Source organism: Myotis myotis, unplaced genomic scaffold, assembly GCF_014108235.1.
Source record: "Myotis myotis isolate mMyoMyo1 unplaced genomic scaffold, mMyoMyo1.p scaffold_m19_p_33, whole genome shotgun sequence".
NCBI classification, from domain to species: Eukaryota; Metazoa; Chordata; class Mammalia; order Chiroptera; family Vespertilionidae; genus Myotis; species Myotis myotis.
In genome coordinates, this window is record NW_023416339.1 from 584,224 (window position 1) to 694,822 (window position 110,599).

At 45.8% G+C, this 110,599-nt stretch overlaps 3 protein-coding genes and 1 long non-coding RNA gene across 4 annotated transcripts; 1 reads left to right on the top strand and 3 right to left on the bottom strand.

Annotated features, from left to right (window-relative positions):
* Positions 1-15,677: 15,677 nt before the first annotated feature.
* On the bottom strand, positions 15,678-95,542 carry LOC118652680 (adhesion G protein-coupled receptor E2-like). The gene is given in 20 exon segments (XM_036302734.1): positions 15,678-15,737; positions 15,739-15,867; positions 15,953-16,121; positions 16,941-17,032; positions 17,293-17,359; positions 17,571-17,806; positions 18,134-18,331; positions 25,147-25,322; positions 25,497-25,727; positions 25,917-26,024; positions 36,591-36,768; positions 37,184-37,261; positions 37,386-37,432; positions 38,007-38,156; positions 38,950-39,096; positions 39,723-39,848; positions 43,020-43,178; positions 43,620-43,745; positions 92,177-92,227; positions 95,436-95,542. Coding segments are annotated over 20 exon segments (2,568 nt in total). The 5' UTR covers positions 95,476-95,542.
* On the top strand, positions 27,163-28,759 carry LOC118652694 (D-3-phosphoglycerate dehydrogenase-like). The gene is given in 3 exon segments (XM_036302764.1): positions 27,163-27,958; positions 27,961-28,584; positions 28,587-28,759. Coding segments are annotated over 3 exon segments (1,593 nt in total).
* LOC118652709 lies at positions 60,878-64,542 on the bottom strand. The gene is made up of 2 exons (XR_004966682.1): positions 64,464-64,542; positions 60,878-61,247 (listed from the first exon to the last, which is right to left on the bottom strand). It is a non-coding gene; the product is annotated as an uncharacterized LOC118652709 (long non-coding RNA).
* On the bottom strand, positions 71,464-89,833 carry LOC118652737 (adhesion G protein-coupled receptor E2-like). The gene is made up of 14 exons (XM_036302837.1): positions 89,758-89,833; positions 88,791-88,919; positions 87,252-87,298; positions 87,063-87,161; positions 86,469-86,646; positions 81,901-82,008; positions 81,505-81,725; positions 81,144-81,323; positions 74,180-74,377; positions 73,435-73,670; positions 73,157-73,223; positions 72,804-72,895; positions 71,805-71,973; positions 71,464-71,719 (listed from the first exon to the last, which is right to left on the bottom strand). The coding sequence occupies exons 1-14, from the start codon at positions 89,831-89,833 to the stop codon at positions 71,603-71,605; spliced, it is 1,917 nt and encodes a 638-aa protein (XP_036158730.1). The 3' UTR covers positions 71,464-71,602.
* Positions 95,543-110,599: the final 15,057 nt, after the last annotated feature.

Genomic DNA, 110,599 nt, shown 5'->3' on the forward strand with positions numbered 1-110,599 from the left:
TTGAGTTGTACACTTGAAACCCGTCTGTTTCTTTAAACCAATATCACCCAAAATTCAACAAGAAAAATTTATAAATACTGCACTTCAGGAAATTACTCAGAACTGAACATAAGAGAAAGTACACGTAACAGGTTTAACACAGGAGTGGCATGATTTCATTTGTGTTTTGAAAGAATCCCTCTGACTTCTGTGTAAAGAGGCATTGGAAAGTGACAAGAGTAGGAAGTGTTAGTCAGTCAGGAGGGAATTGTAGTGGTTCAGACGTGAAGATGGCAGCCTGGCTCAAGGGGGGGATGAGGGAAACTGAGCCATCTGGGCACATGAGGGACATACTGAGAAGATAAGAACAGTAGGGCTGTATAATGGATAGGTTGTAGTGGGAAATATGATAAGTGTGGAGTAACATTCAGGTTTCAAACTTGTGCAAGGGAAGGGATGTAGTGCCATTCAGAGAGGGAAAGACACCATGGGAAAGGATAGAATTAGGGAGAAGAAGGTGAGTTATAAATTGGAAGACTGAGTTTAAGGTGTCTTGATGACATCAAGGATATCAAGTAACTAGAAATAGTTCTCAGCAGAGAGGTCAGAGCTAGAAAAAGAAATGTAGTCATCATTTGCATCTATATGGTGACTGAATCTATTGCTTAGGAAGAAAGAATTGTGCTAGGGTGAGGGACTGCGGCATGGAAGGGTTACGGAATGTGGGAGGGGGAGGGACTGCGGCCTGGAAAAGGTTACCGATTGTATTAGGGTCAGGAACCCTGGCAGAGAAAAATTGCTAGATTGTCTTAGAAAAACAATATGTTATGATATGCTCCAGCCAGGTGTGACTCTGTTTACACCCCCCCCCCCCGCCTTTGTGCTTATGAACTTTCTGTGAACTTCTAAGGAACAGCTAATGAAATGCTTTGTATTTTTTTAACACTGTTTTGCTCTGAAGGATCATACTGCACCCTTGATCTCTGCCATATGCTCCGAAGCTCCCAGAGGGGGAGATAGGCGCTGTGGTCAGCTGGCCAGCTTAATAAAGGCTCTTAAATTTAAATTCTGAGTCAGTGGTCTATCTCACTGAGCCAACCCATAACAGAATTTAATGAGAATTGCAGGTTTTCTGGACTGAATCCATTGGTTGAAGCTATACAAGAAACAGAGAAAAGCTAGAAATACTGGAGAAAAACATGGAAGAGGGGCATGTAAGTAGATTCTAGACAGGATAAGGATGGAGTATTTCATGAGACTGATAAATAGTGTAAGAAGTTTCTGGAAGGATATTAGGGGCACAGAGATCATTGCATACCTAAAAGATATTTGCTTTGGTAGAATGATGGGGGAAAGAAGCCAAAATACACGAATTGAGGGAATAAATTTAAGGCAAAGAAAGGGAGACAGAGAAAAGTCAACTCTTGGCTGGTAGCTAGAAGAAAATGGTAGGCCAAGTGGTACATGTTTGTAAGATAGAAAAAAAATCAAACATGTTGCTACAAAATTGGGAATAAAACTTTTGAGAAAGTGAGGGAAGAATGAACGGTATAAGATTGGGAGAAAGACAAGGAGAGAGGAGGGAGAGAGAATGTGTGAACAATAATGTAAGGATAATTGATAAGGCAAGAATGATGGGATTCAAAGTGAAGATGAAAGTTGTCTTTAGAGAGAAGGGAATAGTGTCAATGATACAGCAATGTGGACAAGATACATGCTAATTTATGTGTGGTTGAGAGTGTAAAGTTCACAGAGTCATTATGATGACTTGGATTTTCTCTGTGAATATATGGTAAGAATATTTGCTGAGAAAGGGAAATGGGATAGAAGATTCAACAGTGAAACCAGTGCTTGTGGAGGATGGGTGAACAGGTGAAAGATATATAGGACTTCCTGGGAGTATAGTAGGTTCCTTATTTATTTATTAAGTTATTTTTAAATATGTTTTATTGAGTTGAGAGAGAGAGGAAGAAAGAAGGATAGAGAAATAGAAACATCAGTGGACAGCCTCCTGGCTGCCCCCTACTGGGGATTGGACCCTCAACTCAGGAGTGTACCCTGACCAAGAATTGAACCCAGGACCTCTTGGTTCGTGGGTCAATGCTCAACCACAGAGCCACAGTAGGCAGGCATAGTAGGCTCCTTTCAATGGGAAAGAACACTCAAAGGGTTTAATGGAAGATGGAAGAAGAGGTGGGAAACTACTAGTATAAGTAAGAGAACTTTCTATGTTTAAAAAAAAAATTAAAAAGAACTTGGTAAATCTAAACCACTGGTGATTCTTAGTAATCATTGCCATGAATTATCCCATGCAATGATGGCTTTTCATCCCTGTTTTTACAGTTGGTGGAGGGTGCTGAACATATCAGGCAGCCTCCTTAAGTCTAAAATGCTAGCTCATACTTACTTCCATTTAATTCTTAAATATGTACATCATTTCCCCACATTTTGGTCTTTTTGTTGTGTGGTGCTGAGTGACTATGAGATAGAGGTGAATGGAAAGTAAGATATGTGGGTCTGAGTGAAATGTAAAACCCTGCTTCAGATTATTGATTCTTGCTTATTTAGTTAAACATGCATGGCACACAGCAAGTATTCAATAAGAGTGCTAATGTGGGATTCTGAAGATGGCGGCTAGCATGACAGAGGTGAGGGAGTGGATGTGAGTGAGTGAGGGTGTGAAAGGGGAATGTGTGGAAGTGTGTGGTGTGTGTGTGAGTGAGACAGTTAAATATGGCAGGAGTATCAGAGGCTGGAAGACCAGGCTCTCCTGGATAGAGAGCACCAATCACTGCTGTGGGAGCTCCCCAGGCTGTGGGGCTTGGGCACAGAACCCACATCATCTTGAAGGGGAGAGCAGCTCCTCTAGGAACTCATCAGCACCACCAGCCAGACTTGCCTTGGACATTGCCTGTGACCTTGCAGCCACACCAGCCCAAATCTTGCTTCCCCACCCACAGACATGCAGACCCTAGGACATCCACATCCAAGGGTGCACGGCTACCACAGCAGTAAGTGTGACTTCCCCCTCCCTGGATGCTGGCCCCCGGACACCTCAGCACACAGGCCTCCTGAGGCCTTCCAGTGCACAGGCTCCTGAGCCCACTGCTCCATAGGTGGCTCCTGGGTGCCTCTGTGAGCCCCTGATAGGTGCGCTCATATCCAAACAAGGACACATGTCCCCGGCAACAGAAACTTGATCTTCCCTTCCCCACCTGCCTGCACACAGACACTGCGTTCATGTGGCTTCAGTGCATGGGTCTCCCCTGAGACCACCACTCCGGAAGACAGCTCTTGGGCACCTTGGTAAGCAGTTGCTGGGCATGCATATCTAACCAAGGGCGCACATCTCCAAATGCAGAAACTGGGACTTCTTCCTCCATGGGACCGGTGGCACACCATAATCACTCTGATTCAGCATGTGGGCCCCATGAGCACACCCCTGGCAGACAGCTCCTGGGCCCTCTGTGAGCTGCCACTGGGCATGTGCCTCTCCAACCAAGGGCACACGGCTCCCTCAGCAGGATCCATGACATCCCCCCTCCTGGCTACCTACCTCTGGACACCTTGTTGAGTTACTGAGGATTTGCCTCCCTATACAAGGTCACATTGTTTGAGCCACAGACTCCAAGATTCCCACATCCCCAGCTGCTGGCTCCTGAACCCCTTTGTGAATAAGAGAGGGAAATCACTTTGGCCAGAGTCCCACTGCCTCAACCACAGACTATGAGACACCTGTACCCTACTATCATGGGCTCCAAGACCCTCATAATGATTTGCAGAGTTATGCTACTCCAGCAAGAGTCACACAACACCAGTCAAAGTCACAGTACCTGAGCGTCAGGCCCCAGGACTCCTGTCTCCCAGGCTGTGGACTCTGGGAACCCACAGTGAGCATATACCAGTAAGACCTCAGGCAACCGTTTCCATAAGAGCTGGACTCACGATCACATCCAAAACAGCTTGCACAATGAAGCCGGGGGTGAGTCACATTACCTATCCATGAAAAGACTTCATCCACAAATAAGCAACTAAGATTCAAGACCCAACTACACCAGGAGAACCCAAGTAGCTCAAGTAGGGAGCTCTGCTAGATCAACAAGCCCAGGAGACCTGAGAGAACACACCTCTGGATCACCAACTACATAGCACCACCTCCAAAAGAACCTCAGTAGCAAAGCAGTTGGATCTAAGACAGAAACAATTAAAATGCAATACATGGGAAAACAAAAAAAAATCCTCAAATGAAAGAAAAGAGGATCAAATGAATTAAATGAAATGGAGGCAAGTAACATGTCAGAGAAAGAATTCAGAGTAATGGTTGTAAGGATGTTCAAATAGCTAGATCCAAGATACACACAACTCAATGAGAATTATAAGGAGCTGAATAAAAATATCATCAACATGAAAAGGAACCAAGAAGAAGTGAAGAATGACCTACCTGCAATAAAGAACACAATGGAAGGCTTAAACAGTAGACTAGAAGAGGCTGAGGACCACATCAGTGAATTAGAAGACAAGGTAGGAAAAAACACACAAACACAGCGGCAACTAGAAAAAACACTTAAAAAGCAGGAGAGCTTAAGGGAGCTTTGGGACAACATGAAACGAAACAACATCTGCATAATAGGGGTACCAGAAGGAGAGGAAGCAGAGCAAGAAATAGAAAACCTGTTTGAAGAAATAATGACAGAAAACTTCCCTGATGTTGGGAAGAAAAACACCACACTAGTCCAAGAAGCACATAGTGTCCCAAAAGAGATGAACTCAAAAAGACCGACACCAAGACACATCATAATTAAATTGGCAAACATCAATGACAAAGTAAGAATTCTAAAGGCTGCCAGGGAGAGACAGAGTTACCTACAAGGGATCTCACATCAGAATATCAACTGATTTCTCAACAGAAACACATCAGGCCAGAAGGGAATGGAATGAAATATACAAAGTGATGCAAAACAAGGTACTAAATCCAAGAATACTATACCCAGCAAGGTTATCATTCAAAATTGAAAGTGGAATCAGGAGCTACACAGACAAAAAAGGGCTAAGAGAGTTTATTACCACCAAGCCTGCAATGTAAGAAATGCTAAAGGGACTGCTGTAAAAAGAAGAAATAGAAAGGCAAGAAGGAACACAAGCATAAAGAATAAAAATTGCAACAAACAAGTACTTATGCTATATAATAAAACCCTAATATGCAAATCAACCAAACAGTAGAACGACCAGTCACTATGACATGCATTGACCAGCAAGGGGCAGATTATCAATGCAGGAGCTGCCTCCTGGTGGTCAGTGTGCTCCCACAGGAGGATCACCACTCAACCAGAAGCTGGGCTCACGGCTGGCAAGTGCAGCAATGGTGGCACTCCTGCCTCCACTGCAGGTGGGTGGTAAGTAGTGAGGGGTCCGGGACTGTGAAAGCCCCGGACTACAAGAGGGATGTCTGACTGCCAGCTTAGGCCTAAGCCGGCAGGTGGACCCCAAGGAGTCCCGGACTACAAGAGGGCACAGGCCGGGCAGAGGGACCCCACCCGAGTGCATGAATTTTGTGCACTGGGCCACTAGTCAAAAATAACATTAAACATAAATGGATTAAATGCTCCTATCAAAAGACATAGGGTAGCTGAGTGGATAAGAAAATATGACCCAGAACAAAGGATTCACACACACTGATAAGGATAGCAATACTTATAAGTGTAGCAATACTTATATCTGACAAAATAGGCCTCAAAGTAAAGGTCATAACAAGAGATAAGGAGGATCACTTCATAATACTAAAGGGAAAAATTCAACAAGAGGATATAACTCTGGTAAACATATATGCACCCAATACAGGAGCACTCAAATACATAAAAAACAAACAAACTTCTGGAAGATATCAAGGGAGAAATGGACAGCAATATAATCATAGTAGGGGACTTTAATATCCCACTGATACCACTGAAAAAATCCTCTAAACAAAAAATTAGCAAAGAGGAAGTGGTGGAAAATGGCAGTGGAATAGGCGAATGTGTCCCAAGCCTTGTCCTGGAGCAGATGGAATGAGCAACTAAATCAAATAATATCCACCCCAAATTGTTGAAGTAGACACAGCTGATGAGACAATCCTCAACTAGGAAGGGCAGAGGATGCCTGGAGGTTGGAAAAGTGAGGGATCTGGGCTAGAAAGAATTGCAAGACCCCTGAGCCCAGAGGGTCAGAAGGAAGCCACATGGCATCGAGGCTGTGTCCTTTTGGACAAGCTTAGTGTCTGACTGTGGAAAGAAGGTCTGCAGCACTGCTGGCAGCAGGGGGTTCTAGATCTGGGTCCACAGTCACAAGAGACTGAGCCCAGAGGGACAGCTTGGATGGCTGCCCAAGCTGTGCCATGCCAGGGGGAGAGAGGTTTGTAGTGGAGCAGCTCTTTACCCTATTTTTGGTCTTTGTTTTTATTCACTAAACCTAGTTCATAGGACCTTTCAAATATAAACACTCACCCGTGACTGGGGTGTAGCTGGAGGTGCAGACTTGTGAAATCTGGGGAGAGGCTGGGGAGAGGAGAGGGTCAGGGAGTGGTGGCCACAAGTCTGGTGCTGAGTCACAACTGACATGCCAGACCTAGGCAGCCATTTTCTCCTGAAGAGATAGCCCCTCCCTGAAGTCTCCAGGCAACCAATACAGCCACACCCAGACTACACCCTGAGTGGCACAAAGGATACAAAAAAAAATCTGAATAGTCCTTGAGAGTCCTCAGACCTGGCCTAAAGAGAGGCTCAGTCCCAGCAATAGGAAACTGAGAAGTGGCAGACAGTACAGAAGAGTGGGACCTTAAACCAGCCCTCATCGGGAAATACAACTCGGTGGAAAGGAACGACAGTTCACTTTTTCATTGTTATTTTATTTCATTATGTTTTTATTCTTTTTTCTTTATTCTTTATTTTTCTTTTTTAGTTTGTTTCTTTATTTTCTACTAGAGGCCTGGTGCACAAAAATTTGTGCCCTCGGGGGGTCCCTCAGGCAGGCCTGTGCCCTCTCGCAGTCTGGGACCCCTTGGGGGATGACCACCTGATGGTTTAGGCCCACTTCCTGGGGAATTGGGCCTAAGCTGGCAGTCACTCTGGCAGCCCAGGAGCCCTTGGGGCATGTCCACTTGCCAGTGGGGAGAAGGCCTAAGCTGTAGTTGGACATCCTTAGTGCTGCTGAGGATGGGGGAGAGGCTTCCACCACCACAGTTGTACTGGCAGCCATCAGCCTGGCTTGTGGCTGAGCAGAGCTCCCCCTGTGGGAGCATACTGACCATCAGGGGGCAGCTCCTGCATTGAGCGTCTGCCCCCTGGTGGTCAGTGTGTGTCATAGTGACCAGTGTGTGTCATTCCCAGTTTTTCTGCTGTTAGGGTCAGTTTGCATATTACCCTTTTACTATATAGGATGATCCGGATCAGGGTGGGGGTCCCGCTTGGGTGCCTGGCCAGCCTGAGTGTGGGGCTGATGGGTGTTTGCAGCTGGTCACATCCCCTTCAGGTTGGGGGTCCCCACTGGGGGGCCTGGCCAGCCTGAGTGTGGGGCTGATGGGTGTTTGCAGCTGGTCACACCCCCTTCAGGCCGGGAAGCTTGATTTCCTCCATCACTGGAGCAACCAAGCCTTCGGCTCACTTCAGCTCCATGGCTGCCGGCCACCCACCATCTTGGTTGGGTTAATTTGCATATAGTCACTCTGATTGGCTGGTGGGCGTGGCTTAAGGTGTAATAAAGGTACGGTCAATTTGCATGTTTGTCTTTTATTAGTGTGGATTTCTTTTTTCATTATTCTTTCATCATTCTAATTTTTTATTTTATCCTATTTTAAATTAATTTTTTAAAATTTATTATTATTATTTTTCTTCTCTTTCTCTTTCTTCTTATCCACTCATCCTCTTTCTACTTCCTCTATACTGAACTCAGATCCTCCCCATATTCATCTAATTCCTTAACCTTACTTTCTGTATATAAGCTCAACCTCTACAGATTCTGCCCCCAACTTCTTTACTGAGTATTTGGTGTTTGTATGTTTTGGTTTATCTGTTGGTTCTCTGGTGTTTTCTCCATATATATAATTTTTTTTCCTTTTTCTTCCTTTTTCTTTTCCCTCTCTTCAATATCATTTGTGCTCTCCTGTCTCTCCCCTAATACTCTTTTCTCTGGTGGTCACTTATACTGTGGTTATTGGTGTCCTGAATACATTCGTGTTTGGTTGCCTTTGTGTCGTATCTTGTCAAGTTGAATTTTGTCTTGTTTGGCCAATGTTCTAGAGAGCAACCTGCCCCACATAACCAGACACCAGAAGAGGAGAATCCATTCATGAATGGGTCAATAACACTCCATATACAACTACAGAGGCAGGAAGAAGGCAGCAGTGAGGGAGAGGGCATGAATGAGTGAGGGAGAGAAAGAGGAGTGTGTGGATGTGTGTGTGTGTGTGTGAAAAATAGATCCCACAGGTCCTTTGAGGGTAGGCTGACCAGGCTCACCTAACCAGGCAGCCTCTGCTACCATTGCAAACAGTCCTAGAGCAGCCGAATATTCTGAAGAGGTCATGCCTTTTTGAAGAAGAGAGTTGCTGTGACTGGGAGGCCAGCCTCACCTCCACCCAGGGTGCCCTCAGACAATACCAGGACCCTACAGCTACTGCTACCAGGGACCTGTTGCCTCAGCTGTGATCCCATGGTCCCTGAGACTCCAGCCACCCTGAGTGTGGGTTCCTGTGAGTTCCAAAGAATGCTTCCCTCTGGCTTGCCCAATGCTTAAGCCCAGGCTATCACAACCATGTGAGCAGCAGTTTTGTGACCAGCCCACCCCATCCGAGAAGCAGCCACCCCGCGAGCAGCCCACACCTATCCAAGGAGCAGCAGCCATGCAAGCAGCCCTCCTCTGTATGAGGAGCAGCAGCCCTGTGAGCAACCTGCCCCAGTCTGAGTAGGAGCAGCTATGGGAAACTGATATAGGGTTAAGCCTCGGACTGACCTGCTGGCAAAGTCACAAACAATTCCCAGCTTAGAGGGCACAGTCCTCTTAGCATAATTAGGCTTGACCTTATAACACTCCCTAGATCTTATCTGGGAAGCTAAGGGGCTGAGGAAGTGCAGGAAGTATAACCATGGTGTAAACAAGTGAAACTCACAAGAAAAGTGTAACTTTGGTAACCACTACCTTGTTTACTGCTCACTATAAAAAGCTTGGTGAGGCCTGAGCACAGTGGAAGTCCTTCCTCTTGAGTTGGACTTGCCGCCTGGTCCCCCAATATTCCCAAATTACCTCCTGTCTTTTCTTTTTCATTTGTTGTGTGGCTCCTCTTCCAGACCCGAACCCTGAACCACGCAGGACGTGGAGGGAAACACGGCAAGCAGCCCCGTGAGCAGCCTGACCCCATCTGAGGAGCAACAGCTTCTTAGGCAGCTCGCCTTCACAAGCCAGAGGAACCACCACTGCTGTGAGCATAGCCCACCAGAGGAGCCACAGCCAACTGAGGCACAGCCCCCACATGACTCGACACCTACATCCTGTGGTGAGAGCAAAAATGGGGAGACAAAGAAACCACCAAAGGAAAGAAAAGGAAGAATTGCCAGAAAAGCAGCTAAGTGAAATGAGGCATGCACTATGTCAGAGAGAGAATTCAGAATAAGCGTCATACAGTTCATAAACTGGATGGATGAAAAAATCAACAACTTATGTTGATTAAGTTATGTTGATTAAGAATTAAGAAGACATAAAGAGTGATATAGCTGTAATAAAAAAAACACCATGGGAAGTTTCAACAGTAGACTAGGAGAAGCGGAGGACCAAATTAGCGAATTAGAAGACAGGGAAGCAAAACACACCCAAACTGAGCTGCAATTGGAGAAAAAAATTAAAAGACAGGAGGAGAGCCTAAGGGAGTTTTGGGACAACATGAAACAAAGCAACATACAAATAATATGGTGCCAGAATGACTGGAAGAGGAAAAGGGTTAGAAAACCTATTTAAAGAAATAATGTCAGAAAACTTCCTTGATGTGGGGAAGAAAAAAGTCACACAAGCACAGACAGTCCCAAACAAGATGAACCCGAAAAGAACCACACCAAGACACATCATAACTATGATGGCAAACATTCAGGACAAAGAGAGAATCTTAATGGCTGCAAGAGAGAGAGAGACAGAAAGTTAAGTACAAGGGAACTCGCATTAGAATTCAGCAGTTCTCAACTTGTGGGTCGCGACCCCTATGGCGGTTGAACGACCCTTTCACAGGGTCGCCTAAGACCATCCTGCATATCAGATATTTACATTATGATCCATAACAGTAGCAAAATTACAGTTATGAAGTAGCAACGAAAATAATTTTATAGTTGGGGGTCAGAACATGAGGAACTGTTTTAAGGGCCAGAAGGTTGAGAACCACGGCATTAGAGTATCAAGTGATATCCCAGCAGAAACACATCAGGCCAGAAAAGAATGGAAGGAAATTTACAAAGTGATGCAAAGCAAGGGAATGAATGCAAGAATACTCTATCCATCAAGGCTATCATTCAAAATTGAAGGAGAAATAAGAAGCTTCACAGACAAAAAAAGGCTAAGGGAGTTTATCACTACCAAGCCAGCAATGCAAGAAATGCTAAAGGGACTGGTATAAAAAGAAGAAATAAAAAGGGAAGAAGAAACACAGACATAGACACACACACAAAAAATGGCTACAAATAAGTACCTATCTATACTAATAAAAGCCTAGGTGGCATCACGCCCTCACATGCGACATCATCACAAGATGGCCACCACAAGATGGCACCACAAGATGACTCCACAAAGATGGTCACTACAAGACAGCCACATGCACAGTGGAGGTGGGGCCCGGCGGCCGCTCCACGCGGTGAGGCCTGGGGGTCCCACAGCTCTGTGTGACAAGGAGGAGGCCAGTCCCGACATCTCCGCCGCCTCACACAGCCTGGGGGTCCCACAGCTCTGTGTGGAGGAGGCGGGTCACAGCAGGGGAGGGTAGTTGGGGCAATCAGGCTGGCAGGGGAGGGCAGTTGGGGTGATCAGGCTGGCAAGGGAGGGCAGTTGGGGGCCATAGGGCTGGCAGGAGAGGGCAGTTGGGAGCGATCAGGGCAGCAGGGGAGAAGTTAGGCATCAATAAGGCCAGCAGAGGAGCAGTTAGGGGGCGATCAGGCTGGTAGGCAGAAGCGGTTAGGGACAATCAGGCAGGCAGGTGGGCAGGCGAGATGTTAGGAGCAAGCGGTCCCAGATTGGGAGAGGAATCCCAGATTGGAGAGGGATCCCAGATTGGAGAGGGTGCAGGCTGGGCTGAGGGACACTAGCCCCCCTCACCCCCCCATGCACGAATTTCATGCATGGGCCTCTAGTCAATAATAACTTTAAACGTAAATGGACTAAATGCTCCAATCAAAGGACATCGAGTGGCTGAATGGATAAAAAAACATGACCCATATATATGTTGTCTACAAGAGACCCAACTCAGAACAAGGAACTCACACCTACTGAAAGTGCATGATAGAAAAATATCTCTCAGGCAAATGGAAATGAAAAAAAAGCTGGGGTAGCAATACATATATGTGAAAAAATTGACCTCAAAGTGAAGGCCATAACAAGAGATAAGGAAGGCCACTTGATAATACTAAAGGTATTGATACAATAAGAGGATATAATCCTGGTAAACATATATAAATCCAATGCAGGAGCACCTAATACAGAAAAAACTCCTGTAAGATATCAAAGGAGAGATTGACAAAATACAATCATAGTAGGGGACTTTAATGCCCCACTGATATCACTGGATAAATCATCTAGACAAAAAAATCAGCAAAGAAACAGCAATCTTAAATGACTCACTAGTTCAGGTGGACTTAACTGACATCTTCAGAACATTTCACCCCAATGCCACAGAATATACATTCTTCTCAAGTGCACATGGGACATTTTCAAAGATAGACCAATATTGGGTCACAGGCAAAGTCTCTCCATATTCAAGAAGATTGAAATCATATCAGGCATCTTCTTAGATCACAATGGCATAAAGTTAGAAATAAACAACATTTAAAACAATAAAAAAATTTAAACAAAGCTGAATAGCATGTTATTAAACAATGATTGGGTTACCTAAGAGATCAACAAAGAAATTAAAAACATCCTGGAAATGAATGACAATGAAAACACAACAACCCCAAATCTTTGGGACACAATGAAAGCAATCCTGAGAGGGAAGTTTAGAGCTCTGCAAACCTACCTCAAAAAAACAAGAAAAATGGTAATAAATCATCTAACTCTACAACTTAAAGATTTAGAAAGAGAGCAACAAGAAAAGCCCAGAGTGAGCAGAAGGAAGAGGATAATAAAGATCAGAGCAGAAATGAATGACATAGAGACCAAAAAAACAATACAAAAGATCAATGAAACCAAGAGCTGGTCCTTTGAAGGACAAAAAAGATTGATGAACTTCTAGCCAGGCTCACCAAGAAGCAAAGAGAGAGGACCCAAATAAACAAATCAGAAATGAAAGAGGCAAAATAACAACAGACCCCACAGAAATACAAAGGATTGTTTAAAAAAATACTATGAACAGCACTATTCCAACAAACTAGACAACCTAGAGGAAATGGACATATTCCTAGAAAAATACAACCTTCCAAAATTCAATCAGGAAGAATCTAAAAATCTCAATAGGCCAATAACTATGGAGGAAATAGAAGCAGTCATTAAAAAGCTTCCAGCAAACAAAAGCCCGGGGCCAGATGGCTTCACTGGGGAGTTTAGCCAAACATTCAAAGAACTAAAACCTATCCTCCTCAGACTAGTCCAAAAAATTCAAGAGGAAGGAACACTTCCAAGCTCATTCTATGAAGCCAGCATTACCTTAATTCCAAAACCAGATAAAGACATTACAAAGAAAGAGAATTACAGGCCAATATCCCTCATAAACATAGATGCTAAAATCCTTAACAAAATTCTAGCAAATCTGATCCAACATTACATCAGAAAGATCATACACCATGACCAAGTAGGATTTATCCTGGGGATGCAAGGGATAGTACAATATCTACAAATCAAAAAACGTGATACATTACACAAATTGAAAGGCAAAAATCACATAGTCATATCAATCGATGCAGAAAAGGGATTTGACAAAATCCAACACCCTTTCTTGATAAAAACCCTCAGCAAAATGGGAATAGAGGGATCATACCTCAACATAATAAAAGCCATATATGACAAACCCACAGCCAACATCATACTCAATGGGCAAAAACTAAAGCCATTTCACCTAAGAACAGGAACAAGACAGGGATGCCCATTTTAACCACTACTGCTTGACATAGTACTGGAAGTGCTAGACATAGTGATCAGACAAGAAGAAGAAATAAAAAGCATCTAAATTAGAAAAGAAGAAGTGAAATTGTCATTATTTGCAGATGACATGATATTGTATATCAAAAACCCTAAAGATTCCATCAAAAAACTACTAGACTTAATAAATGAATTCGGCAATGTAGCAGGATACAAAATTAACACCCAGAAATCTATGGCTTTTTTATACACCAATAATGAACTCACCGAAAGAAAAATTAAAAAAGAAAACCAATCCTATTTACCATTGCAACAAAAAAATTAAGATACCTAGGAATAAATGTAACCAAGGAGGTAAAGGACTTGTACTCAGAAAATTACGGGACGCCGAAAAAAGAGATAGAGGAAGGCATAAACAAATGGAAGAATATACTGTGTTCATGGATTGGTAGAATCAACATCATTAAAAATGTCCATACTGCCCAAAGCAATCTATAGATGCAATGCAATCCCCATTAAAATACCAATGGCATATTTCAAAGCCCTACAGCAAACTCTCTAAAAATTTATCTGGATTAAAAAAAGACCCCGATTAGCCACAGCAATAGTGAGAAAAAAGAACAATGTTGGAGGGATCACAATACCAGATATCAAGCTATCTTACAAAGCCACTGTTCTCAAAACTGCCTGTTACTGGCACAAGAACAGACATATAGACCATTGGAACAGAACAGAGAACCCAGCAATCAACCCAAGCCATTATGCTCAATAATACTTGATAAAGGAGGCAAGAGCATACAATGGAGTCAAGACAGTCTCTTCAATAAATGGTGTTTGGGAAAATTCAACAGATACTTGCAAAGAAAAGAATGAAACTAGAACACCAACTTACACCATACATGAAATTAAATTCAAAATGGATAAGGACTTAAATGTAAGAAGGGGAACCATAAAAATCTTTGAAGACTCCATAGGCAGCAAAATAGCAGACATATGTCATACCAATATCTTTACTGATACAGTTCCTAGGGCAATGGAAACTAAGGAGAAAATAAACAAATGGGACCACATCAAAATAAAAAGCTTCTGCACAGCAAAAAACCCCATCAACAATACAACAAGAAAGCCCACTGCATGGGAGAACATATTTGCCAATGTTATCACTGTTAAGGGTTTAACGTCCAAAATTTACAAAGAACTCATACAACTTAATAAAAGGAAGATAAACAACCCAAACAAAAAATGGACAATGGACCTAAATAGACACTTTTTGAAAGAGAACATACAGAAGGCCAAGAGACATATGGAAACATGCTCAAGGTCACTAATCATCTCGAGAGATTCAAATCAAAACGACAATGAGGTACCATGTCAGAATGGCTATCATCAACAAATCAACAAAGGACAAGTGCTGGAGAGGATGCGGAGAAAAAGGATCCCTGGTGCACTGCTGGTGAGAATGCAGACTGGTGCAGCCACTATAGAGAACAGTATGGAGTTTCCTCAAAAAATTAAAAATGAAACTTCCATTTGACCCAGTAATCCCATTTCTAGGAATGTATCCCAAGAAAACAGAAACACCAATCAGAAAGGATATATGCACCCCCATGTTCATAGCAGCACAATTTATAATAGCTAATATTTGGAAACAGCCTAAGTGCCCATCAGCAGACAAGTGGATTAGAAAACTGTGGTACATCTACACAATGAAATTTTACGCTGCTGTAAAAAAGAAGGAATTCGTATCATTTGCAACAGCATGGATGGAAGTAGAGAGCATTATGCTAAGCAAAATAAGCCAGTCAGAGAAAGAGAAATATCACATGATTTCACTCATTTGTGAGATATAATGAACAACATAAACTGATGGGGAAAAAAAGAACCAGAGATATAGAAGCATCGAACAGACTGTCCAGCCTATGAGGGAAGCCGGCGTGAGGCAGTAAGAGATCAACCAAAGGACTTGTACTCACGCATGTGAGTAAAACCAATGGACATAGACAGTAGGGGGTGAGGGCTTGTGCTTGGGTGAGGGGTGGCAGATAGAGGTCAATGGGGGGAAAAGGAGACTCGTGTAATACTTTAAACAATAAAGAATTGAAGAAAATGAAATTTAAGGCATATGATACTTTAAAATAATATCAATCAGAGAAAGGAGAAATATGTACATATATGTATGGTTTAATGTACAAGGTTCATATTTGTAAGCCTAAAAAGATGTTATATATTTTAAATACAACTAAGGATAATTTTATTTTAAAAAAAGATTACTGATGTGTAAAAGTCAAAATGAACACAGTTCCTCTGAAATAAGAGCAACATATATATTTTCTAACTGAGACCATGGCTAATGGTTAAGGAATCAAAGAGTAAATTCAGTGGGAGCCTTCCTAGGACGTCACTTACTATATACCCAGATTGTCCAGTGTGTTGGCATGAGGTACTCTATCAGTGAAGTGCTCTGGGAGCAATGCATGACCTTACCACATTGTGTTTAGGGACATCTGACATGGCTCTGCTGGAGAGTGTGTACTTCTCAGAGTCAGCTTTGGTTTTCCTGACTCCTTTCCACCATTTCCTGTATTGCTCCCGGACCTGCAGAGGCAAAGCATGCTCTGAGTCAGCTCACTGAGTGAAGTGAGAGTGGAAAGAGTTCTGGGTGGGAGGTGGACAGTGGTACCTGCTGGTTGAGGAGACAGTACACCAGGAAGATGAAGACGCCCTGCAGGCTGTTGATGATGGTGAAGAGATAGGCCATGGTGTGAGCAGCTGGACCCACCTGCAGGATTCCCAGACACCATGTGCAGCCCAAGATGAAGAGCTGAGCTATCGCTTTAAATGTCAGCATCCTGGGTAGGAGGAGAAGAGAGGCCCATATCCACCCAGAACAATAGAATCAATGCTGTTCTCATCTCTACCCCATGAATGCTCCTGCCTTGCCCTATGGGTGATGAGTTCTTAGACTGCATTGTATCAGCTTTGACCTTTACTGTCAATGATTCTCCACAATAGAAATGCTACATGGGTCCAGGATGGCATTTGGATTAAATTGAATTATGTAAGTTTCATAATGCAAGTTTCAAAAAAAAATCTATAATGCTTCATGGTGATGCCTAATTTTATTCAGCCAACATTGCTGAGTCTGTACTGTGTATCAGGAAGTGCTGGGCCTGGGCATTAAAAGTAACAGAGGCAAGATTTCTATTTTCATAAAGGTCACAGGCTATTCCAATGACTAATACAGCGGAATAATGACATGCAAAATTTAGAAAGGATACTGGAGAGGGGTGAGAGGGAGCCTGAACCGAGAGTGAGTATGAAAGTGTAGACTGGGTTGTGGGAGGAGTTATAGATTTTTAAGGGCACACAGGTTCTTTGTACATTTGTTGTAGGACTGCTTACAAAAGTCCAAAGAATGTTTATCGACAAATGTCAATTATTCCTTTTGCTGAGGGAGTTACAAGGAGATTAGAGACAGAACATTGTGGCTGGGAAGTCAGCAGCCCACCACTGAATCCAAGCTGGCTGCCATTGGAGGTCAGCTGCATCTCTTTACTCTGGGTTCCCTCAGAAGACCCCGAGAAGGGACGTCAGGGCTGCTGAGGCACATGGATTTGCTCTTGGGACCACACATGTCTGTGGGGTTGTCACCCTCTTCTCCATTTTACCTTGTATTCTTGAGGGTGGACACATCACTGTTGAGTGAAGAGAGTTTGCTTTTCAAAATCCAGAGGGTCCTCAGAAAGAAAGCTAGATTGACCTTCAGGAAAACACACAAGGTTTAGTGAATAACATTTTAGTTTGTTATCTCTAGTCTAGCCCGTCCAACAGAAATTCCACATTTAAGAACTTTTCATATTTAGTAACAGTGTTAGAGCTTGTAGTTTTAGGAGCAGTCTTAGAAAACCAAAGCAAACCCAGACAGCCCAGGGACATTCTTGCTCATGTCATCCTTTCGCCTCGTTATAAGTCTAATGACCCTCAGCTGAGTGTTAAGGATGCTCTGATGTCATCACTCACAAAGAGGATGGCGCAGACTGGTCCAAGGAAGCCCCATATAAATCCCTTTTCTGGGTGGAGCCAGCAGCTACGAAAGAGAAAGAATTAAAAATGCATTCGTCCTTAGACATGTAGAACAATTATTCAAATTCATTCATTAATTCATTCATCAACAAACATTGAGTGTCTCTTCTGTGATAGGTGTGCTCGTTGGCTCTGAAGATACAGTCATGGAGAAAGTAAGTGTGCTCTTCAATTCCACACATCTCACAGATAAAGAAACGGGAATTTGCCCTTACCGAGCAGGTGTTCCATAAAGGTGAGGCCTGGATGCTGCAGAAATGGCCACAATCACAGCTGGGACTCCGTAGCCCACAGGAAGCATGAACTTCTTCATGAACCTGCTCACACTGGAGTAGTTGACCACCATCAGGTTGCGTGCAGTGAGGAAGAGGTGCAGGCCCTCCAGCAGCATCCAGGTGAAGGAGGCCAGGTAGAGATAGTGTAAGGCACCCGCGATGATGGCGCACAGCACCTGGGGGAGGGGTGAGAATCACCAGGTGCGATTGTCAGGGTGGAGCATGGCCCCAGGACCTCTCCTATACTTTGCCATTTGGGAGAACTCTGTTGTATATAAATGAATTGTCAAAAGAAGGTAATATATATTTAATAAAAATATATTTAAAAGAAGAAAGAAAAGAAGAAGGTATGATTTCTAGTTGGGTCAATGTGAAATTGGATACTCACCCTTCTAATCTTCCCAGAACCCAAGGTCATTTTATTAAGGTGTCCAATGCACCATGGTCCCATATATTCCTCATTCCATAATCAGGGCATGCATCCTTTGGGACAGTGTCAGTACCTCAGGCTCAGTTTTGTCGATGGCCGTGAGGAAGAGCAGGTGGGCCAGGAAGAGGCAAATAGAGAGCTGCAGGTGGACTGAGGTGCTGGTGTTCTGGATGGCTTTGCACAGCAGGAAGGTGAGGGCCGCCAGGAGGAGGCACAGCAGAGAGAGGCTCAGCCCCACATAGGTGATCACAGCCAGGGCGGGATCCTCCTCCTGGGACCCAGGAAAGAGGAGAAAGCAGTCACACTCTCCTAATCTGGGTTAATGACCCTTCTACCATTTTCAGTTTTGGGCAGGGTACAACAAAATTTGGAGTGGAGGAGCCAGGTGAATTTGTGATGTTTATGGACACTGTTAGAATTCTAGGGGGTCCTGAACTGATTAATTCAGACTCTGTAAAAATTGAGGGATAAGAGAGTCCTCATTCAGGACCAAGCCCTGGAAATCATAGGGTGATTTTCCTTCATAACTAAGCTTATAGTTTATCATGTGACAGTCACAGAGGTGCACGGCTCTGTGTTGAGCACCATCCTCCATCCCCATGAAGTGATACTGTATGACAGAGTCTGTATCTGGAGACTCGATGTCCAGGGATTAACTCCTCACCTTGGACTTACTCGCCTCATCCCTGCAACACCTGTTCTGTATAGATTTAAATCCTTGGTTAAAAAAGGAAAAGTACTGATGATGGTGGTAGGTTAAATTAATATTTCCTACCTATTATTTACCATTTATTTATTTATTTTTAAATATATTTTTATTGATTTCAGAGAGGAAGGGAGTGAGAGATAGATAGAAACATCAATGATGAGAGAAAATCATTGATGAGCTGCCTCCGGCACGCCCCCTACTGGGGATTAAGCCTGTAACCTAGGCATGTACCCTTGACAGGAATCAAACCTCGGACCCTTTAGTCCACAAGCTGATGCTCTATCCACTGAGACAAACTGGCTAGGGCTCCAGCCTATTTTTTAAAGATTAAATTTTTCCCTTTCTGATTTTTCAAATCATCTTAAATCCATAATGATAAATTTCAAAAATTAATTTTGGTGTAAGTAGGTGAGAGAAGAAAGAGAGAGAGAGAGAGAGAGAGAGAGAGAGAGAGAGAGAGAGAGAGAGAGAGAGAAGAAATATGAAAGTAATAAAGAATATGAAAGTTAAATGTTCAAAGTTGGTGTATCTGATAAAGAGCAATATGCTATTATTTACACTATTTTTATTATTGCAATAAATCCGAAAGATTGACATTATTTTCTAAGTAAATATTTGAAAATAAATAGTAAGCTCTCCAGGTGATTTTGACTTATACTAGGTTTTGAGCATCTTTGGTGTAAGGAAAGAAACTAACTTCTCTACCAGATAAAGAGCTCCCAAATCCATAAGAAATGTTTCAACAGGCCAATAGAGAAATGGACTGAAAGATGAACAACTTGTTTCCAGAAACAGAAATACAAATCGCATTTAAATGAAGATATTCCATTCCATTCATAATGAAAGACATACAAATTTCCTAATATAACAATATATGTTATATTTGACTCTCAGATGGATAAAGATCCAAAACTTTGATAATGACCTTGTGAGAGTGTGAGGAATCATACAGCTTCAGGTAATGCTAGTACGAGTGTTCACATGTGTGACCTCTATACGCTAAAATATGGAAATATCTACCAATATAGGTCAGGGATAAGTAACCCAGCTATAGGTAATATTTTATTTTATGCTTTCACCTAAACAATTTACTCTTTCTGCCTTTTTGTATATGCTTCTTGCCTTAAAACACAGTATTAAGGATGAAGACATCCTGTTATGCAATACCCATATCTTTTTTTCTTTTTCTTTTTTAAGAGATGAGCAGTGCAATTTAGAGATATATCAGCATTCCATATTTGGAATAGGGAAGTATTTTCAATGTCATTTACTATCATAAGTGTTGAGAAAAATCCTTGGTTTCCCCATTTAAAAATACTGATGAAAATCACCTCTTTCTCCATGTAATAAAAGTCAGGTTAAAACACTTAAATATACTTTAGATCTGTTTCGTAAGCATCACCTGAGGAAATACCACAAGAATGGCATTGACATATTTAACAGATTTGGAGGTAAGTCTACCAGTGAATCTTGGAGCTGTGTCTCTAGGTGTCAGTGTGCATGCATGCAAGTGTGAGTCACTCTTTGCTTTGCAGAGGCCAAATAACTGAGGTGTTGCCAAGTAGATAGCACATTCTTATTAGAGTTCTTAAGTCACCAGGGGAAATAAACTTTTCACTGTACCATTAAAAAAATTTGACATAGTATGCATACTAACTAGATACTCAAACAAGAAAACAATGCAGTGTGTCTAAATAATTACAACTTTATTTGTAGTAGGAAATGATCATGAAACAAAATTCCCACTATGAGAAGATTTGATATGTAATTTACAGCACATGCATACAATGAAATGTGATGGCAAAAAATAATGGAATGTCTTTTTGTAGATTGGAATAGAATAATCTTTTAGAGATAATAAATAAAAACAAAATGCACGGCCATGAAAAATAACACTATGTGAGTAAAAAAAGAGGGACAAAGAATAAATACAAGTGACATCAGAGTAATGGCAGCATGAGAGAGGCCCTTGTCCTCTGCCTCTGAAATTTCAAGAAGTTAACCAACTATAATTCAACATTCAAGTCCCTGCTCAACACGGATGCATGCCTAAGAGACCCGGGCTTTGAAACATCTAAAAGTGGGCAACCAGGAATAAATGGGGAGATGAGAAGAGAGGACCTGCAGATGCAGCGCCTGGCTGGCTGGGAGAGGGGAATATCTGGCGATAGTAGGTGCTTCCTTTGGCCAGGAGGAACAGAGAGCTGCAGGGGCTCTGGGAGTCCTGGGGTGCAGCCCAGCAGTGCCAGCTGTGAGGGAGTGTCTGAGTCAGCAGATCCCTGACAGAGCACGTGGTTCTGCCATGCGGCTCCCCAGTGTCCAGCTGGTGGTGGTGTTTCACACAAAGAAACAAAACCACGGAGCCCTGCCTCTACTTGGATTTCCAAAACTCACCTCCCTTTGCCTTTGGAATTGGGTCCAGGAGCATACTATCTGTGAACCAAGAGCTATCGCAGGAAAACCGCTGTTTCCCTCTGTGACATCCCCAGGAGATGTGCTTGGGGTGGAACCCCATAGAGGTCAGGAGTTACCATTATGGTAAGGGCAAAACAAAACCCATCCCCAAGCAGCATAGCTGTACTGTCTTACAGAAGCAGCAGTGGTTCAAGACTGGGAGATCACAGAGGTAAAACAATCTTGCAATTCAGCACAACCTACTGGAAAATATTAGAAAGACCTCTTCAGAGATAAATGCATAAGCAAAGGAGGACAGAAAATACCATGAACAAGGAAAGTAATGAGGATGACCAGATAGAAAATGTAAAATCTCCAGAAAGCAAGCTGGAACACATGGAAATATCTTATATAATAAAAGCCCAGTGATGGAAATGGCAAAAGACCAGAATGACCAAAGACCAGAACAACTGCAACCTGCAAACCGGCAGTCCCTTGCTGTGGTCAGCCTCGCCCCCCAGCAGGGACTGCCACCCTGATTGGTGGCATGTCGGGCCTGCAAATAGCTGGTGGCCCATCACCTGGTTGGTCCCGCCACCCAGCAGGGACTCCCACCCCAATTGGGAGTGTAACCAGCTTGCAAACTACAGGCTACCCCTTGCCCCTGCTGGCCCCACCCCCTGTGGGGACCCCCACCCTAATGGGAGGCATGGCCACCTGTGACCCCTTGCCACAGCTGGCCTCACCCCCCCCCAATGGGGACCCCCACCTTGATCGGAGATGTAGCCAGCCTGAAAACTGCCTGGGGCATCTTGACATGGCTGGCAGGCTCCAAACCCCTAATGGCAAATGGGGAACCGGGGGTGGGTGGTGGCGGGGGGGTCGCCCAGCTGCCGACAGCTGGGAAAGATGGCCCTGATCACAGGCCAGGCCTAGGGACCATACCCATGCACGAATTTAATGTGCCGGGCCTCTAGTGTGATATAAATGACAGAGATTTCAAGATTGCAGTTCTAAAAGTGCTCAAGGAGATGCGAGAAAATATAGACAGGCAATCTAATGCACTCAGAAAACAAATCAATGAACAAAATGAGCACTTTACCAAACAGACTGAAAAAAAAGAACCAATCAGAAATCCTAGAAATGAAGCATGCAATTAAGGAGATTAAGAGTGAGCTACTGAGCATAGACAACAGAGCCAACTAGATGGAGGAAAGAATTCATGATATTGAAGACAGGAATCTAGAAATGGTGCAGGGGGAGAAGAGAGAGACTTGAGAATAAAGAAAAACAAAAGAGCTCTATGAGAACTATCTGACTCCATCAGAAAAAGAAATATTAGAATTATAGGTATTCTGGAGGAGGAGGAGAGGGAGCATGGAATGGAGAGTCTATTCAAACAAATAGTGGATAAGAACTTTCTAAACCTATAGAATGAACTAGATCCTTGAATCAAAAAAGCAAACAAAATTCCTAGTTATCTCAATCCAAAGAGGCACTTGGTATTGAAGTGTCAAGAATTAATGACAAAGAAAAAATTCTCAAAGCAGCCAGTGACCTACAATGGAAAACCTATTAGAATTTCATCTGATTTCTCAACAAAAACTCTACAAGCCAGAAGAGAGTGGAACCAAATGCTCAAACATCTGAAAGAGAAAAATTACCAGCCACGACTAATATATCCAGCAAAATTATCCTTTCAATATGAAAGAGAAATAAAGATGTTCCCAGACATGCAGAAGATAAGGGTTGTTTTTTTCCACCAGAAAACCTCCATTGCAGGAAATACTCAAGAAGGTTATTCTACCTGAAACAAAGATCAAAAGGTCACAACTCTACAAGTAAGATCACCAAAAACTTACAGCATAAACAGGGATAATTTGTGACAACAAAACCATAAAGGGGAGGGGAAAAGGACTGAACTGGCAAAGGAGAATGAAGATCAGACACACTCAAAAGAAAAAAGGCTACTGTATATAAGCAAATTTATTTTTTTATAAACCTAATGGTAACCACACACAAATCTCCAAACCAGGACACATAGCCTAAAAAAAAGAGGAAACAGAGAGAAGAAGTATGGAATATCACCAAACAAAAACAATAGACAGAGACACAAAGGAAAAGCACCAATGGAGGCACAGAGCCACCAGAAAATAAAAGACAAAATGGCTATAGAAAAGCCTTATACATAAATAATTACCCTAAATATAAATGGTCTGAATTCACCTATAAAGAGGCACAGAGTGGCAGAGTGGATCAAAAAACAAAAGTCAACCAAATGCTGCAAGAGACACATCTAACCTGCAAAGACAAAGGCAGATTCAAAGAAAATGGGTAGGAAATGATTCTACAAGCAAATAACATCCAAATAAAAGCAGGTATAGCCATACTTATGTCTGACAAAATAGATTTTAAAATAACAAAGATAGCAAGATACAAAGATAGCCACTTTAAAATGATAAAGGGTACACTACATCAAGAAAACATAATACTTCTTAATATATATGCAACCAATCAAGGAGTACTGAAATATATAAAACAACTAATCATGGAATTAAAGGGAGAAACAGATCAACACAATCACAGTTGAGGACTTTAATACTCCATTGACAGCTCTAGACAAATCAACCAAACACAAAATCAATAAAGAAATATCAGCCTTAACTGAAACACTAGATCAAATGGACATATTGACATTTACAGAACCTTTCATCCCCAGACATCAGATTATACATTCTTCTACAGTGCACATGGAACATTCTCAAGGACAGACCATATGTTGGGTCACAAAACTAGCATTAAGAAATTCAAGAAGATTGAATTATACCAAGCATATTCTCCAAGAACGATGCCTTAAAATTAGAAAGCAACTGCAAAGCCGGACCTGCGTGCCTCCGTGGTTGAGCATGGACTTATGAACCAGGAAGTCAGGGTTGGATTCCCAGTCAGGACACATGCCTGGGTTGCAGGCTTGATTCCCAGTGGGGGGGCACACAGGAGACAGCCAATCCATGATTCTCTCTCTCTTATCATTAATGTTTCTATCTCTCCCTTTTCCTTCCTCTCTGAAATCAATTACATATATATATATATATATATATATATATATATATATATATATATATATATATATTAGAGGCTTGTGGCATGAAGAGATTCGTGCAATAGGCCTTCCCTTCCCTTGGCTGCTGGCACCAGTTTGCCTCTGGCAACTGGGACCCAGACCTTTGCTCTGGCCGAGCTCTGGCCAGAGCCGGCACCGAAGCTGTCAGGCTTCGCTGCTTTAACCCCAGGGCCATCAGGCTTTGCTCCGCCGCTTGGAGCCTATGTATGCAAATTAACCGCCATCTTTGTTGGGTCAATTTGCATACTCTCCTGATTGGCTGGTTAGCGTAGCAAAGATATGGTCAATTTACATGTTTGTCTATTATTAGGTAAGATATATTCATATATAGAAATCCACTGCAAAAAGGAAGTAAAGAAACCCTCAAATATGTGGAGATTAAACAACATACTGGAATTGAATCTGCAACCCTTCAGTGCATGGGCTGATGCTCTAACCACTGGGAAAACTGGTCAGGGCTGGAGAATATCTCAATGTGAGGGAGCTTCTGCTGCTAGTCTCCAGATAAGAGCATAGACACATTGTAAGAGGGCCTGAGAGAGGGCCACATAAGAAGGAATGCAGGGAGGACCTAGTAGCTGAATGTGACCCCTGCTGCCAACTAACAAGAGTGTAAAACCTCAGTCTTACAACCATAGGAAACTGAATTCTGCCAGCAACCAGAGAGCTCAGAGGAGGACAGAAATCCTCAGATGAGAGGCTTGTGTAAGACCCTGACCAGACAACCCAGGTGCACTATGTTTATTTATTGACTCACATAAATTGCAGAATAATAAATTATGTTTTTTAGGTGTAACATGCATAGGAACTTATTACATAGCAATAGACATTGAACAAAGTCCCTTCTCAAGTCTCTCACCTGCACATCATAGTGGGCCATGAGGACGGCAAAACTACTGAGGTGGCTGCATTGGCAGGTGGTGCTGGTGTCTCTGGTGCCCACCATCCAGCAGCCTTTGGAGGACCAATGACCACACCCCGTCTGGCCAGGCTCCCAGAAAACACAGAACACCTTCTGCCTTGGCTCCGGCATCACTGACTGTAGGAACAGAGCAAGGTGTGAGCTGGTGATTAGGTGCTCAGAAATTCTGACCAAATCCTGCTTGTGATGGGCTTCCCTGGGGAGATGATGCACCCATGGGAGAGCCCCTGAACTCCAAGACTATGTCCAGGACTCAGGCCTCTTCCACACCCACAGACCCATTTCACCAGCACTCACATGCTTGAAGACAAAGGTGACTGGGGAGCTGAGGTTTTGAGTGTCCTTGTTGCTCACAAAGGCAGACATGACATCTGAGAGCAGTACGGGGGAGTCTTTCTGCAGCAGCCCCTTGTCTGTCTCATTCAGAACTGACTGCTCCTCAGTTTCCAGGACCAGGTGGGCCTCAACCAGCAACTTACCCATCCCTGGAGAGGAGACAAGGCCCACCACAGAAGAGCCTACAAGACAAGGACAAGGTTGACATCTTGGGTTGTCCCAAAGGCCTCCTTCCTTCTGGGATGCATTCCCTCCTTTGAGAATCCACAGCCCATACTTCCCTTTAATACTTAATTCTCTGTTTGTCATGTCCTTTGGTGTCTTGTTCCACTGTGAAGCCTCATTGACCTTCTCTCCACATCAGTCATTACCTGAGGCACCTGAGTCCTGCACCACATCCCAGTTCACCAGCATCTTTGCCTGATTATTGCTCAGGATGACATTCTTGTCTCCTTGCTCCTTTACCTCCAGGGACAGTTCTATGAGTTGTGGAAGTTAAGGGAGTTAGATTAGTGACTGTGCCAGCAGTTATTGCCATAATACCATTTTTATGTATAGACATATTTTTATATATATTATGTTACACTATATACCAAGTGTTATCTGAAATATTGTTATAAATATACCAAATAATGCCATATCTATATATATAAAAGCCTAATATGCAAATTGTCCCCACAGGAGTTTCACTGGGAAACTGATCGCTTGCTATGATGTGTATTGACCACCAGGGGGCAGCACCGAATGAAGGCCCAGGCCGGCTGCCAGCAGCCAGGGGAGGGAGGCCCTGGCTGGCAGGAGGAAGGCCCCGATTGGCCCTGATCACTGGTCCCCTAAGGACCCTACCCATGCACGAATTTTGTGCACTGGGCCTCTAGTCTATATTATAACAATACACATATTTTTATAATTAAAATAATGATATATATATATATATCCACCAATTATCTGAATTTACAAAGGATTATAAGAGAAATTATGAGCAATTATTCAACAACAAATTATATAACCTGAATGAAATAAAAAATTCCTTCAAAGCTATGAACTATAAATGTAACTGAAGAGCTAGAGTCTGAACATACCTGGCACAAGTAAGGAGATTGAATTCGTAATAAAAACTTTCTGAAATTGCCCTAGATGGTTTGGCTCAGTGGATAGAGCATTGGCCTGCGGACTAAGGGTCCTGGGTTCTATTTCAGTCAAGGGCACATGCCCCAGTTGCTAGATCCTCAGTAGAGGACATGCAGGAGGCAGCCTATCAATGATTCTCTCTTATCATTAATGTTTCTCTCTCGCTCTCCTCTCCCTTCCTGTCTGAAATAAATATAAATATATATTTTTTTAAAAAAACAAACAACTTTGAAAAAGTGAAGACCTGCATTTGACTAATCATTTTAGAAAGAATTAACACAAATTCTTTTAAACTCCTAAAAAACAGAATGAAAAGGAACACTAAGTAATTTCATGAGGCCACAATTACTCTAAAAACAAAACCAAAAAAGACATCAAAAGAAAACAAGGCCCAGTAACACAAGCCCGGCCTTCTGAACAGAAGCTTCTCGGTGCGGAGGTGTTTGTGTCCAGGGAGAGCTGTAGATCCCGAGGCCGGCTCCAGCAATGGCCTTTGCAAATCTGCAGAAAGTGCTTATTGGTGACAGCCTGGACCCTTGCTGCTGGAAGATCCTGCAAGATGGAGGGCTGCAGGTGGTGGAGAAGCAGAACCTGAGCAAAGAGGAGCTGATAGCCGAGCTGCAGGACTGCTAAGGCCTTATCGTGTGCTTGGCCACCAAGGTGACCGCGGATGTCATCAACGCAGCAGAGAAGCTCCAGGTAGTGGGCAGGGCCGGCATCGGTGTGGACAACGTGGATCTGGAGGCCGCCACGAGGAAGGGCATCCTGGTCATGAACACTCCCAATGGGAACAGTCTCAGTGCTGTGGGGCTCACTTGTGGGATGATCATATGTCTGGCCAGGCAGATTCCCCAGGCGACGGCTTCGATGAAGGCTGGCAAATGGGACCGAAAGAAGTTCATGGGCACCGAGTTGAATGGAAAGACCCTGGGAATTCTTGGCCTGGGGAAGATCGAGAGAGAAGTGGCCGTCCGGATGCAGTCCTTTGGGATGAAAACTGTAGGGTACGAACCCATCATCTCACCAGAGGCCTCGGCCTCCTTCGGCATTCAGCAGCTGCCCCTGGAGGAGATCTGGCCCCTCTGTGACTTCATCACCATGCACACCCCTCTCCTGCCCTCCACGACAGACCTGCTGAACGACAGCACCTTCGCCCTGTGCAAGAAGGGCGTGCACGTGGTAAACTGCGCCCGCGGAGGGATCGTGGACGAGATCGCCCTGCTCCGGACCCTGCAGTCGGGGCAGTGCGCGGGCGCAGCGCTGGACGTGTTCGCGGAGGAGCCGCTGACCGAGCCTTGGTGGACCACGAGAATGTCATCAGCTGCCCCCACCTGGGCGCCAGCACCAAGGAGGCCCAGAGCCACAGCCGGGAGGAGATCGCTGTCCAGTTCGTGGACATGGTGAAGGGGAGAGCCCTCGCAGGGGTTGTGAATGCCCAGGCCCTTATCATCACCTTCTCTCCGCACACCAAACCTTGGCTCGGTCTGGCCGAAGCTCTGGGGACTCTGATGCGAGCCTGGGCAGGGTCCCCCAAAGGGACCATCCAGGTGGTAATGCAGGGCTTATCCCTGAAGAATGCTGGGAGCTGCCTGAGCCCCGCAGTCATTGTCAGCCGCCTCAAAGACGCTTCCAATCATGCGGATGTGAACTTGGTGAATGCCAAGCTGCTGGTGAAGGAGGGCGGCCTCAATGTAACCTCCTCCCATAACCCCGCTGTGCCAGGCGAGCAAGGATGCGGGGAAGGCCTCCTGAGCGTGGCCCTGGCAAGTGCCCCCTACGAGGCTGTGGGCTTTGTCCAGGGCACCACACCTGTGCTGCAGGCACTCAACGGAGCTGCCTTCAGACCAGAAGTGCCTCTCAGCAGGGGTCTGCCCCTGCTCCTGTTCCGGGCTCAGCCCTCCAACCCTGCCTGCTGCCTACCATGATTGGGCTCCTGGCAGAGGCAGGTGTGCAGCTGCTATCCTACCAGACCTCGCTGGTGTCCGACGGGGAGACCTGGCACGTCATGGGCATCTCTTCCCTGCTGCCCAGCCTGGACGCCTGGAAGCAGCATGTGACCCAGGCCTTTCAGTTCCATTTCTGACCTTGGGGCTCATCGGGACCAGCCTTGGGGGCTTTGTGATCAACATTGAGGGGTCACATTCCCGGAGCTTGACACCACTTCTGTGGTCTGAACCCTGTAATAACCACCTAATAAATCAGCCCACCCCACCCCACCCCACCCCCCAAAAGAAAGAAAACAAAACTATAGATCATTAACTCTTATGAACATCGATGCAAAAATCTTCAACAAAATCTTCTTCAATATCAGGAATAGCTTTATCAAAGAAGGCTCAAGACTTGTCCACTGAAAGCTATAAAATTGCTAAGGAAATTTAAAAACCCTGAATAAATTGAAAAGTATCCTGTGATTATGAATTGGAAGACAATATTTTAAACATGGCAATATTCTCAAAAGTGATCTACAGATTCAATGCAATACTAACAATATTCCAACAGCATTTCTTTTTTGCAAAAATGGAAAAGCTCATCCTAAAATTCATATGGTATTGCAAGAGGCCCCAATACCCAAACAATACTGAAAATGAAAAACAAAGTTGGAGGACTCACACTTCCTGATTTCAGAACTTATACAGTAATCAGAGCAGTATGGTACTGCCATATGAGTAGACATATAAACCAACAAAATAAAATTGTGAGTCTAGAAATAAACCCATTTATTTATGTCAACTAATTTTCAGCAATCCCCTTCAATGAAGGGGAAAGAATAGTTTATGCACAAGCAAAAAATGGAAGATGCAACCATACCTCACAAAATACACAAAAATCCAGTAAAAAGGCATCAAAGGCCTATATTTAAGAGCTAAAAATAAAATAGTTAGGCCCGGCCCTTGTAGCTCAGCGGTTGAGCATTACCCAGGAATCAAGAAGCCGCTGGCTCAATTCCCAGTCAGGGCACATGCCCGGGTTACAGGCTCAATCCCCTGTGGTGTGTGTGCAGGAAGCAACCAATCAATGATGCTTTTTTCTCATTGATGTTTCTATCTCTCTATCCCTCTCCTTTCCTCTCTCTCTAAAAAAAATCAATAAAAACATTAAAAATACAATAAAAATCGAACAGTTAGTAGAAAACACAGGAATAAATTTTCATGGACTTGGGTTTGGCAATCAATTCTTAGATATGACACAAAATGTACAAACAAGAAAAGAAAAAATATCCATTTTGAGTTTATTTTTGTGAATGGTGTAAGTTGGTGGTCTAGTTTCATTTTTTTGCATGTATCTGTCCAATTTGCCCAGCACCATTTATTGAAGAGACTGTCTTGACTCCATTGCATGTTCTTGCCTCCTTTGTCAAATATTAATTGAGCATAGTGGTTTAAGGTCGATTTCTGGGTTCTCTATTCTATTCCATTGATCTATATGTCTGTTCTTGTGCCAGTACCAGGCAGTTTTGAGAACAGTGGCTTTGTAATACAGCTTGATATCTGGTATTGAGATCCCACCTACTTTGTTCTTCTTCCTCAGGATTGCTGCAGCTATTCGAGGTCTTTTTTTTATTCCAGATGAATTTTTAGAAATTTTGTTCTAGGTCTGTGAAATATGCTGTTAGTATTTTAATGGGGAGTGCATTGAATCTATAGATTGTTTTGGGAGGTATGGACATTTTGATGATGTTGATTCTACCAATCCATGAACTCAGTATGTTCTTTCATCTGTTTATGTCTTCCTCTATCTCTTTTATCAGGGTCCTGTAATTTTCTGCATATAGGTCTTTTACCTCCTTAGTGAAGTTTATTCCTAGGTATCTTTATTTTTTTGGTGCGATGGTAAATTGGATTGCTTTTTTAGTCTCTTTTTCTGTAAGTTCATTACTTGTGTATAGAAATGCCATTCATTTCTTGGCATTAATTTTGTATCCTGCTACATTGCCAAATTCATTTATTAAGTCTAATAATTTTTTGATGGAGTCTTTAGGGTTTTCTATGTACAGTATCATGTCATCTGCGAATAAGGACAGTTTTACATCTTTTCCAATTTGGATGCCTTTTATTTCTTCTTCTTGTCTGATTGTAATGGCTAGTACGTCCAGTACTATGTCACACAGGAGTGATGAAAGTGGACATCCCTGTCTTGTTCCTGTTCTTAGGGGAAATGAGTTTAGTTTTTGCCCATTGAGTATGATGTTGGCTGTGGGTTTGTCATATATGGCTTTTATTATATTAAGGAATAATCCTTCTATTCCCACCTTGCTGAGAGTTTTTAATCAAGAAAGGGTGTTGGATTTTGTCAAATGCTTTTTCTGCATCAATTGATATAACTATGTGATTTTTGTCTTTCAATTTGTTTATGTGATGTATCACATTTATTGATTTGCAGATATTGTACCATCCTTGCATCCCTGGGATAAATCCTACTTGGTCATGGTGTATGATCTTTCTGATGTACTGCTAAATTTGATTTTCTAGAATTTTGTTGAGGATTTTGGCATCTATATTCATAAGGGATATTGGCCTGTAATTCTCTTTCATTGTGTTGTCTTTATCTGGTTTTAGTATTAGTGTGATGCTATCTTCATAGAATGAGCTTGGAAGTGTTCCTTCCTCTTTAATTTTTTGTAGTAGTCTGAGGAGGATAGGTTTTAGTTCTTCCTTGAATGTTTGGTAAAACTCCCCTGTGAAGCCATCTGGCCCTGGGCTTTTGTTTGCTGTAAGCTTTTTGATAACTGCTTCAATTTCTTCCATAGTTATTGCCCTATTAAGATTTTTAGAATCTTCCTGATTGAGTTTTCAAAGGTTGTATTTTTCTAGGAATATGTCCATTTCATCCAGGTTGTCTAGTTTGTAGGAATAGAGTTGTTCATAGTATTTTTTAACAATCCTTTAAATTTCTGTGGGGTCTGTTATTATTTCGCCTCTTTAATTTCTGATTTTGCTTGTTTGGGTCCTCTCTCTTTGTTTCTTGGTGAGCCTGGCTAGAGGTTCATCAATCTTGTTTATCCTTTCAAAGAACCAGCTCTTGTTTTCATTGACATTTTGTATTTTTTTTTTTTTTTGGTCTCTATGTCATTCATTTCTGCTCTGATCTTTACTATCCTCTTTCTTCTGCTCACTCTGGGCTTTTCTTGTTGCTCTCTTTCTAATTCTTTGAGTTGTAGAGTTAGATAATTTACTGCCATTTTTTTCTTTTTTTCTTTTTTAGGTAGGTCTGTAGAGCTATAAACCCCCTCCTCAGGACTGCTTTCATTGTGTCCCATAGATTTTGGATTGTTGTGTTTTTTGTTGTCATTAGTTTCCTGGATGTTTTTAGTGTCTTCTTCGATCTCTTTGGTGACCCAATCATTGTTTAATAGCATGCCATTTATTTTCCAAGTGTTTGCATTTTTTGGATTGTTTTTATTGTAGTTTATTTCTAATATTATGCCATTGTGGTCTGAAAAGATGCTTGATATGATTTCAATCTTCTTGAATTTGGGGACACTTCGCTAATGACACAATATGTGGTCTATTTTTGAAAATGTTGCATGTGCACTTGAGAAGAACGTATATTCCATGGCTTTGGGGTGAAATTTTCTGAAGATGTCAGTTAAGTCCATCTGATCTAGTGAATCATTTAGGATTGCTGTTTCTTTGCTGATTTTTTATCTAGAGGATTTATCCAGTGATGTCACTGGTGTATTAAAGTCCACTACTATGATTGTATTGTTGTCAATATTTCCCTTGATATCTTCCAGGAGTTTTTTTTAATGTTTTTGGGTGCTCCTGCATTGGGTGCATATATGTTTATCAGGGTTATATCCTCTTGTTCTATCAATCCCTTTAGTATTATGAAGTGGCCTTCCTTATCTCTTGTTATGGCCTTCATTTTGAGGTCAATTTTTTAAGATATAAGTATTGCTACCCCAGCTTTTTTTTCATTTCCATTTGCCTGAAAGATATTTTTCCATCCCTTCACTTTCAGTATGTGTGAGTCCCTTGTTCTGAGGTAGATAGCATATATATGGGTCGTGTTTTTTTTATCCATTCAGCCACTCGATGTCTTTTGATTGGAGCATTTAGTCCATTTTCATTTAAAGTTATTATTGAAAAGTACTTGTTTGTAGCCATTTTTATTTTTTGTGCCTGTGTTTTTTCTTACATTTATATTTTTTCTTCTTACACCAGTTCCTTTAGCATTTCATGCATTGCTGGTTCGGTAGTGATAAACTCCATTAGCCATTTTTTGTCTGTGAAGCTCCTTATTTCCCCTTCAATTTTGAATGATAGCCTTGCTGGATAGAGTATTCTTGCATTCATTCCTTTGCTTTGCATCACTTTGTAAATTTCCTTCCATTCTTTTCTGGCCTGATGTGTTTCTGTTGAGAAGTCATTTGATAATCTAATGGGAGATCCCTTGTATGTAACTTTCTGTCTCTCTCTTGCAGCCTTTAAGATTCTGTCTTGGTCCTGAACATTTGCCATCATAATTATGATGTGTCTTGGTGTGGGTCTTTTTGGGTTCATCTTATTTGGGACTCTCTGTGCTTGTGTGACTTTTTTCTTCCCCACATCAGGGAATTTTTCAGACAACATTTCTTCAAATAGGTTTTCTAACCCTTGTTCCTTTTCCTGTTGTTCTTGACCCCTATTATTCATATGTTGCTTTATTTCATGTGGTCTCATAGCTCCCTTAGGCTCAACTTAATATGAGAAACCATTAAAATACTAGAGGATTCTACAAGCAGCAAAATAACAGACATATGCCAAAGCAATTTCTTCACTGATACTGCTCCTAGGGCAATGGAAACTAAAGAGAAAATAAACAAATGGGACTATATCAAAATAAAAAGTTTCTGCACAGCAAAAGAAACCATCAACAAAACAACAAGAAAACCCACTGCATGGGAGAACATATTTTCCAATGTTATCACTGATAAGGGTTTAATCTTCAACATTTACAGGGAACTCATACAACTAAACAAAAGGAAGATAAACAACCCAATCAAAAAATGGGCAACACACCTAAATAGAAACTTTTCAAAAAAGACAGAAGGAAGGCCAAGAGACATATGAAAACATGCTTAAAGTCACTAATCATCTGAGAGATGCAAATCAAAACAACAATGCAGTTGTACCATCTCTCTCCTGTCAGAATGGCTATCATCAACAATCAACAAATGATAAGTGCTGGCGAGGATGTGGAAAAAGGGGAACCCTCGTGCACTGCTGGTGGGAATGCAGACTGGTCCAGCCACTGTGGAGAACAGTATGGAGTTTCCTCAAAATACTAAAAATGGAACTCCCATTTGACCCAGTGATCCCACTTCTAGGAATATATCCCAAGAAACTAGAAACACTAATCAGAAAGGATATATGTACCCCTATGTTCATAGCAGCACAATTCAGCATAGCTAAGATTTGGAAACAGCCTAAGTGCCCATCAGTAGATGAGTGGATTAAAAAACTGTGGTACATCTACACAATGGAATACTATGCTGCGGTAAAAAAGAAGGAATTCTTACCATTTGCAGCAGCATGGATGGATCTGGAGAGCATTATGCTAAGTGAAGTAAGCCAGTTAGAGAGAGACAAATATCACATGATCTCACTCATTTATGGAATATAATGAACAACATAAATTAATTAACAAAAACAGATCCAGAGACAGAAAAGCATAGATCAGACTGTCATATCCCAGAGGGAAGGTAGGGGAGAGTGGAGATAAGGGGGAAAGATCAACCAAAGGACTTGTATGCATGCATATAGGCCTAACTAATGGACACATAAAACAGGGGGGTGAGGGCATGAGTTGGGGAGGTCGGGGGGGTTATGATGGGATAAGGACACATATGTAATATCTTAATCAATAAAGAAATTTTAAAAAAAGAAAAGAAAAAATAAACAAAATGGGCTTTATCAAAATTTAATGCACCTATTTAATAACGTAAAAAGACTATGAAGAAAGGGAAAAGAATCTATAGGATGGGAAAACATATTAGCAAATCACATATCTCATAAGGGTCCTCTAGCAAATATATAAAGAACACTTATAAAGAAACAACAAAAAGCCAAACAACCCAATTAAAAAATAGGCATAGGACTTGAACAGACATTTCTCAAAAAAAGATACACAAATGTTCAATAATCACATGAAAAGATATTAAATATCACTAGTCATTAGGAAAATTCAAATCAAAACCTTAACGAGATGTCACCTGACACACTAGAAAGGCTTTAATAAAACCAAAACAAAATGGAAGTAACACATTTTGCTGAGGATGTGAAGGTTGGCACCCTTGCACATTGCTTGGGGTAGGGAGTATGTATATGTACAATGGTGCAGTCATTTTGGAAAAATAGTTTGGTGATTTCTAAATGTTGGTCATATAATTAGCATATCACTCAGCAATTCCACTCCTACATATAGACTTAAAGAACTAAAATTGTTATTCAAAAAGAAACTTGCACACCAATATCATAGTAACTCTATTCACAACAGTCAAAGGGTGGCAACAATCCAATGTCCATAAATGGAAGAATGGATAAACAAAAGTGGTGTATATATGCAATGGAATAGTATTCAACTATAAGATATATACTAACATGTGGATGACTTTGAAAACTATGCTAGGTGAAAGAAGCCAGGCTATAAGGTCATGCACTGTGTGATTCTATTTACATAAAATGTACAGAATCGGCTAATTCAAAGAGACAGAAAACAGATAAATGCTTTCTGGGGGAGGGAGAAATGAGAAGTAACTGCTTAGTGGGTACAGTGTTCACTTCTGGGATGATGAAAATACTTTAGAAATAGAGGTGATGGCCTGGCCGGTATGGCTCAGTGGTTGAACATCAACCCATAAACCAGGAGGTCACAGTTAGATTCTGGATCAGGGCACATGCCAAGCTTTCTGGCTCAATCTCCAGTAAGGTACATGCAGGAGGCAGCTACTTTAAAAAAAAAAAAAATATATATATATATATATATATATATATATATATATATATATTTATTATTGATAATATTTCAGATATCTCCCATTTCCCCTTCCTTTACCCTCCTCATCCCAGGACATACCCCCATCCTCCAATTTTCACTACCCTATTGCCCGTGTCCATGGGCTATGCATATATGTATATCTTTGGTTTATCTCATCATTGATGTTTCTATCTCTCTCTCCCTCTTCCTTTATCTGAAAGCAACAAAAACATATTAAAAAAATAAAGAAATAGAGGTGATAATTGTACAACTCTGTGAATGTATGAAGTGTCACTGAATTGTACACTTTGATTAAAATAGTGGATTTTATGTTATGTGAAATTTCCTCAATAAAACAAATTACTTAAATATCAGATAATATTAAATTGTATTCCTCCAAATTTAATAATTTGTTTTCTTTTGAAGCCATTTCTGTTTTATCTTAAATTATAAAGCATAATTACTAGAGGCCCAATGCATGAAAATTCATGCTCTGGGGAGTGAGGGGGGGCTCCCTCAGCCCTGGCATGTCCCCTCTCGCAGTCCAGGAGCCCTCGGAGGGATATCTGAATGATGGCTAAGCTGGCAGTGGGAGTGCTCACCAGCCTGGCTTCTGCTTGAGTGGTGCTCCCCCTGTGGGAGCGCACTGACCCCCAGGGGGCAGCTCCTGCATTGAGCATCTGCCCTCTGGTGGTCAGTGCAGGTCATAGCTGTTCTGCCATTTGGTCTATTTGCATATTAGCCTTTTATTATATAGGATTTTATCTCCTGATAATATTACAATGAAACTGTTTAGTATTGATAATTTTTTTCATTTTCTTTTCAACTTTTATCTTAATATGTGTATGAGAGTAACAGGGAGGTACAAGTGTGATCACTCAGCTCTAGTGCGATGAAAAGAGGAATGAGGTGAGGAGCAGGCAGAGCACAGCCTGGGGGCAGGCGGGGTTACTTGCCTGTTCCTGCAGCTGTCCTGAAGGTCAGTGGCCCATTGGGCAAGGCCTTGCTCAGCTCTCTCAGGACGTGCTCCCGGCCAGTGAGCAGGTTAGTGGCCACACAGTGCTGCTCTGAATGGGGCAGAGTAAGCAGGTCCCCAGGGTTCTCCAGGAGATTATCCACCTCCTGTATGATGTCCTGGGGGGATGGGGACACAGAACCAGTGGATATTGCACCAGAGAAGCTTCAGGAAGACCCTGCCCACTCAGCTTCTGAGAACAGATCCTAGAGCCTGTCTATCTGGGGACAAAGGTGGTACCCAATGCTATTCCCTGGGTCTTTGCTAGTGAAATCCCCACTCAGAGTTCAAACCCTGGTCATGACTACCAAGGACAATGCAAACTCAGTGGCCAGAACAAGAGGAAAGGTGTTAGTAGGTGTATGTGGTTCTAACAGTGAGTACAAATACTTGGTCTGCTCTTCCCACCCACCCTGGGATAGCGGGGCCTCACAGCAGGGCGCCATTGTGTTGGGGTCAGTCTCCTTCCAGATCAAAGCTTCCTTGAGACTCTATGGGATGCCTCCACCTGCCTCCCCTGGATCCTGTCCTTACCTGTATGGTGTCCTGGGCCGAGGCAGACATGAAGTCTCTGCGCAGGTCCTGGACTCTTTCAAAGAAGTGAGAGAGACTCTGGGGAAAGAGGAGAAGAGGCCTTAGCGGGTCTCATACATGGTTGGGGGAGCGTGTGGGAAATGGGTGGATGGTGAGCTGAGTGGAGGGACCTTGCCTTCTGGTCCTGGCTGGAGTCACTCACCTGGCTCTTGATTCCAAGGGGCGGGATCCAGGTGGGGAAGAAGATCTCTGCAGGGGACAGAACAGCTGTCCATTAGGGGTGTGTGTGTGTGTGTGTGTGTGTGTGTGTGTGTGTGTGTGTGTGTTGGAGGCAGGATCTAGGGTCAAGCTCTACTTTCACACTGAGCAGTCCTTTGTTTATTCAGGAATATGGTCCCCTCCCCTCTCCGTGCCCCACCCCCTTCCCGTGTCCAGTCCCCCTCCCCCCATGCCTTGGCTGGAGGTGATGACACCTGCTGACTGCACATCCCTGAGTGGCGGAGGCAGGGGTTATGGGAAGTGTGCAGAGGCCTGACCCACAGCAGGTCAGCCCCCACAGAGGTACAGGTTGTGAGCTATTAGGTATCCTTGTCCCAGTTAGTAATTAGCTGCTGCCTGGGGTCCCCAGGAGCCTTTCTCTTGGTACCCCAGCTCCTTCTGCAGGACCCCCAGATCTTTTCCCATTTAGTCTCAAAGAATGGAAGGCTGGCTCAGCAGGCCACCCCCAACATTCATTCTGCTGGTTTCGTGTGGGTGCCCGTGAATATGTGATCAGGTGGCTTGAGCTGTGGGTCTTTGGGAATGTGGGATCTGAACTCCGAACCTTCTTCACAGACGGTGTTGTTTGGGCCATTGGGGGACCCAGGAACCGGCTTCCAGCCAGGGCGGCAGCGGCACTCATAGCTGCCCTTGGTGTTGTGGCATCGGGTGGAATTGTGGCAGGAATGTTCTCCCGAGGTACATTCATCCACCTCTGAGGACAAAGCCAGAGCGTCAGGCCCTCTCTCTACTCCTTGCTCGCATCCTTCCTGCCCCTTCTCTCAAATCCCTTAGCAGTTCACCCTGAGGACACCCCACTATGTCCCGCTTATCAGCCACCTAGACTGACAGGATACAAACTTGTGGTGACGTTTTCCACTGTAAAAGCACCATAAGCTCAGAGCGGCCCTGCAAGGCAGACAGGGCAGGACTGTGCGTGTGCAAGTGTCATCCCAAAGCTGTGCCCCCACCCGTAGGGCAGGATGGACTGGGGGACTTCTAACCAGGGAAGCTGCCGAACTGATAGCTACCATGCGCTGAGGCTGTGGGCTGTAGCACCGATGCGCCCAGAGCTGCAATCTTGCCCTTATTAGAACAGAATCCGAGCCCTAGCCGGTTTGGTTCAGTGGATAGAACGTCATTCTGCGGACTGAAGGGTCCCAGGTTCGATTCCGGTCAAGGGCACATGTCCAGGTTGCGGGCTCGATCCCCAGTAGGGGGTGTGCAGGAGGCAGCCAATCCATGATTCTCTCTCATCATTGATGCTTCTCTCTCTCCCTCTCCCTTCCTCTCTGAAATCAATAAAAATATATTTTTTAAAAAAGAACAGAATCTGAAGCTCAGCCCTGCCTGGCCCAGGTCCCCCTCTCCTCACTGCCTGCACTGGGCACACACCGCTTCTGAAAGTGCTGCCCCTTCTCTGCCAAAGCGCCTTATGGCAGCTGCCTTTCAGATGGCTCAGCAAAGTAAAGAAGAAGTGGGTCATTTATGAGATCTGAACTCCAAACCTTCACAGACGGTGTTGTTCGGGCCATTGGGGGAACCAGGAATCGGCTTCCAGCCAGGGCGGCAGTGGCACTTATAGCTGCCCACAGTGTTGAGGCAGTGGGTGGTTTTGTGGCAGGGTTTTTGTCCCGAGGTACATTCATTCACATCTGGGGACAAAGCCAGAGTGTCAGGCCCTCCCCGCACCCACTTCTCGTTGCCTGAGGATCCCACCCTCAGTACACATGGCACCACCTCGTGACCTTCAGCTTCACCCTCAAAGCATGTTATGGTGGCCTCCCTACAAGATGGACATGGCAGGGACCAGAGTCTCCAGTTTATAGGTTGCAAATCCAGGAGGGAAACTGAGTCATGAGGGTTGAAGTTCCTGAACAAGGACTCCTGCCTACGTCTTCCTGACTGCTGGACCAGGTCTCCTTCTGGGAACCAGAAGTCACAGTTCTGGCCTAACTCACATGGGACTTGTTATCACATCCTCCAGTATAGAGGGTGCCTTCAGGGGGTCAGAAGAGGCATTTTCACCATCCCAAGGAAAGATTAGGAAAGGGAAGTGTCTGGGGGTGCTCACAGGGGCTCCACAAGGAAACCCCAGGCCCAGAAGGTCCTGCCACCGCCCTGCTCTGTGGCAGGACTTTTCGCAGAAGCGAATCCTTAGGCAGGGCCTTGGCAAGGAACCTGAGAATCTTCTCCTGCCTCCTGGGACCGTGGGACCTTCGTCAGCTCCTTCCCCAGCTCCATCCAGTCCATCCTCACAGCGTCCTCCCGGGGCCTCTACCTTTGCACAGCTTCTGGTTTTCTGGGTCAAACTCAAATCCTGGCGGGCACCTGCAGGTGTAGCTGCCATGGGTGTTGACACACTTGCGGCTTTTACAGATTCTGGGGTCCAGACATTCGTCCATGTCTGCAAGGGGAAGGAGAGGGTGATGGATGTCTGCAGCCGTGGGCAGTCTTCAAGGCTGGGAGTCAGCCACGTTTCCTGGCATAGAAGTGTCTAGAAGGCCCCACTGCCTCCTCCCAGGTGAGTGATGCCTTTTCTAATTCACATGGAGGTGTCCTGTGGGTGAGCATGCTGGCCTAGGTGCTCTGTTGTCCAGATGTGGACAGATGCGGTTCAAGTTCTCCCTCTTACTCCCTCCACCACCCACCCTATCCCAACCCATCTCTGGGCAGCTCCCAGCTAGGACAGAGACATCACTGCCACCTGTGTCCCAGCCTGAGGACTTGGGCAAAGGCCAGGGTGGGCTTTCCTGGAACCAAGTGCGGGAGAAGTGCTGCAGGCCCTCAGCAGGCTCGTTTTGGTGGCCTTGGTCCTGACTCGCCTGGGTGGTGCTGTGGGCTGAGCTCTCCTTGGAATCCTGGTGACTCTGGTGAGACAGCACTCTCCCATCCACACGACTTCTGAGACTCCAGCCCATGGACATGGACCGAGAACCAACCCTGAGCCTGACCCCTCCCGGACAAGGCTTTTAGGCCGGGGCCCAGAATGTGAAAATGATACCAGATAGGCCAGGGTCACCTGGACAGTGGGTGCCAGGCCATGAGAGCAGTGGGGCTGACATCCAGTCATGCTGTCTTGGGGTGTGAAGGTGGCCCTTCTGATCCCCCTGAAGGCATCCCTTGGACTGGCAGGGAGTGATGAGAATCCACATGTGAGCTTGACCAGCGGTGGGCAAGGGCTGGGTGTTTGGAGCGGGGAGCAGCGGCTGATGGGTGAAGAGTGGCAGGTGTTTCTCTCATCTGGCTCCTTGTTCTCCCACCAGGGACACAGACTTGTGGGCCTGGCCAAGAGGGGCTCAGCCTCTGTCTTCTGTCCCCCAGTGGTATGGGCCCCCTTGGAATCTGGGTTGATCTCCTTGGAAGATAATTGAGCCTGAGGCAATGCCCTGATAATAGCTGGTTTCAGGCTCTTCTGTCCTCAGCAGGGTGGGACTGTGGACCCTGCTCAGAGCCTCCAGGATCCCTGGTTCAGCCTCCTCCTCCTCTCTCTGTATTCTGCACTAACCCCTCTTTCTGAGTGAGTCGAAGCTTCTGCCTGACCACTGCTGGCTCCATCTGCCCCTCGAATGCCTGAAGCCCCTTCCCTGCTCCCCTGGAAAGTGAGAAAAGCCTGGTGATGTGTGCAGGCCTGGCTCCTCCTGGGTCTCTGGTGAGGGGATAGGCCAGGCCAGCTGTTCTCTGAGCACCCACCCCTGGCGTATGGTCTCCTGGGATGTCCAACCCAGAGAGGGTGTGTGAGATCTAGAGGGGAGGCAGACCTGTTGGGCACCTCATCCCAGGGCCAGACTGGAAATACAACTAAATTAGAGAGCATTCACCAGGAATTACCAACTGAGGTCCAGCTGAGGATGTGACTTATAACAAGGAAGAACAGTAAACACCTGGTGACAGGTAGGAAGGGGGAGGTTGTGAAACGAGAGGAGCTGAGAGAGGAGGGAGCACTGTGTTACAACAGCATACAATGGAGCACAGATGGTCTCTTCAATAAATGGTGTTGGGAAAACTGGACAGGTACATGCAAAAAAATGAAGCTAGACTACCAACTTATACCATACACAAGAATAAACTCAAAATGGATAAAAGACTTAAATGCAAGACGTGAAACCATAAAAGTCCTAGAACAGCGGTTCTCAACCTGTGGGTTGTCAACCTGTGGGTCTCGACCCCTTTGGGGGTCGAACGACCCTTTCACAGGGGTTGCCTGAGACCATCGGAAAACACATATATAATTACATATTTTTTTTGTGCTTAATCACTATGCTTTAATTATGTTCAATTTGTAACAATGAAAATACATCCTGCATATCAGATATTTATTTATTTATTTAATTATTTTATATATTTTATTGATTTTTTACAGAGAGGAAGGGAGAGGGATAGAGAGTCAGAAACATCGATGAGAGAGAATCACTGATCAGTTGCCTCCTGCACACTCCCCACTGGGAATGTACCCACAACCAACGTACATGCCCTTGACCGGAATCGAACCCGGGACCCCTGAGTCCGCAGGCCGATGCTCTATCCACTGAGCCAAATCGGTTAGGGCCATATCAGATATTTACATTATGCTTCATAACAGTAGCAAAATTACAGTTATGAAGTAGCAACGAAAATAATTTTATGGTTGGGGGTTACCACAACTTAAGGAACTGTATTAAAGGGTCGTGGCACTAGGAAGGTTGAGAGCCACTGTTATATATGTGTTTTCCAATGGTCTTAGGCGACCCCTGTGAAAGGGTCGTTCGACCCCCAAAGGGGTCGCAACCCACAGGTTGGCGACCCACAGGTTGAGAACCGCTGTTCTAGAAGAAACTATAGTCACCAACGTCTCACGCAAAAATGAACAAAAATAGACCTAGAGACGTAGAAGCATGGAACAGACTGTTGAACCTCAGAAGGAAGGCAGGTAAGGGTGGGTGGGAAGATATCAACCAGTGAACTTATGCATAACCCATGGACACAGACCATGAGGTGGTGAGGGACTGGGGGGTGAGGCGGGGTGGGCTGGTATAGGTCAATGGTGGAAAAAGGGGACTTAGGTAATACTTTCAACAATAAAGATAAAAAATAAAGAGAAAGAATGAGTCTAGTCTAAAAGCCCAACAGCCTCCATTGTGTTGTGCTCTATGATCACATGTACTTTCCCAGCATTGTCACTCCCTTTTACTAATGGGTAAACTGGAGCACAGAGCAGTGAAGAATGTGTCCAAGGTCATATAGCTAACAAAGGCAAAGTTACTTTTGTTTTCATTTGTAAAAAATAGGTGTTATTGTTTTTTTAAACACAAAGCCACAATGATATTATCACATCTCACACATTACCAGTGATTTCTGAATAAGTGTCCTGGCTGGTGCTGCATACACAGCTGTCAGGTAGCAAAACCAGGACTTGGGTCTTTGGCTCTCATGCCACCCTCCTCCCTGTGCTAGTGGGACAGGCACAGGCAAACTTGTCCCCACTCAGACCTGGAGGCTGCACCCATCACCAGGGCCTGGCACCCTGTATGCTGCAGGAATGGCTCTGGTGACTCCAAAACCCATGGACAGGGAGATGGAAGATGCGGGTCATTCTTACCTTGACACGTGTTCTCACTCTCATTACTGAACTTTGCTGCCCCAGAAACAAGCCTGAATCCTGGGATGCATGTGCAGTAGTAGCTCCCCACCGTGTTATGGCAGTCTGCGACTCTTCCACAGAGAGTCCCTGGCTTGTCTTGTTCACATTCATCAATGTCTGCAACAAAACGGGATAAAGGGTCACCTCCCAAAGCCATGAGTGCCCTCAGGGCAGAGAGCCTGGTCCCATACCTAGCATGGAGCCTGATGCTCAACCAGTGTCTTTTGGGAAATAATTAGACTCAGGCAACATTGCTGTGGCTGGAGCAAGCCATTCCTGAAACCCACCAAATCAGCTCTGCTCTGCTCAGCTTTCTGTCTGTCTCCTGGATTTAGATACAGGAGGAAGTGCTGAAGTGGTGGGTGGGTGGAAGCTCTGCATCCCCCGCCCCAGCTCCTCCCTCTGTACGAAGCCATGTTTATTCACTTCTCATTTTCCACCTTCATTTCTTTTTCTTTCTCTTTTCTCTGTCCTTCATGCTGGTCTGAAAACAAAGGCTGAGGCCACCAACCACCATCCCGTCTCCATGTAGCCCTCCACCACCCCAAGCCTCTGTACCTTCACAACGATCCTTGTAGCTGATGTCAGTCTCCCCAGATGAAGATTTGAATCCTGGGTTACAGCGACAGGCAGTGCCATTGACACATGAGGAGTTTGCAGGGCACGGCCGGCGACAGGCAGAGGCTGTGGGACGGAGACCATGGTCAGAAGATGAGGGCTGAGCCAGAGGCTGGGGAGGGGTGTTGGGAGGGACAACCCTGAGCTTCTTCCTGCAACAGGCCTTTCTCTGCGTGGGCTGAGAGGTGCGGGTGGGGTTGGGACTCTGGCTGTGGACTGAGTTACTCCCAGCAGACTCACCCCTGGTGTTCTGGGGTCCATCTTCCAACAGAATCAGCAGGACACACAGCGCTGGAACAGAGTGATGGAGGGTCAGGGGGGGACACAGAACATGGAAGGGAGGCCTGAGGGTGACACATCTGATGGAAGGGGCTGCTCACCCCTCCCAGGCTCGGGCTCTGTCCATTACTCAAGGAGAGAGTGGGCAGGTGGCACCTCCCTGGCCTCCAATGCCCATGGCCAGAGGGTCTGCACCCATCGCCTGATGGTGGCTTTCAGGAACTGAAGGATGGGGAGGGGCCTGAGCCTGGCAGGGGTCTTGGCTTCTGTTGACCTGTGGGCAGCAGTTCAGGAAACATACTGGAGCCAATTGGCCTTGGTTCTAATCCCAGACCTTGGTAAGGTGCCTCAGTTCCTCAGTTTCCCCTTCTGTAGAAAGGGGATGAAGAGGAGACCCATTTCCTAGAGTGTGAGAGTTAAGCAGACAAGTACTGCCTGGTGTGTCAGAGTGCTTACTGTCATCATTTCTTTATGTGAAAATGAAGGGGTTGGGCCAGGTGTCCTCTCAGAACTCCCAAATCGAAGGTGCTCCAGCCCACACCCTTCCTCAGGGACACAGGTGCAAGCCCACTGCACCCACATCTGTCCACCACAATGACCAGCTTGGGACCCAGTGGTGACATTTCACGCCCTGGCTCCCTGCACACAGGAAGATGCTGGGGGCTCATGTTATGGGTGGTGCTGCATAGATCCCCCAATCCTGCTCTTCAGGGGTACCCCATCCCAGGACATGTCCTGGGGGTTCTCCTTAAGTCAGCAGGGTGTCTAGAGATGAGGACCCATACATCAAAAAGTCAAAGAGACAGAGTTGGAGAGAAAATAAAGAGGAGGTGGAGGAGAAGAAAAGAGAGAGAGAGAGAGAGAGAGAGAGAGAGAGAGAGAGAGAGAGAGAAGACACAGAGAAATGGAGAGAGAAACAGAGAGGCAGAGTTAAGAAGACAGTGATCTAGAGAGATGGGCAGAGAAATACGGAACTCCTGGAAAGGAAGAGACACAGATGCCAGAGATTAGACAGAGAGACATGGAGAGATAGAGAGATTGAGAGCCAGATAGAGAAACAGAAGGGGAAGAGAGGGAGGGAGGGCAGTCGCCTTGGTAGCAGGTGAGGTATGCGGAGGGCTTGAGGGATCCATCCAGTCCTTATAGCTCTAGAGACGCTGGGAAGGCAGCCCAGACCCACATAATCCAGGGAGACCAAATGGGTGGGAGCGGTTGGAGGGATGTGGGCCAGGGATGCAGGCAGGAGTGAGTCACTTCCTGGGCCAAATGAAGGGATAACTCATGGCTCCAATTCCCCTATGGAAGGGCTTCCAGTAGCCCATGGAGGGGCTCCCAGGGGAATTTTGGGATGGATCCTTGTGAGCACAACTTGAGGAGCTGTGGAGGGTGCAGACTGGAGGGTTCCCTGAGCACTTAGTCCCAATGTCCAAACTTGATACCCCTCAGGCCAGCAGAGGGCAAAGCCCCCATACCCTCCCCGAGGCCCTCGCAGATGCAGTGAACAGGCTAGAACTCCTGTCGTCCTCCTCTCTGGCCACAGGGTTTGGTTAGTTCTCCCTTTGGTGGAAAACTACTTCCTCTTCCTCTTTGAGACCACAAAATGGCCTTCTCTGGCAGGGTGGGCCCTGGGCCGATTTGTAGCACCTTCCATGCTCACAGCTGCTGAAGGAGACAGAGGGTCTGTTTATGTCCACTCTGCAGATGGACAAACTGAGGCTCAGAGTCCAGAAAAGGCTTATGGAGAAACTGGTGAAAAGGGGGCTGGGGAAGATGGAAGTGAGGGGTCAAGTTCCCCAGACCCTGCAGGGAGGGGTTCTCTGTGCTGAGCTGGGCTTTCCTGCCCCACCACAGAGGCTGCCTGGCCAGACCTCCACCTGGGGCCCAGCACATCACCCAAACAGGAGCCTGGAGAGGGGTGGCTGGTCACTGCTCCCAGTCCCATCTGGTTTGCATTCCCCTAGCTGAGCCCTGGGCAGCCAGATTCCTGCCTGGGCCCCCTGTGGCAGGGGTGGGGCAGTCATTCTCTCCTTGCTCCTCCTGCCAAGGATTCCCCCCCTGCCCCCAGGCCTGCAGTCCTTCCCCCAGACCTACCAGTGAAATAATAATAATAATAATAATAATAATAGTAACAACAACAACAATAATGTTTACTTAATTCTTACTGTGAGCAAGGACTCAACCCTTAACACAAGCCTGTAAATTCTAGACCAGTCTTGCTCTGCCCCATTTCTCAGACGTGGAAAGTGAGGATCAGGGGCTCTGTGACTTGCCCTTCTGACACTTTGCCGCCTTCAGCTGTGCTCCAAAGGGACTCAGCAAATTTACTAAAAATCATCTAATTATAACCATGCAACAGGCAAATTACATGCTATGTCAATTACACCTCACCTTGATAAAAAACACACAAAAAACAGCTCACGCCTGGCACCCTGGGCCAGCACAGGGAGCCCCATCCTGGTGGCCTGAGGAGTTTTGATTGGCACCCCAGAGGTCATTTCTTAACTCTCTTTGTTACCTGGTTGCCCAGGCAACAAGCTGCCTTGATAACCATTAGAGCCACTCTGGGTGGAGTGGGAAGGGAGGCAAAGGGGAAGGCACAGCAGAGCTCAGGTTCAACCCACAGTAGCAAAGCCCTTCTAGGCACAGCTGAGGCCCAGCTGGGTCTCCGGGCTTCCCCTGCCACACAATGGGAGAAGTGTGGGGGTCACCCCATTGTGGAAGGGTCCCGCCTTAGCTCCCTAGCCCCCTCTCTGCCATCTGTTATGAGTGACTTCCTGAGGGGGTCACAGCACTCATTCGCCCCCTCTCTTCCACCTGCTTCAGTTTCCCCTCTTAGGGAGCAGCTTCCAAAGTGGATCTGGAAGGAGCGTGGAGATCCCTCTGGGGTGGGGAACAGACCCTTAGAGCACCCTGGGGGTTCCTGCCCAGGCATGAAGGTTCCCTGGGCACTGCCAGGTGCTCTCCCATGTGCCGTGGCTCCCGCCTAACCATGTGGCTTCCTCCATGTCAGGCCCCTGAGTTGCCAGCGGTGCCTCCTATTTCTCCTTGGTGGGAGTGGGCAGACAAGGAAGTGAAGGCACCAAAGGGGTGCTGCCAGGAGTTCCCTTATCCCTCTTATAGGGTCCCCAAATTCTCACCATGGAGGATGTGAAAGGCATGCAGGCGGGGAGCTCCCATGGTCTGGGCAGGGTGGTTCTGTATTCACAGGCTGGGCAGTTGTGCATCCTTTTGTGTCCTCCTGGCCCTTATACAGTGTGTGAGTGGGGGTGCCCCAGGTCCCTCCCCGGAACTGGTGGAGCAGCTGGAAGCCTACAGGAAGTGAGTAAAAACACAGACGGGGTGTGTGTGTGTGTGTGTGTGTGTGTGTGTGCAAATGCACTGCTGCCCGCCACTCCCTGACCACAGAAGTGTAACCTGCTCTCAGATCCTTTGTCAGCAGCTCCACTGTTTGAATTTCTGACAAACACGCTGAGCCCTGGGGCTCTTGGCACTCAACCCAGGGCAAATGGGGGCCGTGAGCACCAGGGTGGGGGAGTCTTGCCTGGAGGTCTATTCAGCTTCGTCAGAAACCCCTCGCTTTGGGGACTCCCCTGTGCACGGCTATGGCATGTCCTAGTCTCCAAAGCCAGCTCCTGAGCAAACATTCCCCTTCTCCTCCCCACCCATTTTTCAGAGGAGGAAACTGAGGCACAGAGAGTTCAGAGTCCAGTAGGAGCTGCAGGAGCGTGAAGGTGTCAGGGATGCCAGGCGGGCACCAAGAAAAGACATGTCAGACACCCAGGCACCACCACGCTGGAGACAGCCTTTCTGGGCGAGGTTTCCCCTGGTGAGAAACTTACATTTCAGGGGAGTGTGGGCACCACGTTAACCCACAGAGAATCACAGATAGAAGAGCTGTTTCCTTTTTGAATAAGTCCCATGACTGGCTTGTCTCTGGGGCCATCTAGCAATTTTTAAAATCTGTTATTACTTATAAAGCACTTAATCCAGGCCGGGCCTGTCTGTAGGTGCTGTGCCTATTTCAACCCGTTGACTCTGCGAACCCCTATGAGGCAGGTTTGTTTCTGCTCCCCATTTACGGGGGGAGCCTGAGGCACAGCTAACCAGTAGCTCAGCAGAGATCAGGGCAGGAGAAGGTCTCTAGGGTGCTAATGTGTCTTTAACCTGAGTGGCCCTGAGGTTTATCCAGATAGCCACCATGGTGTTATGTTCCTTGTGTTATTATTTTAAGTTTAGGGAGTCCCAGGGCAACAAAAAGGGTTTTCCAGTGATAACACTGTTAATGTAAAAACATTCAAACCTGTATAGAATGTTTGTGAGTTTATTTGAGGCAACTGTTGTGGATGAAAAGGTCCACATCCTGACCTGACTGTTAGGTTAGGTGGCTCAGGAGGCGGCGCAAGAAATAGAGTCCAGTGAATCAGAAAAGAAAGGAAAGGAAAAGGTTTATTCTGCGTCCCCGGGAGACCCACGTACCCCAAGGACAGGACACGTGGATTCACGCCAACAGGGAGGGGGGCGCTTTTTTTATACTGCGGTTGGGTGAGGGGCGGGGACATGAGCTGAGGAATTCTCTGCTGCAGGGAATGGGCGGAATATTCAGGACGAAGTTCTTATCTGTGTGGGGGTATGTGAATTCAGGGAGAAGAAGCTGGTATCTGTGTCTGGCACCTTGATCTGTGAGAAATTCCAGGGGAAGTCCATTATCTTGTCATGTCTGCATGTATCCGATCCTGGGCTCTCTCCGACCTAACACTGACAAGCTCAGGGGAGGCCTGCATGGTGGTCTTGCAAACTCAGAGACCTAAAGTAACCACAAAGGATGGTCTGAAATTAAACTTTAAAAGCAGTTATGGTGGGCAGTTACGTCCTAGGCCAGTATCTTCACTGACAAGGTCAACCATTACCTTAACTGAGCCTATCTGTCTTTTTGCATCTATGATAACATAGACTTGAAACATCTGGGTAACTTGTAACTTCCCTTTTTCTGCAGCCTCTGGAGCACAACCAAAGGTGCTGGTCACCAGGACAGATGTCACAAATTCTTTCATTATCATGTTAATTAATCCTGCATCCACCTAAGTATGTGTCCATTTTAATTTTTATCCAATCCCAGGGGTTTCCCCTGTTTTGCTTTATCTCTCCTCCTTAATCTATCACCAATGAATTTCATGTAACCCACCTACATTCCTCCTTTGATTGCAATGTATAAATACAAATGTAACCTGCCATTCTCCAGAGCATTATCTCAATTCATTGAGGTTCTGCCTCCCGGAATATGTTGACAGTTTGGCTCAAATAAACTCACAAAAATTTTTACAGGTTTCAATGTTTTTTTTTACGTTAACACTGTCAACAATTGCCGGGAAACAGAATCTCAAGGGATTGGGATGATGCTCTGGAGAACGGCAGTTCTTCACCTTGTTGTATACATTACAATCAAAGAAAGACATAAATGGTTTACATGAAATCCATTGGTGATAGATTAGGGAGGTGGGAGAAAGCAAAGCAGGGAGATCGATGGGATTGGATAAAGTAAAATGATAGACACATACTTCTTTTACTTAGGTGGGTGCAAGATAGCTAATGTTATATTGTAAATCAGAAGACGCCTTAATCAATAAGCCAAATTTATTTGGAGTCCTGTTCATTTTCACTAGCGCTATGGGGCCCAGAGGAACTCTTGCTTCTCAAATTCTGGGGCCCAATATGATGGAAGTCTTTTCAATTTATATGTTTTTCAGCTCTTTGTTTTCCAAATTTGGAATGAGACTTCTGAACCTTCTGAGAAAAAGTCCTGTTTGCTTGGGCAGGGCTGTGAGACCATATTTCAAGGCCTGGCCTGGCGCCAGCACTGACAACTCTGCCTGGGGCATATTTTACGGCCTCTTTGGAGTGGGAGTAGTCTTATTTTCCCTATTATTTAAGCAAGCAAATGTTTACAGAGTGTTATGCCCAGATTTCAAGATTCCCAAGAGCCCACCAGGGAGCCAGCGAGTCCGAATCAAAAGCAAAGAGTCCTTTATTTTGAACTAGTTCGGCTCCCCGACCACACTCACAATGCAACGGTAAGCCCAGTGGCAGAGAGAGCCTAGCCCGATGGGACGAGGAGTTTTATAGGGGGGTGGAGTAAGGGCAGGAGAGAGGACTGTGGGCCCCGCTGATTGGCCAGGCGCAAGTCGGTGTCTCATTACACAGGATATGGTCATATTGATGGCGTGCACTTCCCTTGATTATCATTGGTTAGTCCAGAGAAATCCTGGGTGTGGCTAGCAGAGGCTTGGGTTTCTGGGAAGAAGCCTTGCCGAGCACATGGCTCTGCCCAAAAATGGAGGACCCAGGGTAAGATGGAGGGCATAGCCCTCGCCCTTTCACAGAGTAGCAGGGTTAAAATTTTAAACAGCAGTTTTTACGCAAGATGGAGGTTACTATACCTTCACTAACAGTCAACAATGAACATGATAACAAAAACAATGAAGGAATTTATGGTCTCTGTCCTGATGTCCAGGTGCATTTGGCTGTGTGCTGAGGGATCTGTAAAAAGGGAAGTTACAAGTTACCCTGACATTTCACAAGGATGTTATCTTAGATGCAAAAAGACAATAGGCTCAGTTAAGATAAAGGTTGACCTTTATCAGGGAAGATACTGTTTTAGGACAGGACTACCCACTATAAACTGATTTTAGTTAAAGTTTTAATTTTAGAGCAGTGGTTCCCAATGTGGGACACAGGTTCCATAGGGGGACAATTTGATTTTTAAGGGGGACAATTAGAGAATGAGTTACCAACAGTGAATTTTTTACATTGCTTATGGTTCTAGGGGCCTCATATATAATATATAAATATATATTGTGACATTTATGCATTTCAGTTCTCTATTATATGTTTTGAAACTTTATTTGTTATTTTTAATATCACTTCATATTATTATTATTGTTATATTGTAAATTAGTGAGCTAAAACAGAAGACGCCTTAATCAATAAGCCAAATTAATTTGGAGCCTTTTATTTTGCTGGCAGGCTCAGAGGAAATATTGCTTCTCAAACTCTGGGCCCCAATATGGAGGGAGCTTTCCCTATTTATACTTTTTCCAGTTCTTTGTTTTCCAAATTTGGAATGAGACTTCCGGACCTTCTGAGAAAGAAGTGCTGTGAGCTGGGAAGGGGCCATGAGACCATATCTCAAGGGCTGGCCTGGCGCCAGCACTGACAACTCTGTCTGGGGCATGGTTTACGGCCTCTCTGGAATGGGAGTAGTCTTATTTTCCCTATCATTTAAGCAAGGAAACATTTACAGAAGCCAAAATATCAGGGTTAAAATTTCAAACAGCAGTTTTTATATAAGATGGAGGTTAGTATGCGTCATTATTATTTAACAATTTCTTAGTGATTTCTTCCTCAGGACTTCAACTGTCCTTTTGTTCTTTTATTTTTCTCTTTCATGGATGCTATGCTCTTTGGAAGCTTGTTTAGACCAAGTTAGTGGCCTTTTAGGTTTCCTCCATGGGACTAGGAGTTCACTTTTTGAATAATAAGAATTATATGCATGGGGAGGGGGCATTAGGATTTTAGAGATGCTTAGGTGGGGCATGGCCCCAAAAAGGTTGGGAATGAGAAGGCTAAAAAGGGCTAATTCAAATGTAATCCTGATATTTGTGGGGGGGCGGAGGGGGGCTAGCAATTGGAATCCATGCCAGCAAGCTAACCTATAATTAAGTCATTACCTCCTTCCCAGAAACTGGTCTTGCAGAATCTGTTACAGAGGCCATAAACCTGTGAACAGTGCAGTGCCCAGAGGGAGGGTTATTATCGCTGGTGCCTGGCCAGGCTATCAGATATGGCCTGGAGACCCCCAACACCTGAGGGCCTCTTCCAAAGCCCATGAAAAGGACCAGAAGCATAATCCATATTTGCGGGACAAAGACCACATGGAGATATAAAATGAAGGCCCCTGCATGTTTTGGTATTCTGATTTGGGAATTATTTCCCGGAGTCCGCCGGTGTAATTAAAACAGTGTCTCTCCACTTCTTCAAAGCATTCAAGGATGCAAAAGTGTAGAAAATATAATGTAAAGTTAAGCAGGTTCTCCTGCAAGGTCCCATCTCTGTCCATCTCATCGTGGAAGAAGTACAAGCTTGTCTTCAGCAGGGCCAGAATTAAGGTCATTGCCCAGAATTTCTGTTCTCTATTAAAAGCCAATCCAGTCCAGCCACCAGCCATGCACCTGATTAAGGTCACATGGCTATTGTGGATGAAAAGGGCCACATGCTAACCTGACAAGCTAGGGGAGGCCTGCCTGGCAGTCTTGCAAACTCAAAGAACTAAAGTAACCACAAAAAGTGGTCTGAAATTAAACTTTAACTAAAAGCAGTTATGGTGGGTAGTCACCTCTTAGGCAGGTATTTTCACTGACAAGGTCAACCTTTCCCTTAAGTGAGCCTATCTGTTTGTTTTTTTTTGCATCTATGATAACATCCTTGAAATGTCTGGGTAACTTGTAACTTTCCTTTTTCCAGACCCCTTGGGGCACAAACTAATGTTCCTGGGCACCAGGACAAGATGCCACAAATTCCTTCATTGTTATGTTATCATGTTAATTGTTGATTGTTAACTATCTTGCACCCACTTAAGTATGTGTCCATTATTTTACTTTTTATCCAATCTCAGGGACTCCCCCCTCCCCCACTCCCCACTTTGTTTTCTCCTGCCTTTCTAATCTATCACCAATGGATTTCATTTAACCCACCTATGTCCCTTCCTTCGATTGCAATGTATAAAAATGGATGACAAACTGCCTTTCTCTGGAGCATTATCCCAATCCGTTGAGATACTGCTTGCCAGCAATTGTTGATATTTTGGCAGTAAACTCACAAAAATGCTTTACAGGTTTGAATGTCTTTACGTTGACACTATGGAGGCGAGCACAGGAATACATAGGTTAGTGCGGGACACAGAGCAAGAGGGAAAACAAGAAGAGCAAGTAAGAGAGAGAGAGAACTCCTTGTCTGGGGATTTTAACCTTTTAACATTTTGTGAGTTTGTGATGGGGTCCATCCCCTAGCCAAGTAGTGGGGAACCTTTTTCTGCCAAGAACTACTTGGATATTTATAACATCACTCACAGGCCATACAAAATTCTCAACTTAAAAATTAGCCTGCTATATTTGGTCAAACATTTAATTCCCTCACCCCCAATGCCTTGGCAGGGCCAGACCAAATGATTTTGAGGGTAGGACATCCCCACCCCTGCACAGGCCAGGGGAGTCACACCCGCCTATGCCTGGCAGAGTTTCTTTATGCTGCTGTTGGACCAATCAGGTTTGTTCATGGTCGCTTGTGGCAGATGATATTTTGAGCGGGAAGTTTGTACAGCTGCACCATGGCCATTCTGAGAAGTCCCGGGTGGCCGTTATTGTCCAGCAGGATGTTAGCACAGCTGTGAATTGGTCGTTCTGGTAGGTCCTGGGGGACCGCTATTGTCCAACTCAGCGGGTGGGATTGGGAAAGTCCCTATTTTCCCATCCTCAGACCTTACATCCCGACCTCTTTGGTGATATAGGATGATGACCATTCTGACTACTTCGAGCTGAACCGGGCCATGTTTAATCGAGGCCAGGAGTTGGGGGGTCTTGGAGTACCGGGCTGTAAGGGTGTAGGAGGAGCTGGTTGATCGCCACCCAAGAGATTTCCTGCATGCGGGACTGCAAAAACTTAAAAATGCAGGGAGCAAGCATTAGGATTAGGCTGAGGGTTAGTAAGGGGGTGAGTACGGGGAGTATCCATTGCATCATTCCTCCCTCCCACCATCCCGCAAAGGGGCCTCCCTCCCATCGGCGTTGTCTCATTTCCTCCCCCAGTTTACTGAGGAGGTCAGTTTCATTGATGTAGTAGCAGCATTCCTCTCGCAGGAATAGGCAAGCGCCACCCTTGTCTGCCGTAAGCAGGTCGAGGGCCCGCCTGTTTTGCAGGGCGACTCTGGCCACTGATGTTATTTGGTATTGCAGGGAGGCTAAAGAGGCAGTGGAGGCTTCTAGGGCTATCTGTAGTTTCCCTTCTAGCTCCCGAGAGGAGGAGCCGCTGTGACCTCGAGCACCTCCACCCAGGCCCCCCGCTGCCAGAGAGGAGGCCAGGTAGAGAACAACCACTACGGGGAGAAAGATAGCGCGTTTTAAGCGGGCGGGGGCTGGCAAGAGTTTTTCTAGAAACTCCCCTTGTCCATACATGGTTAACTGGGGGACCAGGGAAGCTGGTAGCAGACCTATGTCAAAGGTGATATAGCCTTTGTGAGGGTACCTTTACACCAGAAGAACCCTCCAGGGGGTGCCTGGATGGTCATGTTGACTTGAACCGTGATGTTGCAGGAAGCCAGGCTCGGTTGGGAGGAGTAGCAGACCCACGGGAAATCTGGTCCTGTGTACACAGGTGCTTCTGTAAGATTTTGAAGCTGCGGGGATGTAGGGCTTGAGAGGTTAAAGGGAGTGGATAGGAGGACCGCTGTAAGCAGAGGGCTTCCGAGGGCAGCACACAGAAAGCAGTTGGAGGCATTTCCTATTGATGTGTTATTTAGGAGGGTTATTCCTGCTCTAATGACTGTCAGCCAGGAGAAAGGGTGAGTCGATTTGGTTGGGGAGGGAACCTGCTTTTGCAGAGAGGTTTCCTGTTCAATAATGGTGTCTGTCATATCCCCTAAGGCCTGGATTGTTACGGGGAGGATTCGAATGTATGCCTGGTATATTTGAATACCTCCCACTGGGGTTGCGGCATTGTGCCAGCTGTATATTTTCCCTTCTACCCCCTGAACCCAGCGGTCATCCCAGGAGTCAGATATACTCAGAATATAGGTCCCCCTCCCATCAGAGGTCAGTCTATGGTTACGGTACTGGGTCCCCACTGTGTCTAGTATGCTCTTGTGAATTCTGCATTGGGCATATGGGCACCCTCCATAAAACGGTACCTCATATCCCTTGCAGATTGGGTCAGTCTGGTCATACTGAAAACAGATTGCTGGGGATATTGCTAGACCACCCGTGAATGGCAGATTCTGGTTAAGCTTAATGGTGATTAAGGCCTGGCAGCCTCCAGGTTGGCAGTCTCCTGTCCCCATGATGCGGCCCGTCTTTGGGTCCTTGGCATAGAATCTCCATACAAAAGGATTAGTCTGAAGGGCTAGCCCTGCCGGGGCTAGAAGGAGGAGTATTACCGCAGAGAAGGGATCCAGCCGTCGTTTGGGCTGAGCTAGCCAGCAGAGGGTGCAGAAGGCGAAGGAAAAGAAGAGGAAAAACCCGCCCGCCCCCAAGAAGGTTAGGATAGCTGTGCAGGGTCGAGTCCAACAGGGCCAGGTAGAGGAATTACTTAGGCCTTGTAAATTTGAGGGTGGTGGGGCCAACTGTATGGACTTGCCAGTCAGGTTGAGGAGGGGCCCGTTTAAGTCTGGAGACATGATACCAGTGAGGCTTACCCAGGAGTTTGGCAGCTGTTGGGGTGGTCAGGATAACTATGTGGGGCCCCATCCACCGGGGTTCCAAAGCCTTGGGAGCAAGTTCCTTGAGAAGGATGGTGTCCTCGGGATGCAGGGATTCAGCCTTCTCTGCGCCTGCGACCTGGAGGAGTGCTTGGTCCGTGTGTTCCTGAAGGAGAGAGCGTAACAGCAAGAGAAAAGGAAGATATTCAGCCAACGGCGGGACTGTTGTGGGGAGGTTATGGTTGATCAGAAATGGCCATCCATAGAATAGCTCGAAAAGACTGAGGCCTGTGGGAGCCCGGGGGGTGGCTCTGAGACGGGCTAGGGCCAGGGGTAGGAGATTAGGCCAGCCCTGGCCTAGCTCAAGAGTGAGCTTAGTAAGCTGGGTTTTTAGAAGCCCGTTAGTCCTTTCAACCTTACCCGATGACTGGGGGCGGTAAGGGATGTACAGTTTCCAAGTGATGTTCAGGGCCTCTCCAACTAGCGGGACGACAAGGGATGTGAAGGCCGGGCCGTTGTCAGTCTGGATAGACACCGGTAGTCCAAAACGTGGGATGATGTGACTGAGGAGTATCATGGCTACTGTTTTGGCCATTTCACTGGTTGTGGGCAGAGCTTCAATCCAGCCTGAAAAGGTATCAACTAGAGTGAGGATAAATTTGAATTTTTTATGGGTGGGCATGTGGGTGAAGTCAATCTGCCAGTCCTCAGCTGGCAGGTGTCCCCTTAGCGGATGGGTGGTCTGACGGGGATGTAGCCCACCCTGCGCATTTGTGGCTGCGCAGATGGAGCAGGCTTTGTGGACAGCTATGATGGATTGTTTTAGGGCAGGTAGAAAGAATAGAGGCTGTAAGAAGCGGTGCAGTGCTTCAGGGCCTATATGAAGTGAGTCATGAATTTCTTTGAGTATCCGTTGCGCCTGGGTGGAGGGTAGGGCTATGAGATTGTTAATGGTTATCCATCCCTGAGGGGTTAGCTTCCCACCCTTATCCAGGAGACATTGCCGCTCATCTGGGGAATATTGTGGCTGTAAAGAGGGGGAGAAGAAGAGTGCCGTGGCCTCTGCAGGTGTCTGAGTGAGACACTGAGCTATGGCATCCGCTCTTGCATTTCCCCGTGCTACCCGGTTTGTCAACTGCTGGTGTCCTCTGCAGTGGATGATAGCGACCTCTGCTGGGAGCTGTAGGACATTTAAGAGTTTGTGGATGAGTTTGGCATTAATGACAGGGGACCCTTTAGTTGTTAGGTATCCCCACTCTTTCCAAATTGCAGCGTGGCTGTGGGCAATAAGAAGGCATATTTAGAATCCGTGTAGACGTTGACCCGCTTGCCTGCAGCCAGCTGCAGAGCCCAGGTGAGGGTGATGAGCTCAGCCTTCTGGGAGGTTGTACCTTCTGGGAGATTTTTTGCCTCCACCGTTGTGGTAAGGGTTACTACAGCATATGCCGCTTTTCTTTGGCCCTGTGAGGAGAGGACGGAGCTTCCATCTACGGAGTTAGGTCTGGGTCTGGCAAGGGTTTGTCTAACAGTCCCGTATGAGAGGCGGAGAGCAGGTCGGCTACTTCAGGGCAGGAATGGGATGGGCCTGTAGTCTCCTGTAATGGGAGAAGGGTAGCCGGATTCGGGGGGGGGGGGGGGGTACAAGCCTGCAATTTAATATCAGGGTTTTCGAGAAAGAGGAGGTGGAATTCCTGGATTCTTGAGGGTACGAGGATGTTGAGGACCCGATGGTTTAGGAGGTCTTGGAGCCTGTAGGGTGAACAGACCATGAGCGGTCCATGGAGTGTCAGTTTTAGGGCTTCCTTAGTCAGAGTAGCCGCTGCGGCTAGGGCGCGTAGGCAGGGCTGCCAACCCCAGAATGTCCCATCTAGCTGTTTGGAAAGAAAGGCGATCGGCCTGTAAGAGGGGCCGATTGGATGGGTTAGAACACCGTGGCGTTGCCAAGTCACTCGTCAGTGAAGAGCTGAAAGGTGAAGGAAGGATTTGGGAGGGTTAGGGGCAGCAAGGACTGGAGGGCTGTGCATAGGCGATGGAAATCTCGCGCTACTTCCCCAGGAGAGGTGAGGTCACCTGTGGGGACTTCCTTGGTGGCCTGATAAAGGGGCCTTGCCAAAAGGGCAAAGTTAAGGATCCAGTGTTGGACGAACCCAATGAACCCTAGGAAGGAGAGAATTTCGTCTGCATTCTTCGGAGGTGAGAGGTTTCTCAAGGCCGCTAAGAGGTTGCTCGTCAGAGAGCGAGTAGTTGGAGTCAGTTTTATTCCTAGATAGGTAACCTCCGGGAGGAATAGCTGGGCCCTTTTGGCAGAAACCTGATAACCTCTGCCTGCCAGGAAATTTAGCAGGCGGGTGGTCTGTCGGCGGGAATCCACCTCTGAGGGGCTGCAGAGTAAGAGATCATCTACATACTTCAGGAGAACGGATGGGTTGAGGTGGCATTCTTGGAGGTCTCTAGCTAGGGCCTGGCCAAATAAGTGGGGGCTATCCCTGAAACCTTGTGGTAGGACCGTCCAAGTTAGTTGTTGGGCCATACCCGTATCTGGGTCCTCCCAGGCGAAGGCAAACAGATTATAACTGTCTGGGTGTAGCGGGGAGGGGGTAAAGAAGGCGTCCTTAAGGTCGAGGACGATGAAGTGAGTGGTACCTGAAGGCATTCTGGATAGGAGGGTGTAAGGGTTGGGAACTACCAGGTGTAGGGGGACTATCGCCTGGTTGATTAATCTGAGGTCTTGCACGAGGCGGTATTCCCCCGCTGGCTTACGAACCAGTAGAATCGGGGTATTGTAAGGAGAGTCAGTAGGGATCAGGAGTCCTCAGTCCTGCAGACGGGAAATTAAGGGTTTTAGGCCCTGTCTGTGTTTGAGTGAGATTGGGAACTGAGGATGTCTGGGGAAAGAATTGGGGTCCCGCAGCGGAATTTGGACCGGAGGGTGATGCACAGCTACACTGGGGGAGGAAGTGTCCCATACAATGGGATTTACCTCAGTAGGGGAAATGGGCGGTTGTTGGGTTTGAGAAGGGTGTGTCGCGGCGCAGAGGAGCGCGAGAAGAGTGGAATGTGGGAGGGAAGGTAGGTGGATACTGGCTCCGAGGTGGTGTAGGATGTCTCGACCCAGTAAGGGAATTGGGCAGGAGGGAGTAACTAGGAAGGAGTGTGTAAAAAAGGTTTTTTCAAGTCGGCAGAGTACTGGGCCGGTGGCTAATGGGTGGGATGGTTGGACGTCAATTCCCACTACGGAGACCTGGGAAGGATGTAAGGGACCGGAGAAGGAAGGAAGGAAAGAGTAGGTAGCCCCCGTGTCTACCAGAAAGGTGGTTGACTTACCCGCTACCTGGAGGGTTACCCTGGGCTTGGTGAGGGTGATGGGGGGGTGTCCGATTCTGGGCTTTCTCAATCGTCTACGAGTCCAAGCATTGCAAGATCGAAGGCCGGGGCCTCAGGTCCCTCCCAGCGTAGAGGCGCCGAGAGTGAGCCGGTGGTCCCAGGACAATCGGATTTCCAATGTCCGGCCTTTTTGCACAGTGGGCATGGCTTGCGGGGAGGACGAGGGTTGGGGCAGATTTGGGCCCAGTGGCCTTCCTGATCACATTTGTAGCAGCGTCTTGGAGGAACGCCGCCTTTTTTTGGGACCCCCTTTCTAGCCGCTGACCTCAGGGTGGCCACCAGGGCCTGGGCTTGGAGGGTAGCTGCCTCCTTGGCCTGCTGTTGGCCGGCTACCTCTGCGTCTTCTTCGCGGGAGTTAAAGACTTTAATTGCCATGTTTACCAGGTCCCGTACCAGAGTTTGAGGACCCTGTTCTGCCTTTTTAAGCTTCCTCCTGATGTCCGGGGCTGACTGAGTGATAAAATGGGTCGCTAAGACCACATCCCCGGCAGGGTCTTCAGGGGAGAGTCGGGTATGGAGCTGCATGGTCTCCGTAAGGCAGCTTTGGAAAGTGGTTGGGTTTTCGTCTTTGTCCTGAGTGATTTCCCTGAGTTTGTCATAGTTAACTACCTTCTGAGCCACCCTTTCCATGCCTTCTATAAGGCATCGGAGCATGTAATCTTGGAGTCTCCTTTCTCCCTCCCATACAGATATCCCCAGTGGGGGTTAACTAGTGGCACAGCTTCTACTCCTGTTGCAGTGGTGGCATCAGCTATGTGTGCTCGGTCTGCATAGTCTCTTGCTGCTGCTTGGGCTTGGTCATGTTCATCTGCGGTCATGGTGCAAGTTAGAATTATGTGAATGTCATGCCAAGTAAGGTCATAAGCCTGAGAGAGGTATCTGAATTCCTTTATAAATTGGGTAGGGTTAGCAGAAAAGGAGCCTAGCCTCTTCTCTATAGAAGATAGATCAGCTAGAGAAAAGGGGACATGGACCCGGACGATTCCCTCAGGTCCTGCGACCTCTGGGAGAGGAGCTAGCGTCTGGGGGGTCTGAGGGGGAGTCCAGGTAGCAGTGAGGCTGGGGTGGTTTGACCTGGTCCGTCCTGCTATAGGGGACGAAACCAGTGGAGGTTTAGAGTCGTGGTATGAGGAGAAGCGGGAGTGTATGGAGGGGGAGGGGGATTCGACACAGACGGGAGTGGGGGGTAGAGTGCTGCGGGAGTCGGGGACGGTGTAGGGACGGGTGGAGGTGCCGGACCGGGGGTGCTGTGAGCGATTCTGGAGGGATGGTTAGTGCTGAGTCCTCCAGCTCCAGCGGGGGCGAGTTGCCTGTGAGTCACTGATCCGGAACCTGTGGAGTGGAAGCTTTCGGGTCTGTTTTAGCAAGAAGAATTTGGGTGGAAGAGCAGGTCATAGAGAGCTGGGGGCGAGAGCGGAGGTACCAAAAAGCCTGAACATAAGGGATTTCAGGCCATTTACCTGTTCATTGGCAAAAATTGGTTAGATACCAAAATCAAAAGTGCCGTCCTGGGGCCAGATGGAACCATTGTCCAGAGCATAGCGAGGCCATATTTCAGTGGATAATTGGATGAGGCGTCGCTTTCTCTGTTCGGTCTGATCATACCTAATTAATGGCAATTGGAGAGAACACACCCTAAGGATGTGTTGGAGCCCGGCTTGGGGGAATTGCTGCCCATACTGATTCAGGTCCTGGTCGGAGAGGTCTCTCAAACAGGAGTCCCCGGTTGGGAGAGAACTCCGAATACAGACAGAGACAGGGGACAGGCCATCTCGGGGGCATCCCCGCCAGAGAGGCAAATCTGGGGAAGATATCCCTGGGATACCTTACAGGAGGGCCCCTTGGCGCGGCTGCGACTACAGACAGGGGTGCCCTAGGAACACCGAATAGAACAGGTAGAGGCTTACCTCACTGCCAGGCAAAGATCGGTTTGGAGGCCGGCTGGTCTGGTCAGGGAGGTCCTGGCCAAAAGATGTGGCAGACCTCCCGGGTTTCGGCACCAAGATGTAAGGTTTAATCTGAGATGTAAAATTTAATCTGACCGAAGCCAATAAGTTGACCAAGACAAGCAGGGTAAGAGTGAAAAATCGCGTTTATTGAAAGCTTTCGGGTGAGGTCCTGTGGTCCGAGAGCACAGGCTGGGGGAGTCACACCGCCTATGCCTGGCAGAGTTTCTTTATGCTGCTGTTGGACCAATCAGGTTTGTTCATGGTCGCTTGTGGCAGATGATTTTTTGAGCGGGAAGTTTGTACAGCTACACCATGGCCATTCTGAGAAGTCCTGGGTGGCCGTTATTGTCCAGCAGGATGTTAACACAGCTGTGAATTGGTAGTTCTGGTAGGTCCAGGGGACCGCTATTGTCCAACTCAGTGAGTGGGATCGGGAAAGTCCCTATTTTCCCAGCCTCAGACCTTACATATATCAGATTATATTCTTCAAGAATCCTTAAACAAAGTAAATGAACAATTAATTAATAACAGCCTCTCAAATTATTGAATACCCTATTAAAAATAATTACAAGCCACTATGATTTTTTTTTGTTCAGAAAATCTAAAACTACCTGCAACTGACACTAACAGAGAACCACAGACTTCTACTCAAAGGGAGGTCCTCAGACCAGGACCTGCAGCATCAACATCACATGGGTGATTGTGTGATTTTCAGAATCTCAAGCCCACCGGGACCTGATAATTCAGATTCTGCATTTGAACTAGACTCCTGGGTGACTTGTATGCACAGTGAAGTTGGAGAAGTGCTTGTCTAAACTAGGTGTTGTCACCTTCTCATGCTGTCAATTGAGGCAGGATATTACGTGTGTTGGGCATTGTTGATGTCCAGCAGCATTCATCAGACATTGCCAAATAGCCCCTGAGGCACAGTCATCTCTGGTTGAGAATAGCTGTTCACAGTGAAAGCTAGAGGTATACTGACAGAATTCCAATCAAAACCCCATCTCTTATCAGTTTGACCTCTGAGCGGATCAGTAATCTCATTTGAGCCCTATTCCTGCAATGGGGAATAGAGAATGAGCTTTTCTAAAAATTACATCAGACAATTCTTATAAAATGCTTAGCTCAAGTATGTGCCATAACAATATCTAAATATATCTCTTACTAGAGGCCCAGTGAACAAAAATTTGTGCACTTGTGTGTGTGTGGGGGGGGTCCATTAGCCTGGCCTGTGCCCTCTTGCAGTCTGGGAGCCCTCGGGGGTGTGTACTTGCCAGTGGGGAGCAGGCCTAAGCTGCAGTCGGACATCCTTAGCACTGCTGAGGAGGCGGGAGAGTCTCCCTCTACCACCGCTGTGCTGGCAGCCATCAGCCTGGCTTGTGACTGAGCAGACTTCCCCCTGTGGGAGTGCACTGACCACCAGTGGGCATCTTCTGCATTGAGCTTCTGCCCCCTGGTGGTCAGTGTGTGTCATAGTGACCAGTCATTCCCAGTTGTTCTGCTATGAGGGTCAATTTGCATATTAACATTTTATTATATAGGATAGAGGCCTGGTGCAAGGGTGAAGGCGGCTGGTTTGCCCTGAAGGGTGTCCCGGATCAGGGTGGGGGTCCCGCTGGAGTGCCTGGCCAACCTGGGTGAGGGGTTGAGGGCCGTTTTCAGAGGTGGTTAGGGGTGATCAGGCAGGCAGGCAAGCAAGCTGTTAGGAGCCAATGGTCCCGGATTGTGAGAGGCAGTTGGACATCCCCCAAGGGGTCCTGGATTGGAGAGAGTGCAGCCTGGGCTGAGGGACCCCCCACCCCCATGAACGAATTTTGTGCACTGGGCCTCTAGTGTTAGGATATAAAATACTTAAAACATTGCTTCCTATTGACTGCAAAATAAACATAGTTGTTAGCAGTTGTTTGGTAAGAAGTCATATTTCTACTCCATTGCTTACATTTCCAAGATTTTCTTTTTACTCCCTCAACTTTTGGAGGACTAACTCATTGTAGAAAATAACCTTTGCTTTTGGCAAAATGTAGAAGGTACCAAGGAAACAAGTTCAGGACGAGCACACAATAGGAAGGAATGACTGACATTGAGTGTGATGTTATGATGACCTCTCAGCACCAGCAATATCTGAGACACATGCTTTCCTTTGTTTTCACTTGGGGCACTTTTTCTATACATTCTATACATTGTTTTTATTTGAAATCATGTATTTAGCTCAAGATATAAACCTTTCCTGTGTAATCATGGGCCAGAAAATATTATCTTGAGAGATATAGAAAGTTTAAGCATTATCACCAGAAAACTGCATTCTACTGGAAAGTTTAACCAGGAAGGCAGTCTGTGGAATATACCTATGTTTTTCTTTTCTTATTTATTTACTAGAGGCCCAGTGCACAAAAATTTGTGCACTCAGGGTAGGGGGAGGCCTCAGCCCGGACTATGCCCTCTTAAAGTCTGGGACCCCTCAGAGGATGTCCACCTGCTGGCTTAGGCCTGCTCCCTGGGGAATCGGGCCCAAGCTGGCAGTCAGACATCCCTCTGTCAGACTGGCAGCCCTCGAGGGATGTCCACTTACCAGCAGGGAGCAGATCTAAGCTGCAGTCGGATAGCCTTAGTGCTGCTGAGGAGGCGGGAGAGGCTCCTGCCACCACCGCTGTACTGGCAGCCATCAGCCTGGCTTGTTGCTGAGCAGAGCTCCCCCTGTGGGAGCGCACTGACTACCGGGGGCAGCTCCTGCATTGAGCATCTGCCCCCTGGTGGTCAGTGTGTGTCATAGTGACCAGTCATTTCCAGTGTTCTGCTATTAGGGTCAATTTGCATATTACCCTTTTATTATATAGGAGTGCCTGGCCAGCCTGGGTGAGGGGCTGATGGCTGTTTTCAGTCTGGTCAAGACCCCCCCGTGGGGACCCTCACCCGATGGAGGTTTGGCCAGCCTGGGTGAGGGGCTGATGGATGTTTTCTGGCTGGCCACACCCCCTTTAGGGTGGGGGGTCCCCACTGGGGTTCTTGGCCAGTCTGGGTGAGGGGCTGAGGGCCATTTTTAGGCTGGCCAAGCCCCCTGGCAACGGAAGCTCCCAGCCTCTCCTTTTTTTCTTTTTTCTTTTTATTCTGGGATTTATCTACCTTCTATAATTGAAACTTTGTTGCCTTGAGTGGAGCTCAGAGCCGGCTGTGTCAGGTGGGAAGCTTGGCTTCCTCCATCACTGGGCCACCAAGCCTCCTTGCTCCAGCCCCGTGGCTGCCGGCCGCCATCTTGGTTGGGTTAATTTGCATATAGTCACTCTGATTGGCTGGTGGGCATGGCTTAAGGCATAGTGAAGGTATGGTCAATTTGCATATTTGTCTTTTATTAGTGTAGATTATCGAGGTAGCATTGGTTAATAACATTATAGGTTATAATGTTAACATTGTATGTAATTTGGCATAATTCTATTTTTCTTCTCAGTATGTATCTGAGGAATATTTAAAAACCAATTCATGAAGATATATATATATACCCTTATATTCGTTGTAGCACTATTTACAATAGTCAAGATATGTAAACAACCTCTGTGTCCATTGATGTGTGAATCAACAAAGTGGTACATATATACACTGGAATACTACTCAGTCAAAAAAGATTAAGTATTGGCATTTGCAACAACATCAATCAGGAGAGTACTATCGTAAGTGAAATAAGTCAGAGAGAAAAGGATAATAATCATGTGATTTCACCTCTTTTTCTTTAGTGACCCACTTTTAGTTTTCTTAGAATTGACTTAATTTCCTCTTTTATGCTGTCAATCCATCACCTTTTACCTGGGAAAGAGATAAAACTAAAATGATGGAAATGGCCAAGAATAAATAAACAAATAATAATAAAAACATCAAGTCTTTTCTTAGTTTTTCTAAATTTTTTACTTGAAATATTTCAGACCTATGGAAATTTGAGGAACATCTATGTACCTTTCATCAATTATTGTTTTGCCACATTGATCTATCTCTTTATGCATACATTAACACACACTTTCATTTAATATCAAATTTACAAACTTATGTAATATATGAAACTCACATAACATAAATTAAATACTTTCATGGTGTACAATTTAGTGGCATTTAGTACATTTGCAATATGCACTAATCCTTCTATCTAGTTCTAAAACATTTTCATCACCCCAAAGAAGACTCCATGCTCATTAGGTAGTCATTTCCCACCACCCTCTTCCAATCCTGGCAAACACCAACCTACTGTCCGTCTCCACAGATTTACCTACACTGGATATTTCATATAAATAGACTTTTCCAATATAAAACCATTGTGTCTGAATTCTTTTACCTAGAATTTGTTAGAGATTCATCCATGTTGTAGCATTGTTATTGGCTGAATTATATCTCCTCAAAATTCATGTTGAAATCCTAACCCCCAGGACCTCAGAATATGACTATACTTAGACAAAGGGTCTTTACATTGTTTTATGCTTTTGTTGTTAATCCGAGGATATTTTTCCATTGATTTTTAAGAGATTGGAAGAGAGAGGGAAAGACAGAGAGAAACATTGATGTGAGATGTGAGAAAAACACATTGATTTCATGCAAACAGCCATCAGCCCCTCACCCAAGCTGGCCATACATCATGCGGTGAGGGTACCCGCTGGGGGGCTCAGCCAGCCTGAAAACGGCCCTCAGCCCCTAGCCCAGACTTGCCAAACCTTCATGGGGTGAGGGTCCCCAGTGGGGGGCTTAGCCAGCCTGAAAACAGCCTTCAACCCCTCACCCAGACTGGCCAGGGACCCCAGCAGTACCCCTCACCCTGAAGGGGCTGTGGCCAGCCTGCAAACAGCCCTCAGCCCCTCACCCAGGATGGCCAGGTCACCAGCAGGGACCCCCACCCTGAAGGGGCTGTGGCCAGCCTGCAAACATCCCTCAGCCCCTCACCCAGGCTGTCCTGGCACCCCAAGAGGGACCCCTACCCTGAAGGGGCTGTGGCCAGCCTGCAAACAGCCATCAGCCCCTCACCCAGGCTGGCCAGGCACTCCTATATAATAAAAGGGTAATATGCAAATTGACTCTAACAGCAGAATGACTAAGAATGACTGGTCACTATGACACACACTGACCACCAGGGGGCAGATGGTCAATGCAGGAACTGCCGCCTGGTGTTCACTGCACTCCCACAGGGGGAGCTCTGCTCAGCCACAAGCCAGGCTGATGGCTGCCAGTGCAGCGGTGGTGGTGAGAGCCTCTCCTGCCTCCTCAGCCACTCTAAGGATATCTAACTGCAGCTTAGGCCTGCTCCTCGCTGGCAAGTGGACATCCCACGAGGGCTCCTGGGCTGCCAGAGGGATGTCTGACTGCCAGCTTAGGCCTAATCCCCCAGAGACTGGGCCTAAGCCAGCAGGTGGTCATCCCCCGAGGGGTCCCAGACTGTGAGAGGGCACAGGCCAGGCTGAGGGAGCCCCCCCCCCTCCCCCCGAGTGCACAAATTTTTTGTGCACCAGACCTCTAGTGTAAGGATAATTGATAAGAGAAGGACGGTATTCAAAGTGAAGGTGAAAGTTGTCTTCAGAGAGAAGGGAAATGGTGTGAATGATGTGGCAATGTGGAAAAAGTGCATGCTAATTTATGTGTGGTTCAGAGGGTGCAGTTCACAGAGTAATCACAATGACTCAGATTTTCTCTGTGAAATATGTGGTAAGAATATTTGCTGAGAAATGGAGAAGGGATAGAAGATTCAACAGTGAAACCAGTGCTTGTGGAGGATGGATGAACAGGTGAAAGATATACAGGACTTCCTGGGAGTATAGTAGGCTCCTTTTGAAAAAAAATATTTTAAAATACGTTTTTATTTTTTGAGAGAGAGAGTGAGGAAAGTAGAGGGATAGAGAGCTAGAAACATCGATTGCCTGCTTCCTGCATTCCCCTTACTGGGGATCAAACCTGCAACTTAGGAGTGTGCCCTGACTGGGAATTGAACCCAGGACCTCTTGGTTTATGGGTCAATGCTCAACCACCGAGCCACAGTAGGTGGGCATAGTAGGCTCCTTTAAATGGGAAAGAAGATTCAAGGGGTTTAATGGAAGATGGAAGAAGAGCTGAGAAACTGTAAGAGAACATTCTATGTCTAAAAAAAATTGTAAAAAGAACTTGGTAAATCTAAACTACTGGTGTTTCTTAGTAATCAGTGCCATGAATTATCCCATGCAATGATGGTTTTTTTTTAAATTAAATCTTTATTGTTCAGATTATTACATTTGTTCCTCTTTTTTTCCCCCCCATAACTCCCCTCCTCCCAGTTCCCGCCCCACCCTCCACCCTCACTCCCCATCCACTGTCCTCTTTCATAGGTGCACGATTTTTGTCCAGTCTCTTCCCGCATCTCCGACCCCTTTCCCCCCCAGGAATAGTCAGTCCATTCCCTTTCTATGTCCCTGATTCTATTATGATCAACAGTTCATTCTGTTCATCAGATTATTTATTCACTTGATTCTTAGATTCACTTGTTGATAGATGCATATTTGTTGTTCATAATTTGTATCTTTACCTTTTTCTTCCTCTTCCTCTTCTTAAAGGATACCTTTCAGCGTTTCATATAATCCTGGTTTGGTGGTGATGAACTCCTTTAGCTTTTCCTTATCTGTGAAGCTCTTTATCTGACCTTCAATTCTGTATGATAGCTTTGCTGGATAAAGTAATCTTGGTTGTAGGTTCTTGGTATTCATCACTTTGAATATTTCTTGCCACTCCCTTCTGGCCTGCAAAGTTTCTGTTGAGAAATCAGCTGACAGTCGTATGGGTATTCCCTTGTAGGTAACTGAGTTTCTTTCTCTTGCTGTTTTTAAGATTCTCTCTTTATCTTTTGCTCTTGGCATTTTAATTATGATGTGTCTTGGTGTGGTCCTCTTTGGATTCCTTTTGTTTGGGGTTCTCCGCGCTTCTTGGACCTGTAAGTCCATTTCTTTCACCAGGTGGGGGAAGTTTTCTGTCATTATTTCTTCAAATAGGTTTTCAATATCTTGCTCTCTCTCATCTTCTGGCACCCCTATAATTCTGATGTTGGTACGCTTGAAGCTGTCCCAGAGGCTCCTTACACTATCCTCACATTTTTGGATTCTTTTTTCATTTTGCTTTTCCGGTTGGGTGTTTTTTGCTTCCTCGCATTTCAAATCATTGACTTGATTCTTGCGCTCCTCTGGTCTGCTGTCGGGAGTCTGTATAATATTCGTTATTTCAGTCCGTGTATGCTTAATTTCTAGTTGGTTCCCCAATATAAGATCGAGGGTCTCATTAGTTTTCTTGTAGATCTCATTAAGTTTATCGGCGGCTTCTAAACAGTTCTTGAGAGACCTTAAAAGTGTGGTTCTGAACTCTATATCTTCCATTGACAATTTTGTCCTGTTTCTTTGTCTCCGCATTTTGTTATGCTTCCTTGGTGCACCCCCTAGTGGTCTTTGTTCGTAGTCTTATAGTTAAACCTTGATTGTTGTAGCTAATCTTCTTTATTTTCTATTTCTTTTTGCATTATTCTTTCATCATTCTAATTTATTTTATTTTCCTATTTTTTAAATTAATTTTTAAAATTTATTATTATTTCATTCTTCTCTTTCTCTTTCTTCTTATCCACTCATCCTCTTCCTATTTCCTCTATACTGAACTATCCCCTCTGGCTGGCTCAACGCTTAAGCCCAGGGCACTGCAACTACATGAGCAGCAGTCTAGTGAGCGGTCTGCCCCCATCCGAGACGCAGCAGCCCCATGAGAAGCCTGGCACAGTCTGAGGAGCGGCAGCCTCACATGGCCTGCCCCTGTCCAAGGAGCAGTAGCCTTGCACAGCCCACACCCATCTGAGGAGCAGCAGCCACATGAGCAGCCCACTCCCATCTGAGGAGCAGCAGTCTTGCGAGCAGGCTGACCCTGCCCAAGGAGCACCAGCCATTTGTGCAGCCCATCCCTGTCTGAGGAGTGGCAGCTGTGCAGAGCCCGCCCCCATCCAAGGAGCAGGAGCTGCGCAAGCAGCCTGACCACGTCTGAGGAACAACAGCCTCATAAGCATCCCACCCTCACCAGCCAGAGGAACAACCACTGCTGTAAGCATAGCCCACCAGAGGAGCCACCACCAACTGAGGAGCAGCTGCTGCTATGACTGCCCAAGGAGCAGCCCCTGCATAACTCAACACCTAGATCCTGTGGTGAGAGAAAAAATAGGGATACAAGGAGACCCCCAGAGGAAAGAAAAGGATGAATTGCCAGAAAAGCAGCTAAATGAGACATGCAACATGTCAGAAAAAGAATTCAGAATAAGTGTCATACAGTTCATAAACCAGATGGATGAAAAAAATCAACAACTTAAGTAAGAATTGAGAAGAAATAAAGAGTGATATAGCTGCAATAAAAAACACAATGGAAAGTCTCAACAGTAGAATAGGAGAAGTGGAGGACCGAATTAGTGAATTAGAAGACAGAGAAGCAAAACACACCCAAAATGAGTTGCACTTAAAGAAAAAAATTTCAAAACATGAGGAGAGCCTAAGGGAGCTTTGGGACAACATGAAACAAAGCAACATATGAATAATAGGGGTGACAGGATGACAGAAAGAGGAACAAGGGTTAGAAAACCTATTTGAAGAAATAATGTCAGAAAACTTCCCTGATGTGGGGAAGAAGAAAGTCAAAATGTCCATACTACCCAAAGCAATCTATAAATTCAATGCAATCTCCATTAAAATACCAACGGCATATTTCACAGACCTAGAACAAACTCTCCAAAAATTCATCTGGATTAAAAGAAGAACTCGATTAGCTGCAGCAATATTGAGAAAGAAGAACAATGTTGGAGGGATCACAATACCATATATCAAGCTATATTACAAAGCCACTGTTCTCAAAACTGCCTGGTACTGGCACAAGAACAGACATATAGACCATTGCAACAGAACAGAGAACCTAGAGATCAGCCCAAGTGATTATGCTCAATTAATATTTGAGAAAGGAAGCAAGAGCAAACAATGGAGTCAAGACAGTCTCTTCAATAAATGATGTTGGGAAAATTCGACACATACTTTCAAAAAAAATGAAACCAACTTACAACATACACAAAAATAAATTCAAAATGGATGAGGACTTAAACGTATTATGGGGAACCATAAAAATCTTAGAAGACTCTGTAGTAGTGGTTCTCAACCTCTGGCCCTTTAAATACAGTTCCTCATGTTGTGACCCAACCATAAAATTATTTTTGTTGCTATTTCATAACTGTAATGTTGCTACTGTTATGAATCATAATGTAAATATCTGATATCCAGGATGGTCTTAGACGACCCCTGTGAAAGGGTTGTTCGACCGCCAAAGGGGTTGCGACCCACTGGTTGAGAACTACTGCTCTATAGGCAGAAAAATAGCAGACATATGTCATAGCAATATCTTTACTTATACAGTTCCTAGGGCAATGGAAACTAAGGAGAAAATAAACAAATAGAACTACATTAAAATAATAAGTTTCTGCACAGCAAAAGAAGCTATCAACAAAACAACAAGAAAGCCCACTGCATGGGAGAACATATTTGCCAATGTTATCACTGATAAGGTTTTAATCTCCAAAATTTACAAAGAACTCATACAACTTAACAAAAGGAATATAAACAATCCAATAAAAAAATGGTCAAAGGACCTAAGTAGACACTTTTTGAAAGAGGACATACAGAACGCAAGAGACATGTGAAAACATGCTCAAAGTCACTAATCATATGGGAGAGGCAAATCAAAACAACAATGAGGTACCATCTGACACCTGTCAGCATAGCTATCAACAGATCAACAAATGACAAGTGCTGGAGAGGATGCAGAGAAAAAGGAACGCTTGTGCACTGCTGATGGGAATGCAGACTGGTGCAGCCACTGTGGAAAACAGTATGGCATTTCCTCAAAAAATTAAAAATGGAACTTACATCTGTCCCAGTAATCCCACTCCTAGGAATGTATCCTAAGAAAACAGAAACACCAATCAGAAAGGATATATGCACCTCTATGTTCATAGCAGCACAATTTACAATAGCTAAAGTTTAGAAACAGCCTAAGTACCCATAAGCAGACGAGTGGATTAGAAAACTGTGGTACATCTACAAATGGAATTCTATGCTGCTGTAAAAAAAGAAGGAATTCTTACCATTTGCAACAGCATGGATGGAACCAGAGAACATTATGCTAAGCAAAATAAGGCAGTCAGAGAAAGATAAATATCACATGATCTCACTCATTTGTGGGATATAATGAACAACATAAACTGATGAACAAAAATAGAACCAGAGACTCAGAACCATCAAACCGACTATCTAACCTATGAGGGAAGGTGGGGAGTGAGGAGGTAAGAGATCAAGCAAAGGACTTTTATGCATGCATATGGGTAAAACCAATGGACACAGACAGGAGGAGTGTGAGGGCTTATGCTTGGGTGACAGGGTGGTGAGGGAGAGGTCAATTGGGGGAAAACGGAGACTCACGCAATACTTTAAACAATAAAGAATTAAAAAAGAGAAAATGAAATTTAAGACATGATACTTAAAAATAATATCAATCAGAGAAAGGAGAAATATATAAATATCTGTAGGGTTTCATGTACAAGGTCCAAATTTGTAAGCCTAAAAAGATATCATATATTTTAAATACAACTAAGGATAATTTTATTTTAAAAAAGTGCTAATGTGCAAAAGTCAAGATGAATACAGTTCCTCAGGAGTAAGAGCAAAATATATATTTTCTAACTGAGACCATTGCTAATGGTTAAGGAATCAAAGAGTAAATTCAGTGGGAGACATCCTATGGCATCTCCTGCTATATAAACAGGTTGTCCAGTGTTTTGGCATGAGGTACTCTATCAGTTAGTGAAGTGCTCTGGGAGGGGCGTCCGACATGGCTCCGGTGGAGAGGGTGTATTGCTCAGACTCTGTTTTGGTTTTCCTGACCCCTTTCCACCATTTCCTGTATTGCTTCCGGACCTGCAGAGGCAAAGCATGCTCTGAGTCAGCTCACCGAGAGGAGTGAGAGTGGAAAGAGTCCTGGGTGGGAGGTGGACAGTGATACCTGCTGGCTGAGGAGACAGTACACCAGGAAGATGAAGACACCCTGCAGGCTGTTGATGATGGTGAAGAGATAGGCCATGGTGTGAGCAGCTGGACCCACCTGCAGGATTCCCAGACACCACGTGCAGCCCAAGATGAAGAGCTGAGCTATCGCTTTAAATGTCAGCATCCTTAGTAGGAAGAGAAGAGAGGCCCATGGTGCACCCAGAGCAACAGAATTAAGGCCATTCTCATCTCCACCCAATGAATGCTCCTGCCTTCCCCTGGGGGTGATGAGTTTTCAGACTGCATTGTGATCAGCTTTGACCTTTACTATCAATGGTTCTCCACAATAGAAATGCTACTTGGGTCCAGGATGGCATTTTGATTCAATTGAGTCGGGTTGTGACACTTCATAATGTAAGTTTCAAAAAAATATTCTATAATGCTCCATGGTGATGCCTAATTTTATCTAACTAACATTACTAAGTGTGTTCTGTGCATCAGGCTGTGTGCTGGGGCCTGGACATTAAAGTCACAGAGGCAAGATTCCCATTTTCATAAAGGTCACAGGCTATTCCAATGACTAATACAGCGGAATAATGACATGCAAAATGTAGAAAGGACCCTGGAGAGGGGTGAGAAGGAGCCTGACTGAGAGTGGGCATGGAAGTGCAGACTGGGTTGTGGGAGGAGTCACAGATTTTTCTAAGTGCATACAGGTTCTTTGTACTTTTGTTGTAGGACTGCTGACAAAGTCCAAAGAATGTTTATCAACCAATGTCAATTCCTCCTGTTGCTGAGGGAGTTACAAGATGGGATTAGAGACAGAACACTGTGGCTGGGAAGTCAGCAGCCCACCACTGAATCCAAGCTGGCTGCCATTGGAGGACAGCTGCATCTCTTTACTCTGGGTTCCCTCAGAAGACCCCGAGAAGGGACGTCAGGGCTGCTGAGGCACATGGATTTGCTCTTGGGACCACACATGTCTGTGAGGTTGTCACCCTCTTCTCTATTTTACCTTGTATTCTTGAGGGTGGACACATCACTGTTGAGTGAAGAGAGTTTGCGTTTCAAAATCCAGAGGGTCATCAGAAAGAAAGTTAGATTGACCTTCAGGAAAACACACAAGGTTTAGTGAATAACATTTTAGTTTGTTATCTCTAGTCTAGCCTGTCCAGCAGCAATTGCACACTTAAGTAGTTTTTATATTTAGTAAGAGTGTTTGAGCTTGTAGTTTTAGGAGGAGTCTTAGAAAACCAAAGCAAACCCAAGACAACCCAGGGACATTCTTGCTCATGTCATCCTCTTGCCTCCTTATAATTCTAATTACACTCAGTTGAGTGTTAAGGATGCTCTGATGTCTTCACTCACAAAGAGGATGGCGCAGACTGGTCCAAGGAAGCCCCATATAAATCCCTTTTCTGGGTGGAGCCAGCAGCTAAGAAAGAGAGAGAATTAAAATGCATTGGTCCTTAGAAATGTAGAAAAATTAATGCCAATTCATTCATTAATTTATTCATCAACAAACATTGAGTGTCTTTTCTGTGATAGGCTCTGTGATTGGCTTTGAAGATACTGTCATGAAGAAAGTAAGCATGGTCTTGAATCCCACACATCTCACAGATAAAGAAACGGGAATTTGCCCTTACCGAGCAGGTGTTCCATAAAGGTGAGGCCTGGATGCTGCAGAAATGGCCACAATAACAGCTGGGACTCCGTAGCCCACAGGGAGCATGAACTTCTTGATGAACCTGCTCACACTGGAGTAGTTGACCACCGTCAGGTTGCGTGCAGTGAGGAAGAGGTGCAGGCCCTCCAGCAGCATCCAGGTGAAGGAGGCCAGGTAGAGGTAGTGTAAGGCACCTGCGATGATTGCACACAGCACCTGGGGAGGAGTGAGAGTCACCAGGTGGGATTGCCAGGGTGGACCATGGCCCCAAGACCTCTCCTATACCTTGCCATTTGGGAGAACTCTGTTGAATATGAAGGAATTGTCAAAAGAAGATGTGATTGCCCTGGCTGGTTTGGCTCAGTGGATAGAGCATCAGCCTGCCGACTGAAGGGTCTGAGGTTTGATTCCAGTCAAGGGCACATGCCCGGGTTGTAGGCTCAATCCCCAGTTGGGGGTGTGCAGGAGGCAGCCAATCAATGATTCTCATCATTGATGTTTCTATCTCTCTCTCCCTCTCCCTTCTTCTCTGAAATCAATAAAAATATATTAAAAAGAGAGAAAAAAAGAAGAAGGTATAATTTCTAGTTTGGTCAATGTGAAATTGGCTACTCACCCCTCTAAATTTCCCCAGACCCAAAGTCATTTTATTAATGACTTTGCAATGCAAAGTGCACTCCTCATTCCACGGTCAGGGCATGCTTCCTTTGGGACAGTGTTGTTACCTTAGGCTCAGTTCTGTCGATGGCCGTGAGGAAGAGCAGGTGGGCCAGGAAGAGGCAAAGAGAGAGCTGCAGGTGGAGTGAGGTGCTGGTGTTCTGGATGGCTTTGCACAGCAGGAAGGTGAGGGCCGCCAGGAGGAGGCACAGTAGAGAGAGGCTCAGCCCCACATAGGTGATCACAGCCAGGGCGGGATCCTCCTCCTGGGACCCAGGAAAGAGGAGAGAGCAGTCACACTCACCTAATCTGGGTTAATGACCCTTCTACCATTTTCAGTTTGGGCAGAGTTCAACAAAATTAGGAGTGGAGGAGCCAGGTAAATTTGTGATGTTTATGGACACTATTAGAATTCTAGGGGGTCCTGAACTGATTAAATTTAGACCCTGTAAACATTGAGGGATAAGAGAGTCCTCATTCAGGACCAAGCCCTGGAAATCATAGGGTTGATTTTTCTTCACGACTATGCTTATAGGTTATCATGTGACAGTCAGAGAGGCACATGACTCCATGTTGAGCACCATCCTCCATTCCTATGACGTGATACTGTGTGACAGTGTCTGTATCTGGAGACTCGATGTCCTGGGATCATCTCCCCCGCTTGTACTTACTCGCATCATCCCTGCAGCACCTGTTCCTTACAGATTTAAATCCTTGGTTAAAGAAGGAAAAGTACTCATGATGGTGGTAGCTTGAAATTAATATTTCCTGCCTATTATTTATGATTTATTTATTTATTTATTTATTTATTTACTTATTTATTTATTTTTAAGATATATTTTTATTGATTTCAGAGAGGAACGGAGAGGGAGAGATAGAAACATCAATGATGACAGAAAATTATTGATTGGCTGTCTCCTGCAGTTCCCTGCTGGGTTTTCAGTCTGCAACCAAGGCATGTGCCCTTGACCAGAATCAAACCTGGGACCTTTAAGTCCATACGCTGGTGCTCTATTCACTCAGCTAAACTCACTAGGTTTCCTGCCTATTTTTTAAAGATTAAAATTTTCCTTGCCTCATTTTTCAAATCATCTTAAATCCATAACGATACATTTTAAAAATTAATTTTAGGATAAATAGGTGAGAAAAGAAAGAGAGAGAGAGACAGAGAGAAAAAAGAAATATGAAAATGATAAAGAATATGGAGGTTAAATGTTCAAAGTTAGTACATCTGATAAAGAGCAATATGTTATTATTTACATGATTTTTATTATTGCAATAAATCTGCAAGATTGACATTACTTTCTAAGTAAATGTTTACAAATAAATAGCAAGCTCTCCAGGTGATTTTGACACATACTAGGTTTTGAGCATCTTTGGTGTAAGGAAATAAACTAACTCCTCTACCTCATAAAGAGCTCCCAGATCCATCAGAAATGCTTCAACAGGTCAATAGAAAAATGGACCAAAAAGTGAACAACTTGTTTCCAGAAACAGAACTACAAATCGCATTTAAATGAAGATATTCCATTCCATTCATAATGAAAGACATACAAATTTCCTAATATAACAATATAATTATATTTAACTCTCAGATGGATAAAGATCCAAAACTTTGATAATGACCTTGTGAGAGTGTGAGGAATCATACAGCTTCAGGTAATGCTGGTAGGAGTGTCCACAGGTGTCACCTCTATATGCTAAAATATGGAAAAATTTGCCAATATAGGTCAGGGATAAAAGTAAACAGAGCTAAAGGTAATATTTTATTTTATGCTTTCAACTAAACAATTTAATTTTTTCTGCCTTTCTGTATATGCTTCTTGCCTTAAAACACAGTACTAAGGATGAAGAGATCCTGTTATGCAATACCCATATCTTTTTTTTTCTTTTTCTTTTTTAAGAGATGAGCAGTGCAATTTAGAGACATATCAGCATTCTATATTTGGAATAGGGAAGTATTTTCAATGTTCTTGTCTATCATAAGTGTTGAGAAAAATCCATGTTTTCCCCATTTAAAAATACTGATAAAGATCACCTCTTTCTTCATGCAATAAAAGTCAGGTTAAAACACTTAAGTATACTTTAGATCTTCTGTTTTGTAAGCATCACCGGAGGAAATACCACAAGAATGGCATTGACATATTTAACAGATTTGGAGGTAAGTCTACCTGTGAATCTTGGAGCTGTGTCTCTAGGTGTCAGTGTGCATGCATGCAAGTGTGAGTCACCTTTAGCTTTGCAGAGGCCAAATAACTGGAGTGTTGCCAAGTAGTTAGCACATTTTTATTTGAGTTCTTAAGTCACCAGGGGAAGTAAACTTTTCACTGTACCATGAAAAAAAATTTGACATAGTATGCATACTAACTAGATACTCAAACAAGAAAACAATGCAGTGTGTCTAAATAATTACAACTTTATTTGTAGTAGGAAATGATCTTGAAACAAAATTCCCACTATGAGAAGATTTGATATGTAATTTATAGCACATGCATACAATGAAATGCACTGGAAAAAAAATAATGGAGTGTCTTTTTGTAGATTGGAATAGAATAATCTTTTAGAGATAATAAATAAAAACAAAATGCACGGCCATGAAAAATAACACTATGTGAGTAAAAAAAGAGGAACAAAGAATACAAGCGACATCAGAGTAATGGCAGCAGGAGAGAGGCCCTTGTCCTCTGCCTCTGAAATTTCAAGAAGTTAACCAACTATAATTCAACATACAAATCCCTGCTCAACGCGGATGCATGCCTAAGAGACCCGGGCTTTGAAACATCTAAAAGTGGGCAACCAGGAATAAATGGGGAGATGAGAAGAGAGGACCTGCAGATGCAGCCCCTGGCTGGCTGGGAGAGGGTAGTAAGCTGGTGGTAGTATGTGCTTCCTTTGGCCGGGAGGAACAGAGAGCTGCAGGGGCTGGAGGTTCCTGGGGGTGCAGCCCAGCAGTGTGAGCTGTGAGGGAGTGTCTGAGTCAGCAGATCCCTGACAGAGCATGTGGTTCTGCCATGTGGCTCCCCGCTGTCCAGCTGGTGGTGATGTTTCAGACAAAGAAACAAAACCACAGAGTTCTGCCACCACTTGAATTCCCAAAACTCACCTCCCTTCGCCTTTAGAGTTGGGTCCAAGAGCATACTATCTGTGAACCAAGAGCTATTGCAGGAAAACCACTGTTTCCCTTTGTGACATCTCCAGGAAGGGTGCTTGGGATGGAACCCCATAGAGATCAGGGGTTACCATTATGGTAAGGGCAAAAAACCCCCATCCCCAAGCAGCATAGCTGTACTGTCTTACAGAAGCAGCAGTGGTTCAACACTGGGAGATCACAGAGGTAAAACAATCTTGCAATTCAGCACTACCTACTGGAAAATATTAGAAAGACCTCTTCAGAGATAAATGCATAAGCAAAGGAGGACAGCAAATACCATGAACAAGGAAAGTAATGAGGATGACCAGATAGAAAATGTAAAATCTCCAGAAAGCAAGCTGGAACACATGGAAATATCCTATACAGTGGGGCCTTGACTTACGAGTTTAATTCGTTCCGTGACAGAGCTCATAACTCAAAGTACTCATATGTCAAATCAAAAAGTGAACTAGTGAGACACGTGCTGCTGGGCTGATGTTGTGGCGTTCACTGTGACGTTTGCTGCGCCAACTAGCAGTGGGGTATCTGAAGCTGGCTCATAACCCGAATTTTAGCTCACAACTCAAAGCAAAAAATTGGCCGAGAGACTGCTCATATCTCAAAAAACTTGTTAGTTAGGACACTCGTAAGTCATGGCCCCACTGTATAATAAAAGCCACGTGACAGAAACGGCAGAATGACCAAAACAACCAGAGACCAGAACAACTGCAGCCTGCAAATTGCCCGATGCCCCTTGCCCCGGCCAGCCCCACTCCCCAGCAGGGACCCCCACCCCAATCGGGGGCATGGCCAGCCTGCAAACCACCAGCAGCCTCCCGCTCCAGCCAGCCCCGTCCCCCAGCGGGGACCCCCACTGCAATTGTGGGTATGGCCAGCCTGAATAATGCCAGCAGCCCCTTGCCTTGGCTGGCCCCGACCCCCAGTGGGGACCCCCACCCTGATGGGGGGCATAGCCAGCCTGAAAACCACATGAGGCACCTCGCCCCATCTAGCCCTGTCCCCCAGTGGGACCCCCACCCTGATTGGGAGTGTGGCCAGACTGCAAATTGCCGGTGGCCCTCATCCTGGCTGGCAAGCTCTGATCCCCCGATGGCAAATGGTGAACCAGGGTTGGGTGATGGCAGGGGGTGGACCAGCTGCTGGCAGCTGTGGAAGATGGCCCTGATCATAGGCCAGGTCTAGGGACCATACCCCCACACAAATTTTGTGCACTGGGCCTCTAGTGTGATATAAATGACAGAGATTTCAAGATTGCAGTTCTGAATGTACTCAATGAGATGTGAGAAAATACAGACAGGCAACTCAGTGCACTCAGAAAACAAATCAATGAACAAAATGAGTACTTTACCAAACAGACCAAAACTTTAAAAAATAACCAATCAGAAATCCTAGAAATGAAGCATGCAATTAAGGAGATTAAGAGTGAACTACTGAGCATAGAAAACAGAGCCAGCCAGATGGAGGAAAGAATTCATGATATTGAAGACAGGAATCTAGAAATGGTGCAGGGGGAGAAGAGAGAGACTTGAGCATAAAGAAAAACAAAAGAGCTCTATGAGAACTATCTGACTCCATCAGAAAAAGAAATAGTAGAATTATAGGTATTCTGGAGGAGGAGGAGAGGGAGCATGGAATGGAGAGTCTATTCAAACAAGTAGTGGATAAGAACTTTCCAAACCTATAGAATGGACTAGATCCTTGAATCAAAAAAGCAAACAAAATTCCTAGTTATCTCAATCCAAAGAGGCACTTGGTATTGAAGTGTTAAGAATTAACGTCAAAGAAAAAAATCTCAAAGCAGCCAGTGAACTACAAAGGAAAACCCATCAGAATTTTATCTGACTTCTCAACAGAAACTCTACAAGCCAGAAGAGAGTGGAACCAAATACTCAAACATCTGAAAGAGAGAAATTACCAGCCACGAATAATATATCCAGCAAAATTATCCTTTCAATATGATGAGAAATAAGATGTTCCCAGACATACAGAAGATAAGGGTTTTATTATTTTTTTTCACCAGAAAACCTCCATTGCAGGAAATACTCAAGAAGGTTATTCTACCTGAAACAAAGATCAAACGTCACAACTCTATGAGTGAGATCACCAAAAACTTACAGCTTAAACAGGGATAATTTGTGACAACAAAACCATAAAGGGGAGGGGAAAAGGACTGAACTGGCAAAGAAGAATGAAGATCAGACACACTCAAAAGAAAAAAGGCTACTGTATATAAGCAAATTTATTTTTTATAAACCTAATGGTAACCACACACAAAAAATCTCAAACCTGGACACGCAGCTTAAAAAAAGAGGGAACAGAGGGAAGAAGTGTGGAATATCACCAAACAAAAACAACAGACAGAGACACAAACGAAAAGCACCAATGGAGGCACAGAGCCACCAGAAAATAAAAGACAAAATGGCTATAGAAAAGCCTTAGACATAAATAATTACCCTAAATATAAATGGTCTGAATTCACCTATAAAGAGGCACAGAGTGGCAGAGTGGATCAAAAAACAAAAGTCAACCAAATGCTGCAAGAGACACATCTAACCTGCAAAGACAAAGGTAGATTCAAAGAAGATGGGTAGGAAATGATTCTCCAAGCATATCCAAAGAAAAGCAGGTATAGCCATACTTATGTCTGACAAAATAGATTTTAAAATAACAAAGATAACAAGATACAAAGGTAGCCACTTTAAAATGGTCAAGGGTACACTACATCAAGAAAACATAACACTTCTTAATATATATGCACCCAATCAAAGAGCACCGAAATAATCACAGAATAATAACAACTAATCACAGAATTAAAGGGAGAAACAGATCAACACAATCATAGTGATGACTTTAATACTCCAATGACAGCTCTAGACAGACCAACCAAACACCAAATCAATAAAGAAATATCAGTCTTAAATGAAACACTAGATCAAATGGACATAGTTGACATTTAAAGAACCTTTCATCCCAGGACATCAAATTATACATTTTTCTACAGTGCACATGGAACATTCTCAAGGACAGACCATATGTTGGGTCACAAAACTAGCATTAAGAAATTTAAGAAGATTGAATTATACCAAGCATATTCTCCGACCACAATGCCTTAAAATTAGAAGGCAACTGCAAAATCGGGCCAGAGTGCCTCCGTGGTTGAGCATCGACCTATGAACCAGGAGGTCAGGGTTGGATTCCCAGTCAGGACACATGCCTGGGTTGCAGGCTTGATTCCTAGTCGGGGGCACACAGGAGACAGCTGATCCATGATTCTCTCTCTCTCTTATCATTGATGTTTTTATATCTCTCTCTCTTTTCCTTCATCTCTGAAATCAATAAATATATATATAAAGAAATCAACTGTAAAAAGGAAGTAAAGAAACCCACAAATATGTGGAGATTAAACAACATACTGGAATTAAATCTGCAACCCTTCAGTGCATGGGATGATGCTCTAACCACTGAGAACACTGGCCAGGGCTGGAGAATATCTCGATGTGAGGGAGCTTCTGCTGCTGGCCTCCAGTTAAGAGCATAGACACATTGTGAGAGGGCCTGCAAGAGGGCCACATAAGAAGGAATGCAGGGAGGCCCTAGTAGCTGAATGTGACTCTTGCTGCCAGCTAACAAGAGTGTAAAACCTCAGTCCTACAAACATAGGGAAGTGAATTCTGCCAGCAACCAGGGAGCTCAGAAGAGAACAGAAATCCTCAGATGAGAGGCTTGTGTAAGACCCTGACCGGACAACCCAGGTGCACCATGTTTATTTGTTGACCCACATAAATTGCAGAATAATAAATTATGTTTTTAAGGTGCAGCATGCATGGGAGTTTATTACATAGCAATAGACATTGAACAAAGTCCCTTCTCAAGGCTCTCACCTGCACATCATAGTGGGCCATGAGGACGGCAAAGCTGCTGAGGTGGCTGCATTGGCAGGTGGTGCTGGTGTCTATAGTACCCACCCTCCAGCAGCCTTTGGTGGACCAATGACCACTTCCATTCTGGCCAGGCTCCCAGAAGACACAGAACACCTTCTTCCTTGGCCCCGGGGTCACTGACTATAGGAACAGGGCAAGGTGTGAGCTGGTGATTAGGTGCTCAGAAATGCTGACCCAAATCCTGCTTGTGATGGGCATTCCTGGGGAGATGATGCACCCATGGGAGAGCCCCTGAACCCCAAGACTATGTCCAGGTCTCAGGCCTCTTCCACACCCACACCCCCTTTTCAGCAGCACTCACATGCTTGAAGACAAAGGTGACTGGGGAGCTGAGGTTCTGGGTGTCCGTATTGCTCACAAAGGCAGATATGACATCTGAGAGCAGGACGGGGGAGACTTCCTGCAGCAGGCCCTTGTGTGTCTCATGCAAAACTGACTGCTTCTCAGTTTCCAGGACCAGGGGGGCCTCAACCAGCAACTTGCCCATCCCTGGAGAGGAGACAAGGCCCACCACAGCAGGGCCTACGAGAGAAGGACAAGATTGACATCTTGGGTTGACCCAAAAGCCCCCCTCCTTCTCTCTTTTGACCCACTACGGCACATACTTCCCTTTAATATTTAATTCTGTTTGTCACATCCGTGGGTGTCTTGTTCCACTGTGAAGCCTCATTGACCTTCTCTTCACATCAGTCATTACCTGAGTCACCTGAGTCCTGCACCACATCCCAGTTCACCAGCATCTTCGCCTGATGAACACTCAGGGTGACATTCTTGTCTCCTTGCTCCTTCACCTCCAGGGACAGTTCTGAGTTGTGGGAGTTACATAAGGGAGTTTGATTAGTAACTGTGCCAATAGTTGTTGCTATAATACCATTTGTATGTATAGACATCTTTTATATATATTACTAGTGTCCCAGTGCATGAAATTCATGCACATTAAAAGGGAATTAGAGGAAATATTTTAATATTGCTATTTTCCCTTTCTCTATAATAGAAGTGTCCGTTCGGCCCCACCTCTGTCAAGCCCCGCCCGACAGGGGATGCAGCCTCATGTCCTGGTGCCGGGGTGGGGGAGGTGCGGCCTCATGTGGGGCATGGCCCCTGGTCCCCTGGCCCTGGCATTGGGGTGGAGGGGCGTGGCCTCAGGGGGGCACAGCCTCAGGTCCCCCAGCCCTGGCAGCCAGGTGTGGGGTGCTGCCTCAGGGAGCTTGGCCTGAGGTCTCCCAGCTACAGCACCGGGGCAGGGGGTGCGAGGCCTCATGTCCCCACCCCAGCCTAGTAACACGCAGCCCCAGGTCCCTGCTAATTGGCGTTACAGCGTGATAGCGTGATGGTGTGATGACCATTTTCATATTAGCCTTTTATTATGATGATGTTACATTATCTACCAAATTTATCTATAATATTGTTACATGTATACCAAATAATGTGTATATATATATATATATATATATATATATATATATATATGCCTAATATGCAAATTGTTCCTGTGGAAATTTGACTGGGAGACCTGTCGCTTGCTATGATGTGAACTGATCATCAGGGGGTGGTGCCAAATGAAGGAAGGCCCTGGCCAGCTGCTGGCAGCAGGGGGAGGGAGGCCCTGGCCAGTAGTAGGAAGGCTCTGCTTGGCACTGATTGCCAGCCCCCTAGGGAGGCGAATTTTGTGCACAGGACCTCTAGTATATATTAGAATAATACACATATTTTGTATATGATATATATATATACAGCAATCATCTGAATTTACAAAGGATTATAAGAGAAATTATGAGCAATTATTCAACAACAAATTATATAACCTGAATGAAATAAATTCTTACAAAGCCATGAATTATAAAAGTACCTGAAGGACTAGAGTCTGAACAGACCTGTCACAAGTAAGGAGATTGAATTTGTAATTAAAACTTTCTAAAATGGCCCTAACTGGTTTGGTTCAGTGGATAGAGCATTGGCCTGTGGACTAAGGGTCCTGGGTTCTATTTCAGTCAAGGGCACATGCCCAGGTTGCTAGATCCTCAGTAGGGGACATGCAGGAGGCAGCCTATCAATGATTCTCTCTCAACATTAATATTTCTCTCTCTCCTCTCCTTTCCTGTCTGAAATCAATAAGATATATTTAAAAAACCCCACAACTTTCCAAAATGAAAAGTGGAGACCCGAATTTGACTAACCATTTATGGAAGAATTAACACAAATTCTTGTAAATTCCTAAAAAATACAATGAAAAGGAACACTAAGTAATTTTATGAGGCCACAGTTAGGCTAAAAACAAAACCAGAAAAAGACATCAAAAGAAAACAAAACTATAGATCATTAAGTCTTATGAACATAGATGCAAAAATCTTCAACAAAATATCAGGAATAGCTTTATCAAAGAAGGCTCAAGACTTGTCCACTGAAAGCTATAAAATTGCTAAAGAAATTTAAAAACCCTAAATAAGTTGAAAAGTATCCTGTGATTATGAATTGGAAGACAATATTGTAAACATGGCAATATTCTCAAAAGTGATCTACAGATTCAATGCAATACTAACAATACTCCAACAGCATTTCTTTTTTGCAAAAATGGAAAAGCTCATCCTAAAATTCATATGGTATTGCAAGAGGCCCCAATACCCAAGCAATATTGAAAATGCAAAACAAAGTTGGAGGACTCACACTTCCTGATTTCAGAACTTATACAGTAATCAGAGCAGTATGGTACTGCCATATGAGTAGACATATAAACCAACAAAATAAAATTGAGAGCCTAGAAATAAACCCATTTATTTATGTCAAGTAATTTTCAGCAATACCCTTCAATGAGGGAAAGAATAGTCTATGCACAAGCAAAAAATGGAAGATGGACCCATACCTCACAAAATACACAAAAATCAGGTAAAAAGGCGTCAAAGACCTACATTTAAGAGCTAAAAATAAAACAGGCCTGGCCCATGTAGCTCAGTGGTTGAGCTTTGACCCAGGAATCAAGAAGCCCCCTGGCTCGATTCCCAGTCAGGGCACATGCTCGGGTTGCAGGCTCAATCCCCTGTGGTGTGTGTGCAGAAGGCAGCCAATCAATGATGTTTCTCTCTCATCGATGTTTCTATCTCTCTATCTCTCTCCCTTCCTCTCTCTCTAAAAAAATCAATAAAAACATTAAAAATACAATAAAAATAGAAGTTAGTAGAAAACACAGGAGTAAATCTTCATGACCTGGGATTTGGCAATCAATACTTAGATATGATACAAAATGTACAACAACAAAGAAAAAAATAAACAAAATGGGCTTTATCAAAATTTAATGCACCTATTTATTAAAGTAAAAGGACTATGAAGAAAGTGAAAACAATGTATAGGATGGGAAAACATATTAGTAAATCACATGTCTCATAAGGGTCCACTAGCAAATATATAAAGAACACTTAAAACAAAACAACAAAAAGCCAAACAATGCAATTAAAACATAGGCATAGGACTTGAACAGACATTTCTCAGAAAAAAAAATACACAAATGTTCAATAATCGCACGAAAAGATATTAAATATCACTAGTCATTAGGGAAATGCAAATCAAAACCTTAATGAGTTGTCACCTGACACACTAGAAAGGCTTTAATAAAACCAAAACAAAATGGAAGTAACACATTTTGCTGAGGATGTGAAGGTTGGCACCCTTGCACATTGCTTGGGGTAGGGAGTATGTATATTTATAATGGTGCAGCCATTTTGCAAAATAGTTTGGTGGCTCCTAAAGGTTGAACATATAATTAGCATATCACTCGGCAATTCATATCCTACATATGGACCCAAAGAACTGAAGCAGTTATTCAAACAGAAACTTACACACCAATATCATAGTAACTCTATTCACAATAGTCAAAGGGTGGCAACAATTCAATGTCCATAAATGGATGAATGGATAAACAAAAGGTGGTGTATACATGCAATGGAATAGAATTTAACCATATGGTATATGCTACCATGCTGATAACCTTGAAAACAGTATGCTAGGTGAAAGAAGCTACTATAAGGTCATGTATTGTATGATTTTATTTATATGAAATGTGCAGAATTAGCTAATTCATAGAGACAGAAAACAGAGCTGGGGGTCGGGGGTGGGCGAGAATGAGAAGTAACTGCTTAGTGGGCACAGTGTTCACTTCTGGGATTATGAAAACACTTTAGAAATAGAGGTGATGGCCTGGCCGGTATGTCTCATTGGTTGAGCATCAACCCACGAACCAGGAGGTCACAGATTCTGGATCAGGGCACATGCCCAGCTTTCTGGCTAAATCCCCAGTAGGGGACATGCAGGAGATAGCCATTTTTAAAAAAATATTTTTTTTTTATTATTGATAGTATTACAGATATCACCCATTTTCCCCTCCTTTACCCCCCTCCTCCCAGCCCGTACTCCCACCCCTCTGTTTTCACTACCCTATTGTTCATGTCCATGGGCTATACATATACGGATATAGATTTTTTGGTTTATCTCATCATTGATGTTTCTATCTCTCCTCTCCCTCTCTCTGAAATCAACAAAAGCATATTAAAAAAAAATAGAGTTGATGGTTGTTCAATTCTGTGAATGTATTAAATGTCACTGAATTATACACTTGAATTAAAATGGTGGATTTTATGTTATGTGAAATTTACCTTAATAAAACAAATCACTTAAATATCAGAATAATATTAAATTGTATTCCTCCAAATTTAATAATTTGTTTTCTTTTGAAGCCATTTCTATTTTACCTTAAATTATTTAGTATAATTACTAGAGACCCAGTGCATGAAAATTCATGCTCTGGGGGTTTGCGGGGGGGGGGGGGGGGGTTCCTCAGCCCTGGCATGTGTCCTCTCACAGTCTAAGAGCCCTTGGGGGGAAATCTGACTGATGGCTAAGGTGACAGTCAGCGCGCTCACTAGCCTTGAGCCTGGCTTCTGGCTGAGGAGCACACTGACGACCAGGGGGCAGCTCCTGCATTGAACATCTGCCCCCTGGTGGTCGGTGCGTGTCATAGCAACCAGTCATTCTGCAGTTTGGTCTATTTGCATATTAGCCTTTTGTTATATAGGATTTCATCTGCTGATAATTAATATTACAATGAAACTGTTTAGTATTGATAATTTTTTTCATTTTCTTTTGATCTTTTATCTTAATATGTGTATGAGAGTAACAGGGAGGTACAAGTGTGATCACTCAGCTCTAGTGCGATGGGAAGAGGAATGAGGTGAGGAGCAGGCAGAGCAGAGCCTGGGGGCAGGTGGGGTTACTTGCCTGATCCTGCAGCTGTCCTGAAGGTCAGTGGCCCATTGGGCAGGGCCTTGCTTAGCTCTCTCAGGACGTGCTCCTGGCCAGTCAGCAGGTTAGTGGCCACACAGTGCTGCTCTGAAGGAGGCAGAGTATCCAGGTCCCCCGGGGTCTCCAGCAGATTATCCACCTCCTGTATGATGTCCTGGTGGGATGGGGACACAGAACCAGTGGATCTTGTGCCAGAGAAGCTTCAGGAAGACCCTGCCCACTCAGTTTCTGAGAACAGACCCTAGAGCCTGTCTATTTGGGGACAAAGGTGGTACCGAATGAGATTTCCTGGATCTTTGCTAATGCAATCTGCCACTCAGAGGTCAACCCCTAGTCATGACTATCAAGGACAATGCAAGCCCTATGGCCAGGACAAGAAGAAAGGTGTTAGTAGGTGTACGTGGGTCTACCAGTGAGTACAAATACTTGGTCTGCTCTTCCCACCTACCCTGTGAGACTGGGGCCTCAGAGCAGGGCATCATTGTGTTGGGGTCGGTCTCCTTCCAGACAAAGGCTTCCTTGGGTCTCTATGGGATGCCTCCACCTGCCTCCCCTGGGTCCTGTCCTTACCTGGATGGTGTCCTGGGCCGAGGCAGACTTGAAGTCTCTGAGCAGGTCCTGGATTTTTTCAAAGAAGTGGGAGAGACTCTGGGGAAAGGAGATGAGGCCTTAGAGGGCCTCATGCATGGGTCGGGGAGCGTGGGGAAATGGGTGGATGGTGGGCTGAGTGGAGACACCTTGCCTTCTGGAGTCACTCACCTGGCTCTTGATTTCAGGGGGTGGGATCCAGGTGGGGAAGGAGATCTCTGCAGGGGACAGAACAGCTGTCCATTAGGGGTGTGTGTATGTGTGTGTGTGTGTGTGTGTGTGTGTGTGTGTTGGAGGCAGGGTCTAGAGCAGCCGTGGGCAAACTATGGACCGCGGGCCGGATCCGGCCCATTTGAAATGAATAAAACTATTGAAAAAAAAGACCATACCCTTTTATGTAATGATGTTTACTTTGAATTTATATTAGTTCACACAAACACTCCATCCATGCTTTTGTTCCGGCCCTTGGGTCCAGTTTAAGAACCCATTGTGGCCCTCAAGTCAAAAAGTTTGCCCACCCCTGGTCTAGGGTCAGGACCTTCTTTCACACTGAGTAGTCCTTTGTTTATTCAGGAATCTGAGCCCCTCTCCTCTCTGTGCCCCACCCACTTCCCGTGTCCAGTCCCCCTGCCCCCACGCCTTGGCTGGAGGTGATGACACCTGCTGACTGCACATCCCTGAATGGCAGTCACAGGGGTTATGGGAAGTGTGCAGAGGGCTGACCCCCAGCAGGTCAGCCCCCACAGTGGTACAGGTTGTGAGATATTAAATACCTTTGTCCCAGTTAGTAATTAGCTGCTACCTGGGGTCCCCCAGGAACTTTCCCCTTGGTGCCCCAGCTCCATCTGCAGGACCCCCAGATCTTTCCCCATTTAGTTTCAAAGAATGGAAGCCTTGTCTAGCAAGGTACGCCCAGCATTTATTCTGCTGGGTTTGTGTGGGTGCCCATGAATATGTGATCAGAAGGCTTGAGTTGTAGGTCTCTGGGAATGTGGGATCTGAACTCTGAACCTTCTTCACAGGCAGTGTTGATTTGGCCACTGGGGGACCCAGGAATTGGCTTCCAGCCAGGGCGGCAGCTGCACTTATAGCTGCCCACATTGTTGAGGCAGTGGGTGGTTTTGTGGCAGGGGTTTTGGCCCGAGATACACTCATTCACATCTGAGGACAAAGCCAGAGCATCAGGCCCTCCCTGACCCCACTTCTCATTGCCTGAGGATCCCACTGTCAGTACACATGCCACCACCTGGTGACCTTCAACTTCACCCTCAAAGCCCATTACGGTGGCCTCCCTACAAGATGGACATGGCAGGGACCATGGTCTCCAGTTTATAGTTGGCAAATCCAGGAGGGAAACTGAGTCACAGGGACTAGGTTTCTTGACCAAGGACTTCTGCCCACACCCTCCTGGGCCCTGGCCCTGGTTCCCTTCTGGGAACCAGAAGTCACCCCTCCTTCTGCTGCATGTGCTAGATGAGGAAAGGGTAAGTTCTGGGGGGTGCTCATGGAGGTACAAGGAAACCCCAGGCCCAGAAGGCCCTGCCACCGCCCTGCTCTGTGGCAGGACTTTTCAGGGAGGTGAATCCTTAGGCAGGGCCTTGGCAGGGAACCTGAGAATCTTCTCCTGCCTCCTGGGGCTGCGGGGCCTGCGTTGGCTCCTTCCCCAGCTCCATCCAGTCCATCCTCACAGTGTCCTCCCGGGGCCTCTACCTGTGCACAGCTTCGGGTCCTCTGGGTTCAGCTCAAATCCTGGTGGGCACGTGCAGGTGTAGCTGCCATGGGTGTAGACACAGTTGCTGCGGCTCTTACAGATTTTTGGGTTCAGACATTCGTCCATGTCTGCAAGGGGAAGAAGAGGGTGATGGATGCCTGCAGGTGTGGGCAGCCTTCAAGGCTGGGAGTCAGCCACGTTTCCTGCCATAGAAGCGTCTGAAGGCCCCACTGCCTCCTCCCAGGTGAGTGGTGTCTTTTCTAATTCACATGGAGGTGTCCTGTGGGTGAGCATGGTGGCCTAGATGCTCTGTTGTCCAGATGTGGCCAGAAGCGGTCCAATTCCTCTGTCTTACTCCCTCCATCTCTCCCACCCGGGCAGCTCCCAGCTAGGGCAGGGACATCACTGCCACCTGTGTCCCAGCCTGAGGACTTGGGCAAAGGCCAGGCTGGGCCTTCCTGGAACCAAGTGCTGGAGAAGTGCTGCAGGCTCTGAGCAGGCTCGTTTCGGTGGCCTTGGTCCTGACTCCCCTGGGTGGTGCTGTGGGCTGAGCTCTCCTTGGAATCCTGGTGACTCTGGTGAGACAGGGCTCTCCCATCCACACGACTTCTGAGACTCCAGCCCATGGCGATGGACCGAGAACCACCCCTGAGCCTGACCCCTCGCGGACAAGGCTTTTAGGCCGGGGCCCAGAATGTGAAAATGATGCCAGAAAGGCCAGGGCCACCTGGACAGTGGGTGCCAGGCCATGAGGGCAGTGGGGCTGACATCCAACCATGCTGTCTTGTGGTGAAGGTGCCCCTTCTGATCCCCCTGAAGGCATCCCCTGGACTGGCAGGGAGTGATGAGAATCCACATGTGAGCTTGGCCAGCGGTGGCCAAGGGCTGGGTGCCTGGAGGGGGGAGCAGCAGCTGATGGGTGAAGAGTGGCCCGTGTGTCTGTCATCTGGCTCCTTGTTCTCTCACCAGGGACACAGACCTGTGGGCCTTGCCTAGTGGGGCTGAGCTCTGTCTTCTGTAGCCCCATGGTCTGGGCCCCCATGGCACCTGGGTTGACCTCCTTGGGAGAGGATTGAGCCTGGGGCAATGGCCCCCGATGACCCCCCCTCTTGTCACCTGTCCAGGTGGGAGCCTCTTCCTTCACCCAGCTCTCAGAGCTTGGGGCTGAGTGGGGAGGTCGACGTCACCCAGTCCACCCCAACATGTAACCCATCTGGATCCAGTCATCAAGCTGCCCACAGTCCTGAGAACTGAAGTTGTGGGGGAGGGTCAGGGTGGACATTTGCTTGGGGGAATAGACGGAGGCCGAGTGGCTGAGAATTGGGGTCAGGGTATCAGGAGGCAGCTTCTCCAGCTGGGGCTGTGGGCCAGAGGCAATTTTCTTGAGGGCGTCCCTGGGCCATCATGGCCCGGGGAGTCTGGGAGGGCCTGGCATGGCTGCCCCTGTGTGGGCTCTGGTGGCATCAGGTCTCATCTCAGCAGGCACTGGCGATGGGGAAGAGGATGATATTGTTCTGGAATGAACTGCGCCATGAGCCCCCTTACTTCCCACCAGGAGGCTCTGCCATCTCCCTCTGCACACAGGGCAGGCCTGCGGACCCGGCTCAGAGCCCCCAGGATCCCCAGTTCAGCCTCCTCCTCCCCTCTCTGTGTTCTTCACTAACCCCCTCTCTGGGTGAGTCATGGCTTCTGCCTGACCACTTCTGGCTCCATCTGCCTGAGGATGTTGAAGCCCCTTCCCTGCCCACCTGCTCTCCCTGGAAAGGGGCAAAGCCTGGTGATCATGAAGGCCTGGCTCTTCTTGGGTCCCTGGGGAGGGGAGGGGCCAGGCCAGCTGTTCTGAGTAGCCACCCGGGGTACATCCCCTGAGATGTCCAACCCGGAGAGGGTGTGTTAGATCAGAATGAGTGTGGTCTAAAAGCCCAACAGCCACCACTGTGTTGTGCTCTAAGATCTCATATACTTTCCCAGCGGTTCTGTGAGGTAAGTGCCATTGTCACTCCCTTTTACAGATGGGTAAACCGAGGCACAGAGAGGTGAAGAACGTGTCCAAGGTCATACATTTAACAAAAGGAAAAGCTTCTTTTGTTTTTATCTGTGAAAGATATCCTCTCTCTCTCTCTCTCTCTCTCTTTTTTCCCCCCACAGAATCACAATAATATTATCACATCTTGCACATTACCAGTGTTTTCTGAATAAGTGTCCTGGCTGGTGCTGCATACACAGCTGTCAGGTAGCAAAACCAGGACTTGGGTCCTTGGCTCTCATGCCACCCTCCTCTCTGTGCTAGTGGGACAGGCACAGGCACACTTGTCCCACTCAGCCCTGGGGCTGCACCTATCACCAGGGCCAGGCACCCTGTATGCCACAGGAATGGCTCTGGTGACTCCAAGTCTCATGGACAGGGAGATGGAAGATGGGGGTCATTCTTACCTTGACACGTGTTCTCACTCTCATTACTGAACTTTGCTGCCCCAGAAACAAGCCTGTATCCTTGGCTGCATGTGCAGTAGTAGCTCCCCTCTGTGTTATGGCACTCTGCGACTCTTCCACAGAGAGTCCCTGGCTTGCCTTGTTCACATTCATCAATGTCTGCAACAAAACGGGATAAAGGGTCATCTCCCGAAGCCATGAGTGCCCTCAGGGCAGAGAGCCTGGTCCCATACCTAGCATGGAGCCTGATGCTCAACCAGTGTCTTTTAGGAAATAATTAGACTCAGGCAACATTGCTGTGGCTGGAGCAAGCCATTCCTGAAACCCACCAAATTGGCTCTGCTCTGCTCAGCTTTCTAACTGTCACCTGGATTTGAATACAGGACCAAGTGCTGAAGTGATGGGTGGGTGGAAGCTCTGCATCCCCCTGCCGAGTCCTGGAAGAGTAAACTGAGGCACAGATTCAAGACTCCTAGAGACCCAGCTCCTCCCTCTGTACGAAGCCATGTTTATTCACTTCTCATTTTCCACCTTCATGTCTTTTTCTTTCTCTTTTCTCTGTCCTTCATGATGGTCTGAGAACAAAGGCTGAGGCCACCAACCACCATCCCGTCTCCATGTAGCCCTCCACCACCCCAAGCCTCTGTACCTTCACAAGTTTCCCCGTGGTTAATGATGAGCTTCCCAGATGAAGATTTGAATCCCTGATCACAGCGACAGGCAGTGCCATTTAAACATGTGGAGTTTGCAGGGCACGGCCGGCGGCGACAGGCAGAGGCTGTGGGACGGAGACCATGGTCAGAAGATTAGGGCTGAGCCAGAGGCTGGGGAGGGGTGTTGGGAGGGGCAACCCTGAGCTTCCTCCTGCAACAGGCCTTTCTCTGGCTGGGCTGAGAGGTGAGGTGGGGGTTGGGACTCTGGCTGGGGACTGAGTTACTCCCAGCAGACTCACCCCTGGTGCTCTGGGGTCCATCTTCCAACAGAATCAGCAGGACACACAGCGCTGGAACAGAGAGAGGGAGGGTCAGGGGGCACACAGAACAGGGAAGGGAGGCCTGAGGGTGACACATCTGATGGAAGGGGCTGCTCACCCCTCCCAGGCTCAGGCTCTGTCCATTACTCAAGGAGAGAGTGGGCAGGTGGCACCTCCCTGGTCCCCAGTGCCCATGGCCAGAGGGTCTGTACCCATCGCCTGACGGTGGCTTTCAGGAACTGAAGGATGGGGAGGGGCCTGAGCCTGCCAGGGGTCTTGGCTTCTGCTGACCTGTGAGTAGCAGTTCAGGGAACATACTGGAGCCAATTGGCCTTGGTTCGACTCCTAAACTTTGATCAGGTACCTCAGTTCCTCAGTTTCCCCTTCTGTAGGATGGGGATGAAGAGGAGACCCATTTCCTAGAGTATGAGAGTTAAGCAGACAAGTACTGCCTGGTGTGTCAGAGTGCTTACTGTCGTCATTTCTTTATGTAAAAATGAAGGGGTTGGGCCAGGTGTCCTCTCAGAACTCCCAAATCGAAGGTGCTCCAGCCCACACCCTTCCTCAGGGACACAGGTGCAAGCACACTGCACCCACATCTGTCCACCACAATGACCAGCTTGGGACCCAGTGGTGACATTTCACACCCTGGCTCCCCGCACACAGGAAGATGCTGGGGGCTCATGTTAGGGGTGGTGCTGCACGGGCCCCCCAATCTTGCTCTGGCTGCTGTTCAGGGCACCCCATCCCAGGGCACATCTTGGGGGTTCTCCTTAAGTCACTAGGGAGTCTAGAGATGAGGACCTGTTCATCACAGAGACAGATAAGGAGACGGATGGAGAGAAAAATAAAGAGGCAGAGAGAGACAGAAAGAAAGACATAGAAGGCACTAGACTAGAAACTTAGAAGAAAGAGGAGAAAAAGGTGGAGAGAAAATGAAGAAATGAGAGAGAAACAGAATACACAGAAATGGAGAGAGAGAGGCAGGGTTAAGAAGACAGTGATCTAGAGAGATGGACAGAGAAATAGGGAACTCCTAGGAAGGGAGAGACACAGATGCCAGAGATTAGAGAGAAAGATGTGGAGAGATAGAGAGACTGAGAGCCAGATAGAGAAACAGAAGGGGAAGGGTGGGAGGGAGTGAGGAAGGGCGGGCTCCTGGGCAGCATGTGGGGTGTGGGGAGGGCTTGAGAGATCCATCCAGTCCCTGAAGATCTAAAGATGCTGGGGAGGCAGCCCAGACCCAGATAATCCAGGGAGACCAGATGGGGGCAGCGGGTGGAGGGATGGGGGCCAGGGAGGCAGGCAGGAGAGAGTCACTTCCTGGGCCAAATGAAAGGACAACTCATGACTCCCATTCCCCCATGGAGGGGCTCCCAGTTCCCCATGGAGGGGCTCCCAGTTCCTCAGGGAGGGGCTTCCAGGGGAATTTTGGGGTTGGTCATTGTGAGCACAACTTGAGGAACTGTGGAGGGTGCAGACTAGAGGGCCCCCTGAGCACTCAGTCCCAATGTCCAAACTTGATACCCCTCAGGCCAGCAGAGGGCAAAGATGCCCACACCCTTCCTGAAGCCCTCTTAAATTCAGTAAACTGAGTCTGGAATTCCTGCCTTCCTCCTCTCTAGCCACAGGGTTTGGTTAGTTCTCTTTTTGGTGCAAACCCACTTCCTCTTTGTAGGACAGACCAAAAATGACCTTCCCTGGTGGGTCCTGGATTGATTGGTCCCCAGCTCCCAAAGCCCCAGTAGCACCGTCCATGCTCACAACTGCCCCAGGAGACAGAGGCTCTGTTTATGCCCACTCTGCAGATGGACAAACTGAGGCTCAGAGCCCAGAAAAGGCTTATGGAGAAACTGGTGAAGAGGGGGCTGGGGAAGATGGAAGTGAGGGGTCAAGTTCCCCAGACCCTGCAGGGATGGGGTTCTCTGTGCTGAGCTGGGCTTTCCTGCCCCACCACAGAGGCTGCTGGGCCAGACCTCCACCTGGGGTCCAGGAAGCCACCCAAACAGGAGCCTGGAGAGGGGTGCCTGGCCCTGCTCCCAGTCCCATCTGGTTTGCATTCCCCTAGCTGAGCCCTGAACAGTCAGATTCTTGCCTGGGGCCCCTGTGGCAGGGGTGGGGCAGTCATTCTCTCCTTACCCCTCCTGCTAAGGATCCCTCCCTCCAGCCCATCCCCCAGACCTACCAGTGAAATAATAATAATAGTAACATTAACAACAACAACAATAATAATGTTACTTAATTCTCACTGTGAATAAGGACTCAACCCTTAACACAAGCCTGTAAAGTGGAGACCAGTCTTGCTCTGCCCCATTTCACAGACATGGAAAGTGAGGATCAGGGGCTCTGTGACTTGGCCCCTGACACATCGCCGCCTTCAGCTGTGCTCCACACGGACTCAGCAAATTTACTAAAAATCATCTAATTGTAATCATGCAACAGGCGAATTACATGCTATGTAAATTACACCTCACCTTCATAAAGCTATAAAAAACAGCTCACGCCTGGCACCCTGGGCCAGCACAGGGAGCCCCATCTCTGTGGCCTGGGGAAGTTCTGAGTGGCACCCAAATGTCATTTCTTAACTCTCTTTGTTGCCTGGTTGCCCAGGCAATGAGCTGCCCTGATAAACCGATAACCGATAACGGTTAGAGCCACCCTTGGTGGGGCGGGAAGGGAGGCAAGGGGGAAGTCACAGCAGAGCTTAGGTTCAACCCACAGCAGCAAAGCCCTTCAAGGCACAGCCTAGTCCCTGCTGCGTCTCCGGGCTTCCCCTGCCACACAATGGGAGAAGTGTGGGGGTCACCCTGCTGTGGAAGGGTCCCCCTTAGCTTCCTAGCCCCCTCTCTGCCATCTGTTACGAGTGACTTCCTGAGGGGGTCACAGCACTCATTCGCCCCCTCTCTTCCACCTGCTTCAGTTTCCCCTCTTAGGGAGCAGCTTCCAAAGTGGATTTTGAAGGAGCGTGGAGATCCCTCTGGGGGTGGGGAACAGACCCTTAGAGCACCTGGGGGTTCCTGCCCAGGCATGAAGGTACCCGGGCACTGACAACTGCTCTCCCATGTGCCATGGCTCCCGCCTAACCATGTGGCTTCCTCCATGTCAGGCCCCAGAGCTGCCAGAGGTGCCTCCTATTTCTCCTTGGTGGGGGTGGTGTGGGGAGACTGGAAAATGGAGGCACCAAAGGGGTGTTACCAGGGGCTCCCTTACCCCTCCCAGAGGGTCCCCAAATTCTCACCATGTAGGATGTGAAAGGCGATGAGGCGGGGACCTCCCATGGTCTGGGCAGGGCGGTTCTGTATTCACAGGCTGTGTAGCTGTGCATAGTTCTGTGGCCTCTTGGCCCTTATACAGTGTGTGAATGGCCCAGAACTGGTGGGGCAGCTGGAAGCCAACAGGAAGTGAGTGAAAACACAGATGGGGGAGGGGGGTGGCAAAAGCACCCCCCCCCCGCCCCCCCTGCCCACACACACACCACAGTGGAGTGATCTGCAGGGAATGGACAGTGGTTTCCTGAGGAGCGTGAACCTGTAGTTTCCAGGTAAAGCTGCCCAGATGATCATTCTTATGTCTGGCTTTCCCTTTGTTCTTTCTATGATTAATATTAACTCGTTAATTAGGACAATAACACAATGTGGTTACTTTATGTCTCTGAATTTGTAAGACCTGCCATGCAGGCCTCCCTGAGCTTGTCAAGTTTAGCATGTAGCCCCTTTTTGGTCCACACTTCACAATGACCCAAGGGTGCCTGGGACTGCCTGAGTCAAGGCACATCCTTCCTCACTCAGTGTAAACGTCCAATGGTGCAGAGAACTCTGCAAGCTCTGCCCTGTCACCTCCCTGCCCTCATCCCCCTCCTCAGCCCCCTTAGTCACTTGGTTACTGTATTCCTTGTGGAAAACAGCAGGGACGCTTGACCTCAGTGTCTGACCTTTGCAAGGGTGGCTATCTCTGCCTGGAGCACCTGGCCCTGATAACCTTCTGGCTCCCTCCCTCCTGTCCTTCATGTCTTTGCTTAAACATTCCCTGACCTATCTCCCAAGTCTGATACGTAATCCTCCCCCATCTGCAGCAACCCGATTGCTCCCCACTTTGCCCATTCTCTGTAGCACCTCATCAGACCCCATCATGGAACTTACCTGCTTCCCTGTTTACTGTCTGCCCTCTACCCCACAGACTGTGAGCCCTGAGGGCAGGACTTTGACCCCTTTGTGTCTCTGCACCTTGCAGGTCCCAGTGAGTGATCCCACCCCTGCTGCTGCCCCCACTGAAGGAAACCCCCTTGGGCTTCCTGATCTGGCCCCACTGGAGTATCAACGTTACTTCCCCTCCTTCCTTGAAGTTCCAGCCCCGCTGGGCAGCAGCCCCACCTCCTATCACTGCCACTGGTCACCCTCTGTGGGTTAATCAGCGGGGCTATCGTGTCTGGCTTGCACCTGCCTTGGCCTGGCACCGCCCACTCACCTGCTCCACCATCCCACTGCGGTCTTGCTCTTGTCAGGGCTCTTTGATGCCCCAGCAGTGCCTTCACTGCCACCGGCTACCAGCATTGCATCGCCAACGCCCACCATGTTCCACGCCACCCCCTGGTGGTCAGTGCACAACATAGCCAACAGTCAAACTCTAGGTCGAACTCCCGATTGAGGGGACCATTTGCATATTAGGCTTTTATTATATAGGATTATATTATATTATTTTCATTATCACAGCTGCAACAGGAACAAATCTCATAGTGGCTAATAGTCACCCAGCACTTACTACATGCCTGGCCCTCTTCCAAGCACTTCTACTCACTTATCTTCCCAGGAGCGCTAGAAGGCAGGTGCTGTGATTTGCATTAGATAGATGGAGAAACTGAGGCACAAAGTGATGAAATGACTTGCACAGTCACAGGGCAGTCCCCCTTCCCACCTCCCATCTCCCATCAGAGGTCCCGGGCAAAACCCTCCTCTTCCACTTTTGGACCGTGTGGCTTCAGGCTGGTTACGTGACTTCTCTGGGCCTCAGTTTCTCCGTCTGTGAAATGGTCAGAACCTCGGCGAGCACAGGTGAGGGTCGTAGGGGAGTGACAAGTTGCAGGGGCTCAGAGTGGATGTTATGTGCTGGAAACCCAGCAGTTAGGATGGCCGTCTTCTCTGCAACACCCTCTGCTGTGCGGAAGACGAGGGGACCTCAATGTCCTGCCCCCCTTCTGGTGCCACCAGCCCATGCCCAGCACCCTTCCAATCCCCAGGAGAGGAGGGGTCAAATGGGGTCTCTGGATAGAGGGGGGTGTAACAGGAAGCCCCCTGCCTGGGACACAGTGGCAGAGGAAGGGGCCAGCCATCCCCACATGGATGAGCCCAGCTGCTGGCTCCAGGAGCAGGATGCCCCAGAGAGTGAGGAAAGAGGATGGGGGGCTGCTGGCCAGTCCTGACCCCAGAATCAGGGTCAGGCAGGACAATGGGCCCTTTGTCTCCTCCTGAGGACTGGACACCTGGGTTCCCCCCAGGCTAGGCTTTCAGAGTCCCCTTAACCAGATACTCCTGGTCAGACCCTGCCCAGCCCCAGCTGGCATCCTCCTGAGCCCTGACCCCCACCCAGCCCAGCCCAGCCCAGGGAGTTGGGAGGCAGCGCTGAGCTGGGCCATATTTATAATTCCCTGGCACTGCTGAGGGAACTCCTAAATATAGGGTGTCCCCTAAAATGTATACACACACTTTAAATAATTATAAAGGCAGTGTTCATTAAAATACATTTCATTTTTAAAATTGAGCTGTCATATGTTCAACTGTGTATACATTATTTTGGGACACCCTGTATAGAAGCCCAGGTATTTGGGGCCTTGGCTTGGGGCAGAGTGTGGGTGTGGGCACCGCATGTGTGCCTCCTGGTCTGGGTCCCCAAGACTTGCCCGGGCTTCTAAGTTTCTGGGATTGGGACTGAGGGAGTCTTGGGGTGGAGGGTGTGGAGTATGTCTACTTGAATGTGGACATAGATGGAGATTAGGTGGTGGAGCCCAAAGTGATGAGAGACAAGAGGCTGTGATGCCTTAGGGGGGAACACATTTCTATCTACTTCACCCCAAGCCCCTTGGCCCCAATCAATCTTTATTGATTTCAGAGAGGAAGGGAGAGGGAGAGAGAGATAAAAACTACAAAATGGGGTTGAGCTGTCATCCCTGAATGTTCTCTGCTTCCAGGAAATGAGGGACTCAGGAAGCTGCAGGGACACCCCCAAAATCCAAACAAACCCCAGCTCCTAGCAACCCAATTACCCTTCTCTATCAATTCTAAGCTCACTGGGGACTGGGATGGGGCTTGGGACATGGGCTGGGGGTGGGGTTGGGTTATAAGCAGCTGCAAGACATCTGTGAAACAGGTGTCCCCCCTTAGGTGGAGCATGGAGGTCTCCTAAAGGCACAGCTGGATCTCAGAATGTCCCCAGCTTCAAAACCTCCCAGCCATCTCCAATATTTAGGGAAGTAAGAGCCAACTGAAGGGGAAGTTATTTATTTATTTTAAAAATATATATTTTATTGATTTTTTACAGAGAGGAAGGGAGAGGGATAGAGAGTTAGAAACATCGATGAGAGAGAAACATCGATCAGCTGCCTCCTGCACACTCCCCACTGGGGATGTGCCCGCAACCAAGGTACATGCCCTTGACCGGAATCAAACCTGGGATCCTTGAGTCCACAGGCCGATGCTCTATCCACTGAGCAAAACCCGTTAGGGCAGAAGGGTAAGTTATTTAAAAGGGACAACACCAATGATCTTTCAATATCTTTTTTAAAAATATGTTTTTATTGATTTCAGAGAGGAAGGGAGAGGGATAAAGAGATAGAAACTACAATGATGAGAGAGAATCATCAATTGACTGCCTCTTACATGAGCCCTACTGAGGATCAAGCTCTCAACCTGGGCATGTGCCAGGACCAGGAATCGAACCGTGGCCTCCTGGTTCATAACCTGATGCTCAGTCACTGAGCTACATCGTCTGGGCATACCAATGATCTTTAAAGCAGCCTAGGAGCATGATGGCCATTAAGACTTAATGGAACCGTAATGCTCGCTCAGCCACTGGATAGAGTGGATTGGAATATTACACAACAGTGAAAAAGAACCACAGGGGCAGGCAATGAGCTGGCTGAGTCTTAGTAACATACTCCTGTCTCGATTTTAAACACTGAGTGATGTACAAACATGGTAATTTGCTTGATGGATTTTATAGTAGAATCTTATTTTTTAGCTTTATTGAGTTACAATTGGTAAGTAAAATTAAAATATATTTAAAAGCATGACCTAATAATTTGGTTGTAGTAGAATCTTGAACAAAAAGAAGCTCCCAGAGCCCCATACAAAAGCCACCTTTGTCATAAAGTTCAGACACAGAGAAAATGAAACAAGATTTTGGCATATAGATGTGCAAGAAAACAAACAAAAAAAATGAGAGAATAAGAAACAGAATTTGAGGTGGTGGAGGGAGAGAGCAGGGTCATGTCCCAGTTCTTGGTGGGGGGTAAATGGAGGGGGCCCTTATAGGATTAAAAATAAATAAATAAACTAAAGCTGGTCATGGGAAATTGATTCTGTGAACCTGAGACCCTGTAACACTCTTTTTGGAATTTTTAAAACGTTTTAAGTCTCTAATGAGAAGTGGTTAGAAAGTGGCATTGAGGAAGCACAGGAAGGAAAGATGGAAAGAGGTGCCCAGGGTGTGGGTGGCCAGAGGAGGGAGGCCCAGCTGGGGAAGGGGATCAGCTGGGGGAGGGGGGAGGGGGCAGTGGAGGAACTGACAGAGGCCAACAGGAAGCTGTGCAGTGCGGAGCTGGCAACACTCAGTGCTGTTTGGTCTCTTTCTTGAAGCTCGCAGCCTCTTCCCCATTCTGCAAGGGCTCCTGGGAGTGGCGGGCTGGGGGCTGGCAGTGCCCAGTGACGATGGGCTCCCACCTCCCAGGGACCCTACAAGAGGGTCCTAGAATGTGGGCCAGGGTGGGGAAGGAAGAGGTTTAGGCTGAGTGCCCAGGTCAACCTCTCTTTGTGCCTCAGTTTCCCCAGGTGGACTCCCCCTCTATCACAGGTTTTTGGGGTCTTGGGCAATGGTGTTGATGGTCATGACCAGTCTCAGAAAGAAATTTTGTATTCTGAGAGCCAGGGGCTTCAGTAAGAGTAAACCCATCCCCAGCACTCTATCAGATTGGGGTCCACTTCACCAGTTGTATATAACATTTTGGCACTTCCTTAAAAAGTTAAACAGAGTTCCCCTATGACCTAGCAACTCAACTCTTGGGTAAATACCAGAAAGAATCTGAGAGCAAGGACTCCAACAAATACTTGTACACCATGTTCATTGCAGTGAGGGTCCCAGTCGCCAAAAGTTGGAAACAAACCAGAGTCCATTGACACATGAATGGATGAACAAAATGCGATCCATCCACACAATGGAATAGTATTCAGCCACCAAAATGAATGAAATTCTGATAGAGGTGGTGGCCACCCAGCATGTAAATGTGCTGAATACCACTGAATTATTCACTTTTTATTTTTTTCAAAATAGATATATATTTTTTATTGATTTCAAAGGAGAAGGAAGAGGGAGAGAGAGATAGAAACATCCATGATGAGAGAGAATCATGAATCAGCTGCCTCCTGCACACCCCCTACTGGCGATCGAGCCCACAACCTGGGGATGTGCCCTTGACTGGAATCAAACCTGGGACCTTTCAGTTCGCAGGCCAACACTCTATCCACTGAGCCACACCAGCTAGGGCTGAATTATTCACTTTTAAATGGTAAATTTCACCTCATTGTGAATCTCATCTTAATTTTTAAAAGTCCCGAGTGAGTGATGGCACTGTTCCCCGCCCCCATCCTGGGCATCTGTGCTGTCACAGCCTCTCCTTTGTGGCTCACAGGTTGCCCCTTTAGTTCATCTTTCCACTGTCTGAGATGAAGTAGACATTACCCTCCTCCTTTTACAGATCTGACAGTCACATATTCACTCAACAAACACTGCATTTCAGGCACAGTGCTAGGCTCTGGGGGTGCATGTGGGAACAAGCCAGAGCAAAGTCTCTACCCCATGGGGCTGACATTCTCATGTGGGAGATCGTGAACGTGATACATGAGACTGTTGTGGAGAATGTCAGGAATGGGAACACTAAGCAGGTTAATGAAGGGGAAGGCGGGTGCTGGTGGGGGCGGGGTTGCCAAACTAAATAGGATGGTGGGGAGGCCTCACCAAGAAAGTGACATTTGAGGAAATTCCTGAAGGAAGTGAGGAGGCAAGAGCCATGAAGATATCTGGGGAAGAATGTCCCAGGCAGAGGGAAAAGCCTGTGCAAAGCCACTGAAACAGGGGAGGGCCTGGTGTGGAAGAACCTGGTGTGTGTCTGAAGCTGAGTGTGTGTGTGTGTGTGTGTGTGTGTGTGTGTGTGTGTTGTGTGTGTGTGTGTGTGTGTGTGTGTGTGAAGCAGAATATAAGACTGGAGAGATAATGGGGTGACATTATATGCAGCACACAATAAAGTTAGAGTTGAATTAAAAAATACTTAGCCCTCAGCTAGACTGGAATTGTCAGCCCTGTGCAGGTTCTTTCCTGTAACCCCCATTTCTGATAGCCTCTGCTGAATGCCTGGGGCATCAGAACCCGCCATGGCAGGTCCCCCTACCCCAGGAACAGCACAGACCTTTCCACACCAGACATGAACTAGGAAGGACCATGAGCCATTTTACAGGTGGGGAAACAGGCTAGAATGGGGTGGGATTATGCAGGATTACATAAATACAGGCAGCACTGGGGATCCTGATATTCTCTACCACACTGGGGTAGGAATGTAGACTCTGGGTAACTTCCTGCATCCAGCCCCCATCATCACTCACCTGAACCAGTGCAATAACCTCCCTGTCCCCCACTTCCACTCTCACGCACCACAGCAGCTGGAGGGAGCCTTTGAGCACCCATGTCAGGGACCAATCCTGCTCTACTCAAGAACCCTCCATGACGCCAACCTCACTCAGAGCAAAAGCTCAAGTCCTCTCACATGGCCCCAAACACTTTTCCCAGTCCCTTCTCTACCCTCATTATCTTCTGCTGTCCTCACATACTCTGTTCCAGCCACATAGGTCTCCTCACGGTTCTTCAACATTTCAGACATATTCCCACCTCAGAGCCTTTGCATGGACTGTTCCCTCTGCTTACTCCACCCTTCCTCCCCCAGACATCCACACCTTGCTTGTCTAACCTCTTTCTGGTCTTTGTTCAAATGTCACTTCTTGAGGATTCCAAGACAGCTGCAGAGTAGCAGGAAGCTCCATCTGTTTGCTTCCAGCACTGGTCCAGACTTGTGGCTAAACTGCAGAGCATTCAGCTTGAAACACCAGTTGAAGTATAGTTGATCAGAAATATTGTGAATGGGGAGCAAAGAGAGGGTACAGGAGGAGACTCAGAGAGGGTAAGCCAACTTCTGCAGCTGCATTGCTGGGAAGTCAGAGGGAAGGTGCAGCAGCACAGCCCAAGTCCCTGGGAACATGTGGTTCCAGCCCCATGCAGGGATCCCCAATCAGAGCAACAGAGATGGAAAGGGGAGCCCATGTTGCATCGGGCTATGGGAATTAGTGGTGATCAGGCTGTGGAGACCCAGACTGCACTATCGCAGGCAAAGAGCAATTGCTTTGTTACAACACTAGCCTGGAATGTTTGCCCCTATCTGTATCTCCAGTAAGGGTCATGTGGCAGAACTCAGGGATGGTGGAGAGGTCTCACCAGTACACCCACCAGTGAAACTGAGGGACCCTTTATTCTCTAGAAGAACTTTTAGCAGAGAGTAGGATGGGGATTGGACAGTGTGATCCAGGGAAAGAGGATTGGTCCTGCCCTGACCCTTTGCAACCTGAAAATTACCTAACAAATTGCAGCTGGGCCAGACAGACCCAGAACTTCCAAGAGAAGGCCCAAGGCCCCACAGCAGCTTGCATTGCTTCACAGCTGGGCCTCACCTGGGCACCTCCAAACCCCAAACAAGGAAGGGGAATCTGCAGTTCTCTTTGTAGCTCCTGCTGGGTAACCTCAGGCAGAGGCTAAATTAGCACCTCCTTAGATCCAAGAGCCAGTGTACCCAGTGGTCAGAGTGGGACCATCCAGATTACAACTCCTCAGATCCATAAGGGACACACTCAGGGGGCAGACTCAGTGAACACCAAAGCCCCACTGAAGCAAATCTTGCCCCAGAAGGGTGTCTTCAGCACAGAAGTTCTCCCACTGCAGATACAGCTGATTCTCACTGCCCATTGGCCTGGAGGTCAATTCCTCCCAGTGATACCTACAACAATCAAGGCATAACTACAACAAGACTGTGCACAAAGACCACAAGGGGGTGCACCAAGAGTGTCCACCTCATGTAACTGGGGAGGCTGAGCCACTGGGCCCTATAGGACACCTAGCACACAAAAGCACTCTACCAACACAGGGAAGTATAAAAAATGCAGAGACAAAGAAACAGGTCACAAATGACAGAAATGGAGGAAAGCAAACAACTAGATATAGAGTTCAAAGCCACGTTTATAAGGTTTTTCAAGAACTTTCTGGAAACTGCCGATAAATTTAGTGAGACCATGGAGGATATGAAAACAGACCAACTAGAAATTAAGCATACACTGACTGAAATAAAGAATAATATACAGAGATCCAACAGCAGACAAGAGGATCCCAAGAGTCAAGTCAAAGATTTGAAATATGAAGAAACAAAAAAATACCCAACCGAAAAAGCAAAAAGAAAAAAGAATCCAAAACTATGAAGATAGTGTAAGGAGCCTCTGGGACAACTTCAAGTGTACCAACATCAGAATTATAGGGGTACCAGAAGAAGAGAGAGGGTAAGATATTGAAAACCTATTTGAAGAAATAATGACAGAAAACTTCCCCTACCTGGTGAAAGAAATAGACCTACAAGTCCAGGAAGCGCAGAGAACCCCAAACAAAAGGAATCCAAAGAGGACCACACCAAGACACATCATAATTAAAATGCCAAGGGGAAAAGACAAAGAGAGAATCTTAAAAGCAGCAAGAGAAAGACAGTCAGTTGCCTACAAGGGAGTACCCATACGACTGTCAGCTGATTTCTCAACAGAAACCATGCAGGCCAGAAGAGACTGGCAAGAAATATTCAAAGTGATGAATAGCAAGAACCTACAACCAAGATTACTTTATCCAGCAAAGCTATCATTCAGAATTGAAGGTCAGATAAAGAGCTTCACAGATAAGGAAAAGCTAAAGGAGTTCCTCACCACCAAACCAGCATTATATGAAATGCTGAAAGGTATTCTTTAAGAAGAGGAAGAAGAAAAAGGAACTCTTACCATTTGCCACAGCATGGATGGAACTGGAGAGCATTATGCTAAGTGAAATAAGCCAGTCAGAGAAGGATAAACACCACATGATCTCACTCATTTGTGGAATATAATGAACAACATAAACCGATGAACAAGCACTGATCCAGAGATGGAGAGGAATTGATTGGACTGTCGGGCCTTGGAGGGAAGGTAGGGGAGGGTGGGGGTAAGGGGAAAAGATCAACCAAAGGACTTATATGCAAGCATATAGGCCTAACCAATGGACACGGACAACGGGGTGATTGAGGGCATGAGTGGGGGTGGGGTAGTGGGTAACATGGGGATAAGGACACATATGTAATATCTTAATCAATAAAAAATATATATATATATATAAAAAGAAAGAGAAGAAGTAACAACTAACACCACAGAAATACAAAGGATTGTAAGAAAATGCTGTGGACATCTATATGCCAACAAACTAAACAACCTGGGTGAAATTGATACATTTCCGGAAACATCCAATCTTTCAAAACTCAATTCAGAAGAATCACAAAACCTGAACAAGCTGATAACAACTGATAAATTTGAAGCAGTAATCATAACACTCCAAGCAAATGGAAGTCTGGACTGAATGGATATATAAAGGAGTTTTATCAAACATTCAAAGAAGAACTAAAACCTATCCTCAAGCTATTTCAAAAATTTCAAGAGGAGGGGAGACATCCATACTCTTTTTATGAGGCCAGCATTATCCCAATTCAAAGATCAGATAATGACACCACAAAGAAAGTTATAGATCAATATCCCTGATGAACATGGATGCTAAAATCCTCAACAAAATATTAGCAAATTGGATCCAACAATATATTAAAAAGAAAATACACCATGAGCATTTGAGATTTGCCCAAGGAATGCAAGACTGGTACAATATTCACAAATCAATAAATGTGATACATTACATAAAAAAAGAAGCATAAAAATCACATGATCATATAAATACTAGTAGTCACAGAAAAAGCATTCAACAAAATCCAGTACCCATTCTTGATAAAAACTCTCAGCAACATGGTAATAGAGGGAAGATTCCTCAATATAATAAAGGTCATGTATGACAAACCTACAGCCAACATCATGCTCAATTAGCAAACACTAGAAGTGTTTCACTTAAAAACAGGAACAAGGCAATCATGTTTGCTTTCACCACTTTTATTCAACATAAAAAAAAGAAGCATTTGAAGAAGGACAAAAATATCTGGAAGGAAAAGTTACATAATTTTCCTGACAATGTAAAATATTTTGAAAAGTCAAAACAAACATGAACACATCATGGAATCGTATGCAAAAACCCTTGATATTTTAAGATTAAAAAACAGACACTGCAAAGGAATTGATAGCTGGTGACAGATTGCTCCAAGCCCCTGAAGATTTCACACTCCTCTGCTGTTAAGGACACTTGAGGAGGAGGAGGAGAAGCAGGAGGAGAAGGAGGAGGAAGAGAGAAGGAGGAAGAGGAGGAGGAGGAGGAGGAGGAGGAGGAGGAGGAGGAGGAGGAGGAGGAGGAGGAGGAAGAGGAGGAGGAGGAGTGTAAGAACCTCTGCAGCATTATATCCTAAATAGCCTGTCCCATCTGTTATATTAATCCGCTCCTTGCTATTTCCCCCCATCATTTATTGAGGAGACTGTCTTTGCTCCATTGTGTGCTCTTGCCTCCTCTGTCAAATATTAATTGACCATAAAGGGATGGGTTGGTTTCTGTACGCTCTTTTGTGTTCTATTGATATATATACCTGTTCTTATGCCAGTATTAGGCTGTTTTAATGACAATGCCTTGTAGTAAAATTTGATATCAGGAATTGTGATACTTCCCACTTTGTTCTTTCTCAATATTACTAATTGGTGTCTTTTTGGTTCCATATAACATTTTGGAATATTTGTTCCAGATTTGTGAAATATGCCATTGGTATTTTAATAGGAATTGAGTTGAATCTATAGATTGCTTTGGGAAATATGGACATTTAATAATGTTAATTCTTCCAATCCATGAAACATGGTATGTGCTACCATTTAATTGTAACTTCTTCAATTTTCTTCTTTAAAGTCCTATAATTTTCCAAGTGCAGGTCTTTTACCTCTTTGGTTAAATTTATTACTAGGTACCTCCTTTGTTTTTGTTGATATAGTAAATGAGGTTGTTTTCTTAGTTTCTCTTTCTGAGGGTTCATTATCGGTAATAACAATGCCATAGATTTCTGGGTGTTGATTTTGTATTCTGCAACTTTGCCGAATTCATTTATTAAATCTAGTAGGTTTTTGGTGGAGTTTTTAGGATTTTCTATATACAATGTCATGTCATCTGCAAATAATGACAGTTTTACTTCTTCCTTTCCAATTTGGATGCCCTTTATTTTTTTTTGTCTGATCACTATGGATGGCTAGAGATTCCAGTGCTATATTGAATAACAGCGGTGAAAACAGATATCCCTGCCTTGTTCCTAATCTTAAAAGAAATGCTTTTAGTTTTTGCCTATTGTGTCTGATGTTTGGCTGTGGGTTTCTCACATATGGCCTTTATTATGTTGAGGTATGATCTCTCTATTCCCACTTTGATGAGTTTTTATCATAAATGGTGCTGGATTTTATTGAGTGCTTTTTCTGCATCTACTGTTATGATCATGTGATTTGTAACTTTCATTTTGTTTATGTGATGTATCACATTTATTGACTTGCATATATTGTACCAACCTTGTATCCCTGGAATAAATCCCACTCGATCATAATGTATGATTCTTTTAATGTGTTGCTGGATCCAATTTGCTAATATTTTGTTGAGGATTTTAGCACCTATGTTCATCAAGGATATTGGCCTGTAATTTTCTTTCTTTTTGTCTGTGCCTTTATCTGGTTTTGGTATTAGGATATTGTTTGTTTTGTGAAAATAGGTTGGGAGTCTTCCCTTCTTTTGAATTTTTTGGAATAGTTTGGGGAGAATAGGTGTTAGTTCTTCTTTGAATGTTTGGTAAAATTTAGCCGTGAAGCCATCCAGTCCACAACTTTTGTTTGCTGAAAGATTTTTGATTACTGCTTAAATCTCATTAGTTATTATTGGTCTATTCAAGTGTTCTACTTCTTCCTGATAAAGCTTTGGGAGATTGCATGTTTCTAGGAATTTGCCCATTTTGCCCAGGTTGTCTATTTTGTTGGCATATAGTGGTTCATAATATTTTCTTACAATCCTTTGCATTTCTATTATATTAATTGTTACCTTTCCTCTTTCATTTCTGATTTGGATCCACTCTTTTCTTCTTGATAAATCTGGTTAAAGGTTCATCAACCTTGTTTATCCCTTCAAAGAATCAGCTTTTGGTTTCATTGATCTTTTGTATTTTCTTTCCTTTCTTTCTTTCTTTCTTTCTTTCTTTCTTTCTTTCTTTCTTTCTTCCTTCCTTCCTTCCTTCCTTCCTTCCTTCCTTCCTTCCTCTTTCTCTCTCTCTTTCTCTCTCTCTTTCTCTCTCTCTTTCTCTTTCTTTCTTTCTTTCTTTCTTTCTTTCTTTCTTTCTTTCTTTCTTTCTTTCTTTCTTTCTTTCTTTCTAGTTCCTATGTCATTTATTTCTGTTCTGATTTATTTCCAGGTACTTTTAAAAATATATTTCTTGATCTCATTGGTAACGCATTCATTGTTTAACAACATTCTATTTAGCCTCCATATGTTTGAGTATTTTTGAGCTTTTTTTTTCATGGTTGATTTCTAGTTTCATGTTATTGTGGTCAGAGAAGATCGTTGGTAAAATTTCAATCTTCTTAAACTTATTGAGACTTCTTTTGTTTCTTTTTAAACTTACTGAGACTTTTATTGTGTCCTAACATGTGGTCTATCTTTGAGATTGTTCCATGTGCACTTGAGAAGAATGTGTATTCTGCTACTTTGGTGTGAAATGTTCTGTATCTATATATATAAAAGCCTAAGTGACCAGCCAGTAACTATGACATACACTGACCACCAGGGGACAGATGCTCAACGCAGCAGCTGCCCTCTGGTGGTCAGTGAGCTCCCACAGCAGGAGCGCTGCTCAGCTGACAGATGGGCACCAGATGCTGGGCTCACAGCTGGCAAATGCAGCTGCAGCAGTGCGCAGCGTGAGCCTCGCCCATGGACACTCCCCTGTACACCTGAGCAGCGGTGGTGGCAGTAGGTGCAGGGGGCCTGGATGAGCAGGAGCAGCATGGCGCCCAGCCTGGACTCGGGCTCCTCCCCTGCCACCTGCCGCTTCAAGCACTACTTCGTGCTGTGCAGGATCAATGCAGACAGCAGGCTGGAGCCTGATGAGATGTCAAGTAAGGCCAGGCTGCAGTGGCACAGAGGTCCACTGATCCCTGCACTGGGCCTCTGGTATATCAATAAAATCCATCTGATCTAGTGTGTCATTTAAGGTCACTGTTTCCTTTTTGATTTTTTGTCTGGAAGATCTATCCATTGATAACAGAGGAGTGTTAAAGTCTCCTACTATGACTGTATTGTTGTCAATCTCTCCCTTAAAGTCCATCATTGATGTTTGTCTTTCTCTCTCTCTTCCTGTCCCTTCCTCTCTGAAATCAATAAAAATATTTTTAAAAAGAAAGCTACTCAGTATAAATAGATATAATTATCATGCTGTGGGCAGGATTTATAAAGCATGGACTGGGGAGGATTTGCAAGTTATCAAGCAGTAGAAGACATGTTTTCTGTACCTATTCCATAGTCATTTAACCAATTTGTTTTTATGTGGTCTCATAGGTGATGAGGTTATCTGCTTTCTCCTCTCATGTGGCACCTTTTCTATATTATTTGGGGGCTTTGGGTTTTCATGTCTTTTTTGACACACCCAGTGAGCACACTCTGGTCCTGGTTCCGGTCTTCATACAGCCCTCAGACCAGGGGTAGCTGCACTCATGCACTCCAAGGTGGCTCTTACAATATGAGGCCAGAACTCAATCACGAGAAAATACTAAGGAGGGAATCTGTTTCCATTCACAGCACACCATTGCAACAAGAATAAAAAGCATAAGTGGTAGAATGTACAAGGAAGTCCCTGTGCCTGAGGTGTCAGCCATAGCAGACAGACCACCTCACTCCTCAACCTGTCTGTGACCACTTCTCATCACGTTCCCTCATGCTCATCCACCTTGCAAACAGGCTTCACTTTTTTTGAACATTTGAAAAAGCACCTTCCTCAGGGCCCTTACACTGGCCGGTTCCTTTGCAGGGCACACACATTCCCTCCCACAGACCCATGTGTTTTGCTTCCTCTCTTGTGTTAAAGGAGAAATTTGAGATCCAAAAGCTTTTCTTTAAAAACAAAAAAGGGCTTATTGAGCCAAATGCCAGCCAGCAAAGGACCAGGTCCTGGGGCATGAAGTCTAAACCAGCAGCAGCAGAGCGAGGCAGAAAAGACATGTCCCCTGTCTTGGAGTTGACGGACTCTCTTACACTTTATGTTTTGTGGAAGAAACACGTAAGCTGTTTTAAAAGAATTTACATTGGTTACTGGTGGGGGTCAGGAAGAGGTGAAGCGGGGCAGTTCTAGGACAGGTACCAAAGAAGAAGTATTTACTACTTTTAATTGGTTACAGGCAACAGTTCTGAAAGCTCATGCATGTGCAGGATTCAGGGGCATCTAGTGGTCACTACAGAAGTTGATTCAAAGTTTCAACTTACATTCATTCAGTCTTGTGAATGCGAGCAGTCTTTTGTAAGTGGGCCCACAGCTTTTAGCTGGTTGATTACTATTGTCTTTATCTCTCACTTTCTGGCCCAACTGCTATTTAATTTAGGACGTCTCAGATTTTCTCCTGCTCACTCACTTGAGGTCTCTGTTTAAGTGTCTCCTTGTTTACAGATCGACCTATACACCCATGAAAAATAGAACTTCCTTTAGATGTGGAACTCTCCTTTAGACGTGGTTTGCTTTTCTTCATACCACCTGCCCCCATCTGAAAAAATTTATCTTATTATTTGCTTTTACATTCCTTCTTCCTCAATGGACAGTGCCTAAAACATGGTCAGCACTGAATTTAAGTTCCTGAGAAACATAAGGGAATTATCAATAAAACT

What these genes read in the sequence shown, in the direction of transcription:
- LOC118652737 (XM_036302837.1), bottom strand. Translation starts at nt 89,833, where the DNA reads ATGGGGGCCCAGACCATGGGGCTACAGAAGACAGAGCTCAGCCCCACT. An exon ending in CCCACAGGTCTGTGTCCCTG is followed by an intron (nt 88,920 to 89,757) that starts GTGAGAGAACAA and finishes TTCCCCTTGCAG; the next exon opens with ACATGGACGAATGTCTGAAC. An exon ending in CAGGACAGCTGCAGGATCAG is followed by an intron (nt 82,009 to 86,468) that starts GCAAGTAACCCC and finishes CCCACAACTCAG; the next exon opens with AACTGTCCCTGGAGGTGAAG.